Source organism: Canis lupus, chromosome 32 (genome assembly GCF_011100685.1).
Source record: "Canis lupus familiaris isolate Mischka breed German Shepherd chromosome 32, alternate assembly UU_Cfam_GSD_1.0, whole genome shotgun sequence".
Lineage (NCBI taxonomy): Eukaryota > Metazoa > Chordata > Mammalia > Carnivora > Canidae > Canis > Canis lupus.
The window spans coordinates 1247243-1352610 of NC_049253.1; the positions used below are offsets into that span (position 1 = coordinate 1247243).

Here is a 105368-nt window from a genome sequence, read left to right on the forward strand (position 1 = left end):
GTGTTCATGACGCTACTTTTTATCTTTTCCATGATAGAACAGTTGGCAGAACTGTATGATGTGTGCTACAAATATATGTGAAAAGGCATTATTTTGTTCTTGAGCAACTAATGTAAGGTAGCATTGTTCTCCATCTGGAGGTTCAAAGTACCAATAGGATACATTCCCTCTCCTTAAGGAAGTCACATTCAAGTAAATCAGTTCATGCTGATGTTAGTTTTCATGTTTGTACTTGCTAAAAGATTAACATTAACAGTCACCTATCTCTTAAGAACACAGGACTAGCTTTCCGGTGCCAGCATACTTGTCATGACTACCATGGAACACAGACAGACTTATGGGAACACTCGGGAACCTCTCTTGGAAAACCTGACTAGCGAGTATGACTTGGATCTTTTCCGAAGAGCACAAGCTTCAGAGGATTTGTAGAAGTTAAGGCTGCAAGGCCAAATCACTGAGGGGAGCAACATGATTAAAACAATTGCTTTTGGTCGTTATGAGCCCGACACTTGGTACCGTTCTCCTTATCCCGAAGAATATACACGACTGGGATGGCTCTACATGTGCGAATTCTGTTTAAAATACATGAAGAGCCAAATGATACTTCGCCGACACATGTCTAAATGTGTGTGGTAACACCCACCTGGGGATGAGATCTATTGCAAAGGCTCCATCTCAGTGTTTGAAGTGGATGGCAAGAAAAACAAGATCTACTGCCAAAACCTGTGCCTGTTGGCCAAGCCTTTTCTGGACCACAAGACATTATATTATGATGTGGAACCCTTCCTGTTTTATGTTATGACTGAAGCAGACAATACCAGCTGTCACTTGATTGGATATTTTTCCAAGGTCAGCAGGATCTGGAGATTAAGAAGCTACAGGCCCCAGCAGGGTGATTGATGTTGGCATTTGGGGACCCAGATCACTGACAGGAAGAGGCAGTATCCTGGGCAATGATAACATCCCTTCCCTTAAGGGTTGGGGAGGAGGCTTGTGGAAATCCATGTATAAAAGATTATTTAATGAAAATATATGATTTTTTATTAAAAAAAAGAACACAGGACTAGAGGAATGGAGGGCAGAGTAAAAAGTTAAGAGCAATAAGGTTACACGTCTTTGTTTATTTCTTCTTTTATTATTATTAGCTGCAGTGCAGCGTATACACCATAGCTGACCTTAAGGAAGGACTTGATTTGTGAGAATTTGCCATTTGTTTCTCACTGTTTTCCATTGCTGGTTGCCTAGTCATAGTCTAACTTTACTAAAGCCCAAGGGAAGTTAAGAAAGCATATTTCATTTCTCACTCCATTAACATTAGGGGAAAGCTATGGGAAAGTAGATATAACATTTGCTGCCAAAAGTCTAAAAGACCATAAAACATGAACATACCCAGGTGGGAGCTCCACACACATGTGTAATCCCACCACAGATCAAGCATTATTTTGAACTGGAGATGGTAATTTAATTAGGTTTACCTAGTTTACAACAAATATTACTGAAACTATTTACTTAGTTTTATGGCATTCAAGTCCAGAATGAGTGGCCTTTGTGTTGGGATTCTCTTATATGTTATTGTATGCATTTCTTAAGATCTCAGAGAAGCAGACATAGAGAAAGGTTTCAGTTGTTTACCGAAATCTGCAGTAACACCTGCTTACTATTGTAATTTAATCTTCAATAATGTTATCTCCAAATAGAAAGATCAATGATGGAAAAATGGTCTTCTCTATCTATCAAGATGCTTACTGATTTGAACCACAGCCTTAAAGAGGCATTTCCTCTTTAAGGAAGAGTGCTTGCTTTCCTTTCTTTATTTATCTTTTATTTTTTTAAAGTAAATTAAAACAATGTTAAACCATTTTTAGAGCAAGAAATACAAAGAATATTGCTCTAGTGCCTGTTTTAGAGACAACTCCATCTAAAATGCTATTATACTCAGTGGAGAAGCAACATCCCTTATCCTGGATCTCTGAACAACCTTTATATTCTATGAGTACTTGTGATTTTCTCCAACTTCCTATAATACTGTAATAGTCCACCTGTGTGGGAAATGTTTAGAGGTGATGTTAAGTGCTGCATGTATGGGCCATGCAAGAATACCACACCCAGGGGCGCCTGGCTGGCTCAGTCGGATAAGCGTCTGCCTTCGGCTTGGGTTGGGATCCCAGGGTCATCCTGGGATCAAGCCCCATGTCGGGCTCCCTGCTTTGTAGGGAGCCTGCTTCTCCTTTTCTTCCCTCCTTTGCTCTCTCTCGCTATCTCTGTCTCTCTCTCAAATAAATAAAATCTTTTTTTAAAAAATTATTTATTTATTAGAGAGACAGAGAGAGAGAGAGGCAGAGACACAGGGAGGGAGGAGGGAGAAGCAGGCTCCATGCAGGGAGCCCGATGTGGGACTCGATCCCCAGACTCCAGGATCACACCCTGGGCCAGAAGGCAGATGCTTAACCGCTGAGCCACCCAGGCATCCCAATAAATAAAATTAAAAAAGAAAAAAAAAAAAAGAATAACATACCCAATTACCACCTGTTTGAAATAAAAAAACAATACTCCCGAAATTTTAAGTACAACTACAGTGCCTATAGGTTCTTGCTCTTAAAGTAAGGGACTGGAGTTTCAGGGTTATTAGAGTCAGTATCTTGATTTTCTCTCCATGAAATGCTAATAGGAGACACACCTCAAGATTTTAAGACACAAATTCCTTACCTATAGTCATCTGTCTGTGCTCTCCTTTCCTCTTTCTCACTCTACTTTCCTGTGGTGAAGGTATTTTCTATCCAGATTGAAAATCAGTTTTGTTTTGTTTTCCTTAACTCAAGATTGTTTACTTAAAATTACCTCATGTGACTTTGCTTTTGATTTACATTGTAATAGTTATCTTTCTATATCTTTAGTAACCTGTTATTAAACTGTTTAGTTTACTTGTTTAACCTTTATTTTCCTGTTCATTTCCTTTTATATTATCCTTAGAATTTGAGATCTATTTATTTCTAACTTTAACTTTTTTTTTCTAATCTCCATTCTTTATCTTTGATTTTATCAACTTCTACAACCTGAAGCTGCTAAGATTAATATCAAGAAGACTCTCTTTTCTTTGTAAGTAATCTGTTGCCTTTACAGAAACTTTAGGATTTTCCCTTCATCCTTCACCCTTCACCCTCTAAAATCTCTCTACCAGATAGCCAGGAGTATATGTATATGCTCTGAATACATCCCACTCAGGATTTGGGGATTTTCACCAAATCTTTATTTCTGGAAATTTTCTATCTTTTCTTTCCCCTGAATGTCACTTACAATTTCACTATTTTCTCCATCTCGCACTCATTCTGGTAGGTGTTAGAACCCCTAATGCTATCACCCATGTCTCCCTTTTAAATTTTTGCTTATCCCTTTTTGCCATGTGTCATTTTACGCCATTTCTCACATTTCCAGCTCATTAATTTCTTCTTCAACTGTTCTGTGGTGTTGTTTTGGAAATGGAGTTAGAAGTTCAATGTTAATCATTATACTGTATTTCTTATATTCACATTCTGTAATTTTTCTGTTACTATCTATTCTTGTTTCATAAATTCTTTATCTTATTTCTTATTTGTGATTTTTATTCCATTAGCCCACATGGACTAGGGGCTGGATTCTTCATTATATTCACATGAACCAAATTATATGATTAAAAAATGATGACTCTGGATGTATGAGCAGTGGATGCCAAAAAGTAATTCTACTGACGTGTGTATGCATGTGTATACACATGTGTGCTAATTCCTTTGTTTATACAAAGAAAAATTGTTCAACTTTTTAACAATCTTGAAAAGTGAAGTGCATTTTGGTTATTCATTGTATTTATTCATTTTACTTAAATTTTTTTAACACACAACTATCCTATTTAAAACAATTATTAAAACCAAAAAGAAATAATTTTTATAATGAACACATTTCTGAAGACTCAAATCTACAAACTAGCAGGAATTTACACCTGGACTGTCCCACACTTTGGTGTTATGCCATTGATTTTATTAAAAAAATGTTCCAAAAATGTGTCTGTAAAATTTGTTGTTTTATTTACCCAATGAATATTGTTAAGAAAACAAGTCACAGTTTAACACAGCACCAGGGATATTGTGCAGGTCTCCTGAGCAGTGGCCTTGTCTATCTCTTAATGAGTTTGTGATTCTTGCAACTAATTACACTTTCCTCTCCACAATGGTTGCTAGAAAGCTCTGAGCAAATAGCCAACCCACTTTTAGCAAGAAGACAGAATCTTGAGGCAAGCATTTGTTACATTCTTTCACTCCTCATTTCATCTTGTTTTTCCATATTTTCCCTTTACCTCAATTTCCTCACTTACTTATTTTTATTTTGTGTATTTTTATACATTGCCTGAAACCTTTTTAAAAACAAAGTGGAGTATAAATAACCAAAATGGTAAATATGCAAAGCAAACAGTGCCAGGACAAAGTGACATTTCCATTTATGATCTAAATATTACTAGTTTTACTTTGGTCCTAATACTCATAATTCTTTCATTTCTCCTCCATAGCCCTAGGGAAGTCGTTTATATTTAATATACTATTGAGTCTGTTAAGCATCCATGAGTGCTTGAAAGGAAGATTGCTCAGGGAGGAGGCAAAATTTTATCATAATTTCCAATGGGTTCCCAGATGAGAAATTTCCTCAGGAGGACCATAGAGAAAAGGCTATATTTATCACATGTTTAATAATAAACAATGTAGAGTTTTAAGTCGTCATTTGCATTTCCTATTAGTTAGATTCCAAATGAGGGTATCATCCATCCAAATTTATTGAATTCATTCTCTTTATGTTATTGCTTCTGAGCCCCACTGACACACAGAGAAGGGTTAAAAGTCACATGAGTAAAAAGGAACTTGATTTTCATTTTATTATAAGTACTCTAAAAAAGAAAAATCTAAAATATTCCTCTCAATTTCTTTCCTATTTCCATATTCCTGGCAAATATGTCATGATAAAGCTGTTGTTATTACACTATACTAGCTGAGCCTACAAAATGACAAGGACCGGGATCCCTGGGTGGCGCAGCGGTTTGGCGCCTGCCTTTGGCCCAGGGCGCGATCCTGGAGACCCGGGATCGAATCCCACATCGGGCTCCCTGCATGGAGCCTGCTTCTCCCTCTGCCTATGTCTCTGCCTCTCTCTCTCTCTCTGTGTGACTATCATGAATAAATAAATAAAATCTTTAAAAAAAAAAAAAACAAAAAAACAAAATGACAAGGACCAATAGGTAGAAAAAGAAAATTTGAATAAAACTAGGAATAGTCATGATCCCAAACCATAAACTGTAAAGACTATCTGCCAAATCCAGAGAGGATGCCACCAACGAATGGAGTTCGCAAAAAGTAAACGGCATAGCCCAAGAATGCTCAACAACTTTTTTATCTACTTGCTTCTATGAGTTCCATAAGTGCCCAGTTCCACCCACACAGAATAGAAGAATAGAAAGAACCAAAGAGGGATCCCTGGGTGGCGCAGCAGTTTGGCGCCTGCCTTTGGCCCGGGGCGCAATCCTGGAGACCCGGGATCGAATAATTAAAAAAAAAAAAAAAAAAAAAAAAAAAAAAACAAAGAGAAAACTATTTATACTTGCCACCTTTACTTTCTGAGACATAGCTTCCTAACTTAGTAACTAGAGTGGGAATAGGGCAAAAAGTATAATTGTATCTGCAGTAGATACCAGTGTCAGTTAATAAGAGAACTAAATAAACATAAATTCATAATTTGGGAAATTATTGATAGATAGCCCTGCACTATTTGTCCACACGAAGGAGAATATGCCCCAAGAGAAGACATAGCAAATAAGTGAGAAACATTTAGAGATAATGCTCAGTTTACAAACTGATGCTGGCAGCTGCCCTAGATCATGCTCCCCGTTTCTCTCCATATTTTTTTTAAGATTTTACTTATTTATTCATGAGAGACACAGAGAGAGAGAGAGAGAGAGAGAGAGAGAGGTAGAGACACAGGCAGGGGGAGAAGCAGGCTCCATGCGAGGAGTCCGATGTGGGAGTCGATCCGGGACTCCAGAATCACGCCCTGAGCTGAAGGCAGGTGCTAAACCACTGAGCCACCCAGGGATCCCCTTGCTCCATATTTTTGAGTAAATAGCTTACACATTCAAAAGAATAATAGGAAAAAAAGAAAACTAGAACAGAACCATATAAATACAAATAAAAAGAGGGAGAAAGAAAATTATGTAGTAATTGAGAATCAGATGAAGAATATAACAGACTGCCTTTCTCAAATGCTATTTAGACCCTCCTCTTGTGTACTACAGACACCAGAAAAACAGAAACTACATTTCCCTGATGAACTTGCAGATAGAGTTCCAGTGTGATTTAGATTCCACTAATTAATGCCTGGCTTTTTTTCCCCTCGAATTCAAGAACTGAGAAAGTGAGAAGAGAATCATGGAATGAAACATTCCTTTTCCTGCGGTGGGCCATACCAGCTGCAGCATGGTTCTGGAGCCAGTAACTACAGTGACAACTTCCCAATTTGATGGCAGTTTCTTAATTTTGTTAGTAACACCAGCTACACTGGCAACCAGTTCTGCATTGTGGTTTTGGGAATTATTTCTGGAAGCGCATCCTAGAATATGGTTATTTAACCCTTCTAATATTTATGGACCCTATATTATATGTTTATAGTAATTCTCTTTGTTCAACAAGCTAGATTTTGCCCTCTGCAAAGGAGGATTAAAAAAAAAACAGCAATTTAGGATTTTGTATCTGATGTAAATAATTTTCAGTAGAGAAAGGCTCCTACTAAAACTAAATGGTGGGACCAGGAAAATCCATGGTCTGTATTGATAAAATAGTTATTTAAATCATCAGCTCTGGTCACCTGCAGTGAAGAACCTTTTGGAGTCAATGCTTTGACAACCCAAGTGTCTCTACACAAAATATTATGATAAAAAAGAAGAATCTAAATTTCATGAGACTGTCAATGTCTTCTAACTACATTTTAAAAAAGGAAATAAAAAGGAAATAACTAATTCAAGATTTTAAATTTCCAGCTCAAGTTATGATGAAGATAAGTCAATCCTTAACCTCATCAGGTCCTTCTGGAAAATTTTGGACATTGATTGGGAACGAATGGTAGCCTAATGATTTGAACAGATACATTTGAGTAGACTCACATAACTTTGAGTATCCTCCAATTCCTAAGTGCCACCCTGGTCAGCAGAAGTTCCTCCTTCCCTGTCTGATGAGTAGAGACTTGCTAGACCAGAGATCCTTTAATGGCTTCACCTGAGCAGGATACCTTTCAAGAGAATGACAAGTCTTGACATGCTGTACTCCTTTCATCTTTCAATGCCTCAAGATCAACAACTAAAATCCAAACATGTCATTGTAAGGATGGTACAAAATGAAATTTAGAAAGTGAGCAGCTTACACACCAAAATAACTAAAATATTTTGTTGTTATTTTTACTTGGTGGTTAGCTAATGGGGATATCATGGAAATGGATTCTAAGACCATGGAGGAAGGAACAAAATTATAAACCAGGATGAATTTATAAATATGAAAATCCCAAGATCGAAGAAAGTAGAAATACTGGGATAGATTGATCATGTATAACATTCTCCTAACTAGATCTCCTAAGAGGGCTTAGAGTATTCTTCCTATACCAAAGCACTGAAAAATACATTGTTTCAGTCAATATCCTGTCAAGGAAGATTGAAGCACACCTTCCTGTAAAGCTCTGTTGCTCCCTTAGTGGCTATCCTTCCAGATTGAAAGTAACCAGTGTCTCTGATTTTGGTGAGCCAAAATAGAGCATCAATTAACCAGGAAGGGCAAGACAGGCAAGATAGCCATGCTAGACAGCAGGACCAGAGTGATTATCAAAATGATTTGACCTGCAAAACCTTTGATATGAGCTAATGGATGAAGGGCTAAGACAGAGGAACAGAACTAAGGTCCTACTCAATTTGTATAATATGAATAAAAACCTTCTACATCTGATGAACAAAAGCCTCACTTGAGTCAACATAAAGGAGTTAAGGCTTCTCATCCAATTTCCAGGCCTGAGTCAATAATCATACCTATAATCCCTGAATGAAGATGAGACTAGGTAGATGTAGGAGGATCTTGTAATAATATCACAATTTTCCCAGAAGATTCCAAGAAGCCTACTCCAAAGGGACTAGGGGCATTTATCAGAATGCAGTGGTCAATTTTATGTGTCAGCTTCACTAAACTAACAGATGTTCAGGTGTAGGTGAAATATTATTTCTGGGTGTATCTCTGAGAGTGTATCCAGAAGAGTTGAACATCTGAATCAGTCAAATGAGCAAATAAGAGCCAACTTCACCAATGTGTTCAGGTACTATCTAATCTTTTGAGGGCCCAAACAAAACCAAAAAAGGCAGAGGAAGGCTGAATTATGACTCTCTCTCTCTCTCCCTCTCTCTCTCTCTCTGTCTCTCATGAATAAATAAAAAAATTTAAAGTCTCAGATGATCCACCACATTTTCATGGGTTTTATCTCCAGGAACACTTAAAATTCCCCTTCTTCAATAAATTCTCTTAAGCTTTTCTGGTTTTCTGTTTATATAAACTGGATGGTAAGGATGAGGTCCACAGATCAGTAGGACCACCTCTTAACAAGTACAATATCTATCTCTCTTGAGAATGTGCCAGAGATATTTCATAATTTGTTATCCTTATCTTTCAGGCTCAGTCTAAATACTAACAGGAAAACTCCTATTGAATTTTCAGTTAACATATATATTAGATATATATTTAATTTTTTCTTTTTTTTTCTTTTTATTTTTTTATTTTATTTTTATTTGTGATAGAGAGAGAGAGAGAGGCAGAGACACAGGCAGAGGAAGAAGCAGGCTCCATGCACCGGGAGCCCAACGTGGGATTCAATCCTGGGTCTCCAGGATCACGCCCCGGGCCAAAGGCAGGCGCTAAACCACTGCGCCACCCAGGGATCCCATATTTAATTTTTTTCTTATACTTGCTATTATTATCTGATAATTATCCCCATTCAGGCAGTAGCCAATGTCTCCATGTCTTAAGAAGATAACAGAAAAGAATCTACAGAATTAAAAGAAAATAATAATAAGTTTTTGTCTTTGGTGTTCAGTAGCAAAAGCCCAAGAACAAGCCAAAACAGTGGAAGAAGACATGACCAGGTAGGGCCACAGTGACAATCAAAGAAACAGAAATAATGAAAAGGTAGGGTCTGGTACATAAACATGACTGTGATTCAGACCATCTGCCCTTGACACTATTCAGTTTTCCAGTACTCAGAGATCATCAGGAAAATGGAAGCTCTATAAAGAAATTAAATTCAGGTACAAAAATTAAAGTTAGATTTTTTCATAACCAGGTATTTACTCAACTTATATGGAAAATGCCTAGAAGAATACACAGGGAACTGTTAAGAGAGTTTAGGGAGTAGAACAGGAAGTCAGTAGGGAGGAATCAAAACAACTTTTCTCTCAGAAAAGTTCTGAAATATTCTGAATATTCTGAATATTCTGAATATTCTGAAATATTCTGAAATATTCATGTATTTTTGGAATTTCACTTATTTATTCAACAAAATATTAAGTTATTTTTATAAAAAAACAATTAACAAGGAGCACAATCACAAATAAAAAATACATGTTATGAAAATTATTCAAGGCAAATTTTCCTCAGGTCCATGAATATGACAAAAAAAAAAGTGAATGAGGACTCATTAGGAAAGGAAAGCAATGGAAAAGGTAAGAAAGACCAGGAACCACAAAATAAGAGTCAGCAATAAGAAAAAGTAAACATCATCTTCTTGTACAAATAGCGTAAGATCGAGAGCCTCATTAATGTGTCTACAGCCACTGTACTATTAGAAAACACTGAAAAACTGGTGTGTACCCAAAGGAGACAAGTAGACAAATTAAGGAACTGGGATCCATATTGGCTAAGGAAAAATGACACGAAACACAAGATCAGAAGCCTGAGGAGGGACTGCAGCCATCACTAAGTAAGTGAAAGTTCATCAAATGGCGAAATGATTACACTTAATTTTTACATCTAGAGCAAAGAATTAAACTGGAGTCAATTAAAAGGAAGCAGATTTAAATTCTCTAGTGTTCCCTTAAAATTAGATCCATTAATTAAAAACCAATCCTGAAAAAAATAAAAAAAATACATACATACATACATACATACATACATACGTACCAATCCAGGACATCCCTATCAAGTAGCGCCAGAAGTGCTGTGACTTGTTAATCCCTTTGCTTTGTTTTAGACTTAATAGCAAAAGTAGCTGCAAGTATGCAGAAGGAAATCCTAAAATAAATATATCACCTGAAAAGTGAAGGTGAGTCTACTGTGGAAAGGCAGCCCTCCACTGGCAAAGCAGAAGAAATTGCTTTTACCTTTTATAGTAAAGAGGAAGGCATTGCTGTAACCAGCTCCAGATAACCAGAGTAACATGGCTTTAAGAACCTACTAGAGAAGTTTCTGCAGAGAAGGTGTCCAAAAAAGAAAGTATGGGCAAAAGACCGATGGAACCTGAGAAAACAGTTATGATTAACCCAATCTGCTTCACAACTTTGCCTCAAGCCAGGCTTTCCACTCCCTTCATGACTTCTCTTCTTTCCTTTAGTATAATCCCTACCAGTAAGCAATAGTAAATCTTAATTCTAAATGTCAGTCCTGAAAAGTTAGCACAAGCTCCCTTGCATTAGATTTCTGATGGCTAAAAAGTGTTCAGAATAGTTTAGCATGATAATCAAATGTCAACATTATTTCAGTATAGCAAAAATAATGGTCCAAAAAATATTCCCAGTTCGCTTCTTAACATAAGAAAATAACCAGGATCCCTGGGTGGCTCAGTGGCTGGGTGGCTCAGTGGCTTAGTGCCTGCCTTCGGCCCAGGGTGTGATCCTGGAGTCCTGGGATCAAGTCCCATGTCAGGTTTCCTGCATGGAGCCTGCTTCTCCCCATGCCTGTGTCTCCATGTCTCTGTGTCTCTGTGTCTCTGTCTCGCTCTCATGAATAAATAAAATCTTGAAAAGAAAAGAAAAGAAAAGAATGGAAAAAAAAAGAAAAAAAAGAAAAGAAAAGAAGCACTTATAATTATCTTTAATTAAGAAGGAATTCATAAATGTCAACTAGTTATTTGCTGGTCAAAATCAAGATATTATGTGCTATTTAACAATCTAAAGGTCGGAAAATCAAATTCATAGGAAGGAGAGAAAGAACAGATACAAATCAAATTGGTAGATGTTTCCTTTTTAGGTGTTTGCAAGGGGCACTGAATAACTAAATAGCAAGGGTTCTGATTAAAACAAGAAGAGTTTTCACACCTACTTGTCAAGAAATAAATAGTAATTCAAAAACTTGATTAAGTGTTTTCCATTGGAGTCAGAGGCAGCATCAAAAATTCTCTAAACTTACTGCGGCAATAATTTCTTAATACATACCCATATCAAATCATTATGTTGCACTTGCACACCTTAAACCGACACAATCTTATGTGTCACTTATATCTCTTTTTTTTATTGGTGTTCAATTTACTAACATACAGAATAACACCCAGTGCTCATCCTGTCAAGTGCCCCCCTCAGTGCCCGTCACCCATTCAACCTCACCCCCCGCTCTCCTCCCCTTCCACCACCCCTAGTTCGTTTCCCAGAGTTAGGAGTCTTTATGTTCTGTCTCCCTTTCTGATATTTCCCACACATTTCTTCTCCCTTCCCTTATATTCCCTTTCACTATTATTTATATTCCCCAAATGAATGAGAACATACACTGTTTGTCCTTCTCTGATTGACTTACTTCACTCAGCATAATACCCTTCAGTTCCATCCACGTTGAAGCAAATGGTGGGTATTTGTCGTTTCTAATGGCTGAGGAATATTCCATTGTATACATAGACCACATCTTCTTTATCCATTCATCTTTCGATGGACACCGAGGCTCCTTCCACTGTTTGGCTATTGTGGACATTGCTGCTAGAAACATCGGGGTGCAGGTGTCCCGGCGTTTCATTGCATCTGAATCTTTGGGGTAAATCCCCAACAGTGCAATTGCTGGGTCGTAGGGCAAGTCTATTTTTAACTCTTTGAGGAACCTCCACACAGTTTTCCAGAGTGGCTGCACCAGTTCACATTCCCACCAACAGTGGAAGAGGGTTCCCTTTTCTCCGCATCCTCTCCAACATTTGTGGTTTCCTGCCTTGTTAATGTTCCCCATTCTCACTGGTGTGAGGTGGTATCTCATTGTGGTTTTGATTTGTATTTCCCTGATGGCAAGTGATGCAGAGCATTTTCTCGTGTGCATGTTTGCCATGTCTATGTCTTCCTCTGAGATTTCTCTTCATGTCTTTTGCCCATTTCATGATTGGATTGTTTGTTTCTTTGGTGTTGAGTTTAATAAGTTCTTTATAGATCTTGGAAACTGGCTCTTTATCTGATACGTCATTTGCAAATATCTTCTCCCATTCTGTAGGTTGTCTTTGAGTTTTGTTGACTGTATCCTTTGCTGTGCAAAAGCTTCTTATCTTGATGAAGTCCCAATAGTTCATTTTTGCTTTTGTTTCTTTTGCCTTCGTGGATGTATCTTGCAAGAAGTTACTGTGGCCAAGTTCAAAAAGGGTGTTGCCTGTGTTCTCCTCTAGGATTTTGATGGAATCTTGTCTCACATTTAGATCTTTCATCCATTTTGAGTTTATCTTTGTGTCACTTATATCTCAATAAAACTTAAAAAAAAACAGATTTCTACATAAAATAAATAATTAAAAGAGCTCTTACATAAGAATCATAAGACTGAGAAGTCATGGCTACTATTGTATAGATCTACACAACTGTACAAAACATACTCACAGGTTAATTTGTTTAATTAATACAAGAACAGTCTTCTGTCCTCACCCTGTTTCCTGAGCAGTCTCTTCAAATTAGAGTTGAAGAAAACAAGGATTGGAGAAGTCAAATTCTTAGCCAATGCATTGTAGCCAAACAGCTAAACCAAAATTTAACATATGAAGACCTCAAACCCATAAATATTTACCTTGGAACAATGCCTCCCTCTCTGAAATACTGGTTCTGTCATTAACAAGCTCCATGACATCAGACAAAATTATTAATTTCTCTGGATCTTAGTTTCCTTCTGTGTAAAATTCTCTGAAGACAGGAATTCCAAATTCTCTTTTTCATTTGATATAAATAATCCATCATTCCTCCATTAAAAGCATATCATAAAGTCAGAAATAAGGCACATGATCGTACCATGAAGTCTTTTTTTTAAAAAAAAAATTTTATTTATTTATTCATGAGAGATACTGAGAGAAAGAGAGGCAGAGACACAGGCAGAGGGAGAAGGAGGCTCCATGCAGGGAGCCGACATGGGACTTGATCCCAGGTCTCCAAGATCATGCCCTGGGACCAAGGCAGGCGCTGAACTGCTGAGCCACCCAGGCTGCCCACTGTGAAGTCTTTTTAACGTAAGTGGTTATTTCCTCAGAAAAGTAAATAACACTTGGAAAATCAATAAATAAGTAATCATTAAATTAATACTTATTGAGGGCTGACTGTGTATCAGAATGATGCCTGTGACTGACATGGAGAATGCAGCAATAAAAAATAAGATTGCTGCCCTCACAGAGCTCAGAGACAACTGAGGGAAATGGGCCAGACAGGGATGAATTACAGCATCATGCGTTAGGGCAAGAAACTACACATGAAAATAGCAGCATGTAATAGAGACCCGGAAGTCAGGACAGGTCCCCTGCAAACCACAGTGTGGGAATACACCTTCAAGGACTTGAGATTAAATAAACAGACAAACAAGGAAGAGAAGGATGTTTTATACAGAGAGAGCTACAGACAAACAAATATGAATAAACTAATATCCAGAGCTAATGTGCATATTTAACTATTCAACTTTCCAAATATACTCGTAATCGCCATTTAAACCACAAGACCTGATACAGCAAAAGTCACCTGAAATAAATCCAATTCTACATTCGAACAAAATAATTTTCATAAAGGTTAAGTGGCATGACAAAGGCAATCCAGTTGTGCCTGATTCCATCATTAGAAGCCTGTGTTTTTTACTTTGAAGCATTGCCACTTTCCCCGACATTATTTTTCCAGGAAGATCACTAACACAAAAATGATCCTAGTGCAGAAATACATTTAGGGACACTGGACTACTGAAATAATACTGAGTAATTCAAGAGAAAATACATAAATATAAACTCGGCTGAAGAACCAGATATGAACCTGCTCTAAAGCCATTTGGGAAGCTTCCCTTATTCTATGTTATACCCACATACTAAGGCATCTCAAAGAAGACACTTTTTATGCAAAATGATAGAGAATTTTCTCCCCTCTGAGGTTTAAGAGGGAAAGCCATCAAGCCATCAAGCGCACTGAACTGTAAGAGTACAATGAGATTCGTTTTACATGAGCAAAAGTGTAATTTTACTTGTGGCTTTGAAATAAATGGTAATTTATGGATTTATATATTTTAATAAGGTATTACCATCCTACAATTTTTAAACCAAAAAGATAAAACAAATTTGAGTCTTCGTTACTGACTTTTACATCCTAAGGAAGGATGATCAATAATTCTTTCGAAAGTCCATCACCTGACATTCACTTCTTAATTGCGTATCTGGTGTAGTGAGAAAAAGCAAATGCCCTTAATCATCTGGATTTTATATTTAACAAGTGTTTCTCCAGACCTGGCTGGCTTTGAAAAAGGTACAGACCTGTAAGCAACATTCTCAATGACATCCAAAATTAAAAAACCAATACTCCAGAGATTAAAGTCCCAAAGAGAACCCTCAAATCACCCAAGAACCCCCTTTCTTCCAGAGGAATCCTGGGTGCAGTCTGGCCTGCCATGGAAGACCCCAGTTTCTCATGGCCTCACCATTTCCCCCCAGCCAAGGCAGGAGGCCAGTTTCCTTCACAAGGTGTATAGCTTAGGATTCTCCAGCATTCCCTTGAGAAATTGATTGTGGTCACCACAAATTTCTACAGACAGCTGACAGAGAATATAGAATTCCTACCACTAAAAACAGAAATCATAACTCACACTTCGGCTTTTGTATTCACATGCCACTAAAAATACCAAACATTTTATTTTTAACCAATGACTATATTCTATGTATATATACATGGGTCTGAAACTTTATGCAGCACTCACTGCATAAGTAACTTAAGTCCATAACCAACCAACCAAAAATGTTTTCAAGGTATAAACTTAAAGTACAACTTGAAAGAGGCCACTTACATTTAACTTATATCCACCTGTCATCTCTGCAGCTGTTCTAGCTCCTACTTCCACAGTGACCAAGGGTGGGCATGGCTGCTTTTCCCTGGTTTTCCCAAAATTTCTCCCAAAAATATGTGCACGCAGCAGACTTTTCCAAAGTTTGGTACTATAAAAGTGATTTATGCCAGAGAATGTTAATAACTTAAAACCAGATTTTAGACAGTTGTGCTTTCTAAAGACTGTGGTTATCTTGCCATGAGAAAGTGTTCACCTCTTAACTGGTTAACACTTTTTTTTAAAGGTTCCAGGGTCCCACTGTGATGCACGGCTCTCTTCTCCAACTCTGATTACTAGTAACATCTTATACCAAGCATTTTCTCTAACAACTTGTTTCATCTTAGTAGTATAGAGCATACTCCCTGGTGTCTTTCCTATCCTAAACCAAAGTAGACTATTTAGGTATTTTTCTGGAGAAGTTCTTTTTCCAAAAGGAACTCTATGCCAGCTGTTTAAAAAAGAAAAAAAAAAAAAAAGAAAGAAAGAAAGAAAAAAAAGGTGAAAATTTTGTTCACTAAAGTAACACACTATTTTAATTAATTTTTAAAAGTTATTATGAATGGTGACATTAGCAAGGCAGGTAAAGAAAGACCCAAGATGGGGTATGTCAGTTCTATGAAACTCCTCATTTCACACTTGCTCAACAAACTTTTATTGAGTGCCTGCTCTGTACAATGTGCTATTGTGGATGAACAGCAATAAGCCAAACAGATGTGGATTCTGGAGGTTACAATCCCAAAGGAGTGATGGATCATTTTTTAAAAGGTATTCATACACAAACTTGTGGGAGGTGGATGAAGAAAATAACTGAACACAATGGTAGTGAGTAGTAAGGGAGACCTTCTTGGAGAGGATGGTCAGGAAAACTGTCTGTAAGGAGGTGACATCTGGGCCAATCACCCTGGAATGGAAAGATGGTGGCCATCATTGGTGGACAAGGACTCATGTTCAGAGTCTTGCTAGGAGGACAAGAAAGGAATCAAGTGTGACAGTCCAGCACCACTCCTAAACATATAGGCACAAATCTTTTTCCTCCTCTGAGTCTACTCCTTATAACATGGAGCAGCAGCCCTGGTATGGAGAAAAATGTGATCAACCAACTCCTACAGTTCTATGGGCCACCTGCTAAGAAGAAACAGCAGGAGCTTCTTTTAAGAGGAAGTTTTAAATGCTGTGTAGTGGTAACACTGTAGAAAACATCCAGTCAAGCCCTTAGGACATGTCAGGGAACTGTAAATAATGATCCATCTGTAACTCATTTGTTGCTTCTTCAAAGAGTAGACAAGTGACAAACTTGACTGATGGCTAGTTTTGGGTTTGGTTTGGTTTGGTTTCTAAATCTTGCTTATTAATAACAGAGTCACCAAAATGCTTTGCTTAGGCAGGGGCCTGTGGCAGTTACTTGATGAAATGCAGCAACTGTCTTTGAGATAAGAATCAAAACCACTACATAAAAGCCTTCAGAAAAACACATATGGATATGATAGCTGATATTTTTCCCAAACACATGATATTGTTTATTCATGAGTTAGTGTAGTTCCGGCTGGATTTAAAGAAGTTCAAAGCTACTTCCCTTTAAACCCAATGCATGGATAACTTCTATAAAGAACACCACCCAGGGCATCTGTGCCTTATAACCTACCTCTTTGGCACCACAAGTGAAGACAGAAATAGATACACAGAGCAATTTTTTTCAAGATCAATTTAACTTTTCTTTTTCAATTAGGGATACGTATCTGTAGTTTCACCAATGTATCCTCACAAAAATGAACAGGGAAAAGTAAATAAAACCATAATGGCAATTATTGCTATGTAAATCATGATGGTGATTCACTTAAAGTGTAGAGTCCCCCAAGCCTAAGAAACTTCAGAGTATAAGGCTTTTTTTTTTGTAAAATCAAAGTATTACTTTATTAAATGAGTTATTTTACACAATATGAACATCAATATAATTACAATTGTAAAAAATTTTTTATAACAAGGATTTTTTATAACATTTTCAGATTTCCAAATCAGAATCAACTGTACACTTTCACAGAATTGTCTTTGCATGAAGCTCAAAAGGGAACAGCATAAAAATGAGTGTTTACATAGCCCCTTTATTTTTGCTGATCAACAGCTTGTTAGAAAAGCAGCTGCAGGTTTGTTACCTAAGGTCTGAGACAGTAGAAGAGTCAAAGGTGGGCAGCCCCAGTGGCTCAGCAGGTTAGCACCTGCCTTCAGCCCAGGACAGGATCCTGGAGACTGGGAATCAAGTCCCTGCTTTTCCCTCTGCCTCTGTCTCTGCCTCTCGATCTCTCTGTGTCTGTCATGAATAAATAAATAAAATCTTAAAAAAAAAGTCAAAGGTGTCATGAATTCACCTGTAAACAACTTTATGCCTGAACATCAGCCAATTCTGGAGGAAGTGGAGTCTTAGGATGCTTGCTTTCAATGTGCTGCTTGAAGGTCTTCGAGGCTGGCATTTGTGTCCTACAAACAGTGTAGCTATATATTAAGGCAGCTTTGGCAGCAGCCTTTTAGTCATATCCTTGTTTCATCTTTTGTCCAGCTTGCTTTTTGGCATTTTTCTGCTGAGACTGAATCTTCTGCTGTCCACGAGCCATATCCCCACCGGGACAGTCCTGTGTGGGAGAGACCGTGCAGCTTGAGAGGGCCAGAGAAGGTAGCCAGAGGAGGTGGCCAGAGGGGGAAGCAGGGGAAGTCCAGACTATAAGGCTTTTTATGTAATCACGGGAATATGAGAAGGAGTTCAAAAAGCATTTGAGAAGTTAAGATCAGGAAATTGTTACTTCTATTTCATTGAAATCCTCAGTAGCTTTCCCAACACTTACTTTTGTTTTTTATTTTGTTTTAGAGATTTTATTTATTTATTTATTTATTTATTTATTTATTTATTTATGAGAGATACAGAGAGAGAGAGAGAAGAAGAGACACAGGCAGAGGGAGAAGCAGGCTCCATGCAGGGAGCGCGACATGGGACTCAATCCCGGGACTCTAGGATCATGCCCTGGGCTGAAGGCAGGCACTAAACCCTGAGCCACCCAGGGATCCCCTGTTTTGTTGTTAAAGATTTTATTTATTTATTCACGAGAGACACAGTGAGAGAGAGAGAGAGAGAGAGAGAGAGAGGCAGAGACACAGGCAGAAGGAGGAGGCTCCATGCAGAGAGCCCAACATGGGACTCGACCCTGGGTCTCCAGGATCATGCCCTGGGCTGAAGGCAGCACCAAACCGCTGAGCCACCCGGGCTGCCCAAGGATTACTTTTTTGTTGTTGTTGTTGTTGTTGTTGTTTTCAATAAATTAATTTTTTATTGGTGTTCAATTTCCCAACATACAGAATAACACCCAGTGCTCATCCTGTCAAGTGCCCCCCTCAGTGCCCGTCACCCATTCACCCCCACCCCCCGCCCTCCTCTCCTTCCACCACCCCTAGTTCGTTTCCCAGAGTTAGGAGTCTTTATGTTCTGTCTCTCTTTCTGATATTTCCCACACATTTCTTTTGAATGTGAGCTGGATAAACATATATTTATTTGAAAAGCAAATCAAGGGGCTCCTGGGTGGCTCAGCTGGCTAAGTGTCTCAGTCTTGGCTTTGGCTCAGGTCATGATCTCGTGGTCATGAGATCATGAGATTTAGCCCCATGTCCAGCTCTGTAGTCAGTGCAAAGTCAGCTTCAGATTTTCTCTCCTTGTCCCTCTCTCAAATAAATAAATAAATAAATAAATAAATCCTTAAATAAAAAAAAGTAAAGCAAATCAAATTTCATGATTTTCTCTACTTGTCCTTATCTGTAGAGGCATGTAGAATTGACACATGAGAAACAGAGCCTTTCTTTTTTTTTTTTTAATAAAGCCTTTCCATTCATGAGCATGTCTATTCACAAATGAGATACTTCCAGCTCTTACCTTCCACCCTGTTTATTGATATTATTATTATCATTTATAATAAAGATATCTGTCTATGGCTTGGTTTGAAAAGGGCTTGCACACTGTCCATCAGCAATAAGAAACCCATGACCTTCCTCATGTGGTAATTAAGTCTACAGCCTATGAGCTCATATGAAATAGGCTGAGGCTGTTTTGGTTGGTGGAAGGGGGGAACATAAGACCCTTAGAGGACATCACTAAAATTCCTTCACCCCAGAAATATACACCTCAGTTGGGCAGGTCCTGGTACAAATAGGAGGTAAGGAATTGTCAGAGAGTGCCACTTATTCATGGGAAGGGGAGCCAAACTAGAGCTGAAACCCTCCGCAGACTAAACCATCCAGAGCTCAGTACAATGGAGAGCAGCATCCAGCTCTTGCATAAAATGACAGTCTGTTAAAGCTCTTGATTGCATTGTGCTTAAGCAGACACTGTCCTACAACCCTGGGGATGAGGAAGACATGGCTGGGTTGGGGTGAGGGGAGAGAGACACAAGCATAGGCCCTAGTAGGAGTATACATCAGATTCAGGAAATGCAACACTGAATATAAGGAACTATTCTATTCTCAGCTCTATAGATAGCTTCCTTGCTATGTGATTTTGAAAAATGAAATCCCACCTCTCAGTCTACATTCCTAAGTCTGCAAATGGGGCATAAAAGTAATGCCCATCTTTGGAAGTTGTTTTTCTTTTCTTTTCTTTTTTTTTCATTAAAGAAGTTAGTGCCTATAAAGTCACTCTTTCAAACATTGTGCTGCAAAAAAATTGGTCACTATTTAGTAAATCCTTGGCAACCCAAGGACTGGTACCCAAACATACAGCAGAGAAGTTTACATATGTAACTTCTAATTTAATCCTCACAAATATCTTAGGAAGTTTAGCCACTTAACCACTTAGTAACCAAGAAATTGAGGCATAAAGAGATAAGTTAACTTAATCAGATACATACAATAAGCCATCTGTCTGACCCCTCAGTTCTCATATTCTTAACCACTATAATGTAAAACTCCATAGAGCTAAATCTCAAAGATGCTCATTATTAGCATGTCAGTGGACAATATTCTCACTTATTTGCTTTCATTCAGTAAAACAATAAACTGCACTGTTTATAAGAACAGTCTTTTTTAAAAATGAGGCCCAAAGCTATTTTTCTTTCAAGTAGGGAAAACACTTTTTTTTCTGAAAACACTGTTTATCTAAAGGTTATTCATCATCAACAAACACTGCTTCATTGTAACATCATAACAAACCTACAATTTTGTAGAAGTCTGAGTTTTAGAGATGTTAAGTGACATCAAGTAAATAGTAATACTAGTAATCATTTACTGACATTCTACATTTAAGCATGACTTCTGGTGCCTTAGGTTATATCTAATCTCCATGATAAGACAAGGCAGTGTCACCCTCACTTTCATAAATACAGAAAGTCAGGAAATATTTGCCAAGGGCTCAAATCCTTAAATGATGAAGGTAGGTTCAAGTGCAGGTCTTTCTCACTCTTCAAGCTGTGCTTTTTCTAGCTCAGCAAGCACTGTCATAAATAGATACCTCCTTACTCTTTCTTATGCTCTTCCTTTCCCTGACTCAAGTATCTCCCAAATTCAAGCCTTTATCATGCTTCACTGAAGCATTTAAAAATGCCTCGATTTGTTTCTTTCAAAAGCACCCTCCACACTGCCACCAGCGCAAATCTGACTGTGACTGCTATTCTCAACATACTTTAACCAGTCCCTTCAAGTGCATTCCGAAGCCCAACACTTCATTTGGCCTATGAAGTCCTCTGTAGCTGACTCCACATCTCATATTTTACTTTCAAGTAATACAAAATGCCCAGAGTTCCCCAAGCCTACCCTGTTGTTCATTTAGCACTGCCTTTATACTCTCTGTGGCTGAGTAACCACCTTATGACCTTTCAGTCAACAACTTTTCCCCATCCCCCAAAACTGCCACACATGTTTACCTCTTAAGAATCACCCCAGACGAATGTAAGCTGGTACAGCCACTCTAGAAAACAGTATGGAGGTTCCTTAGAAGTTGAAAATAGAGCTACCCTATGACCCGGCAATTGTACTACTAGGGATTTACCCCAAAGATACAAATGTCATGATCCAAACGGGTACCTGCACCCCAATGTTTATAGTAACAACGTCCACAATAGCCAAGCTATGGAAAGAGCCCAGATGTCCATCAACAGATGAATGGATAAAGAAGATGTGGTATGGACTACTACTCAGCCCTCAAAAAAAAAAATCAAATCTTGCCATTTGTAACGACATGGATAAAACTAGAGGATATTATGCTAAGTGAAATAAGTCAATCAGAGAAAGACAATTACAATACGATCTCACTCATATGTGGAATTTAATAAGCAACAAAACAGAGAGGAGAATCTCTGGGAGGCTCATCAGTTTGGTGCCTGCCTTTGGCCCAGGGCGTGATCCTGGAGTCCTGGGATCGAGTCCCGCATCAGGCTCCCGCCCTGGAGCCTGCTTCTCCCTCCTCCTGCGTCTCTGCCTCTCTCTCTGTGTGTCTATCATAAGTAAATAAATAAAATTTTAGGAAAAAAAGAAAAAAGAAAGAAACAGACGATCATAGAAGAAAAGAGGAAAAAATTTTAAAAAGATGAAATCAGAGAGGGGGACAAATCATAAGAAACTCTTAATCATAGGAAACAAACTGAGGGTCCCTGGAGGGGAGGGAAGTGGGCAGATGGGGTAACTGTGTGATTAAGGATGGCATGTGACGTAATGAGCACTGGGTATTATAGAAGGCCAATAAAATAATGACCTCTACTTCTACAACTAATAATACATTATGTGTTAATTGATTTTTTTAAATTTTAAAGTAAAAAAATAAAATAAAAAGAATCATCCCAGACATCTCTAGAAATAGCTGCCGACCCTTTATTCCTCAAGCTGAAAGAGAAAGATCTCTGTCAAACTCCTAGGCTCTGCACATACCTCTCACAATTATTTTGAAATGTTCTATGTATGTCTGTCTTTCTCTAAGATTATATTTTATTTAGCTTTGTTTTTCAGTACTTGGTAAGACTAGAAATTTAGCAAAGAATTTGTTGAAATACACTTCACTGGCTTTCCCAGTATAACATCTGAGAAACAGAAGAAGGAGAATTTTAACTTCAGGTCTTTTAAGGCAAGGCCCAGTGCTCTGTTTTATCCAGAAAATAAACACATCTATCCTGTAGCGAATTATGTTGCATAGACACAATTTTGAAACAGAGATTGGAGCAGAACTAGATCAAGTGCCTAACACATGCCTGAAATTATTGTCATCTGGGAAGCAAATGACAAAATAATATTTTTAGGCTACTTCTAAACTATTGGTATCAATATATGACAAATCTGTACCAATTTCTAACACGGATCAGTGTATTTATGAAGTGTCTATAATATAGCAAGAAAAGTTTGCATCTAAATGAAATATATTTATAACAACAATGACTTTTAGTAATTGCATAATTACTGCATTGCCTGGTACTATTCGCAGACATTCAGTTATTAAATACAGATTCAGGAGCAAGGGAAGAAATCATAATTTTTCTAGGTAGGCTCTCAATCTAGAAGTAATTAAAGACTTTCTTAAGAGACAGAACATGAAAGACCCTTCACAAACCAAACAGTTAAACCTACATTAAATTAAAATTACATTTTACCTTAGAATTAGGAAAATGAGAAATACTTTACAGCCTGCAAGGTATGAACATATATATTAAATATTGAAAGAAATTGGGATCCCTGGGTGGCGCAGCGGTTTGGCGCCTGCCTGTGGCCCAGGGCGCGATCCCGGAGACCCGGGATCGAATCCCATGTCGGGCTCCCGGTGCATGGAGCCTGCTTCTCCCTCTGCCTGTGTCTCTGCCTCGCTCTCTCTCTCTCTGTGTGTGTGTGTGTGTGACTATCATAAATAAATAAAAATTAAAAAAAAATATTGAAAGAAATCATTTTAAATAAGCTCCTTCAGTCTGATACTGTCTCCCTGCTGGATTTCAAATTAAAATAGTTTACCCTATTAGAGGAAATGCCTCACTTTCCATCACCGGATTTCCCCCTTTAGTCTTTCTTTTAAATGTGAGTGCCTCTTGGATACTGCCCTTGGCTCTTCTTTCTTTTGTACTCCCTGGGGATTTCATTAAGGAACTCCATTTTAACTACCATTCAGAACTAGATTACTCCATTCCTACAACTCAATAGCAAAAATACAAACAAACTGAATTTTAAAATAAAGGACTTAAAGAGATATTTCACAAAAGAAAAGTGCTCAACATCACTAATCATTAGGGAAATGTGAATCAAAATCACATTTGCCTCATACCTGTTAGGATAGATATTATCAAAAATACAAAAAATAATAAATATTGGCGAGCTTGGGGAGAAATAGGTACCTTTGCACATTGTTGATAGGAATGGAAAATAGTGCACTTACTATGGAAAATAGTATGAAGGTTTCTCAAAAAATTAAAAATTACCATATGATCCAGCAATCTTGCTTCTGTGTATATATCCAAACAATTGAAATCAGGAGATTTTTCAGCTGTTTCAAATCAACAGCTGATATATAAATATCTGAAGAAATATTTATACTCCCATGTCCATGGCAGCATTATTCACAATAGCCAAGCTATAGAAACAACTTAAATATCCATCAACAAATGAATGGGTTAAAAATGTGGTATATAGAGATAATGGAATATTATTTGGCCTTAGGACAAAAATGAAATCCTGCCATATGCAACAACATGGATGAATCTGAAGAATATTATGCTAAGTGAAATAAATCAGTCACAGAAAGACAAATACTGCTTGAGTTCATTTATATGAGATATCTAAAATAGTCAAACCTACAGAAGCAGAAAGTTGAATGGTGGTTGCTAGGAGCTAGGTAGAGAGGGACTAGAGAATTGTTTAAATAAAGTGTTGCTTATCTAAACTGAGTAAGTTCTAGAGATCTGTTGCTCCACAGTGCCTACAATTAACAATACTGTATTATACACTTAAAATTTTGTTCAGAGGTAGAGCTCATGTTTAGTGTTCTTAACACAATTTTACAAAGAGAATGAGATTCAGATTACTCCCAAGTTTATGATTTGAATCCATTTGCCATTCCTGGCTCTCCATACTCATACAAATCCCTTCCAGGTCAGATCAGAGAGAGGGATAAGGCACAAGAGGAAGATTCTGAGCTCACCTTATCCCATGGACATACTGAGGCAACAGTACATCTTTACAACTAACTCTGAAAATAACCTGAAATTGTAAATGAATTTGATACAAGTTGCAGGATACAAAATTAATATATAGAAATCAGTTGCACTTCTATACACCAGTAACAAAGTAGAAGAAAGAGAAATTGAGAAAACAATCCCATTAACAACTGCACCAAAAAGAATAAAGTGTCTAAGAATGCATTTAACCAAGGAGGTAAAAGACCTATACTCTGAAGACAATAAAACACTGATGAAAGAAACTGAAAATGAAACAAATGGAAAGATATGCCCTGCTTATGGATCAGAAGGATTAATATTGTTAAAATGTCCATACTACCCAAAGCAATCTACAGATTTAACACAATCCAAATCAAAATACAAATAGTACTTTTCACAGAAGGCAAACAAATAATCCTAAAATTTGTATGGGACCACAGAAGATCCCAAATAGCCAATGTATTTTTTTTTTCCTGGTTTGGAAGATTCATTTTTTAAAATTTTATTTAAATTAAATTAATTGGAAGAGGCAAGATGGCAAAAGAGTAGGGATCCTCCTTTCATATCGTCCCCTTATTTAGCTAGATAACTTTCAAATCATACTGAACACCTATGAATTCAACCTGAGATGTAAGGAAAGAATGACTGGAACAATACAAATAGAAAAGTGACCAGTGACCATTTTTTTGCAAGGTAGGAGTGTGGAAAAGAGAAACAGAGGGGCCATACTGGAAGATAAATGGTGTGGGGTGTGGAGGGGCCCCTGTAAGCTGGTACTGGAAAGTGATAGGGCCCTGGAGCTCAAAATTGGGTCCTTTATGTGGAGACCGAGAAAAATTAAGGCCATTCCACCTCAAGTTTAGCATTAGCACAAGTACACAGCCATCTTAAGTCCCTGGGAATAAGAGCTGAACTTTACAGGAAAAACTGCAGATAGTCCTAGGCAGAGAATCCCATATCGGAAAGACAATAAAGCTCAGAATGCCCTCGGCAGAGAATCCCGTATCAGATCTTAAGAAACTCCCCCACCCTTTTCCCCATATTGGAATGGAAAAAATTCCTCCACCCCTTCTGAAGATCCCCTAGACCAGCCCATAAAAAATCCAGTTATAACCCACTTCGGGGTTCAAGTCCCTGCTCTGCTGTATGGAGTATACTTGGACCCAAGCTCGAGCTTGTAAATAAACCCTCATGTATTTGCATCGGCGTCGGCTCCTTGGTGGTTTCTTGGATTCGCAATCTTGGGCACAACACTTTAGAATCTGCTCCTGTGAGAGACTTCCCTGCCTGAAAGATACTCAGTGGTGAAGTGGGGGCAGAATTAAAGGTGGGACAGTGGGGTATCAATATCCCTGGAAGTGCAGAAAGAACAGGGGTGTCTCAGCTGGCAGGAATTCCAAGCATTGCTGCAGGGAAATGGCTTTAAATGACTGGGCCAGGGAGGGGACCCTCAGCTTGTTTTGCCCTAAACAACAAACCAAGGCTGGATTGGGTGACTGCTCTGGGTGTTGGGCCCCTGAAAAGGATGGGAACACAGCAACACAGTCTTCCTCCAGGAAAGGCAGAGCAGGTGCACACTCAACCAGATGAACACTCTCTGTGAACACTCCTGCAATGGACAGAAACAGGGTCACCCTCTTCCTCTAGGAGGGGGCTTGCAGTTGCATGCATTAGTGGGGGAAGCTCTCCCTGCCAGAGCCCTGCAAATCACACAAATCAGTGTCCCTCCATCTTCCCCCTGGAGGATGTGAGTGGGTGGGCACCATAGCAGTCTGTAGAGTTTGGCATACACCATGATCTTTCAGCTCTGGGGTTGGAGATGGGGGCCAGTTATTTTTATTTCCACCCTCTGAAGTGGTGTGGAAAGCCTTCAGGGAACAAAAGCCACACACAGCAAACAGCTTATACTGAGCCCAGTCCCCTGGCATGGGGCGGACAACTCTGCCCAGGCACAGACACCTGAGAACCAGCACAGCAGACCTCCTCCAGAAGACTGGCTGGAAGAACACGGGAACAGCAAGTTTACTGACCAACCAGGACTGGAATACTCCAGTGGGAGGGTAAAATAATATATAGAAAGAACTCAAGGTTTTTTCTTATGATTTGCTGGTCTTTCAGTTCAAAATTTTCCTTTTTTTTTTTCCTTTTTTTCCCATTTCAACTAGTTTTTTTAATCTACTTTTTCTTTTTAAATCTTTTTTTAACTTTCATATTTTACAATTACATGTTATAGATGTGTTTTTCATTTTTGGCTTCCTTTCACCCTTCAATTTTATTTTTGTATATATATGTATACATATATATGTGTATATATATATATATTTTTTTTTTTTTTTTTTTTTTTTGCTTTCTTTATAACTTTAGAATTTAGTATCTTCTAACATATAGACCAAAATACACTCAGGACCAAGTGGATCACCCTGTTTTGTCCACTCTGAGGTTATATTCTCTCCTCCCATTTTATTTATTTCTTTGTTGTTGTTGTTGTTGTTGTTGTTGTGTGTCTGTGTTTTTTTCTTTGTCTTTTTTCTTTTCTTTCCTGGTTGCTAACCTCTTCAGATTTGTCTAGTGTGTATTTTGCTTGGGTCGTTGTTTAAAATTTTAGTTCTGTTGACTCATACAGTCATTCTTCACTGGAAAAAATGACTAGAAGGAGGAATTCACAACAAAAGAAAGAACAAGAGGGAATATTTTCTGCCACAGATCTAATGGATATGAATTTAAGTAAAATGTCAGATGGAATTCAGGATAACAATTATAAAGTGACTAGCTGGACTTCAAAAAAGCATAAAAGAGGGATCCCTGGGTGGCGCAGCAGTTTGGTGCCTGCCTTTGGCCCAGGGCGCAATCCTGGAGACCCGGGATCGAATACCACGTCGGGCTCCCGGTGCATGGAGCCTGCTTCTCCCTCTGCCTGTGTCTCTGCCTCTCTCTCTCTCTCTCTCTCTGTGTGTGTGACTATCATAAATAAATAAAAATTTTTTAAAAAATTAAAAAAAAAAAAGCATAAAAGATTCTAGAGATTCTCTTACTGCAGAAATGAGATCTAATCAGGCCAAAATTTAAAATACTCTGAGATGCAGTCTAAACTGGATGCTCCACCAATAAAAAATAAATTTATTAAAAAAAATAAACTGGATGCTCTAACAGCTAGGGTAAATAAGGCAGAAGAGAGAAAAAGTGACATAGAAGACAAGTTGATGGAAGAAAGAAAGCTGAGGAAAAGAGAGAAAAACAACTAATAGCCCATGAGGAGAGGCTCCTCAGGGAGATAAATAATGCTATTTAAAAAAACAAAGATCTGAATTATTGGAATTCCTGAAGGCACAGAGAGTGGGAATGCGGGGGAGGCAGGGGATATATTTGAGGCCATCATAACTGAGAACTTTCCTAATCTGGGGAAGGAAACAGGCATTCATATCCAAAAGGTAGAGAGGACCCCTCCTAAAATCAATAAAAATAGATCAATATCCTGACATAGAAAAATGAAGCTTGCAAATTTCAGAGATAAAGAGAAAATCCTGAAAGCAGGTCCAGAAAGAGATTCCTAACATACAGAGGGAGAAATATCAGATTGACAACAGACTTCTCCATAGAGACCTGGCAGGCCAGAACGGGCTGGCATGATATATTCAGTATACTAAATGAGAAAAACATGCAGCCAAGAATACTGAATCCAGCAAGGCTGTCACTCATAATTGAAGGAGAGATGAAGAGCTTCCAAGACAGACAGAAACTGAAAGAATATATGACCACAAAACCAGCCCTGAAAGTAATATTAAGGGGGATTCTGTAAGCGAAGAGAGACCAAGAGTAACACAGACCAGAAAGAAATGGAGATAATCCACAGAAACAGGGATTGTACAGGTAATACAATGGCACTAAATTCATATCTTTCAATAGTTACTCTAAACATGAATGGGCTACATGCTCCAGTTAAAAGATACAGGTTATCAGATTAGATTTAAAAAAAAAAAAAGCAAGACTATCCATAAGCTCTCTAAGAGAGACTCATTTTAGACCTAAAGGTATCTGTAGACTGAAAATGAGGGGGTGAAGAACCATTTACCATGCAAATTGATCTCAAAAGATAGCTGGGATATCAATCCTCGTATCAGATAAATTAGATTTTATTTATTTTTAAGATTTATTTATTTATTTATTTATTTATTTATTTATTTATTTATTTATAGAGAGGGAGGGAGGGAGAGAGGCAGAGGGGGAAGCAGGCTCCACGCAGGAAGCCCAACGTGGGACTGGATCCTGGGTCGCCAGGATCACACCCCAGGCTGCAGGCAGCGCTAAACCGCTACACCACCGGGGCCAAAGACTGTACGAAGAGATGTAAAGGGGCACTATATCATACTTAAAGGGTCTATACAACAAGATCTAACAATTGTAAATATTTATGCTCCTAATTTGAGAGCAGCCAATGATATTAATCAATTATAACCAAAGTAAAGAAACACATATAATAATAACACATTAGTAGTAGGGAACTTCAAACCCCCACTCACAGCAATAGAGAGATCATCTAAGGAGAAAATCAACAAAGAAATAAAGGCTTTGAATGACACACTGGACCAAATGGACTACATAGATATACACAAAACATTCTATCCCAATGCAACAGAATATACATTCTCCTCAAATGCATATGGAACTTTCTCCAGAGTAGACCACATACTGTGTCACAAATCAGGTCTCAATCAATATCAAAAGATCGGGATTATTCCCTGGAAATTTTCAGATCACAATGCTTTGAAACTTGAACTCAATCACAAAAGGAAATTTGGAAGGAATTCAAACACTTGGAAGTTAAAGAGCATTCTACTACAGAATGAAGGAGTCAAACAAGGTAATTAGAAAAGAATTAAAAAGATTCATGCAAAGTAATGAAAATGAAAGCACAACAGTTCAAAACCTTGAGGATACAGCAAAGGTGGTCCTAAGAGAAAAGTACGTTTCAAGCCTCTCTCAAAAAAATCAGAAAAATCTCAAATACACAAACTAACAATACACCTAAAGGAGATGGAGAAAGAACAGCAAATAAAGCATAAACCAAGCAAAAGAGAAATAATAAAAATTACAGCAGAAATCAATGAAGTAGAAACCAGAACTATAAAACAATGAAACTAGGAGCTGGTTTTTGAAAGAATTAATAAGATAGATAAGTCTGATAGCCAGACTTATCAAAAAGAAAAGAGAAAGGACCAAATTAATAAAATCATGAATGAAAGAGGAGAGATCATGACCAACACCAAGGAAATACAAATGATTTTAAGAATGTATTATAATGAAAAATAAAATAAAATAAATAAAATAAAATAAAATAAAATAAAAAAGAATGTATTATAATTAATTATATGCCAACAAATTAGGCAATCTAGAAGAAAGGGATATATTCCTGGAAACTTACAAACTACCAAAACTGAAACATGAAGAAATAGAAAACCTGAACAGACCAATAACCAGCAAGGAAATTGAAGCAGTCATCAAAAACCTCCCAAGAAACAAGAGTCAGGACCAGATGGCTTCCCAGAGGAATTCTATCAAACTTATAAAGAAGAAATAATACCTATTCTACTGAAGCCATTTCAAAAGATAGAAATAGAAAGAAAACTTCCAAACTTGTTCCAAGAGGCCAGCATTACCTTCATCCCAAAACCAAAGATCCCATCAAAAAGGAGAATTACAGACCTATATCCCTGATGAACATGGATATCAAAATACTCACCATGATACTAGCCGATAGGATCCAACAGTACATTTAAAGCATTATTCACCACAACAAAGTGGGATTTATTCATGGCATGCAAGGGTGGTTCAACATTCATAAATCAATAAATGTGATAGATCACATTAATTTAAAAAAAGACAAGAACCATATGATCCTCTCAATTGATGCAGAAAAAGCAACTGACAAAATATAGCATCCTTTCTTGATCAAAACTCTTCAAAGTTACGAATACAAAGAACAAGGGATGCCTGGGTGGCTCAGCAGTTTTATAGTGCCTGCCTTCGGCTCCAGGCGTGATCCTAGAGTCCCGGGATTGAGTCCCACATCAGGCTCCCTACATGGAGCTTGCTTCTCCCTCTGCCTGTGTCTCTGCCTATCTCTCTGTGTCTCTCATGAATAAATAGATAAAATCTAAAAAAAAAAAAAAAGTAACTTAAGAAAAAAAGGAATAGAAGAAACATACCTCAGTAACATAAAAGCCATATACCAAAAGCTCACAGTAAACATCATTTTCTTTTTTTTTTAAGATTTATATATTTATTTATTTATGATAGACATAGAGAGAGAGGCAGAGACACAGGAGGAGGGAGAAGCAGGCTCCATGTAGAACTGATGTGGGACTTGATCCCAGGTCTCCAGGATCACGCCATGGGCTGCAGGTGGCACTAAACCACTGCACCACCGGGGCTGCCCTAAACATCATTTTCAAAGGGGAAAAACTGAGAGCTTTTCTTCTAAGGTCAGGAACATGACAGAGATTCCCACTCTTACCACTGTTATTCAACAGTTACTAGAAGTCCTAGCCTCAACAATCAAACAACAAAAGGGAATAAACGGCATTCAAATCAGCAAAAAGGAAGTCAAACTCTCACTCTTCTCAGATGACATGATACTATATGTGGCAAACCTGAAAGACTCCCTGCCAAAATTGCTAGAACTCATATAGCAATTCAGCAACATGGCAGGATACAAAATCAATGCACGGAAATCAGCTGCATTTCTATACACTAACAATGAGACTGAAGAAAGAGAAATTAAGGAATCAATCCCATTTCCAATTGCATCAAAAAACAGAAGATACCTAGGAATAAATCTAACAAAGATGCAAATGATCTGTGCTCTAAAAACTACAGAACACTTATGAAAGAAATCGAGGAAGACACAAAGAGAAAAACATCCCATGCTCATGGATTGGAAGAATAAATATTGTGAAAATGTCCATGCCACTCATAGTAACCTACACATCCAATGTAATCCCTACCCAAATACCATGGACATTTCTCACAGACTTGGAATAGTCCTAAGATTTGTATGGAACCAGAAAAGACCCCAAATAGCCAGAAGAATGTTGGAAAAAAAAAAAAAAGCTGGAGCCACCACAATGCAGGACTTCAAGCTATATTACAAAGCAGTGATCATTAAGACACTATGGTACTAGCATAAAGACAGATACATAGATTAATGGAAAAGAATAGAGGACCCAGAAATGGACCCTCAGTTCTATGGTCAACTAATCTTCAACAAAGCAGGAAAGAATAGCCACTGGAAAAAAGACAAATTTCTTCAATAAATGATGTTGAGAAAATTAGACAGCCACGTGCAGCAGAAAGTAGATCATGGTCTTATACCATACACAAAGATAAACTCAAAATGGATCAAAGACCTCAATGTGAGACAGGAATCCATCAAATTCCTAGAGGAGAACACAGGCAGCAAACTTTTTACCTTGGCCTCAGCAACTTCTTGCAAGTCATGTCTCCAAAGACAAGGAAAAAAAACACAAAAAAGAAATATTGAGCTTTCACCAAGATAAAAAGCTTTTGCACAGCAAAGGAAACAGTAAACAAAACTAAAAGGCAACCTACAGAATGGGAGAAGATATTTGCAAATGATATATCAGATAAAGGGCTAGTATCTAAAATCTATAAAGTACTTACCAAACTCAAAATCCAAAAAACAAACAATCCAGTCAAGAAACGGGCAGAAGACATAAACAGACATTTCTCCAAAGAAGACGTATACATGACCAGCACACATAAAAAAAAGCTCCACATCACTTGCCATCAGGGAAACACAAATCAAAACCACATTGAGATACTACTTTACACCAGTTAGAATGGCTAAAACTAACATTACAGGAAACAATAAATGTTGGAAAGGATGTGGAGAAAGGAGAACCATCTTATACTATTGTTGGGAATGCAAGTTGCTATAGTCACTCTAGAAAAGGAGGTTCCTCAAGAAGTTAAAAATAGAGCTAACCTATGACCCAGCAATTGCACTACTGGGAAGATACAGATGTAGTAAAATGAACTGGCATGTGTACCCCAATGTTCATAATAGCAATGTCCACAATAGCCAAACTGTGAAAGGAGCTGAGATATCCTTTGATAAATGAATGGATAAAGAAGAGTGTATATATATATATATATATATATATATATGATATACACACACTCTTGTGATGAACACTAGGTGTTATACACACTGATGAATTATTGAAAACTATATCTGAAATTAATAATATAGTATATGTTGGCAAATCGATATTAAATTTTAAAAATAATAAAAGAAAAATTCAATTAACATATAATGTATTATTGGTTTCAGAGGTAGAGGTCAGTGTTTCACCAGCCTTATATAATACCCAGTGCTCATTACATCACATGCCCTTCTTAATGTCCATCACCCAGTTATCCCATCTGCCCACTTCCCTCCCCCTCCAGGGACCCTCAGTTTGTTTCCTATGGTTGAGAGTTTCTTATGATTTGTCTCCTTCTCTGATTTCATCTTGTTTTACTTTTTTCCTCTCTTCCCCTATGACCCTCTGTTTTGTTTCTTAAATTTCACATACAGGTGAGATCATATGATAATTGTGTCTCTCTGATTGACTTATTTCACTTAGCTTAATATCCTCTAGTTTTATCCATGTCATTGCATATGGCAAGATTTGATTTTTTTTTTGTTTTTTGTTTTTTTGTTTTGTTTTGTTTTTTTTTTTTTTGAGGGCTGAGTAGTAGTCCATTGTGTGTGTGTGTGTGTGTGTGTGTGTATCACATCTTTTTTATCCATTCATCTGTTGATGGACATCTGGGCTCCTTCCATAGTTTGACTATTGTGGACATTGCTGCTCTAAATATTGAGGTGCAAGCGCCCCTTTGGATCATGACTTGTATATCTTTGGGGTAAATCCCTAGTAGTGCAATTGCTGGGTTGTAGGGTAGCTCTATTTTTAACTTTCTGAGGAACCTCCATACTGTTTTTCAGAGTGGCTGCACCAGTTTGCATTCCCACCAATAGTGTACGAGGCTTCCCCCATCTCCGCATCCTTGCCAACATCTGTCATTTCCTGACTGGTTAAGTTTAGCCATTCTGACTGGTGTGAGGTGGTATCTCATTGTGGTTTTGTTTTGTTTTGTTTTGTTTTTCTTTGTGGTTTTGATTTCTATTTCCCTGATGCCAAGTGATGTTGGCCAAAGCAACCTTAGGAAAGAAGAACAAAACTGGATGTATCACAATTTCAAGGTCTACCATAAAGCTATAATAATCAAAACAATATGCTACTGGCACAAAAACAGACACATGAATCAATATAGCAAAACAGAGAGCCCAAAATAAACTCACATTTATATATGGTCAATTAATCTATGACAAAGGAAGCAAAAATATACAATGGGGAAAGCCCATCTCTTCCATAAACGGTGCTGGGAAAACTAGACCTCAACATGGGAAAAAAAAAAAAAAAAAAGAAAGAAGAAAGAAAGAAAGAAAGAAAGAAAGAAAGAAAGAAAGAAAGAAAAACAAAGAACAAAAACAAAAACACAACTAAACAACCACTTTCTTACACCAATACAAAAATAAATTCAAAATGTATAAAGACCTAATGTGAGACCTGAAATCATAAAACTCCTGAAAGAAACTATAAGCAGCAATCTCTCAGAAATCAGCCTTAGCAAATATTTATGAATAGGTCTCCTCAGGTAAGGAAAACCAAAGTAAAAATAAACTATTGAGACTACACCAAAATAAAAAGATTTTGCAAAGCAAAAAAAAAAAAAAAAAAAAAAAAAAAAAATCAACAAAACAAAAAAGCAAGCTATTAGATAGGAAAAGATACTTACAAATAATATACCCAATAAGAGGTTAATATCCAAAATATATAAAGAACTGCACAGGGGAGGACACTTGATGGAATGAGCTGAGCACTGGGTGCATATTTTATGTTGGCAAATCGAACTTCAACAAGAAATATATATATTAAAAAGTATTGTTTATGATATCAAAAAAATATATATATAAAGAACCTATACAACTCAGTACTAAAAAAAAAAAATGAAAAATTAGGCAGAGGACCTGAATAGACATTTTTCCAAAGAAGACATACAGATGGCCAACAGTTATGAAATGAGGGTCAATAACACTAATCATCAAACCAAAACCACAATGAGGTATCACCTTACACCTGTTAAAATGGCTAAAATAAAAAAGACAACAAGTTTTGGCAAAGATATAAAGAAAAAAGGATCTTCATACACTGCTGCTGGGAATGTAAATCAGTATAGCCACTGGGGAAAATAGTATGGACATTCCTCAAAAAATTAAAAATATAAATACCATATGACCCAATAATTTCACTATTGGGTATTTACCCAAAGGAAAAAAAAACACAAATTCAAAATGATACATATAACTCTTGTGTTTATGGAAGCAACCTATCAATAGACAAACGAATAAAGAAGATGTGGTGTATACACACTCATAGAAATACTATGAAATCATAAAAAAGGATGAGATAAGCCATTTGAGACAACATGGATGGACCTAGAGGGTATTATGGTAAGTAAAATAAGTCAGACCAAGAAAGCTAAATACTATATGATTTTATTCATAAGTGGAATATAAAAAAAGACAAAAAACAAATGAATAAATAACCTGAAAGCAGAATCAGACCAGAAATGTTGCAGGTGGGAGAGTATGAACTGTGTGAATAGAGGTCTTGGTTCTTGGATTCCCCACCAGATTTACATGGTGATCTGTACTGGCATAAGGACAGCCAGAAGGAAAGTAGCAAACACAAAGCAAAAATATACTCTGAAGGCAGGAGAGGGGGGCAGGTTACAAGAAGTGGACGGGCCCTACATTGTTTGGGGATTGGGTATTTTTTACAGCTCTCTGAGCTCATTGGGGTTATCATGTACAGTGGTCTCTAATGGAGGCTGCTTCCAATCATTTGAGAAAATCCTCCTACAGGTTGGAAGGGGGAGTTTTTGACTTTATAAAGTTTGTACTAGAACAGTCAAAGCAGACTTTGCAAAGGTGGGGTGGGGGGAATGGTGAGGATGTAGTATTAAAGCAAATGCATTATAATAAGTCTAGGGGTTACCCTGAGGCAGAGGTAGAAGAAGAGAGGGTATGCTCTGCACCTGTGGCTCTTAATGTGTCAGTCCCAAGGTCTTGGAAGCCAACAAGATCAGGATATCATGTCCCTGGGGCTTTCAATGCCTAGTTTATTTACCACCGTCCCTGCCTCCAGCTCATGTCTCTACAGTTCCCCTTCAAGGACTTGGGACTCTGCCTCAGGATGTTCCTCCTCCTGCTCATGTCTAGCTTCTACCTAACAGAAATACACAGAATAATGTATGGCAACCAATGGTGGTTGCCAGAGGGAAGGAGGATGAGAGACTGGGCAAAATGAGTGAAGAGGAGTGGGAGATACAGGCTTCCAGTTATGGAATAAATAAGTCATGGGAATAAAAGGCACAGCATAAGAATATAGTCAATGATACTGTAATAGGATGTATAGTGATAGATGGTAGTTACACCTGTGGTGAACATAGCATAATGCATAAGCTTGTCAAATCCCTACACTGCACACCTGAAACTAATGTAATATTGTGTGTCAACTATACTCAAATTTTAAAAATTAAAAATAACAGTAATATTGTAATAATGTTGTATGGTGTCAGACGTTAATAATACCTACCTTGGTGAGCACTGAATGACATACAGAATTGTCCAATGACTACCTGTGCACCTGAAACAAATGTAACATTGTATGCCAACTATACTTCAGTATTTTTTAAATACCTTCCATGTCGGGCTCCTGGTGCATGGAGCCTGCATCTCCCTCTGCCTGTGTCTCTGCCTCTCTCTCTCTCTCTCTCTCTCTGTGTGACTATCATAAATAAATAAAATTTAAAAAAAATACCTTCCAGTCACGTGCATATCTATTGAACCTCATGATCTTCTGCACAAAACTTAGTCCTTACACACGTTCCTTATACTGGTAAATGGCTCAACCCAGTTGCCATTCTAGCCGCGGCTGCTGCTGCCATCTCCTCCTCCTCCTCCTCTTCCACCTCCTCCTCCTCCTTCTCCTCCTCCTCCTCCTCCTCCTCCTCCACCCCTACATCAATTTTTACTATGACTATGTTAATCTACATCTCTTAATCTGGCTCCTCCTCTTCCACCCAGTTGTAACTGCCTTAATTCAAGCACCCTTTATCTCTCACTGCACATTGCAATAATCAATTTTCCACTCTCTCCTAAAATCACTTCTTTATCCTGCTGCCAGAGACAGACAGATTTCCACACTGACAATCTAATCACATACTCTTCTGATTGAAATATTTCTATGCACACCCACCCACAGGAAAGAAAATCCAAAGATATCCTATCTAATATGATTCTGGCTTACTTCTCCAGTCTCACCACCTACGCTTAACATCTTTAATTGCTTTGTTCCTTCAACCTTAAATGGCTCATTCCTCTATATATTTGTTTATATTAATTCCTCTGAAAAATTATTCTTCTCTTTTCTCCCTCCTTCACCTTCCATTTTTCTCTACTCCTTATATTTCTGGAAAAACTTACTAATCCTTCAAAATCAGCTGAAGTTTAATCCTTTCTTGGAATCCTTCTGTGATCTTGCTAAGGCCTTCATGCCCTCAAACTGTGATCACAGAAGCATTAGACTCTTCTGGAAGCTGGTTAGAAATGCAGAATCTCAGTTCCACCCCAAATCTACTGAGTCCCACTCCAGGTGGTTTTTACAGATGTTAAAAGCAGAATGCTAGATCAGAGCTACTCCCAACAGCACATCAGCATTAGCAGCAATTGGGAGCTTCCTAGAAATACAAATCATAATCTGATAAAAAGATTTAAATCCAGAATATACAAAAACTGAAAACTCAATGATAAACAGATGACCAATTTTTTTAATGGGCAAAAGACATGAACAGACATCGCACCGAAGAAAATATATAAATGGATAATAATCATGTGAACAGATGTTCAACCTAACTAGCCTGAGCTATCACTATATAAACTGCCAGAATGCAAAGAATAACAACAGCAAATCCTGATAATACTCAGTGCCGCTGGCATGAACGTGGAGTAACTGGACCTCCATACATTGCTGGTGGGAATGCAAATAATGCAGTCAATTTGGAAAGCAGTTTGTCAGTTTCTTATAAAGTTAAATATGCACTCAGAATATGGCCCAGCAATCCCACTGCTCAGCATTTACCCAAATGAAATAAAAACCATGTTTAGGCAAAAAATTATAGATAAATGTTTATAGAAGCTTTATTCATGGTCTCTAAAAATTCAAACCAACCTAAATTTTTTTTAAGCCTAAATGTTCTTTAACTGGTGACTGAATAAGCCAGCTATAGTCCATCCATACAATGGAATACGATTCAGCACTAAAAAGAAATGAACTGTGGATATACACAAAAACATGGATACATCTCAAATTTATTATGCTAAGTGAAAGAAACTAGACTCAAAAGGCTACATATTACATTATTGCATTAAATGAAATTTTGGAAAAGGCAAAACTATCTGATGCAGAACAGATCAGTAGTTTCCAGGGCCTGGTGGTATGGGTAGGAACCTGGGGGAATTTGACTAGATGGAACTATTCTACACCTTGCTTTCCATGATGAAGTGGTTATGTGACTCTTTACTTTTGCCAAAACTCACAAAACTATACACTAACAGGGATAAATTTTAATACATGTAAATTATGCTTTAATAAAAAATGAAAAAATAGTATTATATATATCATATACATACTATATGTGATACCCACCTTAAAAATATATGAATAAACTGTTGTTAAACTATGAAAATTGACATAGTTCTCTTTTTTACTTGACCACACAATTCCATTCCACAGATTTTTTCCCTAATAATATTGTATTTTATAGTTGGAAGCCTTTTATTGATCATTTTACCATACTTTCCTACACCAAAAATATGTAAAAGCATTTAAAATTTGTTTTCTTTCTTATGACCAAAAGACTTCAAATAATTTAAAATTCCTTCTGGCTTTTGAGTTACTGTTACAACTATTATTAATTCATAATTAATCAAAAGAATATATATTATAAATTTTACTAAATAGCCATTAAATTTAAACATTTTATTAAAAAGTATAGATATTAATAAGCTGAATGGGGTTATTTTTTCCCAATTAGTTCAGCTATTTGTAAATAAACAAGATTACGAATGGATTCATGTCTATTTTTTCTTTTTATAATTAGAAATACTAAGTACATTAACCAACACAAATAAGTAGATAGAAGCAGAAGGGGTTTTGTTAGAACTCTGGCACCCATTTCCTTTAACTCCTCCAGTTTCAAAACAAATAAAAAATTATGTAATGATCTAGTACAAAGGGTTGGTTTTTTGTTTTTGTTTTTGTTTTTAATAATCAGCTGAAACTCAGCTAGGTTCTCATTCAACTTTATGGAAAGCAAAAATCAGGAACTGTTTGACACCCAAATGAGTCTGTATTCATTACACTGAAATATAAAGTTTATGCTCCTTCTGCAATTCTCTTGTCCATCTCCTCCTTGTACTGTCTTTGTTAGCATTTTACTTAAAGACCAATCCTCCACTTTCATCTTTGGATGAAACGTCATACTTCAAGTTATGGGGCCTAGTTTCCTGAATAGCCACCAAGATGCAACCAAGAAGTATGGAGGAGATCTTTATGCAGGTAAACCTTGATCAAAGGGAAGAGCAGATGGGAGGGAGCCAAGGAGAAAATGTCCCCCTCCTTTCTCTCTTTCTTATGGACTACTCGCAGGTGAAGTTCTCCTTTCAGTACTTTTGGGAAATCCCAAATGCAGAGTAAATTATGAATGCTAATGTCTCTCTGCAGTTCACTATGGTAACCAGTATAGCAACACATATATACCTCCCTCCCTTCTTTTCCCTTACCTTCACTGCCTGAGGCTTGTACCTCCCAAATAAAGTGTCCTATCAAGAACTGTGAAAGGCTGGAGATTTCACCCCCGATTGTAAGCTAACAAGTGAGCCTGCCACAGTTTCACAGATGCTGAGAGAAGACACAAGTCGGATAAAGGACTTTGTTACTCATAGCACAACAGGCAGTATGTACTTTATGTTTATGCTGGCTCTCCTTGCCCACCAAGATATGTGAGGGTATTGTGTGTGCAGTAGTATATCTGTGTTACTGCTGAGAAACTCTAAGCTTTGGAAACTCCCAGTATTTTAAAGGGACTGCTAGGAAACGTGTCTGTTTTCCCATGGAGGCATATTATCTTTATTTTCTTGGCCAGAAAAAAAAATCTGCATTTTCCTCCCAAAATTGACACTATCCCTATCTTTCGGGGCTATTTGCTACACAAACATCTTCCAAAATATAATCTTGGACAAAAGCTGTCACTGATGTACAGAAACACCATGGAGACTTGCCACCCAACAAGTCTTTAATCTTTGATTTCAGATCCACTTTCTAAAGGTCCAAAGCTAAGATAAACAATTACCAGAGTCATGCATTTTCTCAATTTTTGGACATTTCCCAGATCTTCTGGATCCTCATTTCACCCTTTTTCACTCTATTCAATGTTCTTGGAGGCCTTACTTGTGTTTAGCCAATGAGAGGCTCAATCATCAGGTCTAAGGGTGGGGAGTGAGATCAGAGTAGGTTTTTCCCCTGTACCCTCCCTTACTAGGTCTTGGTGTCAGCTTCTTTCAGCGGCAATTGGTCTAACAGTGAGTGTCTAATTTTATAGTTTAATAATAAAACACAGAGAATGTTTAACATTTTTTATCAAATGAGAATTTATGGTAATTAGAATAAATCTTACATGACATGACTTTAAAAAGCAAATTTTAATTACTTTAGTGAACAATATACATTAAATCTGAAAGAAACCACATTGAAGTTTTATCCAGAGTTTTTTCCAATATATTTAAAAATTTTTGATATTTTCAGAACACATCAAATTATATATTTTTGAGAAGTTTTCCTACTCTATATCCTTTGGCTGTTCTTCGGTGCTTTCAGGTACTAGAGAATAACATTAGGAGTGGAAAAGGATTTTCATTAGAAAAGGCCATTTTCAAGCACTTAAAATTTGTTACTGATGCTCTTTCTACTTTTTCCTCAATGGACTCTTCCTCAGAAGCCATCAATTCTTTAAAAAGTCAGGAGATAAAAGAAACAAAGTTGTTTAAATTAAAATTAATATTATTTTCTTACCTTCTACACCACATATCTGAATTCACCATTCTTAATTACCAAAAGTACCAGTTTCCACCCCAGGCTCTATCCTTAACAGAAATATATAGAACTCTGGAAAGACTCAAAGTCCTATAGGTTCATGGTAGCATGATTAATCATTGCAGGAGGCTTCCCCTTTCTAAGGCATCCAGAGAGGTTTACCCTTCAGGCAATGTTCCTTAGTAAGTTATAAGATAAGTGAGGACTTTGTATACCTTTTATAAAGTGGAACTTGAGCCTTTCTGAATACAGGCTTGCTTCCAAGCAGATCAATTTGGGGGGAAAACTACACATGGAAGTAAAGTATAAGGAAATTTACTGTCTAAAAACCAATCACGCTTAAGTATCTTGGAAAGGCACATATCTCCAGGTTGATGATCACAGCACTATGTTACATCATACTTGCAAGTATTGAGAGGAATGTTAAAAGTTTACAAAAATCATGAGTTACTGATTCCCAAAGTTCAAGACTAACCAATAAAAAGATAAAAACTATTTTTATGGTCCTGTTGAAAAATACAGTACAATTAACATAATGTTTTAGACTATAAAGAGGGGAGGAAGGAAAGTAGCTTTATGTAAACCCATATCAACCTATCGTATTTATCAGGCTCAAAGTTCTTTTGGCCCTCCAACACTCCCATCTCTCTCTCTTTCCAGGTATCCATGTGCCAAACAGCTTCACATTGCTGCAGCAACATACATTCCCAAATGGAGTGTGAATCAGTGAGGCCATTATCCTGATCTTCTTTAGGGCATATTCTCAACTCCCCTAGACTGAGTGCACAAAATCTGATGGTGGTCAGGTTACAGATCCCTGTTACTTCTTCTTTTTTTTCCCTAGGCTTGAGAAAATGCATTAGAGAAAAACCAGGAAAGCTCTTCTTTTTGCCACCCTGAAATACTGAGCACCAATTGTATTCAACACAGTGAGAAAATTCTGCATAATTATTGGTTCTTTAAAATATGGTTGGTTTTAACGTAGTTGCTTTTACTGCATTAGGGAACTGTTTATTGTAAGTTGCCATGTTTCAGAGGTTCCAAGTATAATTCTGTAGTGTTTGATGACTAATTCCACATTCAGTTCTGAATCTGCACTGAAGATGCACTGTAATTGTGCACCATTTAAAAACTTCTTCAATCCCTATAATTAGGATACATTGCCACCAGGTGGCAGGGGAATACCTTCATTTCATGAACTGAATTACTTGGCAAAAACTAGTACCTTTATTTAGTTTAACTATTTGCTTTTTTTGTAATCTAGACTCAGTTGAAGATTAATATCAAGAGCGTGATAATAATTTTTAACACTAACTGATACAAATGACTCCCCTTCTCTGTATTCCCATGGCATTTTGATTACATATCTACTAGGGATCCAAACATCTTGATTTTTGCTTCATTGACAGACTGACATATGGTCTCTGAGGATCCTCAAGACCGTATCAGAGGCTTCATTAAGAATATTTTCTGGAATGAGTAGGAAATATCAGAAAGGGAGACAGAACATGGAAGACTCCTAACTCTGGGAAACGGAACTAGGGGTGGTGGAAAGGGAGGAGAGCTGGGGGTGGGGGTGACTGGGTGGAGAGCACTGAGGGGAGCACTTGACAGGATGAGCACTGGGTGTTATTCTGTATGTTGGCAAACTGAACACCAATTAAAAAATAAATTTATTAATAAAAAAAAAAGAATATTTTCTGGGCAGCCTGGGTGGCTCAGCGGTTTGGTGCTGCCTTCAGCCCAGGGTGTGATCCTGGAGAACCGGGATGGAGTCCCACATCGGGCTCCCTGCATGGAGCCTGCTTCTCCCTCTGCCTGTGTCTCTGCCTCTGTGTGTGTGTGTGTGTCTCATGAATAAATAAATATTTTTTAAAAATATATTTTCTTTTTTTAAAAAAATATTTTCTTAATAATGCTAAGATATTATTTGCCTTTTTCATTCTCATTTTTTCATAAGTGAACATACAATAGGGTTTTCTAGAGGCTACACGACATGGAATAAAACTGTCATTCTGTCAAAGAAAAGTATTATTGTTTTATGTTTGTATTTGAAGTTTTCTCAGTTTTAATTTCTAATGTGATAAATACTGAGAGATATAACAATAGATGTTCTCTGTGATTTTCAATAATTCTGAAGAGTCTAAAGGAGTCCTGATATCTAACTTGAAAAAGTCCTACTCTAATTAGTTAGTTTTGGTTAAATGTTAATGTATTTTTCTGTTTCTTTTGAAGACATAAGTTGTTCATGGATACCATAGATCTTTTTTCTCAGACATCAATTCTCAATACTTTTTATTCTAAAATTTCAGTTTGTTACTTTTTTTGAAATTAAAATTTACCAGTGGCACTTTGCTGGTAAATACGATGATGCTCTGTAAATTTATCTTTGATACAAACTCTTTAAGTTAGCATATTTTACCATGGAGCGTAACATTCTAAACACCGGTTTTTGTTTTTTGTTTTTTTTTGTGTGTGTTCCCCTATACAAGTTATAAAGATTTAAAAAAAAAAAAAAAACTTTAAACAGAACTATTACAAACATTTTATCTCAGTTCTAAGGAAAATATTTCAGAAACCATCAAAACTGAACAGGAAGTCATGCTTAATTATGCATTGAGGACATGAGAAGTGTTTAAAAGTACTTAAAACACAAAGATATTGTTATAACAATATATCTTGTGAAATAGGAAACTGATCATTTAAAATGGTAATTATATAAGATATGAGGAAAGAACATGCAGAGAACAGCCTTTCAAACACAGGCAAATACAACTTGCTTGGAGAAAAGCTAAACTAAGAAACACCACAGCCAAAGAGAAATAGCCTTTCAAGGCCCCTCCCTACTTTGAGGAGAGTTGGGGGATGACATACTACTTCTGACCTCTGTCAGTACAAATCTTGATTGAAACTGTCAGCTGGTTTTACTCAATTCCTATAACTAAAATATTTAAAGGAATTCTTTCTTTACTTTATAAAATCCTGAGTTAAACATGGATAGTGATTGGATCTAAGCTATGGAATGAAAAAACTATGTAGTGAAGTTGAACTGGGTATGATTATGGATGGCCAAAACCTTACAAATAATATTATGTGATTTCACTCAATTATTTCAAGCTAATGAACAAGTTATACTCTTAACTTCAGGCAGGAGATAAGAAAGTGATCCATAAATTAAATGATATTTTTCATTATTTATCACCCAGGCATTTTACTGTAAACTAACTTCCTCTGTATTCCACACTATTCATATCTCATATGAGACTTGCTATAATTTTTTAAAATCAGGAATTGAAATAAATACCAAATATTCTTAGGTTATCCAACTGCAATTGTTCGAAGCTTCAGTTTTATTTAAAGATTATCCATAAACAACTCCTGTTGCTTCTGAAACCTGTTGTTAGTGGTATAGAATTTAATGATCTTTCCTCCCATCCAATATGTGCTGTAAATTCTTGCTGCAGCTGCTTACACGTAAGAAATGGGACCTCTAGTTGTGAGGTATATGGCTTTCAATTTCTCTTTTTGTTCTGCCTGAAGGCTCTCTGGGTTTCTCTACAAGGTCTAAAGTCATCCTTCTTTTCTGTTTGTTTGTTTCTGGAACACTTTATCTTTTGATGTGCCTCATACTGCATCAGTGGGAAAGATGAAATAGATAATCTCACTTTGCCTTTTTGGTGAGATTATCTTCCTAAAAGTTTGACATAAAAAAGACTCCCTCTCACCAGTTCCACATGATGTTGTGTTAAATCCAATTCCTATTAGTAATAAATTATGATTCAATGACATCCCCTTAGTCAATCAAAAAATGATCTTTTTATGATCACCATAGTGAGGACAATACTTAGCTCTTTTTCATCCTGCCCCTTCTCAGTATGGAATCTATATTCCCAAAATACATGTTTTTATATTTTTCAAAAATACTCAGGTTTCCAATGGCAACTTAAAAGACTTTTAAAGATATCTGAACTCTTGTTGATTTCCATGTATAACAACAACAAAATAGCAAAGTATATTGTCTGAAAATGTTCCATGATCTTGTCACTTTTACTTTAAACCTGTGAGATGTTCTTAGAAGTCAATGGGCATAATCTTTGCTTCCTAAATAGAAGCAAACTACCTGCCTCTAGGCTGGAGGCTGACGACAGGGTTCCCAGCTGGACTCCTCAGAAGCCCATTCAATGCCTTTCACTGCTTTTCTCTCTGATGTGGAAAAAAATCAAGTGAAGACTTGACATATTTATTTAGGTTATTCATGGAAAGCAAAATTCTCCTACTGACAGTAAAGGGAGACATAAGACTGTGGTTATTTTTTTTTTATTTTTTATTTTTTTATTATTATTTTTTTAATGATAGTCACACACAGAGAGAGAGAGAGAGAGGCAGAGACACAGGCAGAGGGAGAAGCAGGCTCCATGCACCGGGAGCCTGACGTGGGACTCGATCCCGGGTCTCCAGGATCGCGCCCTGGGCCAAAGGCAGGCGCCAAACCGCTGCGCCACCCAGGGATCCCCAAGACTGTGGTTATTAATCGAACTTTCTGTTTAATTGCTCTACTCCTCGTTTTATTTTTAATAATAATCCTATAATTTTAATGCCCCTCTAGGATACCCAAACTCACCCAAGGACAGAGCTGGGAGGTGGAGAATAAATCAGAGAGCAATGATAAAGCCAGATGTCTTTATTTTGTCCATTCTCTTCAAACCATTCTACAGATGAGAGAGCAGGGCTAGCTGAGGACAAAGCACAGCTGTTATCTCACAAATAACCCCCACCCAGGGTGGGATACCTGTGACATTCCTCAGGAGTCTTAATGATAATACCTAGCTGGAGGGAAAAACAATCTTTAACTTGACAAAGTCAATGCCTTCAGTGTCTGGTAGGTCCTCCTTAGCATATGAAAATCCTTTTGGCACTCCCTTTTGCCTACCTTCCCCAAACTCCTGGGTATATAATTAGCCACCCCTCACAAGTATGGGGCAGCCCCCTCTTCCTGCCTAAGCATCCTGTCCCCTGCTTTAATAAACCCACCATTTTGCACCAAAGACATCTCAATAATTCTTTGTTGGTCGTTGGCTCTGGACCTCACTCACCTATATTCCAAAACTTCATCACTATGCTATAGATTAATTGAATATTCACATTTCCTAAAATCTCCCTTTCCTCCCAGGCTTAGCTCCCAAGCAACAGGAAACTACTTCTGAATGTGATTTAGGGGATGGCCCTACCATGAGAGTAACCAAGCCTAGCTGGGTGTCCCTGAGTAGCAGGAGGGATGGGATTGATTTGTCTGGATGCACAGATAAGCTTAAAGAGCCGACAAGTCACCCTCATTCTTTCTCTGGGCATGTTATCAGCAAGTTGCCAGAAGGAATAATGGTACAAATCAGAGACAAGATAAGAAGACAATCCAAAAGGACAAAATGAAAACAATACATTAATTAAGGCAGATAATCAACAAAGGCTGTTGATTGTCTTGATAACATACCTTGTCTTTGTAGTATGGAGGCTCTTTAAGGAGATAAAAATAAATCATTCTAACAAAACAACACAATGTATGAATTCACATAATACAATTTCTGATGATGTTAATCACAAAGAGACTGATGATAAAGTATGGTTAATATAGTTCAGGTACTTTTATCAACGAGGTAAGGTACATTATCTATGTACCTTAACACAGAATTTTCTTTTTTTTTTTTAACACAGAATTTTCTTTTTCCTCTCTTCATCTATTTCTATATTCGTGAGCATATTCACTCATTTCTTTAAAGAAATAAATAATGCATGCCTGTTACAGGCAAGATACCAGACTGGTTATTAAAAATGAAATAAAAGGACAGTCCGGGTAGCTCAGTGGTTTGTTTATTTATTTAGTTAGTTACTTATTTATTTATTTAGTATATCTAAAGAATTTTTTTTTAAATATAAATTTATTTTTTATTGGTGTTCAATTTGAGTAGCTCAGTGGTTTAGTGCCACCTTCAGCCCAGGGCGTGATCCTGGAGACCTGGGATCGAGTCCAGTATCGGGCTCCCTGCATGGAGCCAGCTTCTCCCTCTGCCTGTGTCTCTGCCTCTCTCTCTCTATGTGTCTCTCATGAATAAATAAATAATATCTTTAAAAAGAAAGAAAGAAAAATAGATAAAATAAGATGATCTTTATGAAAGTACACTGATAGTTTTAACATGTTATACATATGTAAGATATTATTATTATTAATACAAAGAAGATTTGTATGCTTTAACAAAATAAATTTTGGTCCTCTTCTGAGGCTCAGTGAGGCCTTGTTTGTAGCCCAAGGCAGACAATGACAGGCAGAAAGTCTCTGGAGTAAAGTTGCCATTAGGAGAGCCCTATCCTGAGTAGACTGAAGCTAATGGTAACAAGAGGGAGAATCCCTATAGGCAAGAATGAAATATAGGAGTAAATTTGGAATCCATGCCCAGCTATGGTCTAAAGAGCAAGATCTAACAGAATAGGCTGGAGTACTGAGAATAGCTTGGTATGGATTACTACTGATTTGGATTTGATCTTAAATTTGCCTGAAACTATTTCACAAATATTGACAGAAGATATGAGACTTGTGGGTCAAAATAAGAGACTATTACTCATGGTACAGCTACAGAGAAAACATTATTTCCTTCCTCAAGGATGTTCCCTGAAAATAAAACCATAAGAAATGGTCTGGGAAAAGAGTAGTCATGGCCTTGCATTCTTGGTATACCCAACAAGAAGTGAGTCATGAGGCATATCTCCTAACAAGTCCTAGAGCACATGGAGCAAATGTGTCAGATCTAAAACAGTACAAAGTGAAAGGATACTAGAATTCTATTATCTGTAGCACTGGCTAGAGGATTTACTGATGACTTAAAGCAATCATCTCTCAAACCAACCTGGATATTACAGTTGGAATGTTTAAAAAATCCACATCTTAATGATTCTGATTAAATTGGTGTATCATGTAGCTTGCCATGAGTATTTTTTAAAGATTTATTTATTTATTTTAGGGAGAGAATGTGAACATGAGCACCTACATGAAAACAGGGAGAGGGGCAAACTCCCCACCAAATGCAAAGCTGGATGTGGGGCTCCATCCCACAACCTATGAGATCATGACCTAAGCCAAAACCAAAAGTTGGACGCTTAACCAACTGAGCCACCCAGACACCTCACCATGAGTATTAAGTGATTCTAAGTATAAAATTGAGATTCTTGATTTAAACAGCCCATATGGGATTAGATCATATGCCTCCATCTTCCCCAATGATAGAAATCATATACAGCAATAGTTTTCAGTCTTTAGCATGCATGAGAATTACTTGAAGGGCTCTAAATTACAGATTGCTAGACTCCAACCCCATAGTTTTTGATTCAGTAGGTGTACAGTGGGGCCTAAAAATTTGTAATTCCAGTTAGCTCCCTGGTGACGCTGATGCTGCTAGCCTGAAACCATTCTTTAAGAACCACTGATTTTTTTTTTAAGATCTTATTTATTTATTCATGAGACATACAGAGAGAGAGGCAGAGACATAGGCAGAGGGAGAAGCAGGCTCCATGCAGGGAGCTTGATGTGGGACTCGATCCTGGGTCTCCGGGATCACAACCTGAGCCAAAGGCAGACGCTTAACTGCTGAGCTACCCAGGTGTCCCCAGATGATTCTTTTTTTTTTTTAATGATTGTTTTAAAGACAATAGTTATAATCTTGAAAAGTTCAATGTAAATAAAAATAATGTGATCAAATCTGAACTTCTCATTAACAGACTAATTCCAGATTAATTTTGTTTTATAATTCATATTTAACTAGCAGTAACTCTTAATTAGATTTCAACAACAAAATCCAAATGTAAAAGCTATTCAGAAAGATGTTCATTATGGAAGAAGGAGGAGATGTTGCAAGGAATTGAGCTGACAAGCCAAATAATCCAAGGTTGGGAGAAGAGGCTAGAAAATAGACTAGAGGAGAGGCACAAGCTGTGGTACAGTTAGTGTGGTTTCAGAAACATGAAGCTATACACTGGCAGACCAGAATAGCCTCCACTGAATCTGTATTGTGAGTGTTGTTTTAAGCCTCAGAACCCCATATGTCCCTATACAATAATTAAGGATCTGGGCAGCTCCAATGGCCCAGCGGTTTGGCACCACCTTCAGCCCGGGGTATGATCCTGGAGACCCGGGATCAAGTCCGACGTCAAGCTCCCTGCATGGAGCCTGCTTCTCCCTCTGCCTGTGTCTCTGCCTCTCTCTCTTGTGTGTCTCTCATGAATAAATAAATAAAATATTTAAAAATTAATAATAATAATAATAATAAAGGATCTCCCAATAAATGCTTAGATGCTAAATAAATTTAAAAAGCAAATATTTTTCTTTAAATACAAATTCACACTTCTAAATTATATGTTTAATATATTTCCAAGTTGTATTTCTTAATGTCACCAAGTCCTAATATTTAAATTAGCACATTTAAAAGAAAAAAATGCACATCAAAGAAAAAATATCTAAACTATATTTTTATTATTATGATATTTTACCATGATTCTCTAAAATTCCTTTTTATATCATTTCTACCAAATACTTTGTTCATTGCTGTCAGTAAGCATACACACACACACACACATATATATATATATTTGAGCTTTTATTTATTTATTTATTTTTAATATTTTATTTATTCATGAGAGACACAGAGAGAGAGATAGGCAGAGACACAAGCAGGATCCATGCAGGGAGCCCGATAAGAGACTCGATCCTGGGACTCCAGGATCACGCCCCAGGCCGAAGGCAGGCACCAAACCGCTGAGCCACCCAGGGATCCCCTATATTTGAGCTTTTAATCTAACAAGCTGAAACAAGTTTAAGGTGCTTTGAAATCAGTACTTAGGAAGTCAAAACATGTAAAATCATCTTTGATGAACTTCATTCATTGTATATATATTAAATATGCTTTACTCTCAAGAGGATTTATATTTATGCTTGATATCACAAATCTTTATGAAAGTAGGCAGTAAAGATGAGGCTCAGAAGATGACTAAATAATGAAGCAGAGTTATCAGTTGAAATGTGTACTCTAGAGTGTGTACTTTTAGCAAATAGCTAACATCCATAAGCATGGAAGAAGTTTTGCCTTTGCAGAGTCTACATGATGATTAATAATTCAGATACAGTGTTTATATTATGTTTGAGAGATTTTAATAACCAACTGCCTCCTAACCATCTTTATTTTCCAGGTTCATCTCATGTATGGATCTTTCCTCAAGATCCTATTTACTTCCCAATCTCAATCATCATTTCCATTCTGATGACCCTAAATATACACCCCCATCCCAGGCTTCTTTCTGGAGCTTCAGACTCATATTCTCAGCTCTTTATTGGCTGTTATTACCTTATCTGAACCATAAATTCAGCTTATACTAAACCAATTTAACAACTTTCTTCCCCAAAGGAGATCCTACTCTGATTTGCAGGTAATAGGAATTCCATCTTTTTCATACTTTCCTGTTGATAATTGCTGAGTCGTTTTCAACTCTTCTTTCTTCACCCCTTAAATTCTGCAGTCTTCAAGTCAAAATTTTTCTGTGTTCTCTCTCTCCTCTGATCCTCACTTCCTCCACCTTGCTTATGCCCTTATTATTTTTAACTGAAGTTCCATAACAGAAGAGGGAGAGGGTCTTCCCTTCTCCTGTCCATCCTGGGCAAACCTAACAGATTTCTTATGAATGCAAATTCTTCCTTATTTGCATCTCTTGACTCTGTGGCTCTAAAACCTTTAAAGAGTCCTCACTACCAACCATATTAACATTTTCACCCTGGTATTCAAGATCCTTCTAATATACAGACCTGGCACACATTCTCAATCTTATCTCCTACTGCTTTCTTTCATGTTCCACATGTTCCAGTCAAACTTGGTTGCCTCTCTAAATAGAACCTGTGCTTTCTTCCTTCTAAGGCTTTCTTTCCTTCCTGTCACTTAAAGACAGCTCAACATGGTGGAAAGAAGAGCTTGAAGCTTTGGACTCACTGCATTCAAATCCCTACTCTTCAGGTATGTAACTGTGAGCAAATTACTTAATTTTTTAAATCCTCTGTTTCAAAAAATAAAAAATAAAAAAAAAATAAATCCTCTGTTTCATAGTCTCTAAAATGTATATAATTCTTACATCTCTAAATTTGAGCTTTAAATGAGATAATCCACCAAAGGAGGTCAGTACGTATCACTGCTCTTACTGCTTCCTTCATGTAGACAAATTTCAAACATTGTGTTCTCACTGCATTAAGCTTTCTTCATCTTTTCACCCAGATGTGATCTCTGCCTTATTTTTAGCAATTTGCATGAACCTTAGGGCACTAACTTTACTCTATATTAAGTCATTTACCTAAAAAACAATCATTTGCAGAATTATAGAATCTTTCATGTCAACAATCTTGTTTTACCCATCTCAGGATTTCTGTGGCACTCCACATAGTGTCTTCAATCTAGCTTAGTAAATATTTGTGCAATGGAATTGATTTGACTATTTCCAATAAAAAACAGCATGCAAGAAAAAAGCCCCTAACTAATCGGGGATCTCTCGGGAATAAGCTACTAATAAAAGAAATAAGAGGGTGAAAAATGGAGAGACCACCTATTAAACTATAGAGAGCAAGACTACAGGCCTGCTTACAGAATTCATTTCCACTTATGGAAACATCAAACTAAACCTTAGAGCCGTGTCTCCAGGAGAGCTCAGGAGAGTAATTGCTCTGTCCCATTTGAAGGATCCAATGCCACTCTAGGGAAGTAGACACCAAGAATTACAAACCCAGAAGGTCATAGGGAAGGCAGAGAGGGGATTTCACCAGATGATGCCAAAAATGACCTATGACACAAATACTGTAAACAAAATCAGCATAGACAGGGATGAGTCTATCAGGTTAGATACCCTTTCAAGCTATTTGTTACCATTCTATAAAATATCTCTCTTCATTTTTCTTATATTTTGCCATTAATTCAGATTTCATATGGATGAACATGCAGTATGGTGAAAGGCCATTTATTGCCTGTATATCAGTCTCTAAATTTTACAAAGATGGCTTTAGTAAAGCCATTTTCATCTTATCGACTATAATTTCTTCAAATACACTTTCAACACCTTAAAGAAGCATGGAGGGGCAACTGGGTAACTCACTCAGGTAAGTGTCTGACTCTTGATTTCAGCTCAGGTCCTGATCTCAGGGTTGCCTGATTGAACCCCATCTCAGTTCCATGCTCAGTGGGGAGTCTGCCTCTCTCCCTCTACCCCTCCCCCTCCCCCTGCTCCTGCTGCTCTCTCTCAAATAAATAAATAGAACTTTTTTTTTTTTTTAAGGAAGTATGGAAGTACCTTCTTCTTTGGTATCAATTCAAAGAAAAATATTCTGCGCTATTTGCCCTTTGATCTGGGGATGACTGTGTTTTAATCTACATTGTCAATGCTGCTATTTCAAGAGATTTTAATTAATAGCCACAAAAAACAAAACAAAACAAAAGAAGAACAATAAATGTGTAGAGAATTTCTTAGCGTTTCTTTTGTAGTTCTTTCATGCTGGGAGATGAGAAAAGGAGAATAAATATCAGGTGTGTTCATAAACTCGGATTAAAGAAGTACCAACTTTGTTCTTGGAGCCTGCTGACCTGACTGCCAGGATGTTTCAGTTCCAACAGTTTCTAAGCTTTGTTTCCCAAGTGAATACATAGTACTAGCAACCTAGATGTAGAGAGTAGGACCTGAGAGAAATGGAATTCCCTCTTTTAATGAAGCAGCAATAGAGAAGACAGACCAGTCAAGAGCAAGCCTCCACTCTGGATTATAGAAGCATAGGAGGAATCACCGAAGGAGGATGAAGATCTGGTCAAAGACCCTGCAGTGCATGTCTTCCTCATTCAGAGAAAACAACAAAGCCACTTCACCCTTTGGCTTTTGCTGGAATAGGGATCCTCAGAAGGATACAGTTGGAATCCCTAACACTGCATCTGTTACCAGCTACATCCATCCCAATAGATTATAGTTAACTCATGAAAATATCTCGCCCTCTGACCAAGGGTGCAAAATCAGGGAACTGGTGCTCTTTTATTTCTCCTTCTTTCATTGCACTGAATAAATAGACCCAGATTTATTTATTTATTTATTTATTTATTTATTTATTTATTTATTTATTTATTATTTTACCTAGTGGTATTCACTTTTTTTAAAGATTTATTTTTATTTTTTAAAATTTATTTTAGAGAGAGTAGTGGGGAGGGGCAGAGAGAATCTCAAGCTGACTCTCAGTGCGGACCTCCAACGCAGGGCTCAATCCCAAGACCCTGAGATCATGACCTGAGATCAAATCCAAGAGTCACTTAACCGACTGAGCCACCCAGGTACCCTAGTAAATATGCATTTAAATGAGTTCATACAGTTGAATCAGGAAACAGTGGCATAAACTAAATCTCTCTATTTTAATTTCATTAGCTAATTCAGTGACCATCTTTAAAAACTCTTCACAATATGCACATCATGAATGATTTTGACTAGAAAACTATTAATTTTAGGGTTTTCTCTAAACAGTTTTATTGTCATTTTATTTATTTTTTTTAATTTTTTATTTATTTATGATAGTCACAGAGAGAGAGAGAGAGAGAGAGAGAGAGGCAGAGACATAGGCAGAGGGAGAAGCAGGCTCCATGCACCAGGAGCCCGACGTGGGATTCGATCCCGGGTCTCCAGGATTGCGCCCTGGGCCAAAGGCAGGCGCTAAACCGCTGCGCCACCCAGGGTTCCCTATTGTCATTTTAAATAAGGGTCATGAAATTTTAAAGAATCCTTATAGAAATTATCAATTTTGTCTAGACAGCAGGTTAGTGTTCCTGTGATATGAGGATTAATGAGATTAAAAGTTACTGCAGTGCCTAGGATGGTACTTCACAGATAATGTTGTGCATCCAGTCTCAGTAATTGAGAGATAATCCATATTAAGATTGACCTGAAGTGGGGATCCCTGGGTGGCGCAGCGGTTTGGTGCCTGCCTTTGGCCCAGGACGCGATCCTGGAGACCCGGGATCGAATCCCACGTCGGGCTCCCGGTGCATGGAGCCTGCTTCTCCCTCTGCCTGTGTCTCTGCCTCTCTCTCTCTCACTGTGTGCCTATCATAAATAAATAAAAATTAAAAAAAAAAAAAGATTGACCTGAAGTTTAGTAAAATATGTTGCATATTCAGTTTTCCCCTAGATCAATGTTTCAAAAGAGAATAGAAGATTTCTGTACCCTAAAGGAAAAGGGAAATTTGTTTTGCAGCCCACACAGCAGATAAAAGAGTGAGCCTCTGTTCTGTAGCTGCTATTTTTGCCATAGTTTAAAGTATGTGATATTGTGAAATGATGATTGGAATGCTTTCTATTACAAAAATTATCCTAAGGAAACCTAAGGAAAACTCCCAAGAAATTACAAAAAAAAAAAAAAAAAAAGCTGAAACCTTTAAATAAGAATGTACTGAGTAATAGCTGGTTTCAGGATTTGTCATCTCCCTGTTCAATTCAATTGTGAGAATACACAAATATGATGATTTTCCTTACCTGCCCTAACCAGGGGCTCCCACTTACCCCAGGTAAAATTCCAAGTCCTGCATATGACTTGCAGACCCTCCTAAGGCTGGCCTCCACTTTGTCTTCCATCCTCTTCCTTGCCTGCTGTTGTCTGTGCACCTGCTCCTACTCCTTCCCTCTCCACTAACAACCACACTGAACTCCTTTCCCTGGCCTTTGTGTTTTATGCACACCCTTCCTTATTTCCCTCCTTTCCACCTTCTTCAACCTGGCTAAATTGTCCTTATCTCCCATGTCTCAGTTTGAATGTCATCTTCTTGCAGAAGACTCTCTTGACACTCCCCTCACCCACTCAGCTTGGAAGACCCTCATTGATAGTCTCATAATGCCCATACTTCCCTTATCACACACTATTGTAAAATGGTGGGTTAGTTTTTCTTTGTCTGTTTTACCTGTCTCCCTTTCCCATAACATTATATATAATTCAGTGGGGTCAAGAATCATGTCTGTATTGTGTAATAGCATTCTCCAATCTAGGGTAGATGTATTCTGGGTGTACATACAAAGCTTCCAAGAAACACATGGGCAAAATTAGTTTTAAGAGACTCAGATACCAGATCTTCCCCTTCCAGGCCTCCTTTCCCAAAACTGTCTGAAAACCTACCTAAAATCAAGGCATGAATGCCAGTTCTCCTTTCTCACTTCTTTTTCAAAATCACCCTTTTCTCACTTCGTGAAAGAAAAGCCTACCTATCATACATGCCAAATCTTAATATGGAGCATTTCATAGGATATAAAAACCATCAGAAAGGCAAACTCTTCAAAGCAAAAACTGAATAGTGCTACTGCAGCCTTCTTTAATTGAGTCACTATCAACCCACAGCAGGAGTTGAGAGTTGTCCCTATATTTTAGAAATTTCTGTTAATATAAAATACTGGTGGGAACCTGTGCTATTTGGCCAATATATCTGGGAGTGACATGGTCACAATGATGATCATTATTATTCTGCCCACCAACTCTTTTATTCCCCCTAAATTTACTGAGATGTAATTGTAAATGAACATTTCATATATTTAGGGTATACAACGTGATGATTTCACATACATATATATTGTAAAAAAATTACCACAATCAAGTTAATACACCCATCAGCTCACATAGTTACCTTGTGTATGGGGGGATGGGGTGAGAATACAAAACCCTGTTTTAGCAAATTTCAAGTAGACAATACAATGATATTATCTATAATCACCATGCTATAAATTTGATCCCTAAAACAATTCATCTTATAACCGGAAATGGTACCTGTTGACCAACATTTCCTCATTCTCCCACCCCTGCCCAAGTGCTTGGCAATCAATGTTTGATCCTCAAGTTCTATAAGCTCAACTTTTTTTAGATTCCACATATAAGTGAAATCATACAGTATTTGTCTTTCTGTGTATGGCTTATTTTATTTAGCATAATGTCCTCAAAGTTCATCCCTATTGTTGCAAATGGCAGGATTTCCTCCTTTTGTGGATGAATAATATTCCTTTGTGTATATGTATTTTTCTTTATCCATTATCTATCCATCAGTGGACATTTAGGTTGTTTCCATATAATGGCTATTGTGAATAATGCTGCAATCAACATGAGAGTGCAGTTATTTCTTAGAGATACTGACTTCATTTCCTTTGTATATATACCCAGAAGTGGAATTGCTGAATCAAATGATAGTTCTATCTTTAATTTTTTGAGGAACCACTATACTGTTTTTTAATTTTTTTTAAAGATTTATTTATTTATGATAGAGAGAGAGAGAGGTAGAGACACAGGCAGAGGGAGAAGCAGGCTCCATGCTGGGAGCCCGATGCGGGACTCGATCCTGGGACTCCAGGATCGCGCCCCTGGCCAAAGACAGGTGCCAAACCACTGAGCCACCCAGGGATCCCCTGCTGTACTGTTTTCATAGTAGCTATCCCCATCTGCCAACTTTTTTCTAAGAATTCATACTTTTGAAAGACAGCCCTGCGAAAGTAGAGCAAAAGGACTTTTGAAGAGAAATATTGAAGAAGGGAAACTTATTTCTGGGTTATAAACTCATTCATACATGACCCCACACAATGACTCATCTGGGACTCTCAAACTATTCATTTCTCTAAATAAGAATTAGAATTCCCACATGAGATGCTTGTCGTAAGAACATTAACACATTTATTTGAGCTTACTCTTTTTTTTTAAGTGAATAAATCTGATTTAGATGACTGATTTGATATTTTCAATGAATTGAATAAACTAACTAGAACTCCAACGACTAAGCCGTAGGGGTGGAACAAGGAGAGGAATACACACACATACACAGTATTGCCACTGCATACAACATTTTTAAAATATTTTATTTAAATAAATGAAAGAGAGAGAGAGAAGGAGCAGGGGCAGAGGAGAGAAAAGAAGCAGACTTCCTGCTGAGCAGAGAGCTCAATGCAGGGTTCTACTCCAGGTCCCTGGGATCATGAACTGAGCCAAGGACACTTAACCAACTGAGCCACTCAGGCACCCTTCAAACATTTAAATTGACACACTTTACTATCAAAGTTGTATTGAAATTGACAAAAAAGAAAAAAGAAAAAAAAAGGAAAGAAGAAAGAAAGAAAGAAAAAAAAAGAAATTGACAACACTTGGGATGCCTGGGTGGCTTAGTGGTTGAATGTCTGCCTTTGGCTCCTGGCTTGATCCCAGGACAGGGGGATCAAGTCCCGCATGGGGCTCTCTATGGGGAGCCTGTTTCTCCCTCTATGTCTCTAGCTCTCTTTTTGTGTCTCTCACGTATAAGTAAAATCTTAAAAAAAAAAATTGACAATACTTCAATTTTTCCAACCCTTCCCATCTTATAAAGCAAAATAGGGGACAGCCCAGGTGGCTCAGAGGTTTAGCACCACCTTCAGCCCAGGATCCAGTCCCACCTCAGGCTCCTTGCATAGAGCCTGCTTCTCCCTCTGCCTGTGTCTCTGCCTCTGTCTCTCTCTCCCTCATTCACAAATAAATAAATAATAAATAAATAAGGCAAAATAAGGTGTGTCTTAAAGGAAGAGTAATACTATGATTAATTGTCATTTGTTAACTCTTCAAAGGACACTTTTGGTGTATTTCCCAAATATTGAAAGAATAAATGACTCTAAGATTAGGTAACAAATTCTTTTTTTTTTTTTTTTTAATTTTTATTTATTTATGATAGTCACAGAGAGAGAGAGAGAGAGAGAGAGACAGGGGTAGAGACATAGGCAGAGGGAGAAGCAGGCTCCATGCACCGGGAGCCCGATGTGGGATTCGATCCCGGGTCTCCAGGATCGCGTCCTGGGCCAAAGGCAGGCGCCAAACCACTGCGCCACCCAGGGATCCCTAGGTAACAAATTCTTTTGCAAATTCAAATCATTTCTTTTCAATGAAACTGAAAAAAGACTTGCTTTGTTAGCTGATAGAAAATTGAAAATAACATTTGACAATAGGAACATATATAATGAATATTTTTTTAAGTGTGTAGATGTTATCACTATTCTTTCCATTCTCATCTACCTTTTATGGGAATAAAGCTTACATCTACATCAGTCATTCTCAAAATGCAGTCCGAAAACAACTAGGGGTCCCCGAAACTCTTTCAGGTGACCATCAAATCCTCCCTTTTCCAGGTACAGATTTGTACGCAGCCAGATTTTCTTCATGTATTTCAATCAAAACAACATACTGCAAAAGATTTAAATGCATAAGTAGAATGAGAATCCAGTTGCCATTTTAAAAGAAGGCATTAGATGTTCTAATATGGAAAACAATGCCAATATTTTCACTATTTTTTATTTATTTTTATTTATTTTTTTAAGATTGTATTTATTTATTCATGAGAGACACACAGAGAGAGAGGCAGAGACACAGGCAGAGAGAGAAGCAGGCTCCATGCAGGGAGCCTGACATGGGACTTGATCCCTGGTCTCCAGGATCAGGCCCTGGGCTGAAGGTGGTGCTAAACCGCTGAGCCACCAGGGCTGCCCTTCACTATTTTTTAAACATACATCTTTTAAAATATGTTACTTATGGTTATATGTAATGGGTTTATTACTTTTATTTTAAAATTAATAAACAAATATTTTAATTTCTCAATTTCAATTTCTAATGCAGTAAATATTGATAAATAAAACACATATAAACAAAAGCTCTCTGGTATTCTCAACAATTTTTTTTTTCCAGCAAAGCAATATGCTTCTTTATTTCCCTATCCCATCCCCTTATTTACCTTCCTCCAGGATGGTGATGGGTTGGGAGGGCTCCCTCTGACTTAGGCCCTGGACACTCTTAGGAAATCCCAGGGCAGGAAGGTTAGGAAGGTTAGGTAGGTTAGATGACTGCCACCCCAGCTTTATTCCTACTTTGCCTTCTGGGAAATCACAAGCCCTTTCTGCCCCCCAATACCAGGTAATGCTGCTGCTTTTTAAAAATTCCAAGTGGCCTTAAAAAGAGAGAGGGGGAAGATCTGAGGGGGAAATCAAATGGTTACCTTGTTTGAGGAAGGGACCATTGGGAAAATGTGTCAAGCCAAAGCTCAGTATTGAGCATTACGGGAGGGAGAAGTCCACCCTGGTTCCCTGGGGCAAGTAGGGGGCTGAAGAAGAGATTCAGGGAGGGAAGATGACAAGTAGGTCCTCCTGCTGCCTCTGCTGCCCCTGCCCATGAGGCTTCAATAGATATTTTTGGGCTTCAGTCTTTAAATGAACTTCCCTATGTCATTTGACTGCCATGTTTCTTGACTCCTACACCACTCACTCCTGTTTCTACCTTAAAATTCTGGTCGTTATTACTTTTCAGAATTATATTTTCTTTTTCATAAGCTAACTACTGTATCCTTCGTATCCTATATATTCTCTCTGAGTCATGGTTTCAATAGTCCCTTTGGATCATTTCTAAAACATGCTTTCTAGCTCTAGCCTAACCTCAAACTGTGAACCACATGTCCATTAAAAGAAGATTTGGTTGCTCCTTACGGACAAAATCCATGCACCATTTTACAGCTCCCCCCCCTCCCGAATTTTCTTATCTTCTCTTGGATCTTTTAAGTAGTAGCACAGACATTTCACCAAATGGCACTAGCATTTTTGGCAGTCCACCAAAAGTAAAATTCTCGGGCATATCTATTGTTTCTCCTCTTCTGTCAGCATTATTTCCTTACACCATTAAGTTCTCATTTTACTTCTAAAATGTTTATTAATTCAGCCCATTTCCTCCCAATCCCTTCTGCATCTATTGCTTTTATTCTCAGTTCTATATCTCTCACAACTGTACCACTGTAATGGCTTGTTAACGGGTCTCCCCACCCATAATCTGCCCTCCTCAAATCTACACTCCCTGAGCATGTTTATCTCCCTAAATGTATTCAGTGGCTTTTCATCTAGCAAAGAATCAAGCATACTGTCTTTAACACCATACACTAGGACCCCCACTTCCTCACCTCTCTCTTCTAACACATTTTGCCATATTATACTCTAAAAAGACAAAATTTGCATGTAGTTTTCTTTTTTTTTTTTTTTTTTAAGATTTTATTTATTTATTCATGAGAGGCACAGAGAGAGAGAGGCAGAGACACAGGCAGAGGGAGAAGCAGGCTCCAGGTAGGGAGCCTGATGTAGGACTCCATCCCAGGTCTCCAGGATCAGACCCTGGGCTGAAGGTGGTGCTAAACTGCTGAGCCACCTGGGTTGCCCTGCATGCAGTTTTCTAAGCCTAACAATCTTCACTTTGTTTGATGCTTTGTCTGAAATATTCTGCCCACATGTTTTATCTTAGATAATTTGTATTCATTTATGTCAAGAATACTTTGCTGACCTCATCAGTCTGGAGCTAAGAGTTGTGACATATAGTTCTAAAATATCTGTACAATATCTATCTATCTATCTATCTATCTATCTATCTATCTATCATCTATCTATCTATCTATCTATCTATCATCTATCTATCTATCATCTATCTATCTATCATCTATCTATCTATTCCACTAGACTATTATCCCATTAGGATATGAATGTTGTCTTATACATCTGTTTGTCCCTGGCACCTTACCACAGTGTTTTAGTTATATAGTCACTGCGCAATCAGTGTTAACTAAAGTTTCAGATAACTGCACACAATTCAGGGCCATACTTGGGTAAACAAACAAGATGAAATGATTGCTCCTGGGGAAAGCTAAAATCTGTTTTAAATGAAGCCTCACTAAGAACCTAAAAAAGAAACACAACACGTAAAGAAGGAAAGTTCAAAGGCCTTTAAAGTAAGTTTGATAATCCTAAAATAATTCAAATCCAGTTATAGATTGTCTAGACATATTAATCTTTTCTATTTCAACTCTATCAAGTTTTTTAAAAGATTTTATTTATTTATTCATGAGAAATGCAGAGAGGCAGAAACACAGGCAGAGGGAGAAGCAGGCTCCATGCAGGGAGCCTGACATGGGACTCGATCCCAGGTCTCCAGGATCACACCTTGGGCCGAAGGGAGCACTAAACTACTGAGCCACCAAGGCTGCCCTCAACTCTATCAAGTTTTAATGCTAGTTTCATGTTCCCTATACAGTTTCATGTTCCCTATACAGAAAAACTAAGTTATCTGGAAGTGTAGGATATGCCACCCTGTCTCCCATCTCTATAACTTTACCCATGCTACTGTCATTGTATAAAATAACCAGGCTAACTCATACATCTTCAGTCTCAGATTACTTGTATGCTAAAAAAAGATATCACAATAGTTAAATAAAAAAGTATTTCACAAAGCAATATGTATAGTCTGATCTTGTCTCAAGATATATTTGTCTTTATACATTCAATCCAAATGTATCTTTCCTTACACAAAAATATTCAGGAAGGAACTGTACAATATCTACCTCTAAGGGGTGAGGTGGAAGAATTGGTTCAGGAAATCTATACTTTCATAATGTTTGGAAAGAGCTCATACTTCACTTTTGGGAAATCTGAAGGACCATATTGGATTAGATGCTCTTCACTCCTGTTCCACAGCATCCCGGGCAAACATTAGTAAGAGCAGCATCCCAGAGAGTTTTTGTAGTACGCTATCTGAGGATCTGATTTTTGAAAGTGAAAATTTTTTGTGTGAAATTTATTTCTATACTCCAACAGAATATAGTACCTGATATATAACAGAAATTAATTTTTCCTATCTTAGAAAGTCAACAAATATAAACAATTGAATTTAATTCCCCATGACTGTCAGTCCTCGGTATCCCACACCACCCCCTACCAGGAATAGGAATAGTTATTTTCTAGAGAAAAAAGGGCTCAAAGCTTTGGAATTTAGTTTTGTCAGATACATCCTGAGATATGAGATAAGAAATTGTCTACATTCAGTCAAATTTGCAAACAGCTTTCCGAAATTCAGGAGACTGGCTAATTCTTCCTATATCAAAAACACACAAATCCATTGAAAATAGGTACTCAATTATTTGTACATGAACATTCATAAAGGTACTATTCAAAGCGTCCAAAAAATGAACATGACCCAAATGTGGATACATGGATATACAAATTGCAGTATGTACATAATATGGATTATTCAGTCATAAAAAATGAAATATGATACATGCTACAACAGAGATGAACCTCAAAAACACTATTCCAAGTGAAAAAAGTCAGAATAGAGGCCACATATTGTATGGTTACATTTATATAAAGTATCTGGACTAGTTAAATCCATAAAAACAGAAAGCAGATTGATGGTCACCAGAATCTGGGGCAGGGAAAAATGAAAAGCAACTGCTTAATGTATACAGGCTTTATTTTTGGCATGATAAAAATTTTTTGAAACTAGACAGAGGTGGTGGTTGCACAATACAGTGAAGGTACTAATAGCCACTTAACTGTTAACTTCAGTAGGGTTAATTTTATGTTATATGAATTTCTCCTTGATAAAAAAAATACTTATGACTTAGAAGTAAGACAAAAATAGTTATATTGGGGTTAATTTTATAAGCATTTCCCATCATAACCAAGCTTTAAAGGGGAGAAAAATTAGCATGTGATATAAATCTTCTTCATTTATGAAAAACTACATTTCCATGACCATATTCTATTTTGTTCAAGTTTTAAAAGTTCAACAGAAATGACAAAACAGAAGAACAGAACTACTTGGAAACGAGGTCTGTATCAATTAATTTTGGGTATGCCCTAACTATACCAGAGATTAGATGAATTTGCAAGGTTCATTTTATACTACTCTTAAATTTGTTTTTATTTATTTTTTTTAAAAGATTTTATTTATTTATTCATAGAGACACAGAGAGAGAGAGAGAGAGAGGCAGAGAGAGAAGCAGGCTCCATGCAGGGAGCCCAACATGGGACTCGATCCCAGGTCTCCAGGACCATACCCCAGGCTGTAGGCAGCGCCAAACCACTATGCCACCGGGACTGCCCTTAAATTTGTTTTTAAAAGCTAAACTTAGGGATGCCTGAGTGCCGCTCAGCGGTTGAGGGCCTGCCTTTGGCTCAGGGCGTGATCCCGGATTCCTGAGTTCAACTCACACATCGGGTTCCTTGCATGGAGCCTGCTTCTCCCTCTGCCTGTGTCTCTGCCTCTCTTTCTCTGTGTCTCTCATGAATAAATAAATCAAAATCTTAAATAAATAAATAAACAAACAGATAGATAAATAAGTAAATAAATAAATAAATGCAAGCTAAACTTAGCTGAGCTCTTTCTCATAACAATCAGAATAATTCTTTTGTCATTTTTAAATAATCTATCTCAATATGTGTCATAAATTTGAAACTGCAAAAATAGATGACTCAAGAATATGAGACTTAAATTCTTTGAGAATGATGTAACCAAATTTATTTGGATTCAGCTATTAATGTTATCCCAGATGGCACTGCCTTTGCTGTCATTTCTATGAGAAAACAAATGATTTTTCCACTTGGAAAATTTTACAGATTTTTAGCACAAAATAACATATGTATTTTGTTAAAAATAATAAATGGTTATCTTACTGACATGGAATAATAGATGTGATTCCTTATATGCTTAATTTATGGTAAAAATTGCTTAGGCTTAATAGAAAGTTGCACAATAATGCATAGTACACAGTAAGGTGATATTAAAATGTATAATATCATTTCCAAAAGAATTATTAATATCCCAAGAGAAATTGTCTAACTTATGGTTTCAGTTAAGCCAGCTCAACAAATGCTGCCTCTCTGTTATATGCTGAACATTCTAATAGGAGATAAAAAGATAATAAAAGCAGAATTACTACCTTTAAGAAACTTGCAATCTGATGGAGCCACAGAATTCAAACAATTGTAACTAGAGAGCTTTATATATACTAAAGTCCAGGCAAATTACAAAAGTAGTACAAAGAAGGCAATAATGAATTCAGATTGGAGAAACTGGAAGGAATAATATGGAAACTGGCCTTCATAGGATAAGTAGGAGTTCAGGGAGTGGTGAAAGTGTTTCAAATGGCCTAGACCTATAAAACAACCTTGTCATCTTCAGAGAACTACAAACAATTTAATGCTAAAAGGAAGAAAAGGAGGGTATGGAGAGAAAAAGAAGAAAAAGAAGGGGAGGGGAAGAGGATCCAAAAAGGAGAAAGAGAAAGAGAAGGAAGAAGGCAAGAAGTAGGAAGTAGGGGATCCCTGAGTGGCTCAGTGGTTTAGCGCCTGCCTTCAGCCCAGGGCTTGATCCTGGATTCCCAGGATCGAGTCCCACATCGGGCTCCCTGCATGAAGCCTGCTTCTCCCTCTGCCTGTGTCTCTGCCTCTCTCTCTGTGTCTCTCATGGATAAATAAATAAAATCTTAAAAAAAAATTAAAAAAAGAAGTAAGAAGTAGAAGGAAATGAGGCTGGAGAAGTAGGCTGGGAACGGATTAGGAAGGATTTTGTTGAGCTGGAACCTCCTCTTTTAAGCATCAGGAAGTCACTGAAGTAATTCATCTGGAGAACATAGATTTGAAATTTGGAAAGGTCACTCCAGTAACAACATACAAAAAGAAAAAATTGCATGGGCAAGACTGAAATCAGGAAGATCAAAAAGCAGCCTATATTATTATACTTCAGGCTGGAGGTGACGTGCTTGAACTAACACAAGGCTACTGGTGATGCTGCAGAGAAGACAGGCCTGACAGATCACTTGAGTGAGCACATGGGTATTGAAGGTGAGAGAAGAAAGGAAGCACTGGATAGCTTAGAATGTTATGGACTTCTGATAGCAGTGGTGGCATATCACTAATGCAGACAGTGAAAAGAAAAGTGGAATTGTTTCAGAGTGAAGAGAGGGGAACCACATTGCTCAGCTCCGGGGATGTTGACTAAGGGACTTATAAGACCTCCAGCTGAAGGTACATATTTAGGGTTATCTGTTTTTAAATTATACCCAGAGACAAATGACATTATCCAGGGAGAGAGTATAATGAGCAGAGGAATAATAACCCTGGAGAAAAACAAAGTTAATCATACATTCAAGTAAGGGGTGCTCTAAAGAAGAGGTCACAGAAATACAAAGAAATCCAGATTATGTTGTCATGGAACTCAAGTGAGAAAATAGTTGAAAGGAAGAAATAATCAACACTGTTAAATACCACAGAAAACCTGAGTGAAGTAGTGACTGAAAAATGTTCATTGGATTTGGCAATTGAGGTAAAAATTAGTGGTCATTTCGGTGGAATTGGGAAGTTAGAATTCAGATTTCAAATGGAGGGCAATAAAACAAAGGTATTTTATTTTGTGATGTATTTATTATTTTATTTATTTTATTCAATTTTTTATGTTTTATTTTATAAGGGTATTATTCCAGAAAGATGGTGGAGAAAGACAAAAATAAAAAAGGCATTAGCCAGGGGAAAAAAAGTTTCAAAGAGTATGTTAGACTTTTTTTTTTTTAATTTATTTATTTATTCATGAGAGACACGGGTAGGGGGGCAGAGACATAGGCAGAGGGATAAACAGGCTCCATGCAGGAAGCCCAATGTGGGACTCAATCCTGGACTCCCAGGATCACACCCTGAACCAAAGGCAAATGATTAGCCTCTGAGCCACCCAGGCGTCCATGTTAGACTTCTTTTTAATGTCAGTTCATAGTCTTCCTTTTAAGAAAATAGGATCACTAGCAGTTTGGCCTCTAAAATTTTCCTGGTAGCAAGAAAATTCACTACTAAAAATTTGGAAGTTATTTGAAACAACAGAAACTTTAACATTTTGGAAATCCTTGGCAACAGAGAAACAACCTTCTAAGAGCAGGGCACCATAATGTCAGATACTGGCATGAAGAGCAAAGGAATGTCTTTCAGAGATCCTACACATCAAAAAGCTATTGATGCTGTAGAGGCAGTAATGCATGGTGGTTAAGAATGGTTCTGAGGGTGCCTTGGTGGTTTAGTCAGTTAAACATCCAGCTCATGATTTCAGTTCAAGTCATGATCTCATGGACGGTGAGATGTAGCCCCTTGTTGGGCTCTGTGTTTAGCAGGAAGTCTGCTTAAGATTCTCTCTCTCTCTCTCTCTCTCTGTCCCTGCCCCCAATCACATCCTCTTGCCCTCTCTCTCTTCCTCTCTCTCTCTAAAATAAATAAATAAATCTTAAAAAAAAAAAAGTTGGGATCCCTGGGTGGCGCAGCGGTTTGGCGCCTGCCTTTGGCCCAGGGCGCGATCCTGGAGACCCGGGATCGAATCCCACGTCGGGCTCCTGGTGCATGGAGCCTGCTTCTCCCTCTGCCTGTGTCTCTGCCCCTCTCTCTCTCTCTCTCTGTGTGTGACTATCATAAATAAAAAATATTAAAAAAAAAAAAAAGTTCTGGAATCACCTATCCAGATTCAAGGCCTGGCTCTATACCACTTTGTGACTGTGCCAGAGTGAGGTAGTCTTCAGTCTCAGTTTTCTCACCTGTGAAATGGAGATAATAACTCAATGTACATCATGAAGTTCTGTCAGGAGTAAATGAGATAACATTTCTCTGACAGTGATAAGAATGATAATGCTAGTTTGGTATATTCTGCTAATGAAGATGATGATACTGATTATACACAGTTTGTATAGCTCATATTAAGAACTATGGAACTGGATGAGACCATGAAGGCAGTGAGTACAGACAGAAAAGAGAAGAGGTCTAAAGAGTCTTCTGAACTAATATAAGATATTAGGATGTTGAGAAAGAACTAACAAAGGAGACTAAATTGGAGCACTCAGTGAGGTAGGAGCAAAAGTAGTAGAACAAAGTCATGGGAGCAATGGAAACTGTTTCAGGAATGATCGATTGAGTCAAATGATACTAATAAGTCAAGTAAAATGAAGACTGAGTATTGATCACTGGATTTAGCAGGAAAAAAAAAAAAAACAGAAATCTTTGGTGACCTTGACAGGAGAAGGCTAGTGGACACTGTTTGTGTCTCTATGTTAGCACATGTTTGTAACTTTGATGATCTATGTGCAAGCCACTGAGGAGGCAGATTTTTGTCCATTACTGCATATGATCCAAATAAGGAATGTGATGTTTTCTGGGGGCTTCTCAGATAGCTAATGGGAAGATATACGTTGTGCCACTGGATGTGACCAAGATCGTTATCCCTGGGAATTGTTGGCAGACGTCTTGCAGTCTTGAAGAGTTTTGCCACAGAAGGAATAGAAGCTAAGCAGAAACCAGCCAATGATGACAGAAGTAATTATCCAGCTACCCAAAGTTCAATATACCTCTATTTAATTTCCCCAAAGTCTGTTTATCTCAAGATGGTTATACTAGCAAATAAATACCATTTTTACATAAGCCTTATTATATTTTTCTGTTATTTGCAAAACAAATATCCTTAACTAATAGTTCAATTTACCAAGGCTGAAACTGCATGAACTGGCTGAGGGAAAGGGTGGTGGTTCCTGCAGGAATTTTGGACAGTCAATAAAAACTCCTCTCACAATCTATACACGACCAAATCCTGATCATTTTCATTTCTACGTCCCCATTTTGAAGACATTCTAATGATGTATAAAATTAATTAATTTTTAAAAGCTAGAATCTGTTTTAAGAGAATTCTGGGACAACAGTGATCAAATTTGAATGTCTTATTTCCTATCCATTTCTGGCTTAAATATATTTGTCTATCTTGAGCCAAGCAGCAGTTGGTGGTGGTGAGCCACTGAGTATAAGTAAGATGTTGAGTTCTGAAAAGATCTTGGCAGAGGAGAAAATGTGGGGCCTTTTCCAACATGGGCGAGGCATGAGTTTGAAAGCCAAATTCAGAGACTCAAGATTAAGTTTGCATTTGATGAATACTAGGGAGAGCCTCAAAGTTCTGTACACTCCAAGCATCTAAGGATGACTTGGTCTCTTGTGAAGGGTTCTTAGTCTGACCCCTACAAAGCTGAAAGAGCATATCTAGAAGGCTAAACATCCCTTTTTCTGAGCGCAGGAAGGTATGAGTAGAAAAAGGGACAGGAAGACTCTCTGCTGTCTAGATAGTCTAGCTGTCTACCTTCTATACAATTCCCCAGGGAGTTAGGCAGGTGATGCTTTGCTTCCCATCACTTAGGGAACCTTCAATATTTGTACCCAGGTCTACATCAAGAAAAATAACAACCTGTTAGAATAACAATATGAAAGAGAAAGATCAAGATCAAAGGATATAGGTATCCAGTGAAATACAGCTGTTGGACAGATTTATGACAAGTTGTACAAAAAACTTGAAAAGCATTTTAGTAGAGTACACACACACAATCTAAATATACATTTAAGTCTAAATAGATATTGGTAGACTGTCTGGGAATGTGTTTTTAAAAGTACTAAATAAGAATTCTTGAAATGAAAGTGGAATCGGTTTAGAATAAAAGTATTTAATTATCTCAGCAAAACCCAGAAGTTGAAGATGGTGGCAGAGTTGGATTAGAGTGGAGAGATTAGGTGATAAAAACATTCCTTGGGGTGCCTGGGTGGCTCAGTGGTTGAGTGTATACCTTTGGCTCAGGACATGATCCTGGAGTCCTGGGATCCAGTCCCACATCAGGCTCCCCACAGGGAACCTGCTTCTCCCTCTGCCTGAGTCTCTGCCTCTCTGTGTCTCTCATGAATGAATGAATGAATGAATGAATATATAAACAACTAATTTTTAAAAACCCCACATTCCAAACCTCTCATTCTGATGGGATGAAACACAGAAAAGAAGCAAGTGAAAGTTTGATAAAGGACTCATCTTATTGTTGTGTTATGATAATTAGGAGGGAAGCCTCCAGGGGGTGAGGGGTGGCGGGTAGACAACTGTTCTCTTTTTTCACAATGAATATGTACATCAAATCATCACATTGTGCATTTTAAATATATCACAGTTTTATTGTCAGTTATACCTCAATAAAACTGAAAAAATGGAAGAAAGCAGGGAGGAACAAGATAGAGAAAATAGGTCTAGTGAAGTTTTTAATTTCTTCATCCTGCTGTACCTCTTGGACTTCATCTTCTGTGAATCAGTATAGTTCCTTTATGTATGGGTTTAAATATATATATATATCTTGCTTTTAAACAGTAGGAAAGAAATGTGTGTCTGACTTAGAGCAGAAGAGGGGTACATAAAGTAAGGTAAAGGGGAATAGAATGAATAGTAAGTTGAATAAACCAGAGAAATAAGAATAAATTGCAAACAATAATGTAAAATAAGAAAAAAATTAAAGAAAACAGATCAATCAGTCAATATGCTCAATGTTAATGGGCTATATGCTTCCATTAAGTCAGTCATATTGGATTAATAAAAGAAATTAGAGAATATTATTAAATATAAAGTAATTTGAAAACTGAAAATAAAGAAATAGGAAAAAAAAAATACCAGGTAAATCCAAGCAAAGTAAAAAAGACGAATAGCAAGGTTAATATCAGACAATATAGAACTTAAGTATTATATTAAATTCAATAGACAGGGAAAAGCACTAAACTAGATAAAAAGAGAAGTCATAACCTCATAAAAGGCACAAAAGAATGCACTGTATGAATGTACCTGTCAACACAGTGCTAACCATATAAAGCAAAAACATTTATAATAGAAGGGGAATCTGACTAAAAATGTATTTACAGCTTGAAATTGAAGTACATCTCTTTTCAAATCAGAGCCCTAGTCAGAACAAAAAAAAAAAAAAAAAAAGAATTTGAAAAGTATAACCCACAATTAGAAATACATAGCTTATATATCTTAAATATAGAATCTAGTATCTCTCCACACTCCAACTCAGCATAGTCTTATTAGAGGAGAAATGAGTGTGTAGCAATGGCCTACTGCCTCTCTCTGGCAGCCTAAGGGAGAAGGAGAAAGGGAACAGAAAAAGAGACAAGAGGGGGAAAAGAAGGGCTAGGAGGACAAGGAAGAGGGAGGGAGGAAGAAAAAGAGAGAAGAGGGTAAAGAACAAGGAGACAGAAACAGAGGATCAGAGGAAAGGGAGGGGGAGACCATGAGTTGAAATTCTGTCCCTGCCTCTCTATGCCCTCTGTGTAATGAACAGAGTGGCACATTGAAATGAATGAATGTGTTTTTAGAGGTTTAGAAGGTAATAGTATTTAGCATTGAGACAAACTTTTCTGCCTATTTATCACATGAAAAGCAAAGAACACACTGAAGTGATATACATAATGATGCTTAATTTAGATTTTTTGGTTCTGCACAGTCCTTAAATTCTTTTCCTGGAAAAGCTATTATTAACTGTGCTAATTGTAGTTCAGTGCAACAGCTCTCCATGCTTGTCATGTTTAGAGGGTGTTTTTCAGTAAGCTTCTGAAAGCCCTAATTAATGGAAAAGACCAGACTCTCACTGCTTCTTCTATACATGCTTAAAGTACAAAAGATGCTTGATGAAACTACATTACCAAATGATCAAAATGGACTTTTCCCAATCAAATAAATGTGGTTAACATGACCACAAATCTAAGTAAGAAAATACATGGACTAAATATTTATTATTTCTAAGAATATTATTAAATGCTTTCATCAGAATATCTAAATTTCTTTTTGTTCTCTCATCAAAAAGAAATAAGTAACCTTGAATATTATACTAAATTCCATTATATCTAGTCATTTAATTTTTCAGAAATTCTATTATGAAATTTTTCAAATATTTATAAGTTGAAAGAATTTCACAGTGAAGACCTATATACTCACCCCTTAGATTCTTTTCTTTTTTTTTTTTTTTTTAAGATTTTATTTATTCATGAGAGACACAGAGAGAGAAAGAGGCAGGGACATAGGCAGAGGGAGAAGCAGGCTCCAGGCAGGGAGCCCGATGTGGGACTCAATCCCGGCACTCCAGGATCATGCCCTGGGCTGAAGGCAGGCACCAAATCACTGAGCCACCCAGGTATCCCTCACCCCTTAGATTCTAACATTAATATTTTACTATCTTGTTTCATTCTATATCTATCCAACTTTCTATTCATCCATTAATCCATCTTGGTCTTTCTTTTTTTTTTTTTTTAATATTTTGTTTTTTTAGTCATGACAGACGCACAGAGAGAGAGAGAGGCAGAGACACAGGCAGAGGGAGAAGCAGGCCCCATTCAGGGAGCCTGATGTGGGACTTGATCCCGGGACTCCAGGATCACACCCTGGGCTGAAGGCAGGCACTAAACCACTGAGCCACCCAGGGATCCCCTATCTTGGTCTTTCTTTATGAACTTCAAAGTAAATGGAAACACCAATCTCCTTTTTCTTAAGTACTACAGCAAACACTAGTGATTTGGTTTTTGACACAGACAAGATACATTTATCTCCACTACAATAAGCAGGAAGATGCAAGGCACATATGCTAGCATAGGAACTAGGACCCTGAATATATAACTTCCTACCCATGTCTAGAAAATAAAGCAATAGCTAAGTAACATCTTGAGGTTCTGTGGGAAAATGAAAGCTACAGAGACTATTAATAACCCTGTATTTCTAAGAGGAAACATAATAAGTTCATTTTTCCTTAAGAATTCTTCATCTAAACCTATCAGAGACTCCAATAAACAAGCCAAATCCTCTGATTTGTCACTGAGGAAAAAATTTGTTTAAGAATTTTGCTACTCAAGCAATAAAGATTATAAAGAAGAAACAAAAAGCACCTGAAACCTATAAGTGTTAATATTTTGGTGACTATCCTTGCCCGAATATCTCCATTTATTCATTTATTCAGCAAATAATTTTTGAGTGCCTACTGTGTGCCATGGGACACAAAGTTTATGTCCTCAAGATGTTTATATTCTAGTCATATGTCAGGTCGTAATAGATGCTCTAAAGAAAAGTAAAGAAGGGTATTAGTGTCAGAGATGTTATTTTGGGTAGGGTTGTCAGGAAAATCTTTTTTAAAGAAGTGACATTTAAGCAGAAGTATGGAGGAGAGGGCAGGAATATGGAGATGGCAAAGGGGATTGCAAAAGTACTAAAGTTGTGAGGTGACATGGCATTCAGCACATCCGAGGAATAGTGAAGACAAGTGTAGCTGGAGTGTCCTGAGGGAAGGGAGAGAATGACCTGAGGTTAGAGAAGCTACAGGGGCCAGATTCTACTCTGAGTGAGATGGAAAGTACTATCATGTACTACCATGTACTATCATGTACTCAGAGAGTACTATCATGACAGTACTCATCAGAGAAGGATCTGATTTAGCTTTTCAAAGAATCACTCTGGCTGCGTGCAGAGTGCTGCATGAAGGCAAGCATGGAAGAGGGAAATGAGAAAGAAGATTCTAAAGGGAATCCAGGGGAAGAGCTGATGTTTGGACTTGGGTGGGAGCAGTGGAAGTAGTATATACACAGACCTATACATGGACATATATGTCAATTATTTTACATGAATGGGACCATGTATATGCTGAATGTGTTCTTTAAACTTTTCTTGTGTACTCCTTTTTCTTTTATTTTCCTGTTCCCTAGTCCTCCATACCACACTCCAGACTCCTCCCTTCCAGTAACCAATGTAAGAAGCCAGCCATTTATGCAACTTTTCACATTTCTCTCCATTTCAGAAATCATACATGGAGGACTGTTGTTTAATGTCTTGCTTTATGAAAATTGAACTATATTATCTTACTTTGCTGTGTGAATTGCTAATTTTCGCTTACTTTTCTATTTGGTTAGTTGTCTTTTTCTTACTTGGTAGGAACATTTTAAATATTGACTCTTTTTTGTGTTTTGTTTTCCTTTATCATATGAATTCCATAACCTTGGCCTCCAAGCTCCTATGTGATCACCTCCTCCCTTTAGAATCCTAGATGGTAGAGGCTTCCTGGGGCTACTGATCTCTGGTTATTTTAACGATCCCTTCTTTGTCTTCTCACCATTCCCATCACTGAGTAAACCAATTCCCTGCTTTAAATTTCCTATATTTTCTTGGTTCAGCCCTGATACTCTTCAATAGTATTTATCCTTGTGTCTTGATCAGAGGAAAAGCTGAAATATCTTTTTAAGCAATGATTATCATGGACGGTCTTCCACACTTCAGCAAATTAGTGGGAACTGTTCATTCTTACTTATTCAACACCACATGCAACACAATCAATCAAACAGTGTTAACTGAGTATCATCACTCAATCACCACCTCCAAAAATACAGTGTCAGGTTTCCCCATCACCACAATGCTGGTACCATCCTCTTAGGGGCCAAAAGGGAGACCACCCCAGGATGGACAGCTACTTTGAGTTAAAAAGTAATCAAAACTTAGAAGATTCAGGAAAAGTTCATCTCCCCCACAACTGACTAAAAATAGTTTAGATAGACAACTTGCTCCAGGAAGAGAGCTATCATCAGAGCTAACTACAGTACACTACAAACTAGATACCGTAGACAGGAAAGAACATAGCAGGGCCTGATTGATCAAAGTCCTTTCTGTCCCACTGTTTCTGAGTGGTAAACAACAGTTTACCAAACATTAATTCTTTTATGTCTTCCTGAGAATTGCATTCTTTCCCTTTGAAATACCAGATCCCTATTTCTTTTTTCTTAGTTCAGAATGACATATATATACCTCCCTTGGTTTGACTATCTTTGGTATTTCCGAGTGTGTGGATTCTCCATACATAGGAAATTAATTTTTATTTTCTTCTTATTAATCTGTCTCATGTCAATTTGATTTTAGCCCACCTAGAATGACCTTCTAGGGAACAGAAAATTCTTGCTCCCTAACACCTCATTAATAGATTCTGTAGATTCCAGATTTAGTTCAAAATTTCTCTTTCATTGCCATTCAGAAACATTTTTTCACTAAGACTCTACTGAAAGTATTGGTTATTAAGATTTTTTTTCTCTTTTGGCACATGCTATCACCCAAACTCAACTGTCAACATTTATTAAGTGACTTAGCAAGTATCTATTGAGAGTCCAATATCTGCCAAGCACCAAACTCAACTGTCAACATTTATTAAGTGACTTAGCAAGTATCTATTGAGAGTCCAATATCTGCCAAGCACTATGCAAAGCACAAGCCAGGTCCACCAAGAGATAGTCCTTCTGGGATCTCAGCAATTTGGCAATTATAATGCAATGTGATAAAGGATATTTTGAGATGACTGATGTCTCAGTCATAAAGCAAAAATGGCAGAATTTTGAGATGACTCCCTAGATCCCCTACCCTTGGTACACACACAGTATGATCCCATCCCCTCCCGCTTAAGTATGGGCATAATTTGTGAATATGATGGGAAAGTCACTCCCATAATGATGTAATGTTACACAAGCTCTTATTTTAGCAGATTTCCTGCTGGCCCTGAAGTGCCAAACTACCATGCTGTAGAGAGGGCCATGTGGTAAGGATGAGTTGAGAGTAGGTCCCAGCCTACAGCTATTAAAGAAATAGGAACCTCAGTTCTACAGCTGCAAGGAAACAAATTCTTCCAACAAACTAAGGATGCCTGGAAGCCTAATTTTCCGCGGTCAAATCTCCAGATGAAGACACAGCTGGTCAACATCCTGATCTTAGCCTTAGTTCCTGAGCAGAGTGTCCAGGATACCTAAGGCACGAAAACTGTGAGAAAAGAAATTTTGTTGTTTTAAGCTGCTACATTTGTAGTGATTTGTTACAAAGCACTACATAAAGAAAACAAACTTCACAGGGGTAAGAGGAGGATATTAGTAGTACACGCAGGAAAAGACCTAACCCAGTCTATGGTCAGGGATGGCTTTTTAAGAAAGACCTAAAACTGAGACCTGAAGACTGCAGGAGTTAGTTTAAGCAAACAGGAGGGGAATGGGGAGAGGAGGGATAGAGAGGTATTCCAGATAGAGAATCCAGGAAGTGTGGTGGGGTAGAGGGAGGGAGTGACAGAGGGAAAGAGGGAGAAAGAGAAACACAGAACATAAACTCTTCTTCTTTAAACCTCTGGTAGTTTGCTAATTACCTTGACTCTAAACCATACCTAAAACTTCTTTAGGATCTTCACACTAGGTTTCTACTCTGCCCAACCACTCCCATCCCATTCTATGCTTTAGCCAAAAACCTTCACTGGTGCTAGGAAAGATCTGTGCATTTATTTTGCAACTCCTATCCCAGAAATTTTGCCATATTAAATATCCTAGGTGCAGAGAACAGCTTCTTTGACTCAACAACAGGTCTGCCTCATGTGTTTCACATAACAAGTGCTTTATCATCTCCAGGATGCTATCATATAGTACTTCCTTAGTCTCTACCCAAGATCCCATGCCTCACTCCCAAGAACAGTGCACTTTGTAATACCCGTGTGCACCTCTGTTCACAGTATCCCTTGCTACATAGTCTCTTCTTTGACTTTTCCAAGGTTAGGGCTATGTCTGGTTGATGTTTTGTCTTGTTTTCACGTGTTATCATATCATAACTGCTGCCTGGCTGCTTTACTTTCTTGTGAGCAAGGCTTAATGACATCTGAGCTATTCAAAGAAGAATGAAAGCTCTCACCCGGAGCCCCCAGACACTCTTCAGATCTTCCTTTTTCATGGGGTATTTTTATGGTTTGGAGATATGAACAATGGGATAGGAATTTTTCTTTGTTATCAGTCAAGTATAAGTATAGCTAAGCTTTTCTGAGTGTATATTACATGCTCAGCATTGTGTAGAATATTTTCCATGAATTACCTTGTCCTGTGCTCACAGCAGACCTACAGACATGTGTAGTAATATATACCTCATTATACAGACAGGGTAACTAAAGCCTGGTAGGTAGCAAAGCAGGGATGCCAGCCTCAACACACTGTCTAGAGCCCAGGTTTTCAATCGCTATTCCATGATGTTTCTTCAGTCTCAACCTGATCATTACCCCCTCCCGGAGGTCCTCCATGATCACAGAGGCAACCAAATAATGTTGGGCCTAGGAAGCTGTCCCCTCCCCAGAGGGTTATATATTCTGCAACAGAGCTGGGAACTGAATTGAGACTGCTTGGATTTTTCCACAGTTCTGCCATTTATCAACTTTGTGATCTTAATCCCTTAGCCTCAGTTACTTCATCTCTAAAATAGAGTCCATAATAACCATCTCACAGGGGAGCCATAAGAATTCAATAAGATGATGCACATAAAGTGTTTATTCCCAAACCTGGCAGCTTGTAAGCACTCAGGAAAAATGTGATTACTATTATTCTGGTCCTCAAGGGAAGTAAAGCAGATACAAATACTTCAGTTCATGCACTTCCTACTGGTTGAAAAAGCAAAATTCCTTGAATCAAGCATTTCTTTCTTTTTAAATTTATTTATTCATGAGAGACAGAGAGGGAGACAGAGGTGGAGACACAGACAGAGGCAGAAGCAGGCTCCACGCAGGAAGCCCGACGCAGGACTCGATCCCAGGTCTCCAGGATCATACCCTGGGCTGAAGGCAGACGCTCAACCGCTGAGTCACCCAGGGATCCCCCTAAGCATTTATTTCTATGCATTAAGATGTTAAATATCACATATGGTGAAAATGGAAATATTCCTTTGAAACACTATCTTAACATTATTTAAATTATTAATAGCCAGAGGGAAGGCAGACTATAAATGAGTATCATTATGTTTGTGATTTTTAATGGAGAACATTAAATTACATTGTTGTAAACTATGAAATATTTCAGTTGATTCCCAAATTCCCAATAACTTTTCAATAAGGTAAAGAGGATGGTGTTCAAGAGAGAGGCTCAAAAAGCAGCTGCAAACCCAATATATCAGAGAGGAGCAGTATATTCAGGACAGGAGGTGGGACTGGCTCTTTCACTATTTTCACTGTAGCTAATGAAAGGCAAACCCCAAAATGTTCAGAGCTCTAGGACTTTTCAGATAAATACTGGAAATGGTGAGTATGATTCATGTCCAAGATTGATTTACTGAAAAATACAGATGTGGAGAGAAAATTTCAGCATTTTAATCTTTGCTAAATATGGTCTCCTTGAAATATAGTGGGGAAGGTCTCAACTGCAAGCCAAGAGATGTGGGCTCCAGTGCTGGCTCTTCCTTAACTAGCTGTGTGGCCTTGGCAAGCTGCACCATCTGACTAGGCTTAGCATCCTTATCTTTAAAAAAGAGAAGATGAGGAGCCCTGACTTCAGGACCCCACACACTCCCTCTAGCTTGAATATTCAATGGAGTAAAGGACTTAGTATCCTCATTTACTTTTGGTGTTTCTTATTTTTTTTTAAATTTTTTATTTTTATTTATGATAGTCAGAGAGAGAGAGAGAGAGGCAGAGACACAGGCAGAGGGAGAAGCAGGCTCCATGCACCGGGAGCCCGATGTGGGATTCGATTCCGGGTCTCCAGGATCGCGCCCTGGGCCAAAGGCAGGCACCAAACCGCTGCGCCACCCAGGGATCCCTGGTGTTTCTTATTTTTAAAGTGGATGATCACCTTTGAAAGCATACATTTTAAATAAAATATGGATTTAAGGCACCTTAGAAAAGGTGGCCACTGGCTGGAAGAAAATAGATTGCAACTAGCAGCTGGAGTCAATATAAAATTAAATGACACAGCAAGAGTATTCAAATATTTTCCTAGGCATAGAAATAGACCTTTCAGAATTATCATTTTTAAAATCATAACTATTTCAAAAGGTACATGGTTAGTAACCATGTAAAAAAATAAGGTACAGCATGTTATAAATAAACATATTTTACATGGAAACCTCAATTATAGAAAGTAAAGGCTACTTATGAATTATTTTCAGACATTCAAGTTAAATTATAAATGATAACAGCCCAAATTTCCAATTAACTTATGTTTCAAAATATTATACAGTTTTTTAAATAGGCTTCAATATAATCATACTTCTGTAATTCCTCTGGAAATTCTTGCTTCAGAGAGTTCTGCAAGCCCACAGAAACAGACTAACCCTTCATACCCCAGTTACACACATGAAATGGGAATATTAACAGCAATGCTGTACACAGTCCCTCAAACCTTCACAGAAGAGTAATATGTTCCACTAAGATTGGAAGCCGGCATTGGAAGTACTTGTCAATGGTCTAGTAGAAAGTCATTTCAAAACTGATGAAATAGCATTTCCCTTGGCAACTCATGGGAATTTTACTGGTATCCTACAAAATCTCTGACTCCTGGTTTATGAATCAAATTTTTATTTTCTGTCACTGTTGACAGTGTTATGTCTTTTTGTTTGTAAACTATTATTTTTGAGCAGATGGGTTAGTTTGCAGGCATATCTCGAAACTATAACTTTCTTACCACTTTCTTTCTGTCAGAAGATGATCTAATCCCTGAGTCAAACACCTAATCTTATTCTGGTCCTGATGAAATCAAACACTTCAGAAATATGTCTCAAGTCCTTAAATCTGTCCTCTCTGCATTCCTCAAGATACATAAACTAAATTGTCAAACTTCTACCAAGAGAGTTGATAAACAAGAGAAGAAATTTAGTCAACAAGTGAGAGGGTAAGCAAATCAAAGAGATTCTTTTTTTTTTTTTTTTAATCAAAGAGATTCTACACAAGGAGGACACGCAGACACAAGCACATGCATATATATACACATGGATACTTACCTATGTTTTCACCAAATGCCACATTTAGGAAATATCGGGAAATTATATATAGGTTATATCCATGGTACTTATGGGATTACTATTCTGCAGTTACCCTCAGTAATTGGTAATTGTGTGTCTTCTAGGTGGTCTTGACAAAACTGATCTCTGAATGGAAGGAGCTGTCTTCCAACATGGGTGATCTGCTGCTTTGGAGCTTTTACTTTGGTTGTTCTGGGAAGTTTAATAGTCATTTAGTTAACCCTCAAGTACTCACTGAGCAACCTCTAGCAAAACATTGTGATTTGAGTGCTGAGATTAGTGAGATATTGCTCCAGGGAAATTGATGTTTTGAGTGTTTCTAGGGCAACAGTTCATCTCTCCCAGCAGCAAGTCTGTTGAAAATAAAGGGATGGGAATATTGAAACCCTTTTATTTTTATTTTTCATTTATTTTTTTTTTAAATAGGAACTACAAATGTTTTATTTTTTATTTTTTTTAAATAAATTAATTTTTTATTGGTGTTCAATTTACCAACATACAGAATAACACCCAGTGCTCATCCCGTCAAGTGCCTACCTCAGTGCCCATCACCCATTCACCCCCACCCCCCGCCCTCCTCCCCTTCCACCACCCCTAGTTCGTTTCCCAGAGTTAGGAGTCTTTATCTTCTCCCTTCCCTTATATTCCCTTTCACTGTTATTTATATTCCCCAAATGAATGAGAACATATAATGTTTGTCCTTCTCCGATTGACTTATTTCACTCAGCATAATACCCTCCAGTTCCATCCACGTTGAAGCAAATGGTGGGTATTTGTCATTTCTAATGGCTGAGGAATATTCCATTGTATACATAAACCACATCTTCTTTATCCATTCATCTTTTGATGGTGAAACCCTTTTAAATGAAAGAAACACCATATTTGAAGATTAAAGTCAATGGAGAGATGCAATCAAACATACACTAATGATACAAAGAAATACGCTGTTTAAGTAATGACATAGTTACTCAGAACAGAAATTGAGAAAAATTCACTTGATTAAATGTTTGGGTAATTTTGGTTTGGTTCTGCCCATTACTTTCTGAGGTTTTGCAATAGAGTTTAATTATTGATCTGTCTATAGCTACCTAGGCTAGCTCTTTTGCTAGCCCTGATAGCATCAGAGAGGAGTCAAGGGGCAGAGCTGTAAAATATTTAAGCAAATCCATAGAACAAAGGCAACTATTTATTTGCCTTTCTTTTTTCTGTTTCCTATCATTCCACCATTCTTCTTAGAATTACCTTTGCTCTCTATTGTTTAATCTCCATTATTGGTAAGCCTAGAAAACAGACATTCTTCTTTAAAAGAGCATTCTCAATTACAGTATTTTCTCTTTTGAAGTCTGCAAAGGCTCAGATCAGGAACTAGCAATCTCTTAGAAATGAGTGTCCTTTTTCTACGTTTTCCTCATATTCCCGGTGAGCAGGGGGTTGAGAAGTGGAAGACACAAGTAGTTTTGATGTTATATGTATACCTTAAAGGGAGGAAGAAGGAAGTCTTCCCATCTTCAGGAATCCTGTTGCTTAATGCAAATATGAGTAGAGAGGATCAAATTGTTAACAACTTACATAATATTTCATTAATTGATGATACTTCAGAGAGAAGCAGAAATTCAAAAGGCTTTACAGAATAAAGAGGGATGCTACAGAAGGAAATCTGGGAAGAAAATTAAAGGCAACAAAATCACATAACCTATCAGCCACCAGATTAGTAATCTCCCTGGAGGGGTAATTTGTTTGTTTGTTTACTGCTTGTTTTGGTGGGAAGAGTTTAGACTATAGAGATTATAGTTTTAAGTGCCCAAGATATTCAATTCAAGTAAAAAGGATAAGCTCATTTTACACTTGTCCTTGAGCCTTCAAAGATAAGAAAGTTCTCAGGAAGCTTGTATCCAGGAGAAAATATAGGTTCAAAGGTTTCACGGTAGGGAGAGTACTTAGTAGTTTAGTATACCAGCTTAGCCTACTTTCTTTTTAACAAATTTACATTGTAGGTACATCATGATCTCCTTCTAACATCCACCAAGAGGCAAAAGCTTTTTTTTTTTTTTTCCACCAAAGTAGCTACAGATACAGAGGTGCTTTATTTTAATAGGGTAATTTGAAAAACAGTTCCCTAAAGAATCAGAGTTTAATCTTTACATACATAGAAAAAGTGAATGGAAATTTCCAAACAGTACATTGTGTGACTGGTGACCTTTGTAAGATGTATATGTTTGTTTTTCTTTTTAAAACAAATGTGTTATTTTAATATCTACTCACTAATGAGAACTGTCAATGTTTCCAACTGACAAACAGCCAATGCAGAAGGATTAGGAAGAGCATGGATTAAGAATTTCCTTGGAGGCAGAAAGAAAAATTATCATGCATGGTGTGGTTAAAAGCAACCGTTCTGGAGCCTTAAGTTCTTGGGAAAGGGAGAGTCTCCAGGGATTTACAAAATAAATTTTAAAAAATCAAAGCCCTCCACTTGCTTTACCTATCTGAGTACCTAGACCTCTTAAAGCCAAGGAAAGAGAAATATCATTTTCTAAGTTTTCTCTGATCCAATCACTCTCTCTAGAACCTCATTTCTTCTTCATTGTTCTAGAGCATTGCCATTATGCTTCTCCGTATTTGAGCAAACAAGAACAGATGAGAGAGGACTAGGCAAGTTAAAAAATATAAGCCTATCTATCTATCTATCTATCTATCTATCTATCTATCTATCTATCTATTTTTACTTAACTTCAATTTGCCAACATATAGTACATCATTAGTTTCAGATGTAGTTTTTAATAATTCACAGTTGCATATAACCCCCAGTGCTCATATAAGCCCTTTTAAAAAAAGGTGACAACTCAGTAAAGATTATTGGATTATGTTCTTTGGTAAATCTATTTCTTGGCTATTCCTAAAAAGAAAAGATCACACCCAAGGACCATGTTAGAATAAATTTATTGTGCAAGCACTCCTTATCAGCCGCCAATTAAAAAAATTATCAAGCAGCAATGACTTTAATCAACATAGACCTTCTGAGTCCCAGGCCTGAGATGCTGAAAGGAATGAATAAAGTTAAGAAGCTTTAACTTGTAACTTTTCATTCTCGCAGATTAAACAACTAAGTCTCTTTTCCCTAAATTATTAATATTTCCAGGTAAGGTGGGATTATTCAGAGGTTATTTTTCATATAATTTCCAAACTCTGGCACAGGATTAGCAACATCCTTCTAATTCTTTTAATTTAAAGAATGGTGGGAAGGAGGGGGGAATAAAATCATTTAGTTATATACTGTAAACAGTCTAGCTGATAAAGAGCTTTTATAGGGATATTTGTTTTGGTGAAATAAATTGGCACTGATGCATAGAAACTGATTTGAGGGAAAGGGGATACCAAAGAAGACACAATGCAAGAATATAAATTAAAAAGTAATATAAGGAAAAAGTTTAGTGACTGGCAGTAAATCATTTATTCATGGCCATTTATTGATATTATACTTCTAACAACATGCTACAAGTAATACTAAAATCTTTATTTTTAGAGGCACATTTATTTATCTCAAAGGCTTAAGGAACTATTCATTCCATTTAATACACTTTTCCAATATATTGGTGTAAGATTCTAAGTATAGCAAATATAGTAGAATTTTCCCATTCTTATCCCTATTATGTTTTCTTTTTTTTTCTAGAGGTATTTGGAGGATCATAAGACAGAATATTTAAGGTTCCACGCCCACATTAGATAACTGATTTGACAAACTCTTAAGTTATGAAGATCATTTTACGGTTTGTATAAATTCATCCTTGGCCAATATGCTGGAGCAGAGTCATTATGCATTGTAAGAACTAATTAAACTTTCAGGGCAGCCCCGGGTGGCTCAGTGGTTTAGCGCCGCCTTCGGCCCAGGGTGTGATCCTAGAGTCCCGGGATCGAGTCCCATGTCGGGCTCCCTGCATGAAGCCTGCTTCTCCCTCTGCCTGTTTCTCTCTCTCTCTCTCTCTCTCATGAATAAATAAAAAAAATTAAAAAAATAAAAAAACTTTCAAGAGGTTTTCAAGCCAATTGACATCCCAGGGGTAGTCTGAAACTGGCCCCATGTAGGAGTATTTACATCATGTTAATTGTCAAATGCTATGAATCAGGACTTCTCTAACCCCATCTCCAGAGCTAGTTAATAAATATTTACCAGTAAGTATAAGTACAGCATTGGTCAGAGCTATTCTTTGACTTTTTCATAATATGCCAAGGAAAATAAAGCCTATTATATAATACAACTTTGACCAAAAAGCCTTCTAAAATATTTTATGTTTATTTTTTGTATTAATAATTTCAAAATTTCAGGAATTGGTACTACTAAACTTAAAAAATATGGGCCTGGGATCCCTGGGTGGCACAGCGGTTTAGTGCCTGCCTTTGGCCCAGGGTGCGATCCTGGAGACTCGGGATCGAATCCCACATCGGGCTCCTGGTGCATGGAGCCTGCTTCTCCCTCTGCCTATGTCTCTGCCTCTCTCTTTCTGTGTGACTATCATAAAAAAAAAAAAAAAAAATATGGGCCAGTCAAATCACATTAGATTAGGCTTCTCTGTTTTTAAAGTTGGAAATTATGTCCTTCAAAGATATATATTCATTTTACTCAGACAGAGTAAGTTAGTGAATTTCTCCATTCACTCTAGTCTCTTCCTGCTGTCCTACCTGTTCTGAGGAGTTAACTCTGCTAATACAGCAATTTGACATCCGAAGAACACATTATTTTATAAGTAACTATATAAATGAAATATGTATATTTACATAGTCATTTGACATTACTCTGCTGAAGTAAGACAAAAAAGTCAGAAGGCAATGGTCAAATCAATAGAAATTAGAATAAACACCAATTAAAAATTAAAACCCTTAGGAGGAGACAGCTTCCCAGGCCCAACATTATTGGGTTACTGTGATGGCCAGGGAGGACTTCCAAGACAGAGGAAGGACCAGATTGAGACCTAAAGTGACACCATGCTTTAGTAAATAAGACCTGAACTCTTGGCAGTTTCTAATAGGCAACCAACACATATTAATATTCTTTGTACATCAACTTATTACAGTGTTCTCCATCTAAATTGTCATAGGGATCCCTGGGTGGCGCAGCGGTTTGGCGCCTGCCTTTGGCCCAGGGCGCGATCCTGGAGACCCAGGATCGAATCCCACGTCGGGCTCCCGGTGCATGGAGCCTGCTTCTCCCTCTGCCTGTGTCTCTGCCTCTCTCTCTCTCACTGTGTGCCTATCATAAATAAATAAAAAAATTAAAAAAAAAAAGAAAGTAATATTAAATTGTCATAGGAAAAATAAGGTTGTTTCATTCATTTTGGCTTCAGTTTCACATCTGGGCAAAGCACAATGCTGGTAAAGACAGCTCTTATTTTCCTGATGAAAAATGGACCCTGGGTCTCTGCATAGAAAGTATTTAGCGCCTTTGTGGCAATGTTCAGTTTAAGCCAGACAGCAAATAAGAGAGTCATCTGTGTTTAAACATGGAAAGGGTTCACAGTAAGGAAAGAGATCTTAAATTTTTCTCTTTTCCTGGATATGGCTCTTGCTTAGTATCCCTGAGGAAATGAGCTATTAAGGGATGTGCTGCTCTGTGCATCACAGCTCTGAAAGGAGATACCTTCAAACCACCAAAGTAAACCCTCCTTTGTGGATAATTTACTAGGCTGATTAGAGCACATTTCATCACTGACCAACAGAACAGAAACAACTATGAAAGCTGAGGGCTCATTCCAGAAACATCTCTGACCAAAGTTTTCTCGAGCTTTAACTTCATGGTTTTATATTTAATCATTTCAGCATTTTGCTAGTTAAACAATTCTGATATGAAATGTGGATCACAGAAACTGTGGTTTCATTCCACATAGCTGCAAAACTGGTAACTCATTTTTCTCTGCCACTTGTTATCTATTTGAAAAGATCATTCCAAATCCCCACTATTTATTCTGTTCATTAAATTGTCTTATTCCATGGTTTTCCAGAAACTTTAACCACAGTTCTAATATCTCTTTGTAAATGTTGTCTCATTTTAAATAACTGCTTTAAACAAATATTCTAAACTCACTACCAAATTTAGGGCAGCAGATTCAGACTCGAGCCCTCCAGATCACTTGTCTACAATCCATATGACACATAAGAACAAAGTCTTCCAGGGGCACCTTGGTGGCTCAATGGCTCAGGTCATGATCCAGGATCCTGGGATCGAGTCCCACATTGGGCTCCCCATAGGGAGCCTGCTTCTACCTCTGCCTAAGCCTCTGCCTGTCTCTCATGAATAAATAAATAGAATCTTAAAAAAGAAAAAGAACAAAGTCTTCTTATTTCAGGCAGGGCAAGCCCTCCAGATCAGTGAACTGTTACCTCTTTGATTCACATCATCACCATTACTTATAATTTTTCTGAAAATTTATATTAAAGAAATCAAGTATCTTTGTAAAACTGTATAATGTAGATGTTATAACAGTACTAATTTTCTTTATTAAAATCCTACTTCAAGGCAGCCCCAGTGGCGCAGCTGTTTAGTGCCTCCTGCAGCCCAGGGCGTGATCCTGGAGACCCTGGATCGAGTCCCATGTCAGGCTCTCTGTATGATGTCTGCTTCTTCCTCTGCCTGTGTCTCTGCCTCTCTCTCTCTGTCTCTATGAATAAATAAATAAAATCTTTTTAAAAAATCCTACTTCAGTGACTTTAACTCTGAAAAGTTAAATGACAAATGTTTTTTCTTAGAATGTACCAGATATCCAAGATATTGCTGTTTCTGTGCAACAGTGATATTCATGAACTTGATCAATGTGTCATCATTTAAGAATCCATAAGAATAGGATATAAGCTGGTTGGTATGGATCTGGCTGTGTCCACCACTTTTTCTTGACTGGAAGGGCACTGGGCAAATGCTGAATTCTCTCTACAATGAACAGCAGGTGACCAGGAAGGACAGAAATGCAAGGGTTCCCTGACCATGTCCCATTGATTCTGAATAATTTGAGGCCATGTATTATAACACTAGAACTTCAGAGTGTCAAAGTATGAGGTGGTCTAGTCCAGACTGAATCCTAATCAGGTAAATCTCTGAATGGGCCAAGGAGAACCACCCCTTTCTGTCCTTTTTCCTAGGGATGGAAGAACTGGTGGTGGTCTTGGAAAGCACTCCAGCTCCAGCTTTAGTTCTAGTTCTAGACTCTAGGTCTATCCCTCGTATCTACGGAACCATTTTTAAACTGCTAGGAAACTCTGGGTAGACCATATACCTATATGAACTGCATATTTATATAATCACTCTCTGGATGTGTTTGGATTCTTCACTATGAAAAAGGCATTGGAAATCTCACACAGCCATCTGATTCCAGGTTGGTTCCCTGTTAGATTCCAGGAGTTTAATTAAGTAAAGGAAGAAGCCCTTCACAGTTGATCTTACCTTGACATACTGGCACACTAGTTCTGAGTATCGATATATCCCCACAGACCTAAACAACAGTTAAATCCAGCAGAATATTATATGACGCACAATCTTTCTTCATGTTGGCAGCAATAGTTTAGATACTGAGAATACAGCTGTGGGTTTTTTCCTCCTGTCGCGTTATATATTTTATCAGTAATCTGAAAATCACTATATCAACACATTTTGCACTGCTTAATCAATGCTAGTAAGTTGGCACAGTCAGCCTTTTCCCTCACTATTTATACTTAATATTCTTCTTGGGTGTGTTTTTGAACTGAACAAAGAAGGATAATTCTTCCTGTTTTTCTATTTTCCTCTTCCATCTCCATGTCCTTTGGCTGCTATTTTACAAAACACTCTAATTTATAAAAGAATGGTCTCTTACAAGAGATGAAGTACAAGAATTTTAAACCCCTTAATTGCACTATGTGTTTCAAATCTTAAAACTGAATTCTAATTTAGTGCTCAACATTCTAAATCAATATTCCAGGAAATTTTTTAATCTTGCAATGATGCAAAGTATCAAGTTGAAAATCAAACGCAAGAAGACATAACATTTCCATACAATCAAGGGTTTGTTTTTTTGTGTGTTCAGGTGCCTACAAGAACACTAGGGAAAGAATGTAGGCCATTTTCAGGTCACTTCAAGCTTTCATTGTGCAAGATACAATCAATTCAAAAGAATTCTTTTTAAAAAAGAATTTCTAGCCTAATTTTCATTTAGTGAGATATAGCATGTATATAAATATGTCAGTTTATGTCTAATTTTCTCCAAATTTATGATATTAAACTTTTAACTTATGGGCTAAAAGCGGAAAAAGATTCACATTGTTTATATTTGCTTTTGCCTGATTAATGGCAGTTATATCAGAAGGCCCTGGCCAACACTTGGGGAAAGCAGCCAAGTACACAGAGACAAGCCAAAAGTCACTAAAGATGAGCAAGTCACAATGCATGGTCTGTGGTGGCACCAGATACCTGCATAAAATAATTCCTCAAAATAAGAAAAAATTCACTGAAGAGAAATGCAGCTTGTTTTAATAAACTTTCCTCCAGTAACTTACATCTTTTTAGAAATCCCATAAATATCCTGCTGGATATTCATGATGGTTTGGGCAGCTTTTCTCATGAGGGCCATAAGTAACAGGGAGACACAGTTTTGGTTCCCTCTGTCCCACACAAAGACAACTTGGGACCCTTAAATAATGCCTTGCTTTCAAATTAATGTAAAATGTTATTATATTAACCCAGTAATCAAGCTATTTTTAAGAAATAATAGATTTTTTTACAATAACCAGGCTTTAGTTGAATAAGCTGAGCTGTAGAAGTGTGGCTATACCTCCAGTAACACTTGGACGAACTTAACCTAAAGGAGTTACAACGTAATAAATAGATGAGGGACATCTGGGTGGTTCAGTAGTTGAGTGTCTGACTTTGGATCAGGTCATGATCCTGGAGTCCTAGGATGGAGTTCCACATCAGGTTCCCCATAAGAAGCCTGCTTCTCCCTCTGCCTGTGTCTCTGCCTCTCTCTCTCTCTCTCTGTGTGTGTCTCTCTGAGGCAGAGACACAGGCAGAGGGAGAAGCAAGCTCCATGCAGGGAGCCCGATGTGGGACTCGATACCGGGTCTCCAGAATCATGCCCTGGGCTAAAGGCAGGCACCAAACCGCTGAGCCACCTAGGCGTCTCAAGATTATTGATTCTTAAGACTTAGAAAATGTTGACATATTCCTCCTTGCCCTGTACCTACACTGACTGCTCATAAAATGGAACCTATTATTATTCATCAAAGCAATGACATAAAAGTTTTTCAACAGGTGGTTTATTTAAAATGGCATACTTATTCATCTTTATATGATATCTATAGTCCAAGGACATTGTGTCTGAGACTCCATAAAGTTTTTTTCCAAAGCATTTTTATTAACAACATGTTTGCTCTCAGGGACCTATTAATTTATTATAATGTAGTTGTAGGCATCTTACCTAAAAACATTCATTTACATGAAAATAACAGTGTAAAGACAGATAAAAGTAATCTTATATTCTAGGCCAGAATCAAGGTCTACTCTCTACGTTAGTAATTGCAGCTAAGAAGGAAGGGGAAAAAAATCTAGAAATTGGAAGCAGAAATGTAATTTCAGTCACTGTGGTTAGAAGGGACATTTATTGTATGATTGAAAATCCCAAAGTACACAAGGAAGGCAAAATGCCATACTTATTTGGTGCCTAAAATAACATGTTATTATAAAGTAAAGCAATTTCATTTTGGAGCATGGAAAACCCAAAACTATGAAAAATGTGCTTTCTGAGATATCTATGAGCTTTAACTTCAAAAACATGCAGTGAAGGTACTAAATCTTTCATGAAAAAGAAAGCTCTGGCCTGAGTCAAACATCCAGTGTCTGACACCTACATTTAATGTTGCCTCTAAAGAGATGTCGTATCTTTTACTGTTCAGGTCCTCGAGTACCAGGCCTCACAATGAAGGAAGCCAGTGTAGTCACAGTCTGGTTCTCCAGCTTCTGGAACTCCTATGAGTGCACACATTTGATCCAATCATCTAATAATCCAACAGTCATTCAATAATCATGAGTTATGCCTTACCCTAGGCCCACCACTGATTTGCTGTTGGCAGCTTTAAGTTTTTTTTCTTTTTTCTTTTTTTTTTTTTTTTTTTCTGAAGCTCAGTATTCTCATCTGTAAGCAAGGATAATGATGGTATCTGCTTCCTAGGATTTGTTGTGGTAATTAAATAAGAGATGGCTCATAGTGCTTCACATAGAGCCTGGCATATGATAATTACCCAATACAAGTTAACTGTCTTTATCATCATTACTGGAATATGTTATAAATCTAGTAAGCAAGTTGAGGGTAGGACTGTGTCTATTACTTAACGGACACCCACACTAAACAGCTGAGGCCAGTGAATGCTAAAGTAAATCTTCGTGCCAATTCTAGCCCAAAGCCTACTTCTGCAAATGTTTATTGGAACACAGCCACTCCTGTTCTTTTATACGTTGTCTATGTCTACGTTACCCAGCAGATGTACATAGCTGTAAAAAAAGGACTGGATAGGCTGCAGATTCTGAACCATTTATTACTTGGCTCTTTAAACAGTAAGTGTGTTAATCCTGCACTAGAGCTTCGCCACTTACTGCGTGGTCCTCAGCTCATTAGAAATACAGACACTGGGATCCCTGGGTGGCTTAGTGGTTTAGCGCCTGCCTTCCTCCTAGGGCATGATCCTGGAGGCCGGGGATTGATTCCCACATCGGGCTCCCTGCATGGAGCCTGCTTCTCCCTCTGCCTGTGTCTCTCTCTCTCTCTCTGTGTGTCTCTCATGTATAAATAAAATCTTAAAAAAAAAAAAAAAAAGAAATACACTTAGGCTCCCTTGACCTACTGAATCAGAAACTATATATTTTCACAAAATCTTCAAATGATTTACAAACATATTAAGGGTTGAGAAGCAGTGGTCTAGGTCAGAGGTTAGCAAACTTTCTGTAAAGGGCTAGACAGTAAATATTTATGCCTTTGTTGCAGGACTATTATATCTGTTCAACTCTGCTTTCCTATCTCAAAAGCAGCCACAAAAAAAATATATAAATAAAGGGCATGGTTCCACGCCAATAAAACCATGTATGGAACCTGAAGTTTCAATTTTATACAATTTTCATGTATCACAAAATATTCTTTTAATTTTTTTCAACCATTAAAAAATGTTGAAACCTTCCCTTAGCTTGTGTACCATACAAAAACAGGCAGCAGGGCAGCCCGGGTGGCTCAGCGGTTTAGTGCCACCTTCAACCCGGGGCTTGATCCTGAAGACCCGGGATCAAGTCCCACGTCAGGCTCCCTGCATGGGGCCTGCTTCTCCCTCTGCCTGTGTCTCTGCCTCTCTATGTCATAAACAAACAAACAAACAAACAAACAAACAAATAAATAAAATCTTTAAAAAAAAAATAAACCAGGCAGCAGGTAGGATCTGGCCTGTAGATCAGAGTCAGCAGTCTTGGTCTAGGCTAATGTCACATCACTGTTTAGCCAACATGTTACTGCTCCTCCTATACTCTCCCCAGGACTCTAAACACCTATGTGTATTTTCTGGCATATGTGACTTTAGAGAAGTTATCTTCTACTTATTTAACTTATCCTAAAAAAATTTCTGTCCCTTCTTTATGATTTCTAACATGTAATATAACGTTCCTGTCAAATGATGTGATGGTGTAACTGTTTCCTTTTCATTGGCAGAATAGAACATACCAGAGAGGCTGAACTAGGAAGCTATAGGTGGATAGACAGACAGGTGGACAGATACGATACCTGCCTCCAAAGGAATAGGAAACTGATCACAATGAAAAACTCTTTGCCTCTAAATTCAAACCAACTATGCTGAGCATTTCTAAATATATAGTCAGGATTTGTGTCTATTTGATCCACAATATCCTTCTCCTTGACTCTTCAAGTAGGTTGAAGCTCTTGGAAAGTAACATAGGAAGTCTGCACATCTTGCTCTTCCCCTTCCAGAGGCTAGTGGATCACAAACAACTGAGGAGGAACTGCCAGAGAGGGTTCTCCCTCCAGAAAAAAAGAGCTTTGCCCCACTCTCAGGGCTATGAGACACATTGGTGGGAGGTGGCTAGAGGAGGGGATCCCCACCTGCCTTTTATTTAAGCCAGTATTCTTTGTTCCTGCTTATACTGAGATGATAAATCAGTTTCAGAAGAGAAACTTAGTTCACAGAAACCTTTAATTTATGTTCAAAGTTTATTGAAGCTAAGCTCAATAAATGGGTAGATAAGAGGACTTTGTTGAGTAAACACAACATTAATAATTTAGGTTTAGCAATTTAAGAAACATGAAAGCACTCGAGATTCATCAGAAGCACAAACTATATGAACTATCTGCACAATCTTAGAGGAAACATTTACATATACACATACACTTATGATATATATATATGCACTATATATATATATAATGTAAATGACTGTGTTAGAATAGATTCTGACTCCTGGTCTCAGCTACTATCACATCGTTTTTGTTGTTTAACCTTACTCTGTTTTATCTTTCTACCATCATCCAATTTTCCCTCTCCTTTCTAGGATAATTTATTCTGCAAGACAGGCTGAGATAAAAACCTTTCTATATAACCTGATAAATCTTTTAATTGTAAATCATTCACTAATGAAGTAGTTCCCCTAGTGTATTAATTAGGAAGATTTCAGCTACAAGAAACAGAAAACCCTGGCCTAACTAGCTGACGTCCTAAGAAATTTATCATTTCATATGAAAAATTCTGCAGTAGGGCAGCTACAGGGTTGCTTAATTCAGTGCCTCAACAACATCATCAAGGATCTTTCCATTTTTCTATATTGCATTATTCAGGATATAGGCTTATCCTTATGTTAACTACCTTACACCATATGTGACAAAATGATATCCAGTAAAAATGCTGTCTTTTTGTCTTTTTTAAATTTTGACAAAGTTTTTCCCTGAGCTCCCAGAATATTCCACTTCCTAGCTCATTGACCAGAAATGCATCATACCTGTTCCTAAAATATGAGCATCCAAGAAGAATGAGATTACCATAATTGTGTTGAATGGGGAAAATATGCAGCCAAGAATACTTTATCCAGCAAGGCTGTCATCAGAATAGGAGGAGAGATAAAGAGTGTCCCAGACAAACAAAAACCAAAGGAGTTCATAGACCACTAAGCCAGCCCTGCAAGAAGTATTAAGAGGAACTGAGTGGGAGAAAAAAAGATCAAAAGCAACAAAGACGGGCAGCCCTGGTGGCCCAGCTGTTTAGCACCGCCTGCAGCCCGGGGTGTGATCCTGGAGATCCAGGATCAAGTCCCACGTCGGGCTCCCTGCATGGAGCCTGCATCTCCCTCTGCCTGTGTCTCTGCCTGCCTCTCTCTCTCTCTCTCTCTCTGAATAATAAATAAAATATCTTAAAAAAAAAAAGCAACAAAGACTAGAAAGGAACATCACCAGAAACACCGACTTTACAGGTAACACAGTGGCATGAAATTCATATCTTTCAATAAGCAATCTGAATGTATGTAGACTAAATTTCCAATCATAAGACATAGGGTATCAGAATACATTTAAAAAAAAAAAGGCACATCTATATGCTGCCTACAAGAGACTCATTTTAGACCTAAAGACACACTCATATTGAGACTAAGGAGATGGAGCACCATTTATCATGCTAATGGATGGCAAAACAAAGCCAAAGTTGCCAAACTTATATCAAACTAGATTTTAAAACAAAGACAGTAACAAGTGTTTGAATGATACACTCGACCGGATGGACTTAACAGGTATATTCAGGACATTTCATCCCAAAGTAGAATACGCATTCTTTTATATACAATGGAGTATTACTCAGAATGAAATCTTGCCATTTGCAACAATGTGGATGGAGCTAGAGCACATTTCACTAAGTGAAATAAGTCAGTAAGAAAAAGACAAATACCTTATGATTTCACACTCATATGTGGAATTTAAGAAACAAAACAGATGAACATATGGGAAAGTGGGGGAAAAGGGGAAAAAAGAGAGAAGGAAACAAACCATAAGAGACTTAAGGACAGAGAACAAACTGAGGGTTGCTGGAGGGATATGAGCAGGGGATGGGCTAGATGGGTGGTGAGGACACTTGTCAGGATGAGCACTGGGTGTTGTATGTAAGTGATGAATTACTGAATTCTACTCCTGAAACCAATATTGCAAATGTATGTTAACTAGAACTTAAATACAATTTTTTAAAAAAGATTACCGTAATTGGATTAGGAAAGCATATGGTCATGTGAAAGAGATTAAATTACCTGAATGAAAATCAGCATTAGAAAGAAGTGGGGAGGGGTGCAGGAGCTATTACTCAGTAGTCACACAATACTCAATACTACAATCAATAAGAGGTATCCTGTTCATCAGCCTTTGAAGGTAGCCAATTAATTTGCAGGAAATAGTAACTGGGAGATTCTGTGACTATACAACTTGAATACTGGAGTAATAAAGATTTGAAGCAGCCTAAATGTAATTACAGAATAAAGGCACATACCACAATCTGAGAATAGTTCTAGAATTTGGCAAAACCTGGTCCTAACACCTTTCAGTAAACCAATGTTCATCAAGGACTCAAGCAGTTGGAATTTATAACTGCCACTCAGGCCCCAGCCAACTTTCCCCATGATGTGATCAGTTTCAATTAATATAATACACTTTGATTTGTGTATCATTCTGTATTCAAGTATGACGAGTACTTGAATACAAAGTTTACTTTAAAAGAAGCAAAGAACAAAAAAAGCAAAGTTGAATTTAAAAAAATTAAAACATTCTAATGTGACCCAGAAGCTATCAATTTGTGAATGTTGGCGGGGGCTAGGGGGTGGTGATCTCTTACAGCTTCATTTCAGGGGGCTGCAAGTGGGCAGAAACAAGGCTTGGTCATTCATAGCCGATAGATGATAGAAAACTGAAATGGAAAGAGAAGTCTGTGTATTCTATTCCTTCTGTCCCTCCCCGTCCACCCACAGTGTCCACCTAGCAGCAGAAGTACAGAAACTTGGTTTCTGTAAGCCAAGAGGAAGAGCAGAACGCTGTTTCTGAGATCCAGTTGATGGAGGAGAGGCCATGGCACACAATTCCTATTTACTTTCTCAACTATTTCTTCAAACTAAGAAAAAAAACCTATTCTAAATCTAACCTATTCTAAAATTATCTTAAATTTTCCAAAAATGAGATAGAAAGCATCTCAAACTAATTTCCTTTCATAATTTGAAAGCACAAGTTAGAAACTGATGTCTGTTAATATATATCAGTACCTCAAGTGTTTCAGACACAACTATCTTACCTTCCTGTTATTTTTTGCTCTTTTTTATACGAATGTACTAATGCAGCCAAGTAATTTAGGATGGGATTATCTCTAGTGGACTTCACAAGCAGTTTTAGTTTTGTTGGACAGCTACTTCTTTTAAGTGTTTTGCTGCTAAAAATGTGACAGAGCTACTGTTTCTCCCATGAGTGTTCTGAAGACATATTTAAACATTTCAACCTGTAAGAATCTGCTTAATTCCTCTGCAGAATATTAAAGGGAAAAGAAGTTACTCTTTGACCAGGAAAGTTTAAGGCATTTAAATATGATCAGATATCCAGAAATAAAATAGTACATTCCATGAAGAATCTAGGAAATCACAACACAGATACATTCATTGTACATGAACAACTCAGAAACTTAGTATAAAAGAATATTAAGTGATATTATTAAAGTAAGCTAACTAGAATAAGAAAATAACACCAATACCACATTAATTATATTGGTTTTTCTTGCACAGAACAGAGGGAAAATGATTCAAAAAATTGGACATATTAAATTTCTCCATTCTTTCCACTTAAGGGTAAAGTCTAGATTGAAAATGTTCTAAGAATTTCCTTTTATTTTATTATTATTATTATTTTAATAATATTTATTATTATTTATATGGAGCCCAATGAAGAACCTGAACTCATGACCCTAAGATCATGATTTGAGCTGATATCAAGAGTCAGACACTTGATCAACTGAGCCACCCAGGTGCTCCAAGAATGTTTTGAGAATTTAATGGATAATTATTTCCCTTAAATCCAAATTTTTCCTTAATAGATTTTTAGAGAACCATATGCTCCTCAATAGTACTCAGTTTTGGCTTATGAATATAGATGAAAAACTTATGAGGGATAATGGCTTTTATGTACGGACCTGTGTGTGTGTATATGCACACACACACGTTTGTGTGTGTGTGTATTTCCATCAACTGTTTATAATGGAAGTGTATCCAGAATAAGGATAAAACTACTGATTGGATTGTTAAACGATATAACTACTGCCTCAGAGTCTTAGAAAAAAACTGTTGCTCAGAAGCTGCCAGGATTCTAAGAAATCAACCAGGAAATCTACAAGCAAATGTGCAGAAGTTTTATTAAAAGTCCACTACCTAATCTAAGGTGATTTGAGTACATCTATAGGTGTTTATGAGATTTTATCACATATCACTATGGTTCATAAAACACATTATTTATACAAACAATAACCACAGAAGTCCAACTCTCTAAACTGTCAAGTTACCACTCAGTAAAGCAATCAATTACTTTTTTTTTTTTTTTTTTTTTTTTTTTTGCAATCAATTACTTTGATTTAGTACACTGCTCTGGATTTTTCCTGGATGGCAAAGCCTAGATATTGGGAAAGAAGCTAAAGACACGGCCAAGCTTCAGACCTTCTCCCTTCTCCCTAAAAGGCATTTAAATAGTACCTACCTGTTGCAGACAGATACGTTGGTTTATGTAGATTTTCATCTATATCAAGTGTTAGCACCTTGCAGTACAAAAGATCATTTTGGTCTTCCTAAAAAACAAGGGAAAAATTGAGCAAAGGCATTCCCCACATGTGTGCTTTACTCAGTTACTTTTGCCACTTTGGCTTTGGACTTTCTGGAGTGGAAGATGAAATCTAGATGAAAATCAGACCCTTATCGTACCCCGTTAACTCTTAACTCCTTTTCTTTTAATTCCAGTACAATACCTACTTTATTTCTTAAAGTCCCTTCCAGTCCTGTGTAATCCATGATCCCATGAAGACTTCCATAGACACTGACCACAGCAAATTCAAATTATTTGATAAGAAGACACCCTTCAGATAAATGTGACTCTTAGTCTATGTGACTTTTACTCAAAAACAAAATGCAAGGTATGAAATTTCCCATTATTTCATTCCAGATTTGTTGTATACACTATTAGCCAATGTTCCACGTGTCTTTATTTAAATCTTCTTAAATGGAAGCGGCATCATGGCGGCCTACGAGCAGGTTCAGAAGGGGCCCCTGAAACTAAAAGGTGTTTCAGAGCCCGGTGTGACCATGCAGAAGAAGAAAAAGAAGGACAGAGACAAGGCGAAACTCCTGGAAACTATGGGAACAAGCAAAAAGAACGAGGATGAGAAGCGGCGCGGCCTGGACAAGTGAACCCTGGCCCAGGTGGCCTTCAAGAAGATGCAGAAGCGGCAAATGGAAAGGATCCTAAAGAAAGCATCCAAAACCCACAAGCAGAGAGTGGAGGACTTCAACAGACACTTGGACACCCTTACGGAGCACTCTGACATTCCCAGTCAGCTGGACGAAGTAGCCTCCCCACCCAGGGTATGCAGTGGCGTCGAGGAGAAATGGAAGGCAAAGTTAAGGTTCTGTTTGGTGCCTTTAGTATTTTCTAGAAACATTCTATTACACACACCCTTGCGTTTTCTGCTGAGACAAATGCTTTCCAAGCAGTGTGCCCTCTTGCTGGAACTCAATTAAAGTAAGACTGTTGTTTTACTCCATTTTGGTTTGTTGGTAGCATAGAAGGTAAACCTTTTTAGTTTGGACTGGAAATTTTGTACAGGTTTATTTAGAGATTAAGGTTATTTCTGTGTCACATACAAAAAAGTGTCTTTACCCTCAAGTTGCATCTCATTCAGATAGTCATCCAGCTAGCTGCCTTTACCTGGATGAAAGGGACTCCAGAGGATAAGGAGCTAATGCCAGCACAGCCTGAGCTTACAGACCCCATGGGGTCTGTGTGAGCCGTCCTCCCAAGCACCCTTTAGCTTGGGGCTTATTCTCTTCCTTCCAGAGCCTAGGGAAGCCACTTAAACCTTCATGGCCTTCAGAATGCCTCCTCAGCCACTTGGTGTGTGAGACAATGCAGCCTGGGAAGCAGAACAACCGCCTAAGGCAAGTATGCAGTACACACCTTGTCCCAGTCTGAGCAGCCTGTGGCGGGCATGCAGTCTCTCTCCCTAAGGTCCCCATTCCAGACAGGTCTAGAGGGCATCGCTGCCCGTGGCAGACTTCTTGAGGGCATCGCTGCCCGTGGCAGACTTCTTCGTTAATCAAGCACAGCATCCCTTTGTAATGGATGCTGTGAAAAACCCCAGACACAGCCTGCCTCACTACCCTCAACCCTAGGCTCTAAGCAATCCCCACGTTTATTTAGAGTTGGCACGTAACATGTAGCCTGCTTGGTGTTTCTGGCCTAGGGACACCTTAGGGGTGACAGGACCTGGCCAGAGCCCCAGCACAGGCAGGACAGTCAAAGCGGATGACGGAGGTCCTCGTGCTGGAGAGCCACGATCTCTGAGGACCTGTGTTGTATCTACATGATGAGGATCAAACCATATATACTGTTGGGAGGAAGACTGTTGACCTAGGTAGTGGCAGAATAGTAAAGTCAAAAGAGAAAAACCAAGTGTTGGGTTTGGGCTGTCACGTGTGAACAGAGTAAAGCAAAAAATAATTATTAAAAAAAATCTTCTTAAATGGAAGAAAAGTCGAAACCTTCCCACTACCGAGGTCAACCACCATCACAGAGCCACAGGTACACAGCCTCATGTGCTCACAAAGCAGCTAACGGATCTCAACAATTCTGAGCACTCCTTGTTCACGTGACTCAGATTTCTGCCCATAGAGGTCACTGAAGAAGCAAATTCACTGATCAATATCAGTTTGTTGGTTTTAAGAAGTCCTTTTGTGGTATTATACAGACCATTTCACCAACACTGTAAACCATTCATGTGGAATTCTAAAATAGAGAATACAAAATTGTATTGTTTTTAGGATTCCAAATATCAACATGTGAGGGCAAAAATAATAACAAATATCTACACTGGGAAACATAAATGAAGATATACTGCCTTACTTTTTGTTAATTTCTGAAATTATTTCCATTCTATCTAGTTCTGGTACTCTTAGCCCAGTGGATGGGAGAAAAGGACAACCATGAAGCTCTCCATCACTAAAGCAAAGGGAAGAACGAAGCCCTACTTAAGATTTCTAGAAGCTAAGAATGGAATTCAAAACAGGAAATCATAGTTTATTTATAAATAGCTTATTTATTTATGGACCAAGCAAGAGTTATTCCATAGAAACCCTGTTTCGGTCATATTCATTGTTAATATGTCCCCTATCTTACCTAGTTTACAATTACTCCTAAATTTCACCCTTTGATTTAGCACTATTTCTACTTCTCTGTTCTCTGTCTCAACATGGAGGTAAGTAATAAAGAGCTGAACCAAAATCGTAGGCTTCTCATGATCCAGGTCTCTTTCTCACTGACTTTACCAAGCATGGCTTCTGCTCCTTCTGTGACCCTCCTTGCTGCTGATAGTGAGTTTGTCCCTTCAACCGCCCTTCAACCCTCCACCAAACCCAAATATCTTCTAATCCCTGAAACCTGATTGCTAGCTGCTCTTTGGAATAATCTCTGGGACCCGGTCTTGTTATTGTTGTTTCTTGGCTGTTTTTATTTAGGATTGTACTTATTTGAGAGAGACGCAGAGACAGTGACAGAGAGCACAAGCTCAGGAGGAGAGGGAGAAGCAGACTCCCCACTGGGCAAGGAGCCTGATGCGGGGCTCCATTTCAGGACCCTGGCTGGGATCATGACCTGAGCCAAAGGCAAAGGCTTAACCCACTGGGTCACCCAGGTGTCTTCTCTTGTGGTTGTCGTTGATCATCCTGTCTTTAGGAATTTTCTCCACATTTGGCCACACCGATCTGACTTCCCCACCTAACCCACCACCCATTGCATCTCATGAGCGGCTTTAAACGACAAAAAGGAAAATCCTGAAAGACATCAAACTCCTAAAAGAAAGGGGAATTGTTAGGGACACCCGAGGCTCTAGGGTCACGCCCTGGGCCGCAGGCCACGCTAAACCGTGAGCCACCCGGGCTGCCCACATTTTTTCTTTCATGGGATGGATTTGGCAGGTGAATTCACTCCATCTAAATACGAATGCCCCGTCTCCATTCATTCTTAGAGCTGAACTTTAAAAAGTCTCTGCCAAAACCGAACCGCCATCGCTGTACCCTCCTCCACCTCCCGCGGAACATCCTGTCATCCACTTGTACTCAACCCCTCTCCTCGTCCCACCTTCCCCCTCGTCGCGCCCACAGGAAGGCAGGGCCGGAGCCGCACGTACCTCGCGCCGCAGGCCCGGGCAGGGGGGCGAGCCGGGGAGCCCGCGCGCTGCTCACAGAGAGCCTCCTCCGTCGTGCGGCCAAGGGCCCGGACAGTGGCCGGGCAGGAGCCGGCGGCAGAGGCGCGGCCCCGGCGGGGTGTTTCCAGGCCGGCTTCCAGCACGCGGCCGCGGGGTCTCGGAGGCCCCCGGAAGCCCTGGTCTCTCTCCCGGGGAGTCCCTGCCGCCGCGCCGCGCGCCCCGCACGTGCCGGCAGCTGCAGGCGCCCGACGGCCCCGCCCGCCTCTCGACTTGCGCGTGCGCAGTCGCTCCTCGGAGCCGGCGGGCGCCGGAGCCGCTCGAGGCCTGTGGGGGCGGAGCTGCTTCCGCTCAGGCGGGCGTCCCCGGGCCTGGAGCTGGTCCCGCGGAGCCTGCAGCCGCGCTCGCCTTCGACGTGCGGGAGGAAGCAAGCTCGAAGCCGGCGCTTTCCCGCCTGCGGCCGGAAGCCTCTGCCTGGACGCAGACTTGTGGTCGGTGCGGCCGCGGGCCTAGCCGTGGGGCTCACGTGCTGTTGCACACCCCGGCGCTCTCGCAGTGGGCGGCCGCGCGGGGAGAGCTCGCCGTCCGGGGGTCTCCCTGCCAGGCTCGGACAGAGGCCCCGGAGAACAGGAGGAAAGGCTGGAGAACTTGCTGCCCCCACCTGCCGGGCCCCAGGGGAAGGCGCCGTCCAGCCTGGCAGGCGGGGGGCGGAGGCCGGGGGTCACCCCAGCGCCGCGGGGCGGCTGTGCAGGCGCCCAAGTCCCGGAGGAGCCTGCAGCAGCAGCCTAGGAGAAGCTTTCTCAGCTGACGAAAGAAACGATTTTTGGAGCCAGAAAGGAAACACTACGGGTCCATAGGGGCTGTCGTTTTTAGGCGCTCACCTCCTTGGGGCAGCCCGGGGGCCCAGCGGTTTCGCGCCGCCTGCAGCCCGGGGGGTGACCCTGGAGACCCCGATCGAGCCCTGCATGGGCTCCCTGCCTGGAGCCGGCTTCTGCCTCTGCCTGTGCCTCTGCCTCTCTTTCTCCCTCTCTCTCTTGCCTCTCATGAATGAATAAATAAAATCTTCAAAAAATAAAATAAATTATCATCCCCTTCAAACAGTATTATGCTAATTCGCATAGGTGGATTTTCCATTTCCCTGTCTCATTCTTTGTGCCAAAAATTGCGTTCAATTTACTTCTACATGTTTTAAAAAACACTGCCAAACATTACTACTGTTTCTTTATTTTTTATTTTTTTTATTATTGTTACTTTAGACACAGAGGTTCCTATGGTTAACTTTTATTTTTTTTCTTTAAGATTTTATTTATTTATTTATTTGAAAGGGAAAGAGACAGAGCACCTGCCCACATGTCGGATGCGGGCTGAATCCCAGGGCCCCAGTATCATGACCTGAGTGGAAGGCAGATGCTTAAGGGACTGAGCCACCCGGGCGCCCTATGTTTAACTCTTTAAGAAATTGCCAGACTATTATACAAAGTGATTGCTGTGTTTTGCATTCCTACCACAGATATAGGACACTTCCAGTGTTCCCTACATCCTTGTCGATAACTGGATTTGTCAGCCTTTTTATTTTAAGCTTTTTAATGGTTCTATACTGGGATTTTATAATTTTGGTTTGCATTTTCTTTTTTTTAATAAATTAATTTTTTATTGGTATTCAATTTACCAACATACAGAATAACACCCAATGCTCATCCCGTCAAGTGTCCCCCTCAGTGCCCGTCACCCATTCACCCCAACCCCCGCCTCCCCTTCCTCCACCCCTAGATCGGTTCCCAGAGTTAGGACTCTTTATGTTCTGTCTCCCTTTCTGATATTTCCCAAACATTTCTTCTCCATTCCCTTCTATTCCCTTTCACTATTATTTATATTCCGCAAATGAAGGAGAACATACACTGTTTCTCCTTCTCCGATTGACTTACTTCACTCAGCGTAATACCCTCCAGTTCCATCCACGTTGAAGCAAATGAAGCAAATTTGTCATTTCTAATGGCTGAGTAATATTCCATTGTATACATAAACCACATCTTCTTTATCCATTCATCCTTCGATGGACACCGAGGCTCCTTCCACAGTTTGGCTATTGGGGACATTGCTGCTAGAAATATAGGGGTGCACGTGTCCCGGCGTTTCATTGCATCTGAATCTTTGGGGTAAATCCCCAACAGTGCAATTGCTGGGCCGTAGGGCAGGTCTATTTTTAACTCTTTGAGGAACCTCCACACAGTTTTCCAGAGTGGCTGCACCAGTTCACATTCCCACCAACAGTATAAGAGGGTTCCCCTTTCTCCGCATCCTCTCCAACATTTGTGGTTTCCTGCCTTGTTAATTTCCCCCATTCTCACTGGTGTGAGGTGGTGTCTCATTGTGGTTTTGATTTGTATTTCCCTGATGGCAAGTGATGCAGAGCATTTTCTCATGTGCATGTTGGCCATGTCTATGTCTTCCTCTGTGAGATTTCTGTTCATGTCTTTTGCCCATTTCATGATTGGATTGTTTGTTTCTTTGGTGTTGAGTTTAATAAGTTCTTTATAGATCTTGGAAACTAGCCCTTTATCTGATATGTCATTTGCAAATATCTTCTCCCATTCTGTAGGTTGTCTTTGAGTTTTGTTGACTGTATCCTTTGCTGTGCAAAAGCTTCTTATCTTGATGAAGTCCCAATAGTTCATTTTTGCTTTTGTTTCTTTTGCCTTCGTGGATGTATCTTGCAAGAAGTTACTATGGCCGAGTTCAAAAAGGGTGTTGCCTGTGTTCTTCTCTAGGATTTTGATGGAATCTTGTCTCACATTTAGATCTTTCATCCATTTTGAGTTTATCTTTGTGTATGGTGCAAGAGAGTGGTCTAGTTTCATTCTTCTGCATGTGGATGTCCAATTTTCCCAGCACCATTTATTGAAGAGACTTTCTTCCAGTGGATAGTCTTTCCTCCTTTATCGAATATTAGTTGACCATAAAGTTCAGGGTCCACTTCTGGATTCTCTATTCTGTTCCACTGATCTATGTGTCTGTTTTTGTGCCAGTACCACACTGTCTTGATGATCACAGCTTTGTAGTACAACCTGAAATCTGGCATTGTGATGCCCCCAGATATGGTTTTCTTTTTTAAAATTCCCCTGGCTATTCGGGGTCTTTTCTGATTCCACACAAATCTTAAAATAATTTGTTCTAACTCTCTGAAGAAAGTCCATGGTATTTTGATAGGGATTGCATTAAACGTGTAAATTGCCCTGGGTAACATTGACATTTTCACAAGATTAATTCTGCCAATCCATGAGCATGGAATATTTTTCCATCTCTTTGTGTCTTCCTCAATTTCTTTCAGAAGTGTTCTATAGTTTTTAGGGTATAGATCCTTTACATCTTTGGTTAGGTTGATTCCTAGGTATCTTATGCTTTTGGGTGCAATTGTAAATGGGATTGACTCCTTAATTTCTCTTTCTTCAGTCTCATTGTTAGTGTATAGAAATGCCACTGACTTCTGCGCATTGATTTTGTATCCTGCCACGCTACCGAATTGCTGTATGAGTTCTAGCAATCGTGGGGTGGAGGCTTTTGGGTTTTCTATGTAGAGTATCATGTCATCGGCGAAGAGGGAGAGTTTGACTTCTTCTTTGCCAATTTGAATGCCTTTAATGTCTTTTTGTTGTCTGATTGCTGAGGCTAGGACTTCCAGTACTATGTTGAATAGCAGTGGTGAGAGTGGACATCCCTGTCTTGTTCCTGATCTTAGGGGAAAGGCTCCCAGTGCTTCCCCATTGAGAATGAAAATTGCTGTGGGCTTTTCGTAGATGGCTTTTAAGATGTCGAGGAAAGTTCCCGCTATCCTTAAACTCTGAAGAGTTTTGATCAGGAATGGATGCTGTATTTTGTCAAATGCTTTCTCTGCATCTAATGAGAGGATCATATGGTTCTTGTTTTTTCTCTTGCTGATATGATGAATCACATTGATTGTTTTATGAGTGTTGAACCAGCCTTGTGTCCCGGGGATAAATCCTACTTGGTCATGGTGAATAATTTTCTTAATGTATTGTTGGATCCTATTGGCTAGTATCTTGTTGAGAATTTTTGCATCCATGTTCATCAGGGATATTGGTCTGTAATTGTCCTTTTTGGTGGGGTCTTTGTCTGGTTTTGGAATTAAGGTGATGCTGGCCTCATAGAATGAATTTGGAAGTACTCCATCTCTTTCTATCTTTCCAAACAGCTTTAGTAGAATAGGTATGATTTCTTCTTTAAACGTTTGATAGAATTCCCCTGGGAAGCCATCTGGCCCTGGACCCTTGTGTCTTGGGAGGTTTTTGATGACTGCTTCAATTTCCTCCCTGGTTATTGGCCTGTTCAGGTTTTCTATTTCTTCCTGTTCCAGTTTTGGTAGTTTGTGGCTTTCCAGGAATGCGTCCATTTCTTCTAGATTGCCTAATTTATTGGCGTATAGCTGTTCATAATATGTTTTTAAAATCTTTTGTATTTCCTTGGTGTTGGTAGTGATCTTTCCTTTCTCATTCCTGATTTTATTAATTTGAGTCTTCTCTCTCTTCTTTTTAATAAGGTTGGCTAATGGTTTATCTATCTTATTGATTCTTTCAAAGAACCAACTCCTGGTTCTGTTGATCTGTTCCACAGTTCTTCTGGTCTCGATTTCGTTGAGTTCTGGTCGAATTTTATTTAACTCTCTTCTTCTGCTGGGTATAGGATCCATCTGATGTCTTTTCTCTAGTTCCTTTATGTGTAAGGTTAGCTTTTGTATTTGAGTTCTTTCCAGTTTTTGAATGGATGCTTGTATTGTGATGTATTTCCCCCTTAGGACTGCTTTTGCTGCATCCCAAAGATTTTGAACGGTTGTTTCTTCATTCTCATTAGTTTCCATGAATCTTTTTAATTCTTCCTTAATTTCCTGGTTGACCCTTTCATCTTTTAGCAGGATGGTCCTTAACCTCCATGTGTTTGAGATCCTTCCAAACTTCTTGTTGTGATTTAGTTCTAATTTCAAGGCATTATGGTCTGAGAATATGCAGGGGACGATCCCAATCTTTTGGTATTGGTTCAGACCCGATTTGTGACCCAGTATGTGGTCTATTGTGGAGAAAGTTCCATGTGCACTTGAGAAGAATGTGTATTCAGTTGAGTTTGGATGTAAAGTTCTGTAGATAAGTGTGAAATCCATCTGGTCCAGTGTATCATTTAAAGCTCTCCTTTCTTTGGAGATGTTGTGTTTAGAAGACCTATCGAGGGTAGAAAGAGCTAGATTGAAGCCACCAAGTATAAATGTATTATTACCTAAGTATTTCTTCACTTTGGTTATTAATTGATTTAAATATTTGGCAGCTCCCACATTCGGGGCATATATATTGAGGATTGTTAAGTCCTGTTGTTGGATAGATCCTTTAAGTATGATATAGTGTCCCTCTTCATCTCTCACTACAGTCTTTGGGGTAAATTTTAGTTTATCTGATATAAGGATGGCTACCCCTGCTTTCTTTTGAGGACCATTTGAATGGTAAATGGTTCTCCAACCTTTTATTTTCAGGTTGTAGGTGTCCTTCTGTCTAAAATGAGTCTCTTGTAGACAGCAAATAGATGGGTCCTGCTTTTTTATCCAGTCTGAAACCCTGCGCCTTTTGATGGGGTCATTAAGCCCGTTCACGTTCAGAGTTACTATTGAAAGATATGAGTTTAGTGTCATCATGATATCTATTCAGTCCTTGTTTTTGTGGATTGTTCCACTGAACTTCTTCTTAAAGGGGAATTTTAAGAGTCCCCCTTAAAACTTCTTGCAGAGCTGATTTGGAGGTCACATATTCTTTCAGTTCCTGCCTGTCTTGGAAGCTCTTTATCTCTCCTTCCATTTTGAATGAGAGCCTTGCTGGATCAAGTATTCTTGGTTGCATGTTCTTCTCATTTAGGACCCTGAATATATCCTGCTAGCCCTTTCTGGCCTGCCAGGTCTCTGTGGAGAGGTCTGCTGTTACCCTAATATTCCTCTCCATAAAAGTCAGGGATTTCTTGTCTCTTGCTGCTTTAAGGATCTTCTCTTTATCTTTGGAATTTGCAAGCTTCACTATTAAATGTCGAGGTGTTGAACGGTTTTTATTGATTTTAGGGGGGGGGAATCTCTCTATTTCCTGGATCTGAATGCCTGTTTCCCTTCCCAGATTAGGAAAGTTTTCAGCTAGGATTTGTTCAAATGCATATTCTGGCCCTCTGGCCCTTTTCGGCGCCCTCGGGAACCCCAATTAAACGTAGGTTTTTCTTCCTCAGGCTGTCGTTTATTTCCCTTAATCTGTTTTTATGGTCTTTTAATTGTCTGTCTCTTTTTTCCTCAGTTTCCCTCTTTGCCATCAACTTGTCTTCTATGTCACTCACTCGTTCTTCCACCTCATTAACCCTCGTCGTTAGGACTTCTAGTTTGGATTGCATCTCATTCAATTGATTTTTAATTTCTGCCTGATTGGATCTAAATTCTGCAGTCATGAAGTGTCTTGAGTCCTTTATGCTTTTTTCTAGAGCCACCAGTAGCTGTATAATAGTGCTTCTGAATTGGCTTTCTGACATTGAATTGTAATCCAGATTTTGCAACTCTGTGGCAGAGAGGACTGTTTCTGATTCTTTCTTTTGAGGTGAGGTTTTC

General features: G+C 38.2%; 1 protein-coding gene and 1 pseudogene across 1 annotated transcript; one reads left to right on the top strand and one right to left on the bottom strand.

Moving 5' to 3' along the window:
• Window positions 1-17309: 17309 nt before the first annotated feature.
• On the bottom strand, window positions 17310-98807 carry LOC119867215 (annotated as a pseudogene).
• LOC487925 (protein FAM32A-like) lies at window positions 95553-96902 on the top strand. Its single transcript, XM_038582448.1, is given in 3 exon segments — window positions 95553-95900; window positions 96373-96473; window positions 96779-96902. Coding segments are annotated over 3 exon segments (573 nt in total).
• Window positions 98808-105368: the final 6561 nt, after the last annotated feature.